The sequence below is a fragment of the Fulvia fulva genome, chromosome 5 (genome assembly GCF_020509005.1).
Source record: "Fulvia fulva chromosome 5, complete sequence".
NCBI lineage: Eukaryota > Fungi > Ascomycota > Dothideomycetes > Mycosphaerellales > Mycosphaerellaceae > Fulvia > Fulvia fulva.
The window spans coordinates 189343-327773 of record NC_063016.1 but is presented as its reverse complement, the minus strand read 5'-3'; the positions used below and the strand labels follow the sequence as shown (position 1 = coordinate 327773).

At 50.2% G+C, this 138431-nt stretch overlaps 32 protein-coding genes across 32 annotated transcripts; 17 read left to right on the top strand and 15 right to left on the bottom strand.

Annotated features, from left to right (window-relative positions):
* Window positions 1-70993: 70993 nt before the first annotated feature.
* CLAFUR5_05462 (uncharacterized protein) lies at window positions 70994-72145 on the top strand (the record flags this gene model as incomplete). Its single annotated transcript, XM_047904610.1, has 2 exons — window positions 70994-71016; window positions 71260-72145. 2 exons carry the CDS (start codon window positions 70994-70996, stop codon window positions 72143-72145), a joined length of 909 nt encoding a protein of 302 aa, XP_047762057.1.
* A 26-nt stretch (window positions 72146-72171) lies between these two features.
* CLAFUR5_05461 (uncharacterized protein) lies at window positions 72172-73845 on the bottom strand (the record flags this gene model as incomplete). Its single annotated transcript, XM_047904609.1, has 1 exon — window positions 72172-73845. The coding sequence occupies one exon, from the start codon at window positions 73843-73845 to the stop codon at window positions 72172-72174; it is 1674 nt and encodes a 557-aa protein (XP_047762656.1).
* Window positions 73846-74809: 964 nt separating this feature from the next.
* On the top strand, window positions 74810-76132 carry CLAFUR5_05460 (uncharacterized protein; the record flags this gene model as incomplete). Its single annotated transcript, XM_047904608.1, has 4 exons — window positions 74810-75086; window positions 75195-75341; window positions 75392-75660; window positions 75722-76132. 4 exons carry the CDS (start codon window positions 74810-74812, stop codon window positions 76130-76132), a joined length of 1104 nt encoding a protein of 367 aa, XP_047762657.1.
* A 1212-nt stretch (window positions 76133-77344) lies between these two features.
* CLAFUR5_05459 (uncharacterized protein) lies at window positions 77345-77956 on the top strand (the record flags this gene model as incomplete). The annotated part of the gene is made up of 1 exon (XM_047904607.1): window positions 77345-77956. The coding sequence occupies one exon, from the start codon at window positions 77345-77347 to the stop codon at window positions 77954-77956; it is 612 nt and encodes a 203-aa protein (XP_047762267.1).
* Window positions 77957-79843: 1887 nt separating this feature from the next.
* CLAFUR5_05458 (Endo-1,4-beta-xylanase B) lies at window positions 79844-81377 on the top strand (the record flags this gene model as incomplete). The annotated part of the gene is made up of 2 exons (XM_047904606.1): window positions 79844-80223; window positions 80273-81377. 2 exons carry the CDS (start codon window positions 79844-79846, stop codon window positions 81375-81377), a joined length of 1485 nt encoding a protein of 494 aa, XP_047762014.1.
* A 288-nt stretch (window positions 81378-81665) lies between these two features.
* On the bottom strand, window positions 81666-82942 carry CLAFUR5_05457 (rRNA-processing protein EBP2; the record flags this gene model as incomplete). Its single annotated transcript, XM_047904605.1, has 2 exons — window positions 81666-81967; window positions 82018-82942. The coding sequence occupies 2 exons, from the start codon at window positions 82940-82942 to the stop codon at window positions 81666-81668; spliced, it is 1227 nt and encodes a 408-aa protein (XP_047761918.1).
* A 209-nt stretch (window positions 82943-83151) lies between these two features.
* Window positions 83152-83896, top strand: CLAFUR5_05456 (Mitochondrial inner membrane protease subunit 1; the record flags this gene model as incomplete). The annotated part of the gene is made up of 2 exons (XM_047904604.1): window positions 83152-83640; window positions 83696-83896. 2 exons carry the CDS (start codon window positions 83152-83154, stop codon window positions 83894-83896), a joined length of 690 nt encoding a protein of 229 aa, XP_047762009.1.
* Window positions 83897-84839: 943 nt separating this feature from the next.
* CLAFUR5_05455 (uncharacterized protein) lies at window positions 84840-86155 on the bottom strand (the record flags this gene model as incomplete). Its single annotated transcript, XM_047904603.1, has 2 exons — window positions 84840-85170; window positions 85239-86155. 2 exons carry the CDS (start codon window positions 86153-86155, stop codon window positions 84840-84842), a joined length of 1248 nt encoding a protein of 415 aa, XP_047761920.1.
* Window positions 86156-86190: 35 nt separating this feature from the next.
* CLAFUR5_05454 (Signal recognition particle subunit SRP72) lies at window positions 86191-88134 on the bottom strand (the record flags this gene model as incomplete). The annotated part of the gene is made up of 1 exon (XM_047904602.1): window positions 86191-88134. The coding sequence occupies one exon, from the start codon at window positions 88132-88134 to the stop codon at window positions 86191-86193; it is 1944 nt and encodes a 647-aa protein (XP_047762010.1).
* A 370-nt stretch (window positions 88135-88504) lies between these two features.
* Window positions 88505-90685, bottom strand: CLAFUR5_05453 (Galactose oxidase; the record flags this gene model as incomplete). Its single annotated transcript, XM_047904601.1, has 2 exons — window positions 88505-89908; window positions 89966-90685. 2 exons carry the CDS (start codon window positions 90683-90685, stop codon window positions 88505-88507), a joined length of 2124 nt encoding a protein of 707 aa, XP_047761863.1.
* An 846-nt stretch (window positions 90686-91531) lies between these two features.
* CLAFUR5_05452 (Ribosome-releasing factor 2, mitochondrial) lies at window positions 91532-94333 on the bottom strand (the record flags this gene model as incomplete). Its single annotated transcript, XM_047904600.1, has 3 exons — window positions 91532-93939; window positions 94036-94096; window positions 94151-94333. The coding sequence occupies 3 exons, from the start codon at window positions 94331-94333 to the stop codon at window positions 91532-91534; spliced, it is 2652 nt and encodes an 883-aa protein (XP_047762011.1).
* Window positions 94334-94521: 188 nt separating this feature from the next.
* CLAFUR5_05451 (Vacuolar protein sorting-associated protein 17) lies at window positions 94522-96563 on the top strand (the record flags this gene model as incomplete). Its single annotated transcript, XM_047904599.1, has 2 exons — window positions 94522-95638; window positions 95689-96563. 2 exons carry the CDS (start codon window positions 94522-94524, stop codon window positions 96561-96563), a joined length of 1992 nt encoding a protein of 663 aa, XP_047761923.1.
* A 2716-nt stretch (window positions 96564-99279) lies between these two features.
* CLAFUR5_20198 (uncharacterized protein) lies at window positions 99280-102423 on the top strand (the record flags this gene model as incomplete). Its single annotated transcript, XM_059463035.1, has 2 exons — window positions 99280-100168; window positions 100229-102423. The coding sequence occupies 2 exons, from the start codon at window positions 99280-99282 to the stop codon at window positions 102421-102423; spliced, it is 3084 nt and encodes a 1027-aa protein (XP_059318993.1).
* Window positions 102424-104406: 1983 nt separating this feature from the next.
* On the top strand, window positions 104407-104955 carry CLAFUR5_05450 (uncharacterized protein; the record flags this gene model as incomplete). The annotated part of the gene is made up of 1 exon (XM_047904598.1): window positions 104407-104955. One exon carries the CDS (start codon window positions 104407-104409, stop codon window positions 104953-104955), a length of 549 nt encoding a protein of 182 aa, XP_047762012.1.
* Window positions 104956-105476: 521 nt separating this feature from the next.
* CLAFUR5_05449 (uncharacterized protein) lies at window positions 105477-106178 on the bottom strand (the record flags this gene model as incomplete). The annotated part of the gene is made up of 1 exon (XM_047904597.1): window positions 105477-106178. One exon carries the CDS (start codon window positions 106176-106178, stop codon window positions 105477-105479), a length of 702 nt encoding a protein of 233 aa, XP_047762602.1.
* A 989-nt stretch (window positions 106179-107167) lies between these two features.
* On the top strand, window positions 107168-107488 carry CLAFUR5_05448 (uncharacterized protein; the record flags this gene model as incomplete). The annotated part of the gene is made up of 1 exon (XM_047904596.1): window positions 107168-107488. One exon carries the CDS (start codon window positions 107168-107170, stop codon window positions 107486-107488), a length of 321 nt encoding a protein of 106 aa, XP_047762603.1.
* Window positions 107489-108122: 634 nt separating this feature from the next.
* On the top strand, window positions 108123-109286 carry CLAFUR5_05447 (uncharacterized protein; the record flags this gene model as incomplete). The annotated part of the gene is made up of 2 exons (XM_047904595.1): window positions 108123-108281; window positions 108336-109286. The coding sequence occupies 2 exons, from the start codon at window positions 108123-108125 to the stop codon at window positions 109284-109286; spliced, it is 1110 nt and encodes a 369-aa protein (XP_047762592.1).
* Window positions 109287-110380: 1094 nt separating this feature from the next.
* Window positions 110381-112511, top strand: CLAFUR5_05446 (Tripeptidyl-peptidase sed3; the record flags this gene model as incomplete). The annotated part of the gene is made up of 6 exons (XM_047904594.1): window positions 110381-110524; window positions 110576-111391; window positions 111448-111551; window positions 111626-112182; window positions 112234-112369; window positions 112421-112511. 6 exons carry the CDS (start codon window positions 110381-110383, stop codon window positions 112509-112511), a joined length of 1848 nt encoding a protein of 615 aa, XP_047762593.1.
* An 80-nt stretch (window positions 112512-112591) lies between these two features.
* CLAFUR5_05445 (Monooxygenase asqM) lies at window positions 112592-113856 on the bottom strand (the record flags this gene model as incomplete). Its single annotated transcript, XM_047904593.1, has 2 exons — window positions 112592-113290; window positions 113347-113856. The coding sequence occupies 2 exons, from the start codon at window positions 113854-113856 to the stop codon at window positions 112592-112594; spliced, it is 1209 nt and encodes a 402-aa protein (XP_047762590.1).
* Window positions 113857-114788: 932 nt separating this feature from the next.
* CLAFUR5_05444 (uncharacterized protein) lies at window positions 114789-115376 on the top strand (the record flags this gene model as incomplete). Its single annotated transcript, XM_047904592.1, has 1 exon — window positions 114789-115376. The coding sequence occupies one exon, from the start codon at window positions 114789-114791 to the stop codon at window positions 115374-115376; it is 588 nt and encodes a 195-aa protein (XP_047762591.1).
* A 1109-nt stretch (window positions 115377-116485) lies between these two features.
* On the top strand, window positions 116486-117291 carry CLAFUR5_05443 (uncharacterized protein; the record flags this gene model as incomplete). The annotated part of the gene is made up of 3 exons (XM_047904591.1): window positions 116486-116529; window positions 116617-116791; window positions 116863-117291. The coding sequence occupies 3 exons, from the start codon at window positions 116486-116488 to the stop codon at window positions 117289-117291; spliced, it is 648 nt and encodes a 215-aa protein (XP_047762596.1).
* A 1565-nt stretch (window positions 117292-118856) lies between these two features.
* CLAFUR5_05442 (uncharacterized protein) lies at window positions 118857-120248 on the bottom strand (the record flags this gene model as incomplete). Its single annotated transcript, XM_047904590.1, has 1 exon — window positions 118857-120248. The coding sequence occupies one exon, from the start codon at window positions 120246-120248 to the stop codon at window positions 118857-118859; it is 1392 nt and encodes a 463-aa protein (XP_047762597.1).
* Window positions 120249-120350: 102 nt separating this feature from the next.
* CLAFUR5_05441 (Heterokaryon incompatibility protein 6, OR allele) lies at window positions 120351-120941 on the bottom strand (the record flags this gene model as incomplete). The annotated part of the gene is made up of 1 exon (XM_047904589.1): window positions 120351-120941. One exon carries the CDS (start codon window positions 120939-120941, stop codon window positions 120351-120353), a length of 591 nt encoding a protein of 196 aa, XP_047762594.1.
* Window positions 120942-121429: 488 nt separating this feature from the next.
* On the bottom strand, window positions 121430-122357 carry CLAFUR5_05440 (uncharacterized protein; the record flags this gene model as incomplete). The annotated part of the gene is made up of 2 exons (XM_047904588.1): window positions 121430-121924; window positions 121980-122357. 2 exons carry the CDS (start codon window positions 122355-122357, stop codon window positions 121430-121432), a joined length of 873 nt encoding a protein of 290 aa, XP_047762595.1.
* Window positions 122358-123020: 663 nt separating this feature from the next.
* CLAFUR5_05439 (uncharacterized protein) lies at window positions 123021-123623 on the bottom strand (the record flags this gene model as incomplete). Its single annotated transcript, XM_047904587.1, has 2 exons — window positions 123021-123352; window positions 123407-123623. 2 exons carry the CDS (start codon window positions 123621-123623, stop codon window positions 123021-123023), a joined length of 549 nt encoding a protein of 182 aa, XP_047761629.1.
* A 2633-nt stretch (window positions 123624-126256) lies between these two features.
* Window positions 126257-127880, top strand: CLAFUR5_05438 (Vacuolar amino acid transporter 5; the record flags this gene model as incomplete). Its single annotated transcript, XM_047904586.1, has 3 exons — window positions 126257-126777; window positions 126835-127063; window positions 127113-127880. 3 exons carry the CDS (start codon window positions 126257-126259, stop codon window positions 127878-127880), a joined length of 1518 nt encoding a protein of 505 aa, XP_047761858.1.
* Window positions 127881-128368: 488 nt separating this feature from the next.
* On the top strand, window positions 128369-129587 carry CLAFUR5_05437 (Alpha-ketoglutarate-dependent dioxygenase oryG; the record flags this gene model as incomplete). The annotated part of the gene is made up of 3 exons (XM_047904585.1): window positions 128369-128600; window positions 128653-129421; window positions 129482-129587. The coding sequence occupies 3 exons, from the start codon at window positions 128369-128371 to the stop codon at window positions 129585-129587; spliced, it is 1107 nt and encodes a 368-aa protein (XP_047761855.1).
* Window positions 129588-129952: 365 nt separating this feature from the next.
* Window positions 129953-132015, bottom strand: CLAFUR5_05436 (Methyltransferase; the record flags this gene model as incomplete). Its single annotated transcript, XM_047904584.1, has 3 exons — window positions 129953-130590; window positions 130649-131325; window positions 131441-132015. The coding sequence occupies 3 exons, from the start codon at window positions 132013-132015 to the stop codon at window positions 129953-129955; spliced, it is 1890 nt and encodes a 629-aa protein (XP_047761844.1).
* Window positions 132016-132298: 283 nt separating this feature from the next.
* CLAFUR5_05435 (Charged multivesicular body protein 5) lies at window positions 132299-132988 on the bottom strand (the record flags this gene model as incomplete). The annotated part of the gene is made up of 2 exons (XM_047904583.1): window positions 132299-132874; window positions 132923-132988. The coding sequence occupies 2 exons, from the start codon at window positions 132986-132988 to the stop codon at window positions 132299-132301; spliced, it is 642 nt and encodes a 213-aa protein (XP_047762174.1).
* Window positions 132989-133401: 413 nt separating this feature from the next.
* On the top strand, window positions 133402-134457 carry CLAFUR5_05434 (uncharacterized protein; the record flags this gene model as incomplete). The annotated part of the gene is made up of 2 exons (XM_047904582.1): window positions 133402-133992; window positions 134125-134457. The coding sequence occupies 2 exons, from the start codon at window positions 133402-133404 to the stop codon at window positions 134455-134457; spliced, it is 924 nt and encodes a 307-aa protein (XP_047762173.1).
* A 236-nt stretch (window positions 134458-134693) lies between these two features.
* Window positions 134694-136504, bottom strand: CLAFUR5_05433 (uncharacterized protein; the record flags this gene model as incomplete). The annotated part of the gene is made up of 2 exons (XM_047904581.1): window positions 134694-135536; window positions 135593-136504. 2 exons carry the CDS (start codon window positions 136502-136504, stop codon window positions 134694-134696), a joined length of 1755 nt encoding a protein of 584 aa, XP_047762172.1.
* Window positions 136505-136788: 284 nt separating this feature from the next.
* CLAFUR5_05432 (uncharacterized protein) lies at window positions 136789-137518 on the top strand (the record flags this gene model as incomplete). Its single annotated transcript, XM_047904580.1, has 2 exons — window positions 136789-136896; window positions 136949-137518. 2 exons carry the CDS (start codon window positions 136789-136791, stop codon window positions 137516-137518), a joined length of 678 nt encoding a protein of 225 aa, XP_047762171.1.
* Window positions 137519-138431: the final 913 nt, after the last annotated feature.

Genomic DNA, 138431 nt, shown 5'->3' with positions numbered 1-138431 from the left:
GATACTGAAGTTGCATACTGCATTGTGTCTTGTCCATGTTGGCGTATTGAGGATCTCTTTGGTTGTAGCCTCTTCTTAGAGTTTTAGAGTCTTGCCCTTGATGTTGTCAAAAGACACTTCCATTAGGTCATCAATTGCAAAGAATGCTGATTGGCTCTCCATCTTGTATCTCTGAAGGTTGAACCATCTCTTCCAATTGTCCCTCCCAAGAATTGGGATTTTGCCTCCCTTCTCCTCTGTCTTCTCTTGGTATGAATCCATAATAAATTGGATGTAATGAAACCTAGAATAGTACCGCCTAGTAGGAGTAGTATAGGAAGAGAGGATACGGCGTAGCGCGACGAGACCGGCTAGGAGCGGGGCTAACGGGGTAGTAATATAGACTACGTACGTTTAGAGGGAAAGCTAATCTAGATAAGAAGAAGTCGGGGGCGGGAAGGGTTTTTACCTAGTCGGGTTTCCCTTTATATATAATAATAGATATATACTGTTGAGAATATGCAGGTCATAGGGTCAACATTAGGTGCTTAGGGGGATTAGTAATCAGGGCTTGCTAGTCAAGTCCTGAGTACAGCTGTCCCTCCTGAAACACCTGCACCATCCACTGGCGATACTGTACATAGATACACGCTATCCCATTAGGTCCTTCTTCATTCACATAATCTGTAATTCATATCTTCCACGGCTGCGCAATCCGTACCTGTTTAACAGGTTTTAAGCCCGGGTTAGCCTTTAGGTCTTATAGATTGAAGTCGTAGTAGTTATTCCTCTACAATACCAAAAGGAAGGGCAGACTGGAGGCCGCCTCCGCATTACACAGGAAGCTACAGCTCGCTGTAGGTGTATGTTAGTCGTGAAAGAGCCTAGTGAGGCACTGTCAGACTTTGACCAACTTAGAGGGTTGGAAGAGAAGCCTATGCCAATACCTTAGAAAGGTGGGCGAGCCTACTAGGAAGAGTTGCTCTCAGGACATCGCGTTGTCCTCACCAACTAACTGTTCCGTCTGAGAGAGCCGTAGTGTCTCAGAACACCCTCCCTTGAGAGAGCTACAGACAGTGTCTCAGAAACACGATCCTTACGACCGACTTTCCTCGCTTTCTAGTGGACAGCCATTCTCTCCACTATCAACCTCGCGTTCGGTTCACCTCCTATCGATCCGATCGCGTACGAACGAATACCTTTCTTCTGTAGGCAGCCATCCTGTCCTATATATAAAAGCATGGAGGAAACCGGACACAGCACCCTTGGTAGGAGGAGAGCAGCACCTATCCTAACCAAGGACAACTAGAGGACATGGTTCTCATTGATACAAGACCATCTTGGAGCTCAAGATGTGCTTTGGGTTGTAGATGGAGGCCATCTATTATCAAGCACACCCAGCTCCTCAACACCATCTGAGTCATCAGATCCCTTACCTGGACTTGAAGAGTCAAGATACAGTCCAGTTGGGAGGAAAGCAAATAGATGAGACAAGCTGGAGAGATCTGGCTCAAGATGAGGGCAAAGTACAGCAAGGTTCATGCTGCATATGCAATGACAGTTGTTCAAGAATTGATCAACTTCAGAATGATAGATGGCATGACCATCAGACAGGCCTGGGTCCACCTTGGCAATCTTGTAAGAAGGATTGCTGAAGTTGACCCAGCAGAGGCTCACTACAGAGAGTCTACAAGGAAGCTGAAGCATCTGCTTCAAGCCCTGCCTGAGGTGTATCTTGAGACCAAGAACACTATCCTGGCCCAGCCAGGACTGTCATATGAAGATTGTCTACAACTGCTTGAGTCACATGAATCCAGGCTGGAAGTTGCATCCAAGGAAACAGCAATGTTTGCAGGAAGAGGTTTCCAGGGCAAGATCACCTGCCATCTCTGTGATGGTGATCATGTGATCAAGGATTGCCCACACCTCTCTGGAGCCAAGCATGCTGTCAGGAAGGACAAGCTCAACAGAGGAAACACCTCTGTTGCAAAGAGACAATCATCACCACCGAGAACGAGGTCCCCATCCCCAAGCCTGAGGGACATCCTAGTGGTGATGAAGGACCTTACAAGGAAGAGCCTATGCAACCCAGGAAGACTTATCAGACCCTGAGACACCATCAGAGGATGATGAAGTTGATGAGGTTGCCCATTCAACTGTGGAAGCCAAAAGCAAGTACCCCTCCTCAGAGTGGTTGCTTGACTCTTGTGCTTCATCCCGTATGACTGACCAGGATTCACTTTTCAGGACCCTGAAACCTCTTCAGAAGAGGAAGTGGATCAAGGTTGGGGGTGGCTACCTACATGCCACACATGAGGGGAGTGCAGTGATGGGTGGTCCTTCTGGGAAGCAGATTGTCTTGAAGAATGTTTTGTTTGTTCCTGGCCTTGGAGTTAGCCTTGTTTCTTGGAATCAGTTCAGCCAACAGTTTGCTGTCCAACCACCCAGTTTCACCCTCAAATCCCTTTCTGGAAAACCTGTTGTCCAGACAAAGCTGAGAGGGGGTGTTCCATTCATTCAAAGTGTTTCAGAGCAGCTTGAAGCTATGCCTCAAGCATATGCCTCAAGCATATGCCTCAAGCATATGCCTCTCTATAGGAGCATGACTTGGATCTGTCCAAGTTAGGTACACATTTTGAGTGTGAATTGGAACAGGCTATGACTGCCACTGAGCCCCAGGACCAGTGGGAGCTATAGCATAGAAGATGTGCACACCTTAGCAAGGGACTGCTAAGAAACCTGCATAGAGTCACTGACAAGAAAGATCCCATTCCTGTTCCTTCTGAACACCAGAACTGCAAGGTCTGCTCCCTTGCAAACATGAGGAAGTTCAAAGGACCTGCCACAGAGAGGAAAGGAGAGAGGCTGGCCCTCATCTCTATTGACATCTGTGGGCCTTTTCAAGGTGCAGTCTCAAGACTTGGCTTCAAGTACTGGCTTGAGATTGTAGACAACTTCTTAAGGAAGAAGTGGGTAGTCCCTTTGAAGGCTAGGAGTGATGCTCCTACAGCTCTAAAGGAATGGAAGGTTCAGGTAGAGAACAGCTCAAGGTGTTTTCTATCTGCAATCCGTAGTGATGGTGCAAGGGAAATTCTTTCCTTGCTAAAACAGTGGGAGAAGGAGTTTGGCATTCAGATAGACACAACTAATGCCTACAACTCACTTCAGAATGGACCTGTGGAAAGGTCAATCCAAGCCTCTGAGGATACAGTGAGAGCTATGCTTGAGGACTCAAATATGCCAGTTGAATTCTGGCTAGAGGCCCTTATTGCTCAAACTGTGGTCAGAAACAGACTTCCAAATGGACCAATGATAGATGGTACTACTCTTTCACCAGAAGAAGCCTTCACTGGCCAGGTACCATCAGTTGACCATTTGAGAGTCTAGGGATGTAAAGCAGTGGTCTATGTAGACCCGAGATCCCAACCTCAAGGCTTGAGAAGTGACAAGCTCATGAATAGGGGTAAAGAAGTTGTCTTTGTTGGCTATATAGAGAACACCACAAAGCAATGGCTCTTCTGGGAGCCTGACATGAAAGCCATCAAAACACACGGGCAAGTTGACTGGTTTGAGAATGAGAAGGGGGGTGATATGGATCTTGGCATCACCTTCACAAACCAGTCAAGCAGAGCCCTAAAGAGAAATCCCGTTGGAAGACCTCCTGCTCAGGTCTCCAGTTCATCAATGCAGCCACAGCAGCTCCAGCCAAAGCCTCTGTTTGTGCAACTTCCCCAACCTCCAAAAGACATTAGAGAGTACCAGAAGATTGGAGTAGAGGGGACTCCAAGAAAAGAAAAGGAAGAGGAACTTGTTCAGGAGGATCAACCTCAACAGCCACCTCAGCTTGCAGGCAACAAGAGGTCAAGGGGGGATGAAGATGATGGCTCTGCTGAGCATGAAGCCAAGCATCATAGGGCATTGATTGCTCAGATGTTTCATCTTGATCCAACTATGAGCTGGGTTGAGGAAATCCTGAATGATGTGGAGGGATATGCATTTGCTGCTGTTAGGCAGGCCATAGCCTACCGGCAGGAATTGCCAATCCCAAAGTCCTATAAGGAGGCAGTGGGAGACCCCAATTGGGGACATATGTGGAAAGAGGCAATCCAGAAAGAACTTATTGCCTTAGGAAGCAACAACACCTTGGATCCAGTTGTACTACCAAGGGGTGCAAACCTGGTTACATCTAAGTGGGTTTTTGATGTGAAAACAATGATCAGTGGAGCCATTGAAGAGTTCAAGGCAAGACTGGTTGTAAGAGGGTTTTCACAGAAATATGGTGTTGACTTTGAAAAGACCTTTGCACCTACTGTTAGGCATGATACCCTTAGGGTCTTCATGGCTGTAGTATGTGAGAGAGATCTTGAGATGCACCAGGTGGATGTGAACAATGCTTTCACCGAAAGCAGCCTTCTTGAAGACATCTACATGATCCCACCCCCAGGTGTCGAAATTCCACCAAATATGGTCTTCAAGGTCCTTAGAAGCCTGTATGGACTGAAGCAAGCAGCTAGAGATTAGAACAAGCTCTGTGTTGCCAAGCTAGAACAGATTGGATCTACCTAGTCCCAGGTGGATCCATGCCTACTCATCCACAGAGGAAGAGACATCATGGTCCTCACCTATGTAGATGACATCCCCATTGCAGCTCCAAAGCTGTCAGATGTTCAGTGGTTCAAGGCTGAATTTAGAAGAGTGTTCAAGATCAAAGATCTTGGGGAACCTGAGAAGATCCTTGGAATGAGGATTACAAGAAACAGGTCCCAAGGTACTGTAAAGCTTGATCAAGGACACTACATCCAAACTAACCTTGCCAAGATGGGCATCTCTCCAGAGAAGGCCACACCCACACTCTCACCTATGGACAGCTATGAGGATCTGAGACCTTCAGCTACTATGGATGAGAGGTGCAACAAACAGGAGTACCAGAGTTGCAATGGTACCTGGATGTGGCCAATGACAATGACAAGGCCAGACCTTGCTTTCCCCCTTGGAAGAATCAGCTCATATGTTGCTGACCCTTCAAAGCAACATCTTAGAGCCTTGAAGAAACTCTCCAGATATCTGAGATCATACCCAGACCTGGGCTTGATGTACAGAAGAGGAGGAGGTATTCTCCAGGGAAACTCAGATTCTGATTATGCCATGGACAAGGCAGACAGAGTCTCAATCCTTGGACATGTGTGGTTCCTTTGTGGATCACCTGTGTCCTGGATAAGTAGGAAGCAGAAGTCTGTTGCCACATCAATAATGGAGGCTGAGTTCATGGCCATGAATGCAGCAGCCAAGCAGTCACAGTCTCTTGCTGCAGTCCTTAGAGAGAGGTGTCCTGACCTGGTTGGAGAGTGTTCATTCCAACCTAGGATGAAGGCAAGCAGTACTGTTGATGAGCTGAGACCCGTGAAGCTTATGGGTGACAACCAAGCAGCTTTGACCTTTGTCAAAAATGCCCATGTCCATGACAGGTCAAAGCATATTGATTTGGCATACTACTATGTCAGGAATCTCTAGTGGCAAAAGAAGATTGCAGTGGATTACTGCTACACAAAGGACATAGTTGCTGATGGGCTGACTAAGCCCCTCAATGGCCAGCAGTTTCAAAACTTTGTGAGGCAGCTCTAGCTTGTATAAGGGATTGTTTGAGACCTTCTGACCTGAGTGGGAGTGTTGAGAATATGCAGGTCATAGGGTCAACATTAGGTGCTTAGGGGGATTAGTAATCAGGGCTTGCTAGTCAAGTCCTGAGTACAGCTGTCCCTCCTGAAACACCTATACCATCAACTAGCGATACTGTACATAGATACACGCTATCCCATTGGGTCCTTCTTCATTCACATAATCTGTAATTCCTATCTTCCACGGCTACGCAATCCGTACCTGTTTAACATATACCTATATAGGCCGAATAGGGTCCTAGAATAGGGGAATAACAAATCTATCTATCTATATTATCCGCTACTTTCGTACCTTATATAGATAGATAGATTTGTCATTCCCCTGTTCTAGGACCCTATCCGGCCTATGCAGGTATATATCTATTGTTATGTACAAAGGGAAACCCGAATAGGTGAAAACCCTTCCCGCCCCCGACTACTCCTTGTCTAGATTAGCTTTCCCTCTGAACGTACGTAGTCCATGTCACTACCCCGTTAGCCCCCGCTCCTAGCCGGTCTCGTCGCGCTGCGTCGTGTCCTCTCTTCCTGCACTGCTCCTACTAGGCGGTACTGTTCTAGCCAGCCCTTCTCTAGTATCCAGTTCGTAATGCGCCGTAGGTCTTCAGCGTTGTTAAGAAGTGCCCCAATCGTCCGGTTCCTCGCCTTTGCCATCCACTCCCCCCTTCCTAGCGACCACCTCGGACAGACGAGGAGTGCGTGCCGTACGTTCTGGGAGCGATAGCCGCAGGGGCAGCTAGTATTCGTGTATCCTGGGACCTTCCTCCATGATAGGTACCCCTGGAGGCCGATGTGTTCGCTTCGCAGTTGGGTTGCTATGCTACTCTGTGCCCTCGTAAGGCGGTAGTGGATGAGCTTCGGGGGGTGCTTGACCGCGGATTTTGTAGCTGACCATTCCTTAGGTTGTCCCGCTGGCTGAGGGCGTCCACTATGCCCTACAACCTGGTTGTTCCACCTCTCTTTCCATAGTTGCTCTACAAACGATTTCTCACCTTCCCATTGTGTTGCTAGCTGTTCGTCCCTTGCCCGGTAGTTCGGCTCGTTTCCGGGTCGAATGCCCTTATGCGCTGGTACTGATTCGCGGGCCCTTGCGACTGCACTGGCGATGACCTTCTGTACTGGGTACTGTGCCGACTTGCCTAAGTAGGAGGTCCGTAGTCCCTGGATGTATAGGTCGATCGGCGGTATAGCGGTCTCGTGCTCAAGCATCCTCGTTGGTGTCGACTTATATGCCCCGGTGACCTTCCTTAGGCATTGGTTTTGGATCTTCGCTAGCGGCGCGACGAGTCCCTTCGATGGGCAGGCCCTCTCGCCTAAGGACCACACTTGGCTGCCATAGGTAAGGACTGGCCGTACAATAGCCGTATATAGAAGTCGTGACTGCCGGAAGTCCGCCCCCCATGTGGACGCAGTGAGCCTCTGGCATGATGCCATATTCTGTTCAGCTTTCCGTAATATTGCCTGTACGTGCTTCCTCCACCGTAGCGCCGGGTCCACCCATAGTCCGAGGATCCTGAGCTGATTTGCCGGGTTAGTCGTGTGCCCCTGTATCTGGATAGAAGCTTGCATATTGTGGAACCGTGGCCGGCGCGTAAAGTGTATCAGATTGTACTTTTCTGGGGCAAACCGAGCCCCGTGCCTCCTAGCCCAGTCCTCGCAGATCTTGTGCTTCTCTTCTAGTAGCCTACAGTTCTCCTCAGTCGAGGAAGACCACGCTAGGATGTTTGTGTCGTCTACGAAGCCGCTCGCAGCGGTGTTCTGGGATTCTAGGGCTGGGAGCAGCGTCGCCATAAAGAAGAGGAACAGAATAGATGCTAGCGTTGAGCCTTGCGGGATTCCAGTGTGGACTGCTTGAAATGGGCTTCTGTACTGGCCGACCAGGATCGACGTACTGCGGTTTTGGAGGTAGGACCGTACGAAGTTGACAAGCCACTCAGGGAGTCCTTTCGACCTTAGGATGTAGAGAAGCCGCGGGTGTGACACGTAGTCGAAGGCTCCCGATATGTCTAGGCTAAGTAAGGAAGCCACCTTGTCCCTATTCTTATACCAGATGGCCTTTACCTGAGAGGTGATAAGTTCCATCGCGGATAGCGTCGATCGCTGTGGGCGCGCACCCATCTGGGTGTCCGGGAGTAGGGAGTGTTCCTCTGCCGCCTCGGAGAGTCTCGTTGCAACCAGCTTCTCAAGCGCCTTCCCAAGAGTGTTAAGGAGCGCAATTGGGCGGTACGACTTCACCTGCGTATAGTCTTCCTTCTGCGGCTTGCGTAGGACCACTGTCGTCGATTGTTTAAAAGCTATCGGGTGGTATCCGGTCTGTAGGCAGGCGTTGAAGATCGCTGCAACTGCTGGGGCTAGTTGATCTCTACACTTCTTTAGTAGCTCGTTTGGGATCCCATCCGGCCCCGGGGCTTTCTTCGCCGGCAACTTCCTCAGCACAGCGGTAACTTCTCCCTCGGACACCTCCTGTTGGACCGCGATGCTAGGGGCTAGGGGAGTAGAGCTGTTTATGTCGCTTAGATCAGCCTCGACTGGGGGTGGGAAGAACTTGCTAGCCAGTAGACGCGCCTTGGCCTCGGGGTCGCTAACCGGGCCACTAGGCGATTGTAGCGCTGGGATAGAGAAGGAGGGGCCCTGTGTAGGGTCCTGTCGGGCCCATTTCGCTAGCTTCCACATCCTCTCTGGCTTGCCGGCGATTTCTTCCACTGCGGCCCTCCAGCCGACTGCTTTCTCCCTCCGTATTATGGCTTTCTTCTGTTGGCATGCCTCCCTGTATACGTTCCAGGCCTCCTCGCTATGGCTGCTCGTCCACACCCGGCGGGCTCTCCTTGCTTCTCTTACTACCGCAGTGCACTCCGGCGTCCAGTATGGTTTGGACCATGTCGTTGGTTGGGCAAGCGGAACGTGAAGTGAGGTCGCTTTTCTTATTTCGTCTGTCAACCCCTGGACTGCTTCGTCTATCTCGTCTTTACTGTTGTATTGCTGCTGCGCGATCTGGACTAGCCTCTTGGAGTCATCGAGGTGCGCCTGGATGTTGGCCCAGTGGGCCTTTCCCCAGTTTGGCTTAGGGGTTCTCGCTGGTGTGCGTTGTATCTGTGTCGCAATAGAGGTCCTGACTGGCATGTGGTCTGACGACGCCTCGAGTTCATGTTCGATCCCACAGTAGGTTACCGTGTGGTAGTGGCTATCTGAGATCCAGGAGAGGTCGATCGTGCCTTGGAGTCCCCCTCTCTTCCAGGTGCCCAGGTCCTTCGGGGTATTGAGGGCAATTGCGTTGCTCGCCATCAAGTCGAGTACTTCGTCGGCTATAGGGTGCGGCTGCATAAGGCTTTCCCAGGAAGGGTGGTGTATGTTGAAGTCTCCTACTACGATGTGGCACCCTTGTCTCTTGAGCGCACTGTCTAGGTGTCTGCAGACCCCTAGGTCGCGGCTAGACCTCGAGGCTGGCGGTTGCATGTATAGGTTGTGTATCCAGGTGCTACCCACGTGGAGGGAGGTAATATCGCCCCCGCCTTCTTCGTCTGCGTAGTACACTACCTCCCAGTCGGATTCTAGTATGTCCTTGCTGACATAGAAGCACGTGCGGGGTCTGCCGTCGCCTCGTAGGCATGTCGTGTAGCCTGGTGACTTGCAGGTCGTTGGTCTCTTATGGTGCGGGTTAATCCATGGCTCCTGGATTGCAAGGACGTGGTGGACGCGCGGGTCCGCCTCGTGTAGGAAATGGTTCTGGACTATATCCTTGCTATGGTTGACGTTATACTGGATGATGTTAAGCGTGTCGAGGCTAGTCATCGGCATCGACAATCATTTCCTCTGTATCGTCCTGTGTCCTACTGCCCTGTGCGTCCTGGTCTACGCCTATCGGCTGTGTACTAAAGGGGAGCCGGGCCTGGTTAGATTCCCTCGCCGCAGCTAGCAGAGCACGTGGCCTCCCGTACGCCCTAGGCTGCGCATCCTTTACATCGTTCTCGGCCCTAGGGCGTTTGTGCCCGACCGCCGCTAGTTGGTTCCGGTGTGGGCTAGCCTCACGGTCGCCGTAGAATCTTGGGGCGACGGTTCTGTTTGTGATTGCCTTGTTTTTCGCTAGTTTCCGCTGTGGGCATTCCGCACTATACGATGGGTGGTGCCCCGGACAGTTCGCGCACCGTCTCGTAGTCGATGTACAGTCCCTAGACATATGGTCTCCTGCACAGTTCGAGCAGGCCTGCTTGTTTGTGCACGTGTAGGTTTGGTGTCCATACTGTTGGCATTTGAAGCATTGGAGGACACGAAAGGATGAGGAGTGCTTTTCTACTGTCTTGAGGCTGTATTGCCAGACCAGGCCTTGTTCTATCGCTAGATCCGCCGCTTTCGCGTCTTGTAGCCATACTATTAGCGCCGAGGCCTTCTTGCCTTCTGGCCATTTCCTATGGAGCCAAGTCGCCTTCTGGATTGGAGAGTTAAGAGTGACCGGGTTGTCCTCTTGGAGAGCGCGTAGGTGACCCTGGTTGGTTGGGTCAAACTCCTTAGGCATGTCGTGGACTAGGATCGTGAATTGTTTCGTTGAGACCTTCGCTGATGCCGCAACCTTAGATGCCCACTGTGGCTGTGCCTCTAGGTGCCTCCTAGCAGTAGCAGAGCTAGTATAGATCTGTAGAGTGCCGTTAGACTGTTGGTTCACTGCGACCACCCCTGGTTGGTTAATTCGTTGGGCGAGCTCCTTGTTCGATAGCTTCGCAACTTCGGCCTGGTCTTCCTTTGCTGCAATGCGGATCGTAACTGCATCGTGCGTTGGGCGGGGGCCTGGTATCGATGCCGCGACCGATGCCCAGCTATGGGGGTGTTGATTCCGGGTGGCCTTGCTAATCGCCTGGGACGTCGTCCTCATTTCTTGTTGCCCTCGGTGATACGACAGTACAAGCGCCGTGCGTAGCTGAGTGATCATTACCTGTAGAGACCGGTAAGGGAGCTGATCGTTAGTTTCCATGCTTTTTGCGTCCTCTATAAGTTGCTGCCAGTTGTCTTGGGGGGGCTTCGCCTGTAGGGCCGTAGGCGCCGTTAGTACCGTAGCCTGGGCTGCCATTGCCTAGGAGTTGCCTAATGTAGCTAGGCACCTCCGCGGCGTTTGGAGCTGAAGAAACAGGGTGAAGAGAGCTTCAAGCTGTCCAGATTGAATGGGGTAGAACTCCCTCAGTCCTAGGGGCAGTGGCCTGCTTTTTATATCGTTGGAATGGCCTTGATAAGAGCTTTCGAATGTGTCGTGTTTTGGCGCAGAGATCGATGATTCCGTCAATCTTCCGTACCTTATATATAGTATACACTTGCCTAAAACAAAAAGGTGTTACTACCCTAAGGTAATAACCTTTAAAAGTATAGAAAGTAAGGCACCCTAAAGGTACCTTTTTAACTTTCCGATACTATTAGTCCGGTATTACCTATTAGAGCCCTATTACACCTTATATAGTATAAGCTCTATCGTAGATAGCCTAGTATATTACGCTACTTACTAGTATCTTATACTCCCTAGGGGTAGAGCGAGCTCTCTTACTATTCGCTAGAGCAAAATAACTTAGTATAGAGCAATTATCGGACGATTAAATAAGTTAAGCGGACGACAATATATATTTGAGTATACGATAGGACTAAGGCTACCCCTAGATTAAGCTTAGGACCTCTTATATTTACTGGTAGGTAAGATAATTATATACTTAAGTAAAAGTCCGTATAACGGGATTATTACCTAGGCTATCTTATCGGTAGTAGTCGTATAATCTATACTTTATTATATAGGTAGTAATAGTAGTAGTAAAAGTAAGGAATAAGGGAAGGGGTATAAAGCTTACCTTACTTACCTTAGCTTACTTTACTAAAAATAGCTAACTTACCCTTACTATAGTAGTAGTAATACCGAGGGCCTAACGTCACTACTATAGGTAGGGGGGTAGTTATAATAGGGTATACGCAATTATATAGGAATTAGCTCATTTACTCTAGCGTACGAGCTAAGGGGGTATGTCGCGATCCGAGCGTATATATAGGTAATATATTACGAATATAGGTTAGTAGGTATATCGTACGGTACTAAGACTAACTTAGTATATACTAAGTTAGTCGAGACAATCGTACGGCAATACTACCGAGACACCGTATAAATAGTAGGAGCGACTTAGAGGACCTAAAGTCGCTTAGCTAGTTAGTACGAGACTATCGGAGGAACTGTCGTCGTAGGATAAGATATAGGTAAAACCGATAAGGCGTAGTAAAACAGAACTAGGACTAGAGCAAGATCCCTCTATATAGGTATAAGAGACGTAGTCTCTATACTAATAGTAGAGACACCTTTAGTACTAAATAATATTCTACTATATACCTTCGTATACTATATTAGTCCTTCCTCCTTCTCTATTACGTGTCCTGACTTCCGTATATATATACTATACCCTTTTAATAGGTTATAAGCCCGAGTTTGCTTAATAGGACATCGATATACTAAGGAAGTACGACGTAGGGTATTATATCCTATACCCGGAATCCGTACGGTAACGTACTAATAGACTCGGGGAGTCTACTATACGGAACGCTACTAATAGACTCGGGGAGTCTAAGCTTATTCTAACTACTATAGTCAGGTAAGGAGCTTGCTATATATCTAAGGCTACCTTCGCTATAGAAGACTTAACGAGTTACGAGAGCCCCCGGAAGGTTAGCCCTACCCTTACTCGTAAGAACTAGAAGCGCTAGTTCGTTGTACTACGAGACTATCTCGAAAGCCGGGAGGGTATTCTAGGTTCTCGACGACTCGTTAGCTAATCTCCTAGAATCCGTTACGCCTAAGATTACTTCGAAGGCGAACGGTATAGCGAGATATACTATCTTAGTATATTTGTCCGAGGAGGATATTAGATATACGAGATACGAAAGAGATCTAGAAACTTCTATAGAAGAAGTATAGTAAGGTCTATAAGGCACACGTAGTAGCGCTTATAAAACAGCTAGTATCGTTTAAGCTACCGGACGATTAGACAATTAGATAAGGGTAGATATATCTAGGCAACCTATCTATATAGATTACCGAAATAGATAGTAAAGGGATGTAAGGGCGCGCGTACTATAGGGTCCGAGAGAGATAGTTGTTATTCTACGAAGCTATAAAAGAGGAGCGCGAGGCGCGGCGAAGTTATAAAGTAAAGCTAAGCCGCGCTAACCCGATACGGAAGGTCCGCGGTTTAGCCGGGCCGACGTAGCTATAGTAGGGGGTCGCGGGCTACCCGTAATAGTACCCCCCTTCCTAAAACACGCCTTAGTCCTCTAAGCGTTATCTACCTTATAAGGCTACTTGCCTATCGAGCTCTATAATCGCGCGAACGCCTAATTATCCTCTAGTACCCTATCGTCATCCGACAACATCGCATTCGCTCTATTAAGACTATCCTCGACCGGCTTCCTTCGAGAAACATGTTACCTAGTTAGCTAGCTTACCCTAGACCTAAGTCTATCTTCGACTAGTACTCGCGTACAATCCTTATAACTAAAGTTAGGTATTATTATAGGCTCTATAGGCTCTACTCGAGTATCGAATATATACGGAGCAGATTCTATTAGAGGTAAGGCTCGAGTCGACTTATTCGTAACGGTGTCTCTATTAATCCTAATCGTGTTAAGTCCGAGTACCTTAGCGTCTAGCGGTAACTAGTTAGATAGAGCTACGAAACTTATAGGCGTAGACAACTCCGGCCGGTTATAGTAAAAGTCTATAATAGCGGTGGCTACCCTCGTAAATAGGTCCTTAGTAGGTTACTAAGTTTCACTATCCTCTATGTCCTAATATCCGACCTATCGTACCTTATAACTTCTAGAAAGTTACGATAAACTGTTTCCCTCTATTAGAGGTAATCGTGTCCGGGAGCCTACGTCGACTAAATACGTACTTTAAGAATAGGCGCGCTATATTCTTCGCCGTTATAGCTCTAATAGGAATAAGTTCTACTTCTTTTATTAGGCGGTCCGTAACGGTTATAATGTTATTATAAGTCATACCGTCTAGTTCGCTATCTAGTAAGTCTACTATAAAGTCGACTAATATATAGCGCTAAGGTCGTTCTAGTATAGAAAGTAGATATAATAATCTAGGTAGCTAGGTATATAGAGATTTCGTCGTACGGTATACTCGGCAATTTACGGTATATCTACGTACTATTCTTACTAAGCTAGGCTAGTAAAATTCACGTGCTACGAGCTTATATATACGGGCTCTACTAGGATGGCCTACTACTAGTACGTCGTGGTTCATCTTTACTATTCGAGTCCGTAGCTTCTAGTTATCCGGTACCTATAAGCTCTAGTTACCGTACTAATTACGGACGTAGAGTATATCTCCTTCTACCTCGTAGTATACTAGGTGTACCTTCGCCTTTTAAAGAAGTAGCGGGATTGCGTTACCTTTCTATAGCATCTTGATTACTACCTTAAGCTCCTAGTCCACGGCGTACGCTATTACTATTCGATACTCGAGTTCAGCCTCGTAATTAGCCTCTATCGTAGGCTTCGATACGGTAGTAGCTTCTACCGGTATAGCGGCTTCGGCTAGTATAAATTCTGTTACTTCTAGGTTTAGCGTAGTTTCCGTCTCTTTAGTAACATCTTCTACGGTTACGCGTATAGAGTCGATCTTAAGGAATCGCTTAGGCGGTAGTAACGTCTAGTACTAATACTAATTACGCGGATCGTCTACCCCCTACGGAAGGTCCTAGCTACGTCTCGTTAGACTATCTAGCTTTGTGCCTTAAACACCGGGCCTATAGACGATGCGGAAGTTGAACTAAGAGAGGAACTTAGCCTACCTCGCCTAACGTCGATTGAGCTACTTCGTCGTTATAAAGTACTCTAGGTTCTTATGATCTATAAACACTTTGACCGGTTCGATAGTATTATTATCTACTTTATAGGCCAATTTAGGCCTCTACTCTTCAAACGCCTTAATAATAGCTAATAGCTCCTTGTCGTAGATCTTATAGTTATACTCTTATAGACTCAACTTCTTAGAGTAAAACGCTACCGGGTATAGGACGCCTTCTTCGTTATATTAGGAGAGGACGCCGGTATTAACGAAATCCGAGGAGTCCGTCTTAACGACTGTCTGCCTCCCCGGTACGTAATGTACTAATATGCCCGCTTTACTAAATGCTACCTTTAATACGTCAAACGCCTTCTAGCACCCTAGTATCTAATCGATTCTTCTGTTCTTATAGTTACTAGGGCTATCGGACTTGGTCAAGTTGGTTAGCGGCGATATAAGTCGCGAGAACGCTTCGATAAACCGTCTATAGAAGTTAGCGAAGCCTAGGAACGCTTATATATCCTTTAGGTTAGTTAGAGCCTCCTAGCTTTAGATATATTCTAGCTTGTCGGGGTCTATTTCAATGCCTTCTAGCGTAATAATTAGGCCTAGGTATTTGACTCTCTACTAATAGAATTCGTATTTGTTAATATCTACGGTCAACCCGGTATTACGTAGTTTTATTAAGACCTTCGTTACGTACTCGATATACTCTTCGAGTATATCGCTAAAAATTAGTACATTATCTAGGTATACCGACACGAAGTCGTTAAGGTGTTCCTATAACACACTGTTAATATATAACTAAAACGATGCCGGGCCGTTATATAGACTAAACGGTAAGACTAGACATTCGTATACTCCGTACCGCGTAGTAAACGCTATTAGCCATTTATACCCCTCGGTAATACGAAGCTTATTAAAGGCTACGACGATGTCTAGCTTCGTAAATTACCTCTTACTATACATCCTATTAAGGGTTTCCTAGATCAAAGGTATAGGGTACCTGTTCTTAATAGTTATTATATTTAGCCCTCGATAGTTAATATATACTCGGAGTCCTCCTCCTAGCTTACGTACTACTAGAATAGGAGCTAGGGACTAGCTTGTCTTCTAACTAGCCTTACGGACTTTCCCTTCGCTCTCCTACTTAGTAACCTATTTCTTAACTACTTTATTCTCTTACGGTACAAGCCTATAGGGTTTGCGGTAAGGAGGCTCTTATAGGCCGTCGGGCTTAATATAGATTTTATAGTCAATGCCCGGCCTATAAGGCGGGAGCCCTTTATAGTCTTTAGCTAAGAACGCGTCCGTAATATAATAGTACTCGGGCGGAAGCTTCTCCTTCGGGTTGTGGTTAAATTGCTTGTTTAGGAACTAATTAAGGTCGTTAGCTAACATTACGCTTAGCTTTAACTCGCCGTTACTATCCGTTTCGCTAGACTCGTTACTAGTAAGTAGAATATAGAAGTACTCGGCCCTAGGCCGGTACGTATATATCTCCTAAGCGTAACGACTAACGCCTTAATAGTCCACTTTCTTATCGTCGTCTATATATAAGGACGAGACGTTCAACTCCGCCCCTCCTACCGTAAATCCTAGCGACTCCCCGGTAAAGGGCTCTAGTCCGTATTTCGTACGTTACCGGTATTAGTAGTTTAGGGACTAAACTATTGTCGAAGTCTTCCTAAGAAGATAGTGACTAAAGTAGTAGTCTGATCTAAGGGCCACTTCGCCGGTTTCCTAGAAGATGTTAGGGTTGTACTAGCTTAACTAAGGTAGGCCGAGGACGATCTCGTATTCGAGGTCGGTTACGTAGTACATTATTTACTCGTAATAATGACCGCCGACAACAACGTCGACTAAGGCTACGTATATAATACGTCTAGTACTCGCCTTCCTATCGCCTAGTATCAAGTTCTTACTCTAAACTAGGGGTATTAGAGGGATATTATATTTGCGTATATATTTCTAATCGAGAAAGAGAGAGGTTGAAGCAGAATCTAGTAGGCCTCGTACCTTTCCATTTTGTATTATTATAGGCAGTACTATATAAGGGTATATATCCGGTAACTATAGTTCTAATATATAGGCCGATATCTTAAGTTCTCCGCTATAGTCCGTCTCTTATATTCTATACCTCTCGATCTTATACTCTTTCTAAATCTTGTTCTAACTACTATCTACTATACTTAGGTAGTGGCCCCGGTATTTCCCTACTCGGTAGCGAGGGCGCTTAAGTTCGGAGTTACGTTACGTAGTCGAGGTAGGCGGTAGTCGCCGTCGTAGCCGTATATCTCGTACTCGGGGTTACTAGTAACATATAGTCCGATACGGTAACGGAAGTACTTACCCTACTTCTTTAGATCTTTACGACCCTTACGATCAAGCGGTAGTAGATTCTAAAGGTGTACTAGCAAGTCTTCCTTCTTCTTAATACCTAAGTACTATAGTAGGCGCTATACGATCGCGCCGGTCGCGCTAGCTACGGTAGCTATAGTAGTTATTACGTTACTAGTAGGGCCTAGGTTCTAGTTACCTCCTCCGCCGCTACTATAAGGGCGGTTGTTGTCCTACTAAGGGTATAGCTACTCGGTCTCGTAGAAGGTCTCTTCTAACTCGGTATACTCCTTAATAATATCCTATATACTATTTAGGTAACGGTTGACCTCTCGGTCGCCAAATGTCTTAACGAAGTACTTACGGTTTAGGCGGTTACGGAAAAGCATTAGCTTAGTATTATCCCCCTAGTCTATCTAGGTACGTAACTTCGAGTAACGTACGAAGAATACGACAAAGGATTCCTTCTACTACTACTTATAGGTTATAATATCGACTATAGCCTTTATAGCTTCGTTCCGGGTGCCGTACTAACGAGTTATCTAGTCTAGTAGCTCCTCGCCGGTACTAAACTCGTTATATAACTAATGTCCTAGGATAGGGATACGTAGCTTAATAGTAGTCTAGACTTTACTATTAGTCTATCTATATAGGAAGCGGAGGGTATCCTACTTAGTACGGAAGGTCGCTACTATAAGCTTTAGTAGGATACTCGTATACTAACTATCGAAAGATAGGTCGGTATCGTTCTTAAACTTCTTAGGATCTAGCACTCCCTTACCGATCTCTATACTACGCTCTAAGGTACGGTCGATACTAATAAGACGCTTGGCGAGGTCTACTAGTAGTGTCTATATATAATTAGTAAACTTATTCGATTCTAAGCGCGTCGCCGATTACTATATATACCGTTAGACGCGTCGGCTTATCGATCTCTACGCCAAAATAAGACACATTCGAAAGCTCTTATTAAGGCTATTCTAACGATATACAAAGCAGGCCACTACCCCTAGGACTAAGGGAGTTCTACCTTATTTAATCTAGATAGCTTGAAGCTCTCTTCACCCTGTTACTTCAGCTCTAAACGCCGCGGAGGTGCCTAGCTATATTAGGCAACTCCTAGGTAATAGTAGCCTAGGCTACGGTACTAACGGCGCCTACGGCCCTATAGGCGAAGCCCCCCTAAGACAACTAGTAGCAACTTATAGAGGACGCAAAAAGTATAGAAACTAACGATCAGCTCCCTTACCGGTCTCTATAGGTAATAATCACTTAGCTACGTACGGCGCTTATACTGTCGTATTACCGAGAGCAACAAGAAATGAGGACGACGTCCTAGGCGATTAGTAAGGCCACCCGGAATTAACACCCCTATAGCTAGGCATCGGTCGCGGTATCGATACTAGGCCCCCGCCTAACGTACGATATAGTTACGATCCGTATTATAGCAAAGGAAGACTAGGCCGAAGTTACGAAGCTATCGAACAAGGAGCTCGCCTAACGAATTAACTAACTAGGGGTGGTCGTAGTGAACTAACAGTCTAACGGTACTCTATAGATCTATACTAGCTCTACTACTACTAGGAGGCACCTAGAGGTATAGCTATAGTAGGTATCTAAGGTTACGGCATTAGCGAAGGTCTTAACGAAACAATTCACGATCCTAGTCTACGATATGCCTAAGGAGTTTGACCTAACTAACTAGGGTCACCTACGCGCTCTCTAAGAGGACAACCCGGTCACTCTTAACTCTCTAATCTAGAAGGCGACTTGGCTCTATAGGAAATAGCTAGAAGGCAAGAAGGCCTCGGCGCTAATAGTATAGCTATAAGACGCGAAAGCGGCGGATCTAGCGATAGAACAAGGCCTAGTCTAGCAATATAGCCTCAAGATAGTAGAAAAGTACTCCTCATCCTTTCGTGTCCTCTAATACTTCAAATGCTAATAGTATAGATACTAAACCTACACGTGCACAAACAAGTAGGCCTACTCGAACTATATAGGAGACTATATATCTAGGGACTATACATCGACTACGAGACGGTACGCGAACTGTCCGGGGCACTACCTATCGTATAGTACGGAATGCCTATAACGGAAACTAGCGAAAAACAAGGCAATCACAAACAGAACCGTCGCCCTAAGATTCTACGGCGACCGTAAGGCTAGCCTATACCGGAACTAACTAGCGGCGGTCGGGCATAAGCGCCCTAGGGCCGAGAACGATATAAAGGATACGCAACCTAGGGCGTACGGGAGGCCACGTGCTCTACTAGCTACGGCGAGGGAATCTAACTAGGCCCGGCTCCCCTTTAGTATATAGCCGATAGGCGTAGACTAGGACGTATAGGGTAGTAGGATATAGGACGATATAGAGGAAATGATTGTCGATACCGATAACTAGCCTCGATACGTTTAGTATTATCTAGTATAACGTCAACTATAGCAAGGATATAGTCTAGAACTATTTCCTACACGAGGCGGACCCGCGCGTCTACTACGTCCTTATAATCTAGGAGCTATAGATTAACCCGCACTATAAGAGACTAACGACCTATAAGTTACTAGGCTATACGACATGCCTACGAGGCGACGGCAGACCCCGTACGTACTTCTATGTCAGCAAGGACATACTAGAATCCGACTAGGAGGTAGTGTACTACGTAGACGAAGAAGGCGGGGGCGATATTACCTCCCTCTACGTAGGTAGTACCTAGATACACAACCTATATATATAACCGCTAGCCTCGAGGTCTAGCCGCGACCTAGGGGTCTATAGACACCTAGACAGTGCGCTTAAGAGACAAGGGTGCTGTTAGGAACCGCTGTACGTTATCCCAACCGGGCTTGGATCTTTGCAGTGATGTCTCTGACTCGTTGAGAAGGTAGTGGTCCCAAACAGTATATGGTGTATACTTAAAATGAGTTGAGCACGAGGCTCCTATCTACTCGTAAAGAAGCGTCGTCTATATAGTGCCATGTCTTGGCGTGATCTGTCCTGCTCTCTTAATCTCTTGTCCTCTTGATCTCTTGCTCTCTGTCCCACAGGTTTCCTTGCTCTCATCGCGTAGTGAATGGCTGTGGGGTTCCCACGAATCGAACCGTAACACCATCCCCCTTCTAGCTTAGCTTCGTCCCGAAGCTTATAGTCGTTCGGGTGTGCATCTTCTTCAGCGGCAAAAGATGTCGTCTTCCTTACCATCACCCGCACACCGTCGCAAACCAAAGGTTTCGTCCACTCTCCGTCGTCTGGATCTCTATACCGATATCGAAACAAACGGTACTGAAATGGCGCCCTGTTCTTCCTGCAAGTCCGTCGTAGTCGCACCCGGCGAAGTTCGTCCTCGCTGCATTGTTGGTCCTCGCTCGTCGAAGTGCTCCGAGTGCATCAAGCACAACCGGAAATCCTGCGACGTCTCTCTGGCCTTCTCCCAGTGGGAGAAACTTCGGAGCGCGAGGGAGGCGCTGCGTCGTGATATTGAATCGTTGGAGGAGGAAGAGGTGGAAATCCTGCAACGCCTGTCTCGCGACCAGCAGGCGTTATCCGAGAGGAGAATGAAAAAGATTCGTCTCAGGAAACAACTGCGTCTCGCCGAGAACCGCGTTGACGGCGCCACTGCCTTGGCACTCGAGGAACTGGAGTCCGAGGATCCCGCTCCCGAGTCCGTTCTCCCTTTCTCTGTTCCTTCCGGCGTAGAGGTACCGGATCAATCTTTCTTTCATGGCATTCTCGAAATGCCTCTGGACCACTGGAGTACGATAACGGGTGTCCCTCTCGACGATCCGTTAAAGGGTCTCTTTTCTCCCGAACCTTCACACCAAGAGTCCGCGGTGTGAGGCCGTTGTCGTCAGGTTGTTTCTGCTAGGCAGATTTCGAGAAGAAGTTCTCGCATTCCCCGTACGTCGTCGTTGCCCGATCCATAGCGTTGAACTCGCGGCTAACAATATTCTTCTTCGGACAGTCTCTAGCATAGTGGCCTTTCCTTCCACATGCATAGCAAGTTAGATCTCTTGTTAACTGCTTGCTTCGTCCGCGCCTTTCCGTGGCGTCGAGCTCCATCGGCTCTCCATAATCAGGGTCATGACTTCTGGCCTTGAAGCCCCCTCTTCCGCTTCTCGCGGGTCTCTGGAATCCAGGCTGTACGAATCGGTCGTACTTCAACTCCTGGAGTCTCTCGTCGATTTCCTTTGCAGCCTTGACCATCGCGGCCAAGCTGGTGAGACTGGAGTTTCGAGATAATTCGGCTTTGACGTTGTCCTTCAAGCCTAGGTAGAACTGGGAACGAAACGCTGCGTCGTTCCACTCGAGGTCGGCGGCATATCCTTGGAACTCAGAGGCGTATACGGCGACTGAGGTGTTTTGTCGGAGTTGTCGGATATGTCGGTCGGCATGAACCTCCTCGTTAGGTATCCCGTAGAGATCATTCAGTTTGATCTCGAACTCATCGTAGTCGGCAAATATCTTCCGGGTTTCTGTCTTCGGGTTGTCTCCTTCGTCCTGGTTGTTGAGCCAGTCTTTGAGGTATGGTCTGAATCCCCGGGCTGCCCTGCCCCTTAGGAAGGATGCGGCGTACAAGACCTTAGAGGCCTCGCCATTAAACTGTTGGGCGTTGAAGTAGAGGTACAGCTGAACCTGCAGCTGAAAAGCCTCCAGCTTCCCTTGTGTCCCATCGAACGTCTCCGGTGGTGACACCTTAGGTGCCTTGGTGAACTCGTGCATGCTGTTCGAGCTTGCAGAGGGTGTTGATCGTTTTCCGCTTCCAGTAATCGACATTTCGCTCACTCGTTCCGTGATGCCAGTTGACTGTGGCTGTTGTCGTGACGGACCCCGGGTAGCGCCCCTCCCAGACATATGCAAAGGGCCCTGGTGGTGGTGCTCAAAGTTGTTAGGAACCGCTGTACGTTATCCCAACCGGGCTTGGATCTTTGCAGTGATGTCTCTGACTCGTTGAGAAGGTAGTGGTCCCAAACAGTATATGGTGTATACTTAAAATGAGTTGAGCACGAGGCTCCTATCTACTCGTAAAGAAGCGTCGTCTATATAGTGCCATGTCTTGGCGTGATCTGTCCTGCTCTCTTAATCTCTTGTCCTCTTGATCTCTTGCTCTCTGTCCCACAGGTTTCCTTGCTCTCATCGCGTAGTGAATGGCTGTGGGGTTCCCACGAATCGAACCGTAACAGGTGCCACATCGTAGTAGGAGACTTCAATATACACTACCCTTCCTAGGAAAGCCTTATATAGCCGTACCCTATAGCCGACGAAGTACTCGACTTAATAGCGAGTAACGTAATTGCCCTTAATACCCCGAAGGACCTAGGCACCTAGAAGAGAGGGGGACTCTAAGGTACGATCGACCTCTCCTAGATCTTAGATAGCCACTACTACACGGTAACCTACTATAGGATCGAATATGAACTCGAGGCGTGGTTAGACTATGTACTAGTCAGGACCTCTATTACGATATAGATATAACGTATACTAGCGGGAACCCCTAAGCCTAACTAGGGAAAGGCCTACTAGGCTAACATCTAGGCGTACCTCGATGACTCTAAGAGGCTAGTCTAGATCGCGTAGTAGCAATACAATAGTAAAGACGAGATAGACGAAGTAGTCTAGGGGTTAATAGACGAAATAAGAAAAGCGACCTTACTTCACGTTCCGCTTGCCTAACTAACGACATAGTCTAAACTATACTAGACGCCGGAGTACACTACGGTAGTAAGAGAAGTAAGGAGAGCCCGCCGGGTGTAGACGAGCAGCTATAGCGAGGAGGCCTAGAACGTATATAGGGAGGTATGCTAACAGAAGAAAGCTATAATACGAAGGGAGAAAGCAGTCGGCTAGAGGGCTATAGTAGAAGAAATCGCCGGCAAGCTAGAGAGGATGTAGAAGCTAGCGAAATAGGCCCGATAGGACCCTATATAGGGCCCCTCCTTCTCTATCCTAGCGCTATAATCGCCTAGTGGCCCGGTTAGCGACCCCGAGGCTAAGGCGCGTCTACTAGCTAGCAAGTTCTTCCCGCCCCTAGTCGAGGCTAATCTAAGCGACATAAACAGCTCTACTCCCCTAGCCCCTAGTATCGCGGTCTAATAGGAGGTGTCCGAGGGAGAAGTTGCCGCTATACTAAGGAAGTTACCGGCGAAGAAAGCCCCGGGGCCGGATAGGATCCTAAACGAGCTACTAAAGAAGTATAGAGATCAACTAGCCCTAGTAGTTATAGCGATCTTTAACGCCTACCTACAGACCGGGTACTACCCGATAGCTTTTAAACAATCGACGACAGTGGTCCTACGTAAGCCGTAGAAGGAAGACTATACGTAGGTAAAGTCGTACCGCCTAATTGCGCTCCTTAACACTCTTAGGAAGGCGCTTAAGAAGCTGGTTATAACGAGACTCTCCGAGGCGGTAGAGGAACACTCCCTACTCCCGGACACCTAGATAGGTACGCGCCTATAGCGATCGACGCTATCCGCGATAGAACTTATCACCTCTTAGGTAAAGGCCATCTAGTATAAGAATAGGGATAAGGTGGCTTCCTTACTTAGCCTAGATATATCGGGAGCCTTCGACTACGTGTTATACCCGCGGCTACTCTACATCCTAAGGTCGAAAGGACTCCCTAAGTAGCTTGTTAACTTCGTACGGTCCTACCTCTAAAACCGTAGTACGTCGATCCTAGTCGGCTAGTATAGAAGCCTATTTCAAGCAGTCTATACTAGAATCCCGTAAGGCTTAACGCTAGTACCTATTCTGTTCCTCTTCTTTATAGCGACGCTACTCCTAGCCCTAGAATCCTAGAACACCGCTACGAGCGGCTTCGTAGACGACATAAACATCCTAGCGTAGTCTTCCTCGACTAAGGAGAACTATAGGCTACTAGAAGAGAAGCACAAGATCTACGAGGACTAGGCTAGGAGGCACGGGGCTCGGTTTGCCCTAGAAAAGTACAATCTAATACACTTTACGCGCCGGCTACGGTTCTATAATATATAAGCCTCTATCTAGATATAGGGGTATACGACTAACCCGGTAAACTAGCTTAGGATCCTCGGACTATAGGTAGACCCGGCGCTACGGTAGAGGAAGTACGTATAGGCAATATTACGGAAAGCTAGACAGAATATAGCATCATGCTAGAGGCTCACTACGTCTATATAGGGGGCGGACTTCCGGTAGTTACGACTTCTATATACGGCTATTATACGGCCAGTCCTTACCTATAGTAGCCAAGTGTAGTCCTTAGGCGAGAGGGCCTACCTATCGAAGGGACTCGTCGCGCCGCTAGCGAAGATCCAAAACTAATGCCTAAGGAAGGTCACCGGGGTATATAAGTCGACACTAACGAGGATACTTAAGTACGAGACCGCTATACTGCCGATCGACCTATATATCTAGGGACTACGGACCTCCTACTTAGGCAAGTCGGCATAGTACCTAGTATAGAAGGTCATCGCTAGTATAGTCTTAAGGGCCCGCGAATTAGTACTAGCGTATAGGGGCATTCGACCCGGAAACGAGCCGAACTACCGGGTAAGGGACGAACAGCTAGTAATATAATAGGAAGGTAAGAAATCGTTTGTAGAGTAACTATAGAAAGAGAGGTGGAATAACTAGGTTGTAGGGCATAGTAGACGCCCTTAGCTAGCGGGATAACCTAAGGAATAGTTAGCTACAAAATCCGCGGTTAAGCACCCCCCGAAGCTTATCTACTACCGCCTTACGAGGGTATAGAGTAGTATAGTAACCTAACTACGAAGCGAACACATCGGCCTCTAGGGATACCTATTATAGAGGAAGGTTCTAGGATACACGAATACTAGCTGCCCCTACGGCTATCGCTCCTAGAACGTACGGTACGTACTCCTCGTCTGTCCGAGGTAGTCGCTAGGAAGGGGGGAGTAGATAGCAAAGGCGAGGAACCGGACGATTAGGGCACTTCTTAATAACGCTAAGGACCTACGGCGTATTACGAACTAGATACTAGAGAAGGGCTAGCTAGAACAGTACCGCCTAGTAGGAGTAGTGTAGGAAGAGAGGACACGACGTAGCGCGACGAGACCGGCTAGGAGCGGGGGCTAACGGGGTAGTGACATAGACTACGTACGTTTAGAGGGAAAGCTAAACTAGATAAGGAGTAGTCGGGGGCGGGAAGGGTTTTCACCTATTCGGGTTTCCCTTTGTACATAACAATAGATATATACCTATATAGGCCGGATAGGGTCCTAGAATAAGGGAATGACAAATCTATCTATCTATATAATTAGTACGTCCTCCTCTAGTACGTACCGTCTCTTAGCGCTAGTTACGGCGGCGATTATCGCGGCCTCGATCCTTGTCCTTATCGCTACGGCCTAGGCCGTTATCATTATCGTCATCTCTACTACTACCCCTACCGCCCCCGGTAGCGGCTTTACGATATATACGCTAAAGCTTCTCGAGGGAGGTCTCTCGCGGGTAAGAGCGCGAGCGTAACGGACTACGGCCTCGACGCCTATTACCGTTAGTAGTGTTGTCCTCTATAGCTTAGAGTCGAGTCTTTATGTTATCGATCTCCTTCTATAACGCCTAGTTTATACTCTTAGTATCTTGTGCCTTCTTCTTCTCCTTTTCGCTAAGATCGTAAAATTGCTTAGATAGATTATTAGCTTACTTATACTTATCCTAGACCTCCTTTATCTTAGCTAGGTCTAGTACGTTCTTAAGATCCTATACTATCTTCTATAAGACGGACTTCTCGGTTCTAAGTATCTAATAGATACGGTCGTATTCGGCGTAGAGGTTACGGTACTAGTTATTCTAGAGGGCGTTTATACATTATAAGACGTCGACTTGCTCGGTAGCGGTCTATACGGTATTAAATCCTCGTAGGATAAAGTCGTATAAGGTCTTAGGATAGTCTCGGACTAACTCGGCGAGGTCGTTCGCGTCGAAGTTCTAGAAATCGCTAGCGGCGATATGTTCGGATTCGTCGAGGGAGTAGTAAATAGGTAGTATATCGTCGCTACCCTTCTCCTAGTACTCCTTTAGCTCGTAGAGTTCTATAAAGTTAATAGCGCCTCTCTATTCCCTATCGAGTACCTTCTCCTATACTATATCTAACTACTACTAAAGAGCGACGCCGGTATTAATCGTAACACGCCGGTCATTATCTTAAGTCTAGGACTATAGAAAAGATAAGAGATCTAGGAAAAAAGATATACGCTTACCTAAGGGCTTTACTAGTAGTAGTATACCGTTCTAGGTCTATAAGTCCTACTGACTCGTTATAGTATAGTCATTAACGCGACCTGTCGCTATCGCTAAGGTCTTTACGGCGTTGACTTCCCTAGGTATCTACGTACTTAGCGCCTTACCGTGTTCTACTACCCGCTCGTAGTCGCGTATTCTTTAGTTCTATAAGTCTATTCCTATTATTACGCGTCCCTTACCTAGATCCGTGATCTAGGTAGGCTAGTAGAACAAACTATAAGGGCGCGCGTACTATAGAGTCCGAGAGAGATAGTTATTGTTCTACGAAGCTACGAAAGAGGAGCGCGAGGCGCGGCGAAGTTATAAAGTAAAGCTAAGCCGCGCTAACCCGATACGGAAGGTCCGCGGTTTAGCCGGGCCGACGTAGCTATAGTAGGGGGTCCCGGGCTGCCCGTAATAAGGGACCTACTATAAGGACCCCGTCCGGAGGTTTAAGTACCTACTAAGTAGCCTCCCGGACGTCTACGCTAGTACTAGGGATACTATCCTAGCCTAGCTAAACCTAGGCTAGGAATCTGCTATAACCTTACTTAAATCCTACGAATTACGGATCTAAGAGAGTAAGGGCGAGACCGCTCTATACTCCTAGAGACAAGGGGGTAAGAGCGGCTACTTTATCTACGATAGTAACTACCTAGTTATATCGTGCCCGGAACTAGATTCCGTAAAGGAGTTTATTAAAAAGAAGAATACCTAGAAGTAACCGGAGAAGAAGTCCTACGAAGAGCTAGTCCGGGATCTAGAGAAAGCCTAAAACGCGCTTAAGAAGTCTAGGAAATAGTAGAAGGATAGGAGGAGCCAATCCGATAATAAGACAAAGGTAAAGGTAGTACGAGCCTATACCTTACGAGAAAGCGATACCGAGGAAATATACGACGACAAAGTCGCCTATTCTACTACCGAAGTAAAAGGTAAGTTTCCCGCCTCCGAATAGTTACTAGACTCCTATACCTCCTTATATATAACTGATAATAAGTCTCTATTTAGATCGCTTAGGAAACTAACGAGAAGGAAAGTAATTAAAGTCGGTAGGGGGTACCTAGATATATTCTATAAAGGAATAGTAACTATAGGAGGACTAACGGGGAAACAAATTACGCTAGAGAAAGTCTTGTTTATTCCTAATCTCGGAGTTAATCTAGTTTTATAGAGGCAGTTTAGTAAGTAATTCGATGTCGAACCTCTAAACTTTATACTTAAGTATAAGAGCGGAAAGCCTATCGTATAAATAGTACTACGAGGGGGGGTACCGGTAGTATCTTCGATATCCGACTCCCTAAATAGTACTTACCTATTAAAAAGGACCTACTAAGATCAGATCTAGTAGACCCGAACTTCTTAGCGCTAAGGATTACTAAACTAGGTAGATAATAGGCTCCCGGAGATATTACCCGCGGGTAATATTCCTAATAAGGAAGCTCTAGCCGCGGTAACTACCGAGGATTAGTAGGAGCTTTAGTATAGAAGGATCTTATACCTAGGTAAAGGATTGCTCCGGAACGTCTATAGGGTAAGTAATAAGAAGGACCCAATTCCTATCCTAGACGAGTATAACTATAAGGTATACTCTATCGCGAATATACGGAAGTTTAAAGGCGCTGTCGTAGAACGAAAGAACGAAAGACTTACGCTTATATCTATCGACATCTACGGACCCTTCGAAAATGCGACATCTAGGCTAGGTTTTAAATACTAGCTAGAGATCGTAGATAACTTCTTAAGAAAGAAGTAGGTAATCCCGCTTAAGAACAAATCCGACGTACCGTAAGTACTACGATAATAGCGGCTAACTATAGAGAAAGTATCGAAATGCTACGTAAGAGTAGTACGGAGTAATAATGCACCTAAGCTACTAATAGTTCTAAAAGAATAAGAGAAAGAATCGGGGGTTTAATACAATACGACGGATACTTATAACTCTATACAAAACGGAGTAGTAGAAAGGTCAATCTAGGTATCGGAGAACGCGGTCCGCGTAATACTCGAGGAATCGGGGATGCCGGTAGAATTCTAGCCTAAAGCGCTAGAGGTATAGGCGGTTATACGTAACCTACTACCGAACGGACCGTTACTTAACGGTATCTAACTTTCGCCGGAAGAAGCATTTACTAGTAAAGTACCGACGGTAGATCACCTTAGAGTACAGGGTTATAGGGTAGTAGTTTACGTAGAACCGAAATTATATCTAAAAGGGCTACGATAGGATAAGTTAATAAACCGGGGTAAGGAAGCTATTTTCGTTAGATACGGTCAATCGACTAAGTAATAGTTGTTCTAGGAGCTAGATATACGAGCGATTAGGTAGTATAGCTAAGTAGATTAGTTCGAAAACGAGAAGGGGGGAGATCTAGACTTAGGTGTCTCCTTTACGAACTAACCTAGTAGGGTACTCGAACAAAGGCTAGTCGGTCGACTACCGGCGGTCTCGCGACTACTACTAGTTTAGCGACTAGCGGATGCCCCGATAGTAATCTTACGATCCTCGGGTAGTATAATACCCTAACTTTCTACTACTAAAGTAGCCGAGTCCTCTATAGAAGAACCGACCTAGCTAATCCCCGCTCCCTATATAGAGACCGAACCCGCTACGGCTAAGGATAAAGGACTAACTGTCTTAAGACCGCTCTATATCTAACTTCCCGGTAGACTAGATAATATCGCGGACTATAAGAAGATCGAGGAAACCCCGGAGCTACCGGAACTAATCGTCCGGAGGAAAAGGACTAGGGATCCTAACGATAACTACGGCTAGGACTAGGACTATAAGGCTAAGTACTATAAAGCTATAATAGCTTTGTTCTACTAACTACTATAGGTAAATAATAGACTTACCGATACCGACGAACGTATATTTATAGCTACGGTAGAGGAACTGTTCGACAAAGTCTAAGAATACGCCTTTACTATATTCGGACCCGGGTCGACGACGAGAATTACCTATACGTAGTGTCGGCTACGAACCTCTCGTCTTACTACGAGAGAGCTAAGTATTCTTACGCTAGAGAGTCGTAGGCGCGACGGGCGCGTAACGTAGGCAAAGTAGCGGCGAATAGAGGACTACTAGCAAATCGGGTATAAAAACTATCCGACGAGCGTGTACTCGTATCGGGAGCGAGTCCCTCTTCTTTCTACGTATAAGAAGGGCGCGGAACCGTGGCCTATACGCTCGATAGGACACCTCTAGTATAAGTATAGAATTTTCACCTCCGGAGACCGTAAACCGAGCGGGCTAAGCGACGAACATTAGACGAGCGGCCTATAGAATAACAACTAAGCGGACTATACGACGGTATCGAGCGGACTACGAAACAATCTAGTGTTTACTAGCGGGCAATTCGGTAGGGAGGTAGACACGCGACGAAGCCTATAAGGGCCTATTAAACACCCGGTATAGGAACGAGGATTTTGCCTAAGGTACTACCTGTCCCGCTATATAACGTACCTAGTCTAATATAGTAGATTGCGACGAGGAAAAGACGATAGCCTAAGCAAGAAAAAGACGGCTATTAGGACGGGGAAAAGACGTATAATACAAGTGGATTAGTTCTATAATCGGGGAGGATCGAGGGTAGAGTAATAAGGAACTTTATATTAGTTAGTAGGTAGAGACGTAAGGAGTACGCTACCCGGCGTAGTGTATACCCCGAGCAAACCTACGAGGTATAGACGGCCGCTTTCTAGAGATAGGCTATAGTAACGCGAAGGGCGTCAAAACTTAGGGCGTAGTATATACTAGTAGCGACGGCTAATACTATCTATATAGCCCGAGAGGACGGATACGTATGTCGGTTAATAGAGAGCACTAAAGGGCTTAGGCCTATAGAGGTAGATATTAGCTTAAGGAGTAAATAGGGAGGGAGGGCGTAGAGGGAAGCTTTTGCTCCGGGCTAACCTCTCGAAACGAGGCTATACGGTAGTACTAGATAAGTAGGAAAGCGCGGTTAAGACTTGTCACCTTATCTCGTAGCTAGCTTACTAAATACGATTCCTTCCTTACTAAAACACGACACATTCGAAAGCTCTTATTAAGGCTATTCTAACGATATATAAAGTAGGCCAGTGCCTCTAGGACTAAGGGAGTTCTACCTTATTTAATCTAGATAGCTTAAAGCTCTCTTCACCCTGTTTCTTTAGCTCTAAACGCCGCGTAGGTGCCTAGCTACATTAGGTAACTCCTAGGTAATAGTAGCCTAGGCTACGGCACTAACGGCGCCTACGGCCCTATAGGTAAAGCCCCCCTAAGATAACTAGTAGCAACTTATAGAGGACGTAAAAAGTATAGAAACTAACGATTAGCTCCCTTACTAGTCTCTATAGGTAATAATCACTTAGCTACGTACAACGCTTATACTATCGTATTACCGAGGGTAATAAGAAATAAGGACGACGTCCTAGGCGATTAGTAAGGCCACCCGGAATCAACACCCCTATAGCTAGGCATCGGTCGCGGTATCGATACTAGGCCCCCGCCTAACGTACGATATAGTTACGATCCGTATTATAGCAAAGGAAGACTAGGCCGAAGTTACGAAGCTATCGAATAAGGAGCTCGCCTAACGAATTAACTAACTAGAGGTAGTCGTAGTGAACTAACAGTCTAACGGCACTCTATAGATCTATACTAGCTCTACTACTACTAGGAGGTACCTAGAGGCATAGCTATAGTAGGTATCTAAGGTAACGGTATTAGCGAAGGTCTTAACGAAACAATTCACGATCCTAGTCTACGACATGCCTAAGGAGTTTGACCTAACTAACTAGGGTTACCTACGCGCTCTCTAAGAGGACAACCCGGTCACTCTTAACTCTCTAATCTAGAAAGCGACTTGGCTCTATAGGAAATGGCCAGAAGGCAAGAAGGCCTCGGCGCTAATAGTATAGCTATAAGACGTAAAAGCGGCGGATCTAGCGATAGAATAAGGCCTAGTCTAGTAATATAGCCTCAAGATAGTAGAAAAGCACTCCTTATCCTTTCGTGTCCTCTAATACTTCAAATACTAATAGTATAGACACCAAACCTATACGTGTATAAATAAGTAGGCCTACTCGAACTATATAGGAGACTATATATCTAGGGACTATATATCGACTACGAGACGGTACGCGAACTGTCCGGGGCACTACCTATCGTATAGTACGGAATGCCTATAGCGGAAACTAGCGAAAAACAAGGCAATCAAAAACAGAACCGTCGCTCTAAGATTCTACGGCGACCGTAAGGCTAGCCTATACCGGAACTAACTAGCGGCGGTCGGGTATAAGCGCCCTAGGGCCGAGAACGATATAAAGAATACGTAACCTAGGGCGTACGGGAGGCTACGTACTCTACTAGCTACGGCGAGGGAATCTAACTAGGCCCGGCTCCCCTTTAGTATATAGCCGATAGGCGTAGACTAGAACGTATAGGGTAGTAGGATATAGGACGCTATAGAGGAAATAATTGTCGATACCGATAACTAGCCTCGATACGCTTAGTATTATCTAGTATAACGTTAACTATAGCAAGGATATAGTCTAGAACCATTTCCTACACGAGGCGGACCCGCGCGTCTACTATATCCTTATAATCTAGGAGCTATAGATTAACCCGTACTATAAGAGAATAACGACCTATAAGTTACTAGGCTATACGACATACCTACGAGGCGACGGCAGACCCCGTACGTGCTTCTATATTAGTAAGGACATACTAGAATCCGACTAGGAGGTAGTGTACTACGTAGACGAAGAAGGCGGGGGCGATATTACCTCCCTCTACGTAGGTAGTACCTAGATACACAACCTATATATATAACCGCTAGCCTCGAGGTCTAGCCGCGACCTAGGGGTCTATAGATACCTAGACAGTACGCTTAAGAGACAAGGGTGCCACATCGTAGTAGGAGACTTTAATATATACTACCCTTCCTAGGAAAGCCTTATATAGCCGTATACTATAGCCGACGAAGTACTCGACTTGATAGCGAGTAACGTAATTACCCTTAATACCCCGAAGGACCTAGGCACCTAGAAGAGAGGGGGACTCTAAGGCAAGATCGACCTCTCCTAGATCTTAGATAGCTACTACTATATAGTAACTTACTATAGGATCGAATATAAACTCGAGGCGTCGTTAGACTATATACTAGTTAGGACCTCTATTACGATATAGATATAACGTATACTAGCGAGAACCCCTAAGCTAAACTAGGGAAAGGCCTACTAGGCTAATATCTAGGCGTACCTTAATAACTCCGATAGGCTAGTCTAGATCGCGTAGTAGTAATATAATAGTAAAGACGAGATAGACGAGGCAGTCTAAGGGTTAATAGACAAAATAAGAAAAGCGACCTTACTTTACGTTCCGCTTACCTAACTAACGATATAGTCTAAACTATACTAGACGCCGGAGTGTACTACGGTAGTAAGAGAAGTAAGGAGAGCCCGCCGGGTATAGACGAGTAGCTATAGCGAGGAGGCCTAGAACGTATATAGGGAGGTATACTAATAGAAGAAAGCTATAATACGGAGGGAGAAAGTAGTCGGCTAGAGGGCTATAGTAGAAGAAATCGCCGGCAAGCTAGCGAGGATATAGAAGCTAGCGAAATAGGCCCGATAGGACCCTATATAGGGCCCCTCCTTCTCTATCCTAGCGCTATAATTACCTAGTGGCCCGGTTAGCGACCCCGAGGCTAAGGCGCGTCTACTAGCTAGTAAGTTCTTTCCGCCCCTAGTCGCGGCTAATCTAAGCGATATAAATAGCTCTACTCCCCTAGCCCCTAGTATCGCGGTCTAATAGGAGGTGTCCGAGGGAGAAGTTACCGCTATACTTAGGAAGTTACCGGCGAAGAAAGCCCCGGGGCCGGATAGGATCCTAAACGAGCTACTAAAGAAGTATAGAGATCAACTAGCCCTAGTAGTCGTAGCAATCTTTAACGCCTACCTATAGACCGGATACTACCCGGTAGTATTTAAACAATCGACGATAGTAGTCCTACGTAAGCCGTAAAAGGAAGACTATACGTAGGTGAAGTCGTACCGCCTAATTACGCTCCTTAATACTCTTAGGAAGGCGCTTAAGAAGCTAGTTATAACGAGACTCTCCGAGGCGGTAGAGGAATACTCCCTACTCCCGGACACCTAGATAGGTACGCGCCTATAGCGATCGACGCTATCCGCGATAGAACTTATCACCTCTTAGGTAAAGGCTATCTAGTATAAGAATAGGGATAAGGTGGCTTCCTTACTTAGCCTAGACATATCGGGAGCCTTCGACTACGTGTTATACCCGCGGCTACTCTATATCCTAAGGTCGAAAGGACCCCCTAAGTAGCTTGTCAACTTCGTATAGTCCTACCTCTAAAACCGTAGCACGTCGATCCTAGTCGGCTAGTATAGAAGCCTATTTTAAGTAGTCTATACTAGAATCCCGTAAGGCTTAACGCTAGTACCTATTCTATTCCTCTTCTTTATAGCGACGCTACTCCTAGCCCTAGAATCCTAGAACACCGCTACGAGCGGCTTCGTAGACGATATAAACATCCTAGCGTAGTCTTCCTCGACTAAGGAGAACTATAGGCTACTAGAAGAGAAGCACAAGATCTACGAGGACTAGGCTAGGAGATACGGGGCTCGGTTTGCCCTAGAAAATTATAATCTAATACACTTTACGCGCCGGCTACGGTTCTATAATATCTAAGCTTCTATCTAGATATAGGGGTATACGACTAACCCGGTAAATTAGCTTAGGATCCTCGGACTATAGTTAGACCCGGCGCTACGGTAGAGGAAGTACGTATAGGCAATATTACGGAAAGCTAAACAGAATATAGCATTATACTAGAGGCTTACTACGTCTATATAGGGGGCGGACTTCCGGTAGTTACGACTTCTATATACGGCTATTATACGGCTAGTCCTTACCTATAGTAGCCAAGTGTAGTCCTTAGGCGAGAGGGCTTACCTATCGAAGGGACTCGTCGCGCCGCTAGCGAAGATCTAAAACTAATGCCTAAGGAAGGTTACCGGGGTATATAAGTCGATACTAACGAGGATACTTAAGTACGAGACCGCTATACCGCCGATCGACCTATATATCTAGGGACTACGGACCTCCTACTTAGGCAAGTCGGTATAGTACGTAGTATAGAAGGTCATCGCTAGTATAGTCGTAAGGGCCCGCGAATTAGTACTAGCGTATAAGGGTATTCGACCCGGAAACGAGCCGAACTACCGGGTAAGGGACGAATAGCTAGTAATATAATAGGAAGGTAAGAAATCGTTTATAGAGTAACTATAGAAAGAGAGGTAGAACAACTAGGTTATAGGGTATAGTAGACGCCCTTAGCTAGCGGGACAACCTAAGGAATAGTTAGCTACGAAATCCGCGGTTAAGTACCCCCCGAAGCTTATCTACTACCGCCTTACGAGGGTATAGAGTAGTATAGTAACCTAACTACGAAGCGAACACATCGGCCTCTAGGGATACCTATTATAGAGGAAGGTTCTAGGATACACGAATACTAGCTACCCCTACGGCTATCGCTCCTTAAACGTACGGTACGTACTCCTCGTCTATCTAAGGTAGTCGCTAGGAAGGGGGGAGTAGATAGTAAAGGCGAGGAACCGGACGATTAGGGCACTTCTTAATAACGCTAAGGACCTACGGCGTATTACGAACTAGATACTAGAGAAGGGCTAGCTAGAATAGTACCGCCTAGTAGGAGTAGTATAGGAAGAGAGGATACGACGTAGCGCGACGAGACCGGCTAGGAGCGGGGCTAACGGGGTAGTAATATAGACTACGTACGTTTAGAGAGAAAGCTAAACTAGACAAGGAGTAGTCGGGGGCGGGAAGGGTTTTCACCTATTCGGGTTTCCCTTTATCTATAATAATAGATATATACCTATATAGGCCGAATAGGGTCCTAGAATAGGGGAATAACAAATCTATCTATCTATATAGTAGGAACGAGTCTTCGCTAAGATACACCTTAAGTTTAATTAGCGTACCTACTTATACTACGATAATACGTAGACTATCCGCCTTATTAACTAATAAGGGCAAAAGCTTAATACGAAGCTACGCTACGTTAATATCTACTACTACTAGCTCTAATAGCAAAACTAGCGCGGAGACATTAAGATTAAGTATCTTAGTACTAACGACATGCCTATAGACGGGCTAACTAAGCTACTTCTACTATAGAAGTATAAGCACTTCGTTAAGCTACTTAATATACCTAAGGAAGGCGTAGACCTACGTACCTTAGTACCCTCTATAGCCGTATTAGGAGGTAACGGGCTAATAGACGCCTAAGAAGCTCGTAGTAGCGGCCTTACCTTATCTCTAAACGAACACCGAACGGCTTTATCTTTACGGACACCTCTCTAGAAACGCTAGTAGGCGTAAAACACGTACTAGGTGTCTTCGTCTAGTATTATCTAGTAATTCCTACGATATTATACAACCCTACCTAATACTACTCGCGTTAATAGAAACGAAGATCCTACTAGCTCCTAGGGCGTAGGAGATAGTTACTAACGCTAGTGTTATTACTAAGAGTCTTACTAGGTTCTCTTTCGAGAACTACTTATTCTTAGTCTAGATAAACTCGACAATCTTTCTTAAAAGCTTATATATTAGCCGAGCGACGATTACGAACTAGGGGATCTAAATCCGGAAGTAAATATAGATTTTAAAATAAACTCGAACGTCCTTTACGTACTTTAGGGTTAGCTAGTTTAAGATCTTAGCCACTACCTTAGGATCTAGATAGCGGCCGCTCGGGCTAGTAATATAGCCTACGATCTTTAGGGTCTTATAAAGCCACTACGACTTCTCCCCTACGACTACCGCTCCGGCCCTCTCTAGGTCCGTAAGAATAAGATTAAGGGATATAATATGTTCTACGACCTATCGTTAAAGGCTAGGCTCTACCTTAGCGTTACTATAGTCCTTAGTAGGACCTTTTACGCCGATATCGTTAAGAAATAGTTTTGCTTAGTAAGAAATATAGTCTATTAACACCTTAGTTACTACCCGTACGGACTAAGTAACTAAGTTCGTCGTACCCTATAGTAACGTTATATACCGTATAAGCCTAAGAGGCGTTATAAAGGCCGTTAAATCTCGGCTACTTTCGTTAAGCGTGATCTAGTCGTACCCCGAAAACAGGTCTACTAAAGAGGCTACTCTATACCTAGTAAAGTCTTCCGAGAACCCGTCCGTATCTAGGGGAATATTCGTATCCCTTATCGTTACCTCGTTTAAGAGTATAGCGGAGTTAATTAACCTATAACGTGCTTTACTACCGAGCGGGCTATACTACCGAGCGGGCTACTTTTACTAAGAACTGTACCACTTCTATAGATATAGCTATATAACTACTATTATAGCGTATATTGTTCCTCCGATAGTCTCGTACTAACTAGCTAAGCAACTTTAGGTCCTCTAAGTCGTTCCTACTATTCGTACGGTATCTCGGTAGTATTACTATACTATTGTCTCGACTAGCTTAGTGTATACTAAGTTAGTCTTAGTACCGTACGACATACCTACTTACCTATATTTGTAATACTCCTACTTAGGTCGTAAGGCAAGGAACGATTGTTCCTACTATACTAGCTATAGCTATTATACAAAGGTCTAGAACTAGGGACCGGCTAGCGGTTTGGTCAAACTATCTACTATTATCTCCTTAGTATAGTAGTACTCTACTTTGATCTTCCTCTACTACTAGAGGTGCCTAATATAGTTATAGGTAACATTAATATACTTAGATCTTTCGTAGATATATACGTCCTTAACTAAGGTCAGAGCCGCCTAGTTATCCTATATAAGGCGCACTAGTCTTAGTTTGTCGACGGTGCTCTTGTCTACTAGGACTATTAGTTAGAAAGAGTAGTCTCCTACTAGCCCGGGCAGTTCATCTCTCGGAGGATAGCCGCTAGGAACTAGGATTGTTTCGCGGCGGCGTTTATTTATAAACTCTACCTCTATAGTAGAGGTTACTATAGACTTTTACTTCTTACTTATCTAGGATATAGGCGTACCGTACACTAGCTAGACATGTCCTAGAATTAAGACCCTATCTACTCGATCTATCGCGTAGTCGGAGTCTAAGTATCCGGTTAGGGTACGGCTACTACGTCTAAACATTAACCCTAGGTCGGGGAACGACCTTAGGTATCTCGAGACCTTCTTTAGTACTTTTATATACCGCTTTATTAGATCCGCGACATATGTGCTAGTTCTCCCGAGTAGGAAGGCTAGGTCAGGTCTCGTTATAGTTATTAGCTATATCTAGGTCCTATTATTACTCTAGTAGTTATCCTTGCTATATCTCTCGTCGTTCGGGGCTATAGGACGGAGATTATCGTAACTATCTATTAGCGAGAGTGTTAGGCTTGCCTTTTCTTTTGCTATATCTATTTTAGTAAGGGCCTTACGGATATAATAGCCCTAGTCGAGTTTTAGGGTACTATTACGCCTATTACGGGTGATCTTTAGTCCTAGTAGTTTCTCTAGTTCCCCGAGATCCTTAATCTTAAAGTATTATACGAACTACTTCTTAAACTATTAGATATCGGCTAAGCTTAGTACTATAATAGGTATATCGTCTATATAGATAAGTAGTATAATGTCTCTCTTAGTATAAGTTAGGAGACATAGGTCTACCTCGGACTAGTAGAATCCTATTTTGACTAACGTAGCAATATAGCGCTTGTTCTAGTCTCTAGCTACCTACTTTAGGCCGTAGAGACTCCGGAGTACCTTAAGGACCGTATTCGGTAGGGTTTCGCCTCCTAGTAGGGGTTTTATATAGATGTCTTCGGCTAGGTAGCTTTAGGGAAACGTATTGTTGACGTCGACCTAGTATATCTCGAGATCCCGCTCGTAAACTACTACTATAAAGACCCCTAGGGTGTTATAGCGTACTATAGGTACGAACATGTCTTTGAAGTTAACGCCGAACTTCTATAAAAACCCTCTTACGACAAGTCTTACCTTAAACTTTTCGATTGCTCCGCTAATAAGTCTCTTTACGTCGAAGACCTACTTAGAGGTAACTATATTCGCCCCCCTTAGAGCGATAGCCGTTTCCTAGGTATTGTTACTTAATAACGAGAGTAGCTCGGTATCGATAGCGTCCTTCTATAAGTAGCCCTATTTAGGATCCCCTACCGTAGCCTTATATATCTTCGGGATAGGTACTTCCTATTAGTAGGTAATACCGGGTCCGAATATAGTAAAGGCGTATTCTTAGACTTTGTCGAACAGTTCCTCTACCGTAGCTATAAATATACGTTCGTCGGTATTGGTAAGTCTATTATTTACCTATAGTAGTTAGTAGAACAAAGCTATTATAGCTTTATAGTACTTAGCCTTATAGTCCTAGTCCTAGCCGTAGTTATCGTTAGGATCTCTAGTCCTTTTCCTCCGGACAATTAGTTCTATTAGCTCCGGGGTTTCCTCGATCTTCTTATAGTCCGCGATATTATCTAGTCTACCGGGAAGTTAGATATAGAGCGGTCTTAAGACAGTTAGTCCTTTATCCTTAGCCGTAGCGGGTTCGGTCTCTATATAGGGAGCGGGGATTAGCTAGGTCGGTTCTTCTATAGAGGACTCGGCTACTTTAGTAGTAGAAAGTTAGGGTATTATACTACCCGAGGATCGTAAGATTACTATCGGGGCATCCGCTAGTCGCTAAACTAGTAGTAGTCGCGAGACCGCCGGTAGTCGACCGACTAGCCTTTATTCGAGTACCCTACTAGGTTAGTTCGTAAAGGAGACACCTAAGTCTAGATCTCCCCCCTTCTCGTTTTCGAACTAATCTACTTAGCTATACTACCTAATCGCTCGTATATCTAGCTCCTAGAACAACTATTACTTAGTCGATTGACCGTATCTAACGAAAATAGCTTCCTTACCCCGGTTTATTAACTTATCCTATCGTAGCCCTTTTAGATATAATTTCGGTTCTACGTAAACTACTACCCTATAACCCTGTACTCTAAGGTGATCTACCGTCGGTACTTTACTAGTAAATGCTTCTTCCGGCGAAAGTTAGATACCGTTAAGTAACGGTCCGTTCGGTAGTAGGTTACGTATAACCGCCTATACCTCTAGCGCTTTAGGCTAGAATTCTACCGGCATCCCCGATTCCTCGAGTATTACGCGGACCGCGTTCTCCGATACCTAGATTGACCTTTCTACTACTCCGTTTTGTATAGAGTTATAAGTATCCGTCGTATTGTATTAAACCCCCGATTCTTTCTCTTATTCTTTTAGAACTATTAGTAGCTTAGGTGCATTATTACTCCGTACTACTCTTACGTAGCATTTCGATACTTTCTCTATAGTTAGCCGCTATTATCGTAGTACTTACGGTACGTCGGATTTGTTCTTAAGCGGGATTACCTACTTCTTTCTTAAGAAGTTATCTACGATCTCTAGCTAGTATTTAAAACCTAGCCTAGATGTTATATTTTCGAAGGGTCCGTAGATATCGATAGATATAAGCGCAAGTCTTTCGTTCTTTCGTTCTATAATAGCGCCTTTAAACTTCCGTATTTTCGCGATAGAGTATACCTTATAGTTATACTCGTCCGGGATAGAAATCGGGTCCTTCTTATTACTTACCCTATAGACGTTCCGGAGCAATCCTTTACCTAGGTATACGAATCTTCTATACTAAAGCTCCTACTGATCCTCGGTAGTTACCGCGGCTAGAGCTTCCTCGTATAGTATCTCCGGGGGTCTATTATCTACCTAGTTTAGGGAGTCGGATATCGAAGATACTACCGGTACCCCCCCTCGTAGTACTGTTCGTACGATAGGCTTTCCGCTCTTATACTTAAGTATAAAGTTTAGAGGTTCGATATCGAATTACTTACTAAACTACCTCTATAAAACTAGATTAACTCCGAGATTAGGAACAAATAAGACTTTCTCTAGCGCAATTTGTTTCCCTATTAGGCCTCCTATAGTTACTATTCCTTTATAGAATATATCTAGGTACCCCCTACCGACTTTAATTACTTTCCTTCTCGCTAGTTTCCTAAGCGATCTAAATAGAGACTTATTGTCAGTTATATATAAGGAGGTATAGGAGTCTAGTAACTATTCGGAGGCGGGAAACTTACCTTCTACTTCGGTAGTAGAATAGGCGACTTCGTCGTCGTATATTTCCTCGGTATCGCTTTCTCGTAAGGTATAGGCTCGTATCGCCTTTGCCTTTGTCTTATTATCGGACTGGCTTCTCCTATTCTTCTACTGTTTCCTAGACTTCTTAAGCGCGTTTTAGGCCTTCTCTAGATCCCGGACTAGCTCTTCGTAGGACTTCTTCTCCGGTTACTTCTAGGTGTTCTTCTTTTTAATAAACTTCTTTACGGAATCTAGTTCCGGGCACGATATAACTAGGTAGTTACTATCGTAGATAAAGTAGCCGCTCTTACCCCCTTGCCTCTAGGAGTATAGAGCGGTCTCGCCCTTACTCTCTTAGATCCGTAATTCGTAGGATTTAAGTAACGTTATAGCTAATTCCTAGCCTAGATTTAGCTAGGCTAGGATAGTATCCCTAGTACTAGCGTAGACGTCCGGGAGGCTACTTAGTAGGTACTTAAACCTCCGGCTAGGGTCCTTATAGTAGGTCTCTTTACTATCTATTTCGGTATTATATATAGATAGGTTGCCTAGATATGTCTACCCTTATCTAATTGTCTAATCGTCCGGTAGCTTAAACGATACTAGCTGTTTTATAAGCGCTACTACGTATACCTTATAGACCTTACTATACTTCTTCTATAGAAGTTTCTAGATCTCTTTCGTATCTCGTATATCTATTATTTCTTAGTTATCCTCCTCGGACAAATATACTAAGATAGTATATCTCGCTATACCGTTCGCCTTCGAAGTGATCTTAGGCGTAACAGATTCTAGGAGGTTAGCCGACGAGTCGTCGATAACCTAGAATACCTCCCGGCTTTCGAGATAGTCTCGTAGTATAACGAACTAGCGCTTCTAGTTCTTACGAGTAAGGGTAGGGCCGACCTTCCGGGGGCCCTCGTAACTCGTTAAGTCTTCTATAGCGAAGGTAGCCTTAGATATATAGTAAGCTCTACTTGACTACGGTAGTTAGAATAAGCTTAGACTCCCCGAGTCTATAAGTAGCGTTCCGTATAGTAGACTCCCCGAGTCTATTAGTACGTTACCGTACGGATTCCGGAAATAGGATATAATACCCTACGTCGTACTTCCTTAGTATATCGATGTCCTATTAAGCAAACCCGGACTTATAACCTATTAAACAGGTATAGTATATATATATATACGGAAGTTAGGATACGTAATAGGGAAGGAGGAAGGACTAATATAGTATACGAAGGTATATAGTAGAACAGTGTTTAGTACTAAAGGTGTCTCTACTATCGGTATAGAGACTACGTCTCTTATACCTATATAGAGGGATATTGCTCTAGTCCTAGTTCTATTTCACTACGACTTATCGGTTTTACCTATATCTTATCCTACGACGGCAGTTCCTCTAATAGTCTTGTACTAACTAGCTAAGCGACTTTAGGTCCTCTTAGTTACTCCTATTATTCGTACGGTGTCTCGGTAGTATTACCGTACTATTGTCTCGACTAGCTTAGTATATACTAAGTTAGTCTTAGTACCGTACGACATACCTACTAACCTATTTTTATAATACTAGTCTTAATTAGATAGATAGGTTTATTAGGCGGTATCGTAAGCTAAAGATTCGTATAATACGTAGATACGATCGTTAGCGAGCCCTAATAGAAGATCTAGACGTTATCGAGAAGTAGTTCTTACTTATACGTAATATAAAGGAGAAGTATAGTATCCTTAACTAGGACACCTATAACTTCGACGAGATAGGGTTTATAATAGGTGTTATTACATCTTAGAGCGTCGTTACGGGTTTAGAAAGGCGTAGTAGAAAGAGGAAGCTCGTTTAATAGGGTAATAGAGAGGGAGTAGAGAGATAGCGTATTAGATAGCTCTTATATAAAGCGAGATTAGTAAGCTACGTAAGTCTAACAAGGCCCTTATATAGCGGAAAGCACGAAAGCGTAAGTACATTTAGTCTAGAGGGTCTCTAACCTTCGATAAGGCGTCGTAATTAATACCTCTAGAGGATACTAGGAGGTAGGAAGTGAGTAGAGAGTCGCTAGATAGTGTTCGGCTAGTACTAAGGCTACGACGCTATAAGCGATATAGCGAGTCGGGGCATACCGTACGTACCTATTAAGTAGACTCGCTAGATAGCGAAGAATCTAAAGAGGAATTGTCCTCCTAGTAACGATTCTATAGGATGTCGTCGTATTAAGATACCGTCGTAATTAAAGTAGAAGTAGTATAGTTCTTAGTAAAAGTCGCCCGCTTAGTAGTATAGCCCGCTCGGTAGTAAAGTATGTTATATATTGTTCATTATACTGTTATAGAGCCTGTTAGCCTATATAGCTATACTACCTACTTCTAGTTATAAAGGGGAACCTCGTATTATATAGTAAAAACCCCCTCTCCTCTCCTATACGTTCTTAACCTTACCTTCTTTCGTGTTTTCCTTATTAAGAGTATACTAGTATTATAGGCCTACCCTAATAACTACCCTATCTATGCCCCCTTAACCTCCCGCCTCTTCTCTATCTACTCCTCCGTCTCGCTAGCTAGCGCGAACTATTTAAGAAAGCCCTACTATAGTATCTACTATACTATCCGTCTTACGTCTCGCTTATCCGTTATAATCAACTAGTAGTCGCGTCTTACTACCTTAGCTCTCTACTAGCCTCGTCCTTCTACCTATTACGGGCACCGTAGTATTATATACTCCGGGTTCTATAACGGGTAGTTATACTAGTATACTAGGCTATATACGCCCGGGACTTTCCTTCTATATAGGTAGGCCCTTAACCCGATATGTTCGGACCTAATCTATATCGCGATACTTACTTCGGCCCTTATTAGGTTACGGTAGAGTAGGTAGTTATGTCTCTAGAAGGGGCGTAAGGCTAGGGGTCCTCGATTTAGTAGGGGGTTCTCTTTCTATTCCTATTCCTAAAGGTAGCCCGCTACCTACTCTACGAGGCTTTACGTCTTTGCCTTATTACCCTTTTTCCTCCGTGCCATTTCCTCCTCCTCCTTCCTCTCTAGCTACTCCTAGGTTTGCTTAACGACTTTAAACGTACGTAGGTCGTCTTACTTTTAGCTTTAACGTACCCTAAGGCTAGGTAGTCGGTAGTACCTCCTAGCGGTCTTCTCCGTAGAGTCCCGAATAGCTTATTATACTAGATAATCCGCCGTCTTCCTAGCGTATTAGATCCTCATGTCACGGTTCACCTCGCAAGGCTGCACTTGGTGTCACGTGACCTAGTGCGCTAGCGCGCCCGGACCCTAGACCCTGACCTCGACGTTTACTTTATCGCGGCTTCGCGACTTTCTTATCTTCTCTTCTTCGTAGAACTTATTCGATTCTAAGGTATTGATACGTTTGCGCCCTGTCTTACGCCTTATCCGTGTCATTAAGTTCTACCGCCCTTAGATCGCCGAGCCGTGCGATTATAGACCACGTATCGCCACTACGACCGCGTGCGACCGAGACTCGAATGGCCGTAGGTGCTAATACGAGTATCGGACTAGACGAATCATCCTTTATCCTAAGACTTAACCTAAACCCTCTTACGAAGGCGTTCCTCCGAGAAGCCCGACAAAAGCGGAACGGCGTACTTAGCGTAGCGTAGTAAGAGGTAGAAGACGAGTCGTAGTGGGATCCGGATTTCGACGACACCGTAGGTGTAGAACGACTGCGTAATATGGCGCAAGAGACATAGAACAAGACTTAGGGTCGCGGAGACACTGAGTAGGCTCGTCAGCAAGAGGAAGAACGTCGGCGCTAGAAGCACTAAGAGCTACTACGTAATAAGTACAACCGACGTTAGTCTAAGAAGGAAACTCGACTCCGTACAGGTGGAGAGGATGAGACCTTGTAACAGGGCACACGTGCGCGGAAGGAGGAACGTACAGGTGATTCTCGTCGTCGACCCCTACTATATAATCTTGGCACTACCGTTAAGGGACACGATGATAGCGATCGCAGGAAACGACCAGGAGCAGGAGAGTAACGAGTGGAAGGAGGTCTGTAGGAAGGCAGAAACAATGGCAATGGCAGGAGATGGCGAGCACCCAGAAAGAGCACTTAAGGGGATGATTTTGGAGCTCCTTAGAGGGCTAAAGGCACTAAGGAGCCAAACAGGACAGATCATTAACAGGACAGTAGCAGCAGCAGCAAAGAAGAGGACACAGGAAGGCCAGAAACTAAGCCAACCAACCTGGGCAGCAGTTGCATCCCAAAACCCTCCCCCCCAGAAAACAGCTATCAAGGTCTACATTTCCGACCAGCAAGAGCAGAAAGAGATTAAGGGCCTGTCAGGCAAGGAGATCATACAGAATATTGGGATACAAGGCATCATTGGAGCCAGGAAAGAGAAGGGAGGTGTCCTTAAGCTGTTCACAGCACAGGAGCAAGATAGGAAGAGGCTAGAGACACAGAAGGAGTGGAAAGTCAAACTAGGCAAGACGGCTAAGGTCTCACACCAACAAAGTATGGTTATTGCCTATAGGATGACCATAAAGTTTGACATTGAAGGAGACCTTAAGAGGCTGCAGGACCAGAACCAGGCTGTATGCCCAGGGCTACAGATCACGAAAGCAGTATAGGTCAACAGAAAGACAAAGGACACAAAGAGAGAGTCTTCTCTAGTGCTCTGGATAGGCACTATAGAAGAGGCAAACACCGTGCTTGACAAGGGCATCTTCTGGGAATGTGAAAGAATGGACACAGAAATCCATAGAAGCACCCACAGACTACTGCAATGTTTCAAGTGCCAACAGTATGGTCATATCTCTACTAGATGCCCAAGCCAAAAGGACACTTGTTCCCACTGTGCTGGTAGCCACAAAGTACAGAATTGCACAGCCCCAAAGAGTGAAGCCAGATGTGCATGCTGTGGAAAGAAACACCCTTCCTGGTCCCAAGACTGCATAGCCAGGATTGAGGCAAAGAGGAGGGCAAGAGAAGCCAGGATCAACACCCCTATCAGATTCCAGACAGGGACAATCACCCAAGAACCCCTAAGGACTGTCTACAACCCTCTGAAAAGAGGCAGAACAGAAGAGACCACACAGGCCCAAGGCCACCCTGCCATGGGTAGACCAAAATCAATTGTGGTTGTAGGAAGAGACCCGTCACAAAGCAGGCTCAACCTTACCACAATCCCAAATAGCAGCCAGCAGCAGGAAGCACGAGAAGACCAGCAGGAGACCAGCATGGATAAGTCATGATTGAGACACCCAATCTTACCACTATCCAGTACAATGTCAACAAAAGCCAGCACAAGGTCTAGAGAAGCTTTCTCCAAGCACTAGACCCAAAGAAACACCTAGTCATTGCAGTCCAGGAACCTTAGATCAACAGCAAATCTAACAGGCCATCCACTGCTAACGACCTAAGGTATCACACACTCCTAGCCAAACAAGGCACCCCTAGAACATGCATGTACATCAGCAAAGAGATGGCAACAGACAGCTGGGAACAAATCCAACAGGAAGGGGGAGACATCACCTCAGTCAGACTCAACACTAACCAAGGTAGCATCCACATCCACAGTGTATACAACCCACCCCCCAGCTCCAGAAGCAGCACCTAGCTAGGCACACTACAACAGCTGCTAGACATCTTGTAGAGTGACTCCCAACACATCGTGCTGGGAGACTTCAACTTGCACTATCCTATATAGGGATCAGACTTTGCACCTGCCCATCACTTCCTAGCTAACAGACTCCTCTCCACTACCCAAAGCAACAACATGCACCTAGTTACCCCAAAGGGCCTAACTACCTGGTCACAGAGAGCAAGCTCAAGCACCATTGACCTGTGCTTTGCATCATATGACCTGCGCCAGAAGGTCACTAGATGCTGGGTTAACCAGGACTTGGAGTCCTCATCAGATCACCTCCCAATTCAGGTGGAGTTTGAAACACAGACACAGCAGGAAGGAGACCTAGAACCTCAGCTGGCCTGGAAGGCAGCCAACTGGGAACAGATCAGACAAGACCTGGAACAGAAGCTAGCTGGACTAGAGACTAGGAGACTGGAAACAGCCTTAGACATAGACCAAGCAGTGGCAGAACTGGTTAGAACAATACAGGAAACTGCAGCAGCCTACACTAGAGAAAAGAAACAGTCACTGTACCAGAAGCCATTCTGGACAAAGGAATGCTCAGAGAAGGTCAAGGCAGCCAGGCAGGCCAGGAGAGCCCTTATCCAGAGTCACTCCCAGGAAGCATGGGACAGATACAACCAGGCAACCAGAGACAAGAAGGCCCAGATCAAGAGGGACAAGATGCTGGAGTGGAGGTCAACAGTTGGATCCATTACCCAGAATCCTGAGAAGATATGGAAACTAGCAAAGTGGGCAAGACAACCCACACAGGACAGAAACATGCTGCCCTAGTTTCCAAACATTGAAGACCAGGAAGGAGTACCCCAACACACTCTCCCAGGAAAGGCACAGGCATTGGGGAAACATTTCTTTGGCATACAGGTAGAAGCTGACCTGCAGGATCTGGAGGGCAGTGTGTATCCAACACTACTAGAGCAATCCTGCGCAGTGGGAGAGGGAGAGATCAAGAGCATCATTAAGAGACTCTCAGGAAACAAGGCCCCAGGACCAGATAGGATTCCAAACTTGTTCATCAAGACATGCAAGGACCAGATCTCCCCTGCACTGTCAAACATCTTTTCACAGTGCATGGCCTAAGGACACTGCCCTAAACACTTCAAGGAGTCACTGACTGTAGTCTTAAGAAAACTATAGAAAGAGGACTACACAAAGCTAAAGGCATACAGACCTATTGCCTTGCTCAACACACTAGGCAAACTCCTGGAAAAGATCATAGCAGAAAGGCTGACAAACCTAGCTGAAGAACATGGAATCCTTCCTGAAGAACAGATAGGAGGCAGGAAACAAAGATCAACACTAACAGCTGTGTAACTTATCATAGAGCAGATCAAGACCCTGTGGCACTTGAGGAACAACAAAGCAGCCACACTCCTCTCACTGGACATATTAGGAGCCTTTAACAATGTCTCACACCAGAGGCCGATCCACATCCTGAAACAGAAGGCTATCCCTAACTAGACAGTCCAGTTCATCTAGTCCTTCCTTAGAGGCAGAACCACAAGACTAAGACTGGGCAGATACAAATCTAACAGCATGCCTACAGAGACAGGAATCCCACAGGGATCAACAATGTCTCCAATCCTGTTTCTCCTCTTTATGGCAGACCTGCCAGCAAAGCTAAACTCCAGAAACACATCAGCCTCAGGGTTTGTGGATGACACAAACATCCTAGCCTGGTCAGACAGCACAGAAGAGAACTGCAGAATCTTGCAGAAGAAACACAAGGAATGTGAGGAATAGGCCAGGAAACATGGAGCCAGATTTGCCCTAGAGAAGTATCAACTCATCCACTTCAGTAGAGCCAGAAACAGACACAATATGCAAGCCCCAATCACCATTTAGGGACACACAACAGAACCCTCAAGTGAATTAAGGGTGCTAGGAATATGGCTGGATCCAAAGCTCAGCTGGGGACCACAGGTCAAGAAAGCACAGGCAAGAGCAGACAACAACAGGCAATCAATTGACAGGCTTACAGCCTCCACATAGGGAGCCACATTTGCGAAAGCAAAGGTTATGTACAAGGCTATTGTGAAGCTAGCCATGCTATATGGAGCCCAGATCTGGTCAGCCCAAGACAAGATCCCAAAGAGAATTGCAGATCCCATCAGTAGAGCCCAAGCCTCCTGTCTGAAAAAGGTGCTTGGAGCATACAAGTCAACTCCAAGGGTGGTCGAAATGGAGTCTGGCTCCCCACCAGCCAAGCTCTACCTTCAAGGGTTGAGATACCAGTATGCAGGAAAGACGTCTGTATACCCAGCCCAGCTAGTAATCCAGAAGGCAGTCAACAAAATCAGGAGCCAGTGCACAAGAAGGCACAGACAAGCAAGACCCAATCCAGCCCCACAGAAGCAGCAGGACCTGCAGAAGTTCAAAGAACTAACAGAACAGCTGCACCTAGCCCAGCAGGAACAGGATAGAAGGGCTCAAGGGAGAGGATCAGCAGCCAGCCAAGGGAAGAAGCAACAGTCTCTAGCTGAAAGGATGGCAGGACTCCTCTAGAAGACTGAATGGACAAGAACCCAACAGAGGCCAGGAACCCCAAAGGCACTCCAACAGTTTAGTAGCCACAACTACCTACTGTACTCAGACCTAACCAGGTCAGAAGCAAGCATAGCAATACAAATCCGCTCTGAACACATCGGAGTCAGGGCATACCTGCATTAGAGAAAAGTCCCAGGTATCGAAGACAAGAGTTGCCTATGCGGCTACCTGTCCCAGAATGTCGAACATAGACTTCTGGTTTGCAAAGAATGGAGTACAGGGAGAGGTGAATGGAGGGCAAGGGCAAGGAACAGAAACTTCTAAGCCATGATCAGCAATAAGGGAGACCTCCAGAGAATTACAAGGTGGATCGTCCACCAAGGATTTTTGGAGCAGTTCTCTCTTACTAGGGAAACAGAGAGATGGATTGAGGAGAGAAAGAAGGAGGAGGAGAGCAGGAAGAGGGGGACAACTCCAGGGTTGCAGACAAGGTAGTCAGAGGCTAACCACCATGACACTAGTGCACCCTAATGGAAGGAAAACTGAGAACTCATGGCAAGGAAGCTATTAGAGAAGGAGAGGAGGTTTTTATCTAGGAACAGGTTTCCTACCTTATGCAGTAACATCTATAGACATAAACCCGTATGGGCCGGAGGGCACCACAACGGGTAAATGAATTATCTATCTATCTATCTATATAATCTTGGCCTTAAGTTAGTCGACTTCGTCCTCTACTTGCTCGAGATAGCTATTAGTAGTGTTAATACGGCCTACTAGCTCATCAGTAATCTTCTTATAGTATTCCTTAGTTACGGCGTCGTTTAAGGCTATTTATAGTATCTAGATACGGGCCTTAGTATCTTCCTAGGATGTCTAATATGTTATAGTATCGGCTTACATCTCATCTCGCTCGGTCGCTATATTCTATCGGTCTTCGAAGACGATATTATATTCTTCTTAGAGCTTCGCAAGTTTAGTATCGACTTGATCGCGTTCCTCGCGATAGCGTCGTACCTAGGCTCGGGAGTAGTCGAGTATAACCTTCTAGTAGGCGTACTGTCAGGGCGAGAGCCTGGCCTGTGAGATGTAAGGGTGAAAGCGAGAATGTAGGTACGAAGTGCAGATGCAAAAGGGTATAGTATAATTGCTATACAAAACAAAAGACGAAGAAAGCAAGAGAGGCCTAGGGAAGGCCAGATATTTATACGCGACCCTCGCGAGTACGTGTCCCCGTATCAATAGGGCTAACCCGTGCGAAGCCGCGCTTAGTAGCCTTACTCAAAACCTTATTCTAACCTGCCCTACGTTCCGAGTCTTCCACGTGCTTCTTCTAGGGTCTAGCGTAGTCGCGGGTGCTCGCGGGAGTGCCGTGAGTCATATAGTCACGAGCCGAAGTGAATCTATCAAGGTTTAGTAGAGGGGTGAATTTAGAGGGCTAGGTCCCGTAGTAAATATTACGGGGTATATAATTCTTAGCGCTTATATACTAAGCTAGACTGTCACTTCTTAACGACTTCTAAGCACTCTAAGGCTCTTCTGTCCCTACCTTCTATATACTCTATAGGGAGACTATAATAGTAGCCCCCCCGAATAAAGCTAAGTTCCTACGAAGCCGTAGTAGTTCTATATATCGAGGATATTTAGCTTCAGTACTAGGCCTAGGCCTAATGTTATAGTCGATATACTATTAGTAAGCCCCGTCGAAGAGCTCAGATTCGAAGAGCCTACCGATATTAACTTCTAGGCCGTCTACGCGGGCGTAGTATTCTTCGATTACTTAACGATTAAAGATGATATGTTAGATAGGTTCCTATAAGGTATCCTACTTAGGGTAACCTTACTATTCGACTTTATACTTAATCGGCGGTAGTCCTTTAACGTCGTTAGGCTCTACGCGGATTCCCCGGATCTTACGGACGGCATAGTCGTTAGAAGGTAGGTTAATAGGCTCGTCGACTTCTACTTTATCGGGAGGACCTAGTATATCTTAGTTTTGGTTCGGGAATAGGTCCTTAGCCGACGGCCGAAGGCGTACGGGATAGAAGACGTCGTAGATCTTTATATTCGTAGGAAGAGCTAGACGGTAGGCGTATAAACTAATACGCTCGGTGATCTTAAAAGGACCTAGGTTCTTCTAGTTTAGCTTCTTAGAGGGGCGGTCCGTCTTAATGTTCTTAGAGTTAAGGTAGACTATATCGCCTACTTAGTAGTCGGGAGCTAGCTAGCGACGACGATTGGCTTGATCCTCGTAGATTGCTTATACGTATACTATCTCGTCGTGAACTTCTTTATAGATCTATAAGAGCATAGTAGCGAACTTGTCTACTACTTACTCGTTTACGTCTTCGGTAGGCGGGAGAGGTTCTTCTAGTTCTATAACTATACGAGGGTAGTAACCTCTCGTAGTATAGAAGGGAGAGTAGCTAGTAGTCTCCGAGTCCTAGTTACGAGTAGCGAACTCTACCGTAGGGATATACTAAGGCCAATCCTTCTAGTAGTAGTCGACGAAGTAACGAAGGACCTACTCGAGGATAGCGTTCGTAATTTCGGTCTAGCCGTCGGTCTATAGCTAAAAACTGGTCGAGAGGTTATGCTTAATGCCTAGGATAGCACATAGACGCTTCTAGAAGTGCGAGATGAACTAGGTGCCTCTATTAGAGGTGATGCTATCCGGGAGGCCTTAAAAGCGCTAGACGAATTCGTAGAACAAGCGAGTAGTCTCCTTTACGGTCATACTCTAGCACGGGATTATATACCGGTCCTTAGAGTAACGGTCCACGATTACTAGAAGGGCCTTTACTTTTACGCCGCTAAAGGTCTTACCGTAAGGAAGATCGGTAATAAAGTCTATAGTAATGTGCTTCTACGGACGATTAGGAGCCGGGAGAGGGTATAAGAGACCGTAGGGACGGTAGCGGTTAGCTTTAGCTCTTCGGTAAGTAGCGTAGTTTAGTACGTAGCGGCGGACGTCCTTCTAGGAATACGGCTACTAGTAGTACCTAGCGAGGAGCTTATAGGTCTTAGCTACGCCTAGGTGACCCCTAGAGGCGGAGTCGTAGATAATTTAAAGAATCTCAGCTCGGATATTAGAGCCTTCGGGCTACGGTACGTAAAGCTTCTTACGGAAGTAGACGATACCTTCCTAGAGCTCGTACTCGGATAGCGAGAAGCCCGGGAATGTCCTCGCGCTAGATTCAAGGGCCTGAACTAACTCTTAGGCGTCTATGTCGGTATCGTACGCTGTTCGTACTCGTGCTATAATACCTTCGGGCTACTCCTTATTATCAAACCCCTTAAAGTCTAATTCGGATAAGCCGTCGGTCGTTACTAAGCCCTCTTTATCGTCGTTTAAGTCCTTAGCGTCCGAGGCGTATTCTTTAGGCTCGGATTCATCGTCACTCTCGTTAAGGTAGGTAGGAGCGAGCACGAGAGTAGCAAAGGAAGCGGCGAGCGTAGGCTAGCCGTTCGATAGGTACTCTCGAAGCTCGGAAGAGAGGTTGTACTCTTTGATGACTTATTGCCCTACGATTTGCCGGCCCCCTCTTCGATCAACTAGAGAGTTACTAGGGCGGCGGGTAAGGGCGTCGGCTATCGAGTTAGCCTTACCGGGCGTATACGAGATTACGAAGTTAAACCGGGAGAGGAACTCGCTCTAGCGGGCCTAGCGACGATTAAGTAGCTTGCTCTTTATAAAGTAGACGAGGTTCTTATAGTCGGAGCTTACTTAGACGGGCATAGTAGAGCCTTCGAGCTCGGGGCGCTACTCTTCGAAAGCTTTAACAATAGCGAGAAGCTCCTTGTCGTAGATCTCGTAGTTATACTCCGTAGCGGTCAACTTCTTAGAGAGGAAGGCGACAGGTAACTAGGGGCATTTAGGCGAGCGGCGTTATAGTAGGACACCGCCTACTACGCCGTCGGATACGTCGGTCTCTATACGGGTCTCTAGTTCGAAATCGAAGTGCTATAGAAGCGGGTTCTTAATAAACTTCGCTTTAAGCAAGTCAAAAGCCTCCTAGTATTCGTCGGTCTAGGCGAACTTCTTACCCTTACGCGTAAGCTTCGTTAAAGGGCGTACTACGCCCGAAAATACGTAGATAAAGCGGCGGTAGAAGTTAGTAAAGCCTAGGAAACCCTAGACCTCTTTAACGTTCGTAGGAGCATCCTATTCGACGATAGCGTCGATCTTCTCTTAGTCTATCTTGATACCGTCTACGGTAATGATTAAACTAAGGAACTTGACTTCGGTCTTCTTAAACTCGTACTTGTCGATATCGAGCTATAAGCCGGCGTCTACGAGCTTCTAAAGGACCTTATAGACGTGCTCGCGGTGCTCCTCCTTAGTCTCGCTATAGACTAGGATGTCGTCGATGTAGGTAGTGTAGAACTGATCGAGGAACTCCTAAAGGATGTCGTTAATAAAGTTCTAGAAGGTAGTAGGCCCGTTACAAACGCCGAAGGGTATAACGAGCGACTCGAACAGCCCGTAGCGAGTACGGAAGGCTATAAGATACTCGTATCCTTCTACTATTCGTAACTTATTAAACGTAGCGATGACATCGAGCTTAGTGAAGTACTTGGCCTTAGAGAGGCGCTCGAGCGTCTCCTAAATTAACGGTATTAGGTAGCGGTTCTTCTTTATAATAGCGTTCAAGCCTCGGTAGTCTACGTAGAAGCGTAGACTACCGCCGGGCTTCTTAACGAACATAACGGGACTACTAGCGCTAGAACGGCTCGCTCGAATAAACCCCTTCTTTAGGTTCTCTTCGAGGTATCTCTTAAGGACGATAAGCTCTTCTCGGGACATAGAATATAACGGTCCGAACGGTGTCTCTACACCTTCTTCTAGCTTAATCTTATAATCGTAAGGGCGATAAGGAGGCAGCTCGTCTACGGCTTTAGTATCGAATACGTAGAGGATGTAGTGTGCCTAAGGAGGGACCTTCGTAGTAGGGTCGGTAGGTATACGCTTCTTATCGAGCTTCTCGAGGGCGATGTCGATATCGCGGAGAGAGGCGGCGAAGACTTAAGCTTTAGGCTACTTAGTAGCCGTAGTAAAGGTAGCGGCGTTTACCTAGAAGATCTTGGTATACTTAGGACCGCGCTAAGGCGGCGGAGAAGGCGGAGGTACCGGAGGAACTTCTAGAGGGAAGCTAATAGTAAGGGAAGTCTAGTCGATAATAGGTCGGTATCGTCTAAACTAGGGGAGGCCGAGGATAAACTTCTAATACGGTAGGGACGTAAGGAAGCTAGTAATCGACATACGCTTACCTCCGAGGGTGATTAACGTATATACAACATAAGTAATCTTACTAGTAGTAGTCTCCGTGCCGTTAAAGAGTTTAAGGGTGCGAGGATACTTTAGTTCCTAGGGTTCGAGGTTAAGAGAGGTCGCGAGTTTATAGTCTATAAAAGACTCGCCTAGTACGCTAGTGTCTATAAGAGTAAGATTGGAAGAAGAGAGTTTCTTTAAGCCGATATTTATATTCGTGACGAACGGTTTATAAGCGTAGTCCTTGCCCGTCTCGTCGTATAGGTCTAGCTATACTGTATTGATCCTCAACTTCTTTCCTCTCTTCACTTTCGGTAAACGTTGTTCTTAGTCTTCATCGCGTCGATAAGGAAGACCTAGGCTTTTTCCTACTTAGCGGGAGTAGTAGGAGTAGGCTCGATAGCGCCGATAGCGCCGCGAACCGGGTTACGGGCGTTACGGGTAGCGAGCTACGGACAGTTAGCTACGATATAGCCTAGACCGCCGTAGTAGGTATAGAGTCCGGCCTAGCGACGGCGAAGCTTCTCTTCGGGAGTAAGCTTACCGTTAACGAGGCCCTAGACTCGAGGGACGGCGGCACTAGCGCTAAGATCTATAGCGTTACCTATAGAGACGAGAGGGAGAGCCGTAGGAGCGGCGGCGCCTAGTAGAGTAGCGAAGTGGCTTCCGGGACTACGAGGCTAACGACCTTAAGAACGGGAAGCGAGGAGAGAGGCGGTGTGTTTTATATTAGAGTCGAGGCGCTAGTAGGTCTCGACGAGCTTACGGAAGCTTATAGTACCGACTGTTACGGTTTAAGCAGCGCGCTGCCCCACAACCCTCACCTGTAGAGTCACGGGACCCTGCCTCACTAGAACTGATCACCTGTCACGTGACAGGGGTGATCAGTGCTCAGTGATCAGTATGCTCAGCGACACTGATCACACTGATCACATTGATCATCGCCTGGAATGGCGATGTCTCCTTTGTATTTAGGAACGACGAGATGCCCTTATGGCTTCGAGGCGTTCAACTCATGTTACTATCTCACTGATTGGAATACGACTTCTATCTCAATCATTCATCTTCGCTCAGCTTGCTTCAGCCTCTCCAAAGAATACCGCCACGTGACTTGACTGATCTCCTCTTTGAGACTAGCCCTGGAACGAGACATAACACTTTGAACGCCCTCAGGATGAGCGCTACTCAAGCAGCTGGTAGGGGAACACCCGCCCCCAGCGAAGCAGGAAGCATCCGCCGTGCGCCACCTCGACAGACCACCACGAAGGACGATGAGTCTGATGACGAAGACTCCATCCCAAGGAAGAAGGACGTTAAGGCTGCCAAGCCGGATCTCTTCCATGGCGATAGGGCCAAATACGACGATTGGGTTAACCAGATGGACATGTACCTCATGTTCAACCCAGTCGACTCCGACAAAAGAACTATCTTCGCCATCACGTTCCTTCGCGGAAGTGCGCAAAACTGGATCAAATCCTATCTCAAGGAATACCTTGACGGTATGGGACGACACGACCCCACCGGAATGTTCAGGAACTACACCCTTTTCAAGGACAAGATGAAGTCTATCTTTGGAACCTCGAACGAAGTACAACAAGCCGTACGCATTATCCAACACCTGAAACAGAAGACTTCTACTTCAGAGTATGCGGCCAAATTCGAGGAGTATGGACAGATCACCGGATGGGACCAGACGGCGCTGATGACTATGTTCCGACGTGGTCTCAAGGACTCGGTCAAGGACGAGCTTATGAGACACGGAGGATCGATCTCTAGCCTCGAGCAGTTGATGAAAGCATCGATCGATATCGATGATCAACTCTGGGAGCGATACCAGGAAAAACGATACGACTCCAAAGTAGGAGGCATGGCAGGATTTATCCCAGACCGCAGGAATACCGGAGGGTATGTTGCGAAGGGAGGATTCCAGCGACAAAGCCAGCCCTACTATGGACCACAGCCAATGGAACTGGACGCTACCCAGCGAGGAAGGAGGATCGACAAAAGCAAGGGCAACGGAAGACCCTTCAAAGGTAAAGGAAAACTAACGTGTTACGCATGTGGCAAGGAAGGCCACATGGCAAGGGATTGCCGCGGTAAAAATATGGTGCGCCGCGAGCAATTCAACATGATGCAACCCACGGTGGGCAAATCTGGGAGCAGCGTTGGACCCCGACAATTCAACTATACTCAGAGAGTGGAGGAGAAGGACAGCAACCGGGTTGCGACATCTCTCCTGGACCCCTCGCAAGGAAGAGGAGGCTACCATGTACAACAACATCCACTACCACCCAATGACCAACAATCTCGGGACAACGTCAAGTGGAAGATTCTTCGGGTGCAACGAAACCTCGAGGAAGATCTCCAGAGGATTAAAACCATCTATATACTACCCAGGACCAAGGAAGTCTTGTCCTGCGTGGACAAGGCAATCCTCCTACTTGACGAAGTTACAGAAGAAGCAGAAGAACAAGGGCTGCAGTTACTATGCAAGCCTTTTTACGACCAACTGCATACTCAATGGTGGACCCTGACGAGCCGCATTGAAGCAGAAGGAAGAAAAGAGAGATTGTTTGGCATGATGGCACGAGGAGTCAACCACGAAGTCGAGAGGGAATCTCGACACGGTCACGGAGGCCTTCACTGGCGCTTCTGTTACCAGGACTCGTGCCAAACCCACTACTCCGCCAAGGAAGGAGCAGGATACTGGCCGCAACAACCGCGCGGTACCCTGGGAGCCCAGCACAGACAAAACTCGAAGCTCCAAGAAGTGGACATCGACGAATCTTGTTTTAACGACGACGACAAAGAAAACCAAGACCCAGCATGGGACGGATCGTGGTCGCCACCACCATCCGAAGCACAAAGAGACCCGGGCTTAGACGACATCGCCGAAGAACAAGATCCGGAAGATTCTAGCGAAGAATCATCCGAAGGAGAAGAGAGCGATACAGACGACGAAAACGAAATATATACGTTCACGGTAGACGCGCCAAGAAAACTCCATGAGTTAATCATCTACCTCCAGCGACGACACGAAGAATTCCTACCGAAGTTCTCAGGCAAAAGATACTTAAATCCTGTCGAATTTGACAAGACGCTCGACACGATGAGAGGCATGGTTTGGGGCTTCCCAACCATGAGCAACACTGAGGACCTGTCGAAGGCAGTTATGGAACGGCCACCTATAGGAAGCAAGGTGACGGGTGCCGGATACCTGACACCAGCAGGAACATTCGTCTCCAATGAACTACGAACAGCAGTACAGCACGTACGGGCTCTCTACTTAGAATCGCAAAAGATCCAGGAACGCAACAGACTACAAGTGTGGACACAAGGCAACGGGCTACAGGTTCTAGCCGAAGCTACTAGGCACGAAGCACAGCGAACCACATACCATTCGGGAAAAGGATCGACTCCCAAGGAATGAGCACCCAAAGGGAGTTATGCAACACTCAAGCTCAGGCATCGACATCAAACACAGTTTTCCAAACACAAGCAATCGTCAACGGACACCGAACCAGTGTCATGATCGACTCAGGAGCAGCGGGGAACTTTATCTCCGAGTCTTTCACTACCAGAAACGGGTTAGCTACCCTGAAGAAGAAATGGGGTTACGAGTTGATCGCAGTAGATGGATCATCGTTACCTAGCGTGGAATGGGAGACGAGACCATTGCCACTGGCTATCCAACAGCACCACGAGAACATTACCTTGGATGTCACTGATATGGCCAGTCATGACATAGTACTAGGTATGCCTTGGTTGAGAAAGCACAACCCAGTTATCGACTGGAGAAGAGGAGTACTCACATTTAAGCAATGCAACTGCGTTATCGGCATTGAACCTACGCGTCGACAGCGAGAGGCGGTAGATGAGGCAAGGAAACAGCTCAACGCATTCGAGCTTGCGCCGAACAGAAGGAACCAAGAACCACCTTCGACCGGGATAGATACTGGCGTGGGGCCGCCGGATCATGAAATCACTGGAACGGATGGAAGTAACGCACCATCGAAGAATGCCCGCATATCGGAACCGAGCATTCCCAAGGAGTACCTCAGGTGGAAGAGGCTCTTTGAAGAGGAAAAAGGCAAAGACGCACTTCCTAAACACCAACCATGGGACCACAAAATAAACATTCAGCCAGGGAAAGAGCCTCCATGGGGACCCCTATATCAAATGTCCGAGAAAGAGCTAGAAACCCTACGAGAATGGCTGAAGGAGAAACTCGCCAAAGGATGGATACGACGATCCACCTCTAGCGCGGGAACTCCATGTATGTTTGTTCCAAAACCAAACGGGAAGTTACGACTCGTACAAGACTACCGAAAGTTGAACGAGGTCACGATAAAGAACCGATATCCACTACCGAACATCGAAGAAGCACAAGACAGACTTACTGGATCAGACTGGTACACCAAAATCGACTTACGAGACGCATTCTACGCAATCCGCATGGCGGAAGGCGAAGAATGGAAGACCGCATTCAGGACAAGATATGGACTCTACGAATTCTTAGTCATGCCCATGGGTTTGACTAATGCACCAGCATCCTGCCAGGACCTCGTTAACGAGACGTTACGAGATCTTCTCGACGTCTGCGTTATCGCCTACATGGATGACATACTGGTATACACGAAAGGACCGCTCCAAGATCACGTTAAGAAAGTCCGGGACGTCTTCGAACGACTCACACAAGCAGGGTTCAAGACGGCACCAGAAAAATGCGAGTTCCACAAGAAAGAAGTCAAGTTCCTCGGCTTTATTATAAGCACGACGGGGATAAGAATCGATCCAGCAAAGACGCAATCCATCCGGGAGTGGCCAAAACCAGCGAACGTCAAGGACGTACAATCCTTCTTGGGACTAGCGAATTACAACCGCAAGTTCATTAAGGACTACTCCAAGACAGCAGCGGCAATGACGGCACTCACCAGAAAGGATACCAAATGGGCCTGGGGCACCAAAGAACAGCAAGCATTCGAATTACTCAAGGAACAATGCGCCTCAGCACCTACGCTACGACTATTCGACGGTACGAAAGAAGTCCAGATCGAGACGGACGCATCGGACATGGCCATAGGAGCATGCCTTACTCAAGAACATGATGGGAAACGACACCCGGTGGCCTATTACTCAAGAAAAATGACACCCGCGGAACAAAACTACGACATCCATGACAAGGAACTTCTCGCCATTGTCGCTGCGATGCAGCACTGGAGGGTATACGCAGAAGGAGCACCCAAGCTGACGATTCTTTCTGATCATAAGAATCTCACTTACTTCACTACGACAAAAGTGCTAACACGAAGGCAGTCCCGCTGGTCGGAACTGCTCGGTCAGTACAAGTTCGAAATCCGCTATACACCCGGCAAAGACAATGGTAGGGCCGACGCACTAAGCCGAAGAAGCGACTACATGGAAGGCAAAGAACCGGTACGGCAACAAGTACTTAAGACTAACCACGACGGGAGTCTGAGCGCCAACACAAAGGAGTTCAACAACATAGTGCAAGTCCTTCAGGATACCACGGAACAGTTCCCACTAGCACACGGGAAGTACCAGGTACCGAGGGAACGAGAAGAAGAATGCATACGACAACATCACGACAATCCAACATATGGACATCCTGGAACCACGAAAACTCTCGAGGTCATGCAGCGGAGCTTCTCATTCCCGCAGATGAGACAGAAAGTGCTACAGTACATCAAACGATGCGTGCACTGTCAACAGAACAAGGCTGCACGACACGAGAAGTACGGACAAATACAGTTCAGGAAACCACCGACACAACCGTGGGATGAAGTAACGATGGACTTTATTACCAAGTTACCCAACTCAGCGGACAAGGCAACAGGCACTACCTACGACATGATTCTAGTCATGGTCGACCGCCTAACCAAATATGCACACTTCATACCAGCGAGCGAGACATATACCGCAGAGCAACTCGGATACCTTGTTCTCGACAGACTAGTTCGATATCACGGATTCCCTAAGGTTTTCATCACCGACCGTGACAAGCTATTCACATCGAATTACTGGAAGACTCTAGTGTCAACGATCGGCATACAACACAAGCTGTCGACAGCGTACCATCCGCAGACGGACGGACAAACGGAAAGAACAAACCAGACACTGGAACAATACCTTCGACACTACGTAAATTACGCACAAGACAATTGGGTATCACTCCTACCCATGGCGCAATTAGCACTGAACAATCATAAATCCGAGACGACGGACGAGACACCATTCTTCGCAAACTACGGAAAACATCCTACACTGTTTGGCGAAGAAGGAAAACACCCACAAGCTGACAGAGCTATCGCCACGACACAAGACCTGAAGAGGGTACACGAAACTGTCAGCAAAGAAATCGAGAAGAGCCAGGGGAAACTATCAACCTCCCGACAAAAACGACAAATGGCACCTCAGCTAAAGAAGGGGGATAAGGTCTATCTTCTCACCAAAAATCTCAGAACAAGAAGAAAGACCAAGAAACTGGACCATGTGAAAGTCGGACCATTTCTCGTTGAAGAATCTCGAGGACCAGTCAACTACCGACTACGGCTGCCCAAAGACGCAAAAATCCACCCAGTATTCCACATATCTATGCTGGAACCAGCGGACCCCGGAACACCATGCCAACAATCATTTCATTACCAGCCAGAGGAAGAAACCGAATTCGAGGTCGAAAAAATCCTGGACAAAAAAGGTCAGCGATACCTTGTCAAGTGGAAAGGATACGACGAATCAGAAAATACCTGGGAACCAAAAGCGAACCTACGGAGCTGTCAGCAAAGAATACAGGAATACCACAACGCAAACGTACCCGTCAACCCGCCGGCAGCAGCTCGGGGATCTCCCAGAAGTCGTCACCGAAACCCTCTAGAGCACCCCAGGTGCTAGGAGACAGGCTTAATGAGAGACCAACGGTCTCCACCTCCGGAAGCAGTGAAGAAGCCTCCGCGGCCTCCTGCTCCTCAATACTCCGCTCTTCGACGGAGATCGCCTCTTCAGCACGGCGATCGATCAAGTCCATCTGCTGGCGCAGGCGCTCCTCCCGAGCCCTTGCGACTTTGAGGTCTTCTAAGGCCTTTTCATGTATGCGCATCGCCTCCTCTTGCGCAGCCCGGGACTCCTGGATCTTCTCCCGAAGACGAACCTTCTCCTCCGCCAACCTCTTGAACTCCGACTGAGTCACCTTTACGTCGCAACGCTGGCCACGACGAAGACACTCGCTACATTTTCCAGAGCGAATGTGCACCTTGCACACACGACCATGCCTCTCGCACGACGAACACTTCTTGACCATGACTTCGCCCGCGGACTCGACAAAATCGTAAAGACGACGGCGACGGATTGTGCTAGAAGGGCGTTGTGGGTTAGGCATCGCAGAAAGCCATGAAGAAACAGACCTGGGGACGTCACCATCATAAGTAAGCTCAAGGGACTGAGCTAGGCTAAAAAGGGGATGGTGTTACTGTTTAAGCAGCGCGCTGCCCCACAACCCTCACCTGTAGAGTCACGGGACCCTGCCTCACTAGAACTGATCACCTGTCACGTGACAGGGGTGATCAGTGCTCAGTGATCAGTATGCTCAGCGACACTGATCACACTGATCACATTGATCATCGCCTGGAATGGCGATGTCTCCTTTGTATTTAGGAACGACGAGATGCCCTTATGGCTTCGAGGCGTTCAACTCATGTTACTATCTCACTGATTGGAATACGACTTCTATCTCAATCATTCATCTTCGCTCAGCTTGCTTCAGCCTCTCCAAAGAATACCGCCACGTGACTTGACTGATCTCCTCTTTGAGACTAGCCCTGGAACGAGACATAACACCGACGTCCTTGTCCTCGAGGGCTCGAAGAAGCTCTACTAATAAACCACGGCGGAGAGTGCTCTTCTTAGTCTCTTCGTTATAGCCGGTGAACCCGATGTCGCGGTTAAAGGCCGCGAGGTACTCGGCGAAGCTCTTGTTCTTCTAGAGGAGGTTATAGATAGCGTTCTAGGCGGTGGCTCTACGGTCTAGATCACTAAAGGTAGCACGGAGGTCCTATATTAAGGTAAGGACGTCCGGGCAGCCGATAGTCTACGTAGCGTTATCGATATAGTATTATACCTAAGCCGCGGCGTCTCCCCGAAGGAGGGAGAAGACATACGTAACTTTGTCCTTCTCTTACGGAAAGTGGTCGGCATTAGCTAATAGCTTGATAGTAATCTATGTCTTAAATGCCTTAAACTTACTCTTATTACCGTCGAACTCGTCTAGGTCGTTAACCTTCTTAGAGGAGTACTAGCGGCGGTTGTCGTCGGCGTACGGGGCGAGGTTCTAGAAGGTGTTTATAATACCTTGAAGGTATATTACTTAGTTGTTTGCTTACTCGACCTACTAGGCGGTTTCGCGGAAAGAGGAGACGGTGCGGTTAATAAGAGCGTAGGCGGTGTCGGGGTTAGCGTTTGCCTAGGCACCGAAGGTAGCGGCGTTCGAGAAGGGGATGTTAGTCTACTTACTAAAGTGGAATAGAGTGTCTTATTTATCGAGGTTGACACCTCTATCGGTAGCGTAGTCACCTATAAGGATGACTCGAGTAGTTAACGGTTTGTTAGTCTTTTGTAATGTTAGGGCGAGAGCCTAGCCTATAAGATATAAGGGTGAAAGCGAGAATATAGGTACGAAGTGTAGATATAAAAGGGTATAGTATGATTACTATACAAAACAAAAGACGAAGGAAGCAAGAGAGGCCTAGGGAAGGCTAGATATTTATACGCGACCCTCGCGAGTACGTGTCCCCGTATTAATAGGGCTAACCCGTACGAAGCCGCGCTTAGTAGCTTTGCTCAAAACCTTATTCCAACCTGCCCTACGTTCCGAGTCTTCTACGTGCTTCTTCTAGGGTCTAGCGTAGTCGCGGGTGCTCGCGGGAGTACCGTAAGTCATATAGTCACGAGCCGAAGTAAATCTGTTAAGGTTTAGTAGAGGGGTGAATTTAGAGGGCTAGGTCCCGTAGTAAATATTACGGGGTATATAATTCTTAGCGCTTATATACTAAGCTAGACTATCACTTCTTAACGACTTCTAAGCACTCTAAGGCTCTTCTATCCCTACCTTCTGTACTCTCTATAGGGAGACTATAATAGTAGCCCCCCCGAACAAAGCTAAGTTCCTACGAAGCCGTAGTAGTTCTATATATCGAGGATGTTTAGCTTCAGTACTAGGCCTAGGCCTAATGTTATAGTCGATATACTATTAGTAAGCCCCGTCGAAGAGCTCAGATTCGAAGAGCCTACCGATATTGACTTCTAGGCCGTCTACGCGGGCGTAGTATTCTTCGATTACTTGACGATTGAAGATAATATATTAGATAGGTTCCTATAAGGTATCCTACTTAGGGTAACCTTACTATTCGACTTTATACTTGATCGGCGGTAGTCCTTTAACGTCGTTAGGCTCTACGCGGATTCCCCGGATCTTACGGACGGTATAGTCGTTAGAAGGTAGGTTAATAGGCTCGTCGACTTCTACTTTATCGGGAGGACCTAGTATGTCTTAGTTTTAGTTCGGGAATAGGTCCTTAGCCGACGGCCGAAGGCGTACGGGATAGAAGACGTCGTAGATCTTTATGTTCGTAGGAAGAGCTAGACGGTAGGCGTATAAACTAATACGCTCGGTGATCTTAAAAGGACCTAGGTTCTTCTAGTTTAGCTTCTTAGAGGGGCGGTCCGTCTTAATGTTCTTAGAGTTAAGGTAGACTATATCGCCTACTTAGTAGTCGGGAGCTAGCTAGCGACGACGATTGGCTTGATCCTCGTAGATTGCTTATACGTATACTATCTCGTCGTGAACTTCTTTATAGATCTGTAAGAGTATAGTAGCGAACTTGTCTACTACTTACTCGTTTACGTCTTCGGTAGGCGGGAGAGGTTCTTCTAGTTCTATACCTATACGAGGGTAGTAACCTCTCGTAGTATAGAAGGGAGAGTAGCTAGTAGTCTCCGAGTCCTAGTTACGAGTAGCGAACTCTACCGTAGGGATATACTAAGGCTAATCCTTCTAGTAGTAGTCGACGAAGTAACGAAGGACCTACTCGAGGATAGCGTTCGTAATTTCGGTCTGGCCGTCGGTCTGTAGCTAAAAACTAGTCGAGAGGTTATACTTAATGCCTAGGATAGTATATAGACGCTTCTAGAAGTGCGAGATGAACTAGGTGCCTCTATTAGAGGTGATGCTATCCGGGAGGCCTTAAAAGCGCTAGACGAATTCGTAGAATAAGCGAGTAGTCTCCTTTACGGTCATGCTCTAGCACGGGATTATATACCGGTCCTTAGAGTAACGGTCTACGATCACTAGAAGGGCCTTTACTTTTACGCCGCTAAAGGTCTTACCGTAAGGAAGATCGGTAATAAAGTCTATAGTAATGTGCTTCTACGGACGATCAGGAGCCGGGAGAGGGTGTAAGAGACCGTAGGGACGGTAGCGGTTAGCTTTAGCTCTTCGGTAAGTAGCGTAGTTTAGTACGTAGCGGCGGACGTCCTTCTAGGAATACGGCCACTAGTAATACCTAGCGAGGAGCTTGTAGGTCTTAGCTACGCCTAGGTGACCCCTAGAGGCGGAGTCGTAGATGATTTGAAGAATCTTAGCTCGGATATTAGAGCCTTCGGGCTACGGTACGTAAAGCTTCTTACGGAAGTAGACGACACCTCCCTAGAGCTCGTACTCGGATAGCGAGAAGCCCGGGAATGTCCTCGCGCTAGATTCAAGGGCCTAAACTAACTCTTAGGCGTCTATGTCGGCATCGTACGCTATTCGTACTCGTACTATAATGCCTTCGGGCTGCTCCTTATTATCAAACCCCTTAAAGTCTAATTCGGATAAGCCGTCGGTCGTTACTAAGCCCTCTTTATCGTCGTTTAAGTCCTTAGCGTCCGAGGCGTATTCTTTAGGCTCGGATTTATCGTTACTCTCGTTAAGGTAGGTAGGAGCGAGCACGAGAGTAGTAAAGGAAGCGGCGAGCGTAGGCTAGCCGTTCGATAGGTACTCTCGAAGCTCGGAAGAGAGGTTATGCTCTTTAATAACTTGTTGCCCTACGATTTGCCGGCCCCCTCTTCGATCAACTAGAGAGTTACTAGGGCGGCGGGTAAGGGCGTCGGCTATCGAGTTAGCCTTACCGGGCGTATACGAGATCACGAAGTTGAACCGGGAGAGGAACTCGCTCTAGCGGGCCTAGCGACGATTAAGTAGCTTACTCTTTATAAAGTAGACGAGGTTCTTATAGTCGGAGCTTACTTAGACGGGTATAGTAGAGCCTTCGAGCTCGGGCGCTACTCTTCGAAAGCTTTAACGATAGCGAGAAGCTCCTTGTCGTAGATCTCGTAGTTATACTCCGTAGCGGTCATCTTCTTAGAGAGGAAGGCGATAGGTAACTAGGGGGATTTAGGCGAGCGGCGTTATAGTAGGACACCGCCTACTACGCCGTCGGATACGTCGGTCTCTATACGGGTCTCTAGTTCGAAATCGAAGTGCCGTAGAAGCGGGTTCTTAACAAACTTCGCTTTAAGCAAGTCAAAAGCCTCCTAGCATTCGTCGGTCTAGGCGAACTTCTTACCCTTACGCGTAAGCTTCGTCAAAGGGCGTACTACGCCCGAAAATACGTAGATAAAGCGGCGGTAGAAGTTAGTAAAGCCTAGGAAACCCTAGACCTCTTTAACGTTCGTAGGAGTATCCTATTCGACGATAGCGTCGATCTTCTCTTAGTCTATCTTGATACCGTCTACGGTAATAATCAAACTAAGGAACTTGACTTCGGTCTTCTTAAACTCGTACTTGTCGATATCGAGCTATAAGCCGGCGTCTACGAGCTTCTAAAGGACCTTATAGACGTACTCGCGGTGCTCCTCCTTAGTCTCGCTATAGACTAGGATGTCGTCGATATAGGCAGTATAGAACTGATCGAGGAACTCCTAAAGGATGTCGTTAATAAAGTTCTAGAAGGTACTAGGCCCGTTATAAACGCCGAAGGGTATAACGAGCGACTCGAATAGCCCGTAGCGAGTACGGAAGGCTATAAGATACTCGTGTCCTTCTACTATTCGTAACTTGTTAAACGTAGCGATAACATCGAGCTTAGTAAAGTACTTAGCCTTAGAGAGGCGCTCGAGCGTCTCCTAAATCAACGGTATTAGGTAGCGGTTCTTCTTTATAATAGCGTTTAAGCCTCGGTAGTCTACGTAGAAGCGTAGACTACCGCCGGGCTTCTTAACGAACATGACGGGACTACTAGCGCTAGAACGGCTCGCTCGAATGAACCCCTTCTTTAGGTTCTCTTCGAGGTATCTCTTAAGGACGATAAGCTCTTCTCGGGACATAGAATATAACGGTCCGAACGGTGTCTCTATACCTTCTTCTAGCTTAATCTTGTGGTCGTAAGGGCGATAAGGAGGTAGCTCGTCTACGGCTTTAGTATCGAATACGTAGAGGATGTAGTGTGCCTAAGGAGGGACCTTCGTAGTAGGGTCGGTAGGTGTACGCTTCTTATCGAGCTTCTCGAGGGCGATGTCGATATCGCGGAGAGAGGCGGCGAAGACTTAAGCTTTAGGCTACTTAGTAGTAGTAGTAAAGGCAGCGGCGTTTACCTAGAAGATCTTAGTATACTCAGGACCGCGCTAAGGCGGCGGAGAAGGCGGAGGTGCCGGAGGAACTTCTAGAGGGAAGCTGATAGTAAGGGAAGTCTAGTCGATAATAGGTCGGTGTCGTCTAAACTAGGGGAGGCCGAGGATAAACTTCTAATACGGTAGGGACGTAAGGAAGCTAGTAATCGACATACGCTTGCCTCCGAGGGTGATTAACGTGTGTATAACATAAGTAATCTTACTAGTAGTAGTCTCCGTACCGTTAAAGAGTTCAAGGGTGCGAGGGTACTTTAGTTCCTAGGGTTCGAGGTTAAGAGAGGTCGCGAGTTTATAGTCTATAAAAGACTCGCCTAGTACGCTAGTGTCTATAAGAGTGAGATTGGAAGAAGAGAGTTTCTTTAAGCCGATATTTATATTCGTGACGAACGGTTTATAAGCGTAGTCCTTGCCCGTCTCGTCGTATAGGTCTAGCTATACTATATTGATCCTCAACTTCTTTCCTCTCTTCACTTTCGGTAAACGTTGTTCTTAGTCTTCATCGCGTCGATAAGGAAGACCTAGGCTTTTTCCCACTTAGCGGGAGTAGTAGGAGTAGGCTCGATAGCGCCGATAGCGCCGCGAACCGGGTTACGGGCGTTACGGGTAGCGAGCTACGGACAGTTAGCTACGATATAGCCTAGACCGCCGTAGTAGGTATAGAGTCCGGCCTAGCGACGGCGAAGCTTCTCTTCGGGAGTAAGCTTACCGTTAACGAGGCCCTAGACTCGAGGGACGGCGGTACTAGCGCTAAGATCTATAGCGTTACCTATAGAGACGGGAGGGAGAGCCGTAGGAGCGGCGGCGCCTAGTAGAGTAGCGAAGTGGCTTCCGGGACTACGAGGCTAACGACCTTAAGAACGGGAAGCGAGGAGAGAGGCGGTATGTTTTATATTAGAGTCGAGGCGCTAGTAGGTCTCGACGAGCTTACGGAAGCTTATAGTACCGACGTCCTTGTCCTCGAGGGCTCGAAGAAGCTCTACTAACAAACCACGGCGGAGAGTGCTCTTCTTAGTCTCTTCGTTATAGCCGGTGAACCCGATGTCGCGGTTAAAGGCCGCGAGGTACTCGGCGAAGCTCTTATTCTTCTAGAGGAGGTTATAGATAGCGTTCTAGGCGGTGGCTCTACGGTCTAGATCACTAAAGGTAGTACGGAGGTCCTATATTAAGGTAAGGACGTCCGGGCAGCCGATAGTCTACGTAGCGTTGTCGATATAGTGTTATACCTAAGCCGCGGCGTCTCCCTAAAGGAGGGAGAAGACGTACGTAACTTTATCCTTCTCTTACGGAAAGTGGTCGGCATTAGCCAATAGCTTAATAGTGAGCTGTGTCTCAAATGCCTTAAACTTGCTCTTATTACCGTCGAACTCGTCTAGGTCGTTAACCTTCTTAGAGAAGTACTAGCGGCGGTTATCGTCGGCGTACGGGGCGAGGTTCTAGAAGGTGTTTATAATACCTTGAAGGTATGTTGCTTAGTTATTTGCTTGCTCGACCTACTAGGCGGTCTCGCGGAAAGAGGAGACGGTGCGGTTAATAAGAGCGTAGGCGGTGTCGGGGTTAGCGTTTACCTAGGCACCGAAGGTAGCGGCGTTCGAGAAGGGGATGTTAGTCTACTTACTAAAGTAGAATAGAGTGTCTTAGTTGTCGAGGTTGACACCTCTATCGGTAGCGTGGTCACCTATAAGGATGACTCGAGTAGTTAACGGTTTATTAGTCTTTTGTAATGTTAGGGCGAGAGCCTAGCCTATAAGATATAAGGGTGAAAGCGAGAATGTAGGTACGAAGTGTAGATATAAAAGGGTATAGTATGATTGCTACACAAAACAAAAGACGAAGAAAGTAAGAGAGGCCTAGGGAAGGCCAGATATTTATACGCGACCCTCGCGAGTACGTGTCCCCGTATTAATAGGGCTAACCCGTACGAAGCCGCGCTTAGTAGCTTTACTCAAAACCTTATTCTAACCTGCCCTACGTTCCGAGTCTTCTACGTGCTTCTTCTAGGGTCTAGCGTAGTCGCGGGTGCTCGCGGGAGTGCCGTAAGTCACATAGTCACGAGCCGAAGTGAATCTATCAAGGTTTAGTAGAGGGGTAAATTTAGAGGGCTAGGTCCCGTAGTGAATATTACGGGGCATATAATTCTTAGCGCTTACACACTAAGCTAGACTGTTACTTCTTAACGACTTCTGAGTACTCTAAGGCTCTTCTGTCCCCACCTTCTATACTCTCTATAGGGAGACTATGACAGCGCGAGAAGCGCGAGAAGATAAAGTCGCGCAAATCGAGCTAGCGGGTACTAGCGGCCGCTAGCGCGCGGGCGTACGGCCGACGATACTATATTACGAGGTAGTTCGTAAAAAGGGCTGTCTCGTAATAGGTAATTACTAGTATACGATAACTACGGATTATACGTATTCTATTAGTTCTTAAAGTACGCCCGCGAGTATAAGATTATAGTTATTAGCCTACCTACGTATACTAGTCACTTTCTATAGCCGCTCGATATTATAATCTTTTAGCCTTATAAGCACTATTATCGTTAGGCCGTTAACCGTAGTAGTCGCTACGGTACGTTAGAGTTCGGTATTACCGACTTTATAAGGGAAATCGAGTCTATCCGCGTACTTACCTTTACGCCGTCTACTATCCGTTCTGCCTTCCGTAAGGCTAGTATCTACCCGCTTAATCCTAAGCGCGTACTATTAGTTCTTTAAGAGGTATATAGTCTAAAGGACTAGCGTGCTATTAAAGAAGAGGCGGCGGCTTAATATAAGGCTCTTATAATATAAGATTCAATATTGCTTAAGATAGAGCCGTAGGCTAGAGATGAAGAACGAGGAAGAAAAGAGCTTAATAAGCAAGAAACACCTAGGAATCCTTCCTCTCCTTATATACTATCGAGCCCACTACTCGATCTATAGTTATTCGAGATAGCTACGACAACGCAGTAGCTATAGCTATAGGCGGACGCCTATTTTGAACGCCTAGAGACTAACTACGACCTCAGTTCACCCACTAGACGACTAGGGCACGCCGTGGCGAAGGGCGGCATCAAACAGTCCATAGGGTACGAAATGGCGATATCGGATTTGGCACTTATAGAGGCAGCGATAGCTGCTCGTAACCGCTCTAAGGCACTAGGCGGCAGGGCACTACAACGCGGCGGTGTGTTACACGTAGAGCAGGCTCGAGATATGATACGTTAGGCTAATAAGACAAAGGCTACTAATGCCTAAGCGCTGCTAAAGAAGCAGCAATCCGATACTATCTCGAAGTACCTCTCCTATAGCCGCCGGATACGACATGCCCTTAACGTTGCTATTCGAGGCAAAGGAAAAGTGAAGACAACACCCCTATAGACAACACCGTGGTCAGTAGCTCTCGGCATCGAATACACCTACAACAACTGCTTTACGAGATTGGCAACGAAGGACGATATTGCGGCTCTATTGCCTAGTATAAGAGACCCCCCTTATCGGCATCTTCAGCGTACTACAGATACACCGCTACAGCTTCGCAACTTCTATCAAAGCGTAAAGGTGTTTAAGCACTTACTAGATATCGCGAAGACTAGCGATCCCTTCGGCAATATCGTTGAACAGACTCTAAGGCGCCGACAGGAGCTAAAGATGCACTACACCGGCAAGCTCGTTAAGGTGAATATATTCAGGCCTGTGCGAGTACTACAACTACACTAGCTTATTCGATTGCCGTGCCCTATCGAGAGCCCCTTTCAGTAGCGTTGGCTAAGCTATATAAACAAGCTACTAGCGACTCCGGACGATGCTCATTTCGAAGACGATCCACAGCAATATCGCCTTATGTAGCTAGAGCCTGACACTCGCGATGAAGCCCTTGAAGTCAAGTATACAGCAGCTTATCTACGACCTCAATATTGGCCAGATAAGTACAAGGTGGTGGGCAATAGTAACGGCTTAGTGAAGATTGAAGAGGTGGATGAGACACCGGCTTCTCAGCAGCATGGCCAGTCCTCTCAAGCTATAGCTAATATCCCTCTCTACGGTACACAGAATGACCCTGTATATATCAATGAATGACCGATAATGCAACACCTCATATAACGACCATATAACGGGTCATTTACGGCCATTATAAGGTAGATGACCCTCCGCCAAGGCCATTATTAAATGGGTGACGGGCACTCTCGAAGAGAGGGCAGAGTGGACCCACGGAAGTACGGATAGCTTTTCTGTATCTCAGATTCACACTCGCCAAGGTTCTCACACGGGAATATCGAGGAAGTCACGAAGCACATGATGTGCAGGAACAATTACACACACGCTAAGGGCCGCCGGCTGTACAAGCAGAAGAAAATACTGCTAGAGTAGCGGAGCATTGACCGCTTGTCTCGAGCAAGGCAGATAAGGCATAACTTCCCCGGGAGCGTTCTGCTCAATCTTCTAAGCATATCTCGTTGGCCTGTAAGTAGTATGTTTAGTAGCAGCAATAATAGTGCAGCTTCAGACGGCGTCAGCACATGTGTCTACAGTTCAGGCGATTGGGGATGTGTTGCGATGCTGAAGTGAGGAAAATGCCAGCCGCCAATGCATATGCAAACGCCAAGCCATGAGCCATAGCTGGGGCAATCCTATCGATGTGCTTGACAGTCTAGAATGACCCCAGTTCCGAACCAAACAGTGTATGATTTGACAGCGTCAAGATGGTCAGATCAGATTGATGATTGGAGTGAGGTGAATATGGCAGGAAGTCTCACATGTTCGCGCTTGGGCCACATCTTGTCCATGCGTGCCGCCATCCGGGTCCAGTGAGCTCATTGTAGTCCGTTTGCTGCCTCGTCACTTCACTTCACGCATCGCGTGACCCATCACCACATTTATCTACGTCCACCGCCACCTCCAGCCCCTTCGTTCAGCTGTATCCTTGCCTATCGCATCAACGACCACCGCCGAGGGAGCGCGAAATGACCAAGATGTCTCCGATGACAGAGTATCTCAGGCATGCGACCTCTTCCCCGCCAGCCTGGTCATCAGACTAACACGAGACACAGACAGATCAAAAGCGAGCAAGTCACCATCCGTGTCGGATCAGATTCGAAGCAGCGCGGGTTCGCCATGCCGAAAGACCTTCTCTGTGCTCGAGCGGAGTGGTTCAAGAACGCGCTGAAGGAGGACCGCTTCATTGAGGGCTCCACTGGCGTAATCGAGCTACCCGACGACCTACCCGAAGTCTTCGAGGCCTTCGAGTTCTTCCTCTACCAGAGCCAACTGTGGTTCGAGTCTCCTGACAAACTCACAGAGGAAGAACTTCAGGAGGAGCTAATCCTCAATGCACGCATCTGGACCTTCGGCGACAAATACCTCCTGCCACAGCTTCAGGACATCGCGATGTCTAGGATGTGCGCAGTATTGGATCAAGGCGACGCACTGAACTGCTCCGCACACACTCTGGCACAATGCTACAACGCCGTCAGAGCTGACTCGCCCGTCCGCCTGATCATCATCGACAATCTGGTCGACCGCCTGCAGCACGGAGAAGACATCAGCATGGCCGAAGAACTCGCAGCGTGTCCTGGCATATTCGCGGCTAGCATGCATCTGAACAAGAACTTCACAAGCTCCCAGCGGACGACTTTCCAAGATATCGCAAGCCCAGGAAGTTCGACGTCTTGCGAGCAAGACCTGCGGCCGATGAGTCTAAACGTGTTACTGATAAATATCAGTCATACTGGGACGACCTGGCATATGATTGTGGAGAGTGCGGGTACGCGAAGGAGGAGCCAAGCTTTCAATGCAAGCACTGTAAGGTCGAGCCGGTGTGCTATCCTTGCGGCACCAGCGACTGGCAGTCCATCTGTGGGGCCTGCAGCGACTGAGCTCATCGTGAGCCGGAAGAGGCAAGGTAACTCGGTCGGAGAGTTGATCATTTTGGCTTGAATTTCAGGAGAGCTTTGGATACTTGGTTATTGGCGTCGCGACCTGGGATCGTCGGCTTCACGCCTTCTAAAGTCACGTCTCTCTTTGGTTCCCATACTTCCACCTCCGCCCTCACTTCTCCGCTCCCATCCCCCCAACCGCACCACTAGCGCTGTCGCATTATCTGCTTCCCCAGCCGTCTCAACAGCAAAGGAAATCAGATCTTTCGCAGCTTGACCCGGTGTCCTAGCTTCCTTCACAATATCCACGATTTCCTGGTCTTCCAAATGTCCCGAGACACCATCGGACACCAACACTATGAACGCATAACCAGCTGGTGGCAACTGGATCGTTGTGAGTTGTGGTTCCGCCGAGACACCAATACGCTTGCTGCCAATGTCTCCAAAGGCACGAGTGTTGGCAAGTCCGAGAACACGCTCCTCGCCGAAGCTATCTGTCACGAAAGAAGCTGCATATCGTCGTAGCCGTTGTGCCTCGGTGGGCGCCGAAGGATGGTGGTTTATGGTAAGCGGAACGGACGCGCCATCTGATGTCCTGCAGAGCAAGACTCTAGTGTCACCAACATGCGCCACGATGAGCGTGCTGGGACTGGCAGGATGCCAAAAAGGCGTCGGTGTAGGCGTTGAAACCAACGCAATGGATGCTGTCGAACCACCTTTGAAGCGCGAATTGCCACCGATTGGTTTGTCTAGATCTGGCGAAGAGCCCTTCGCAGGAGGTCGCTTGCTCAAGTTCTGCGAGGCTGGACGATCCGGATGGAACAACATATCACCCTCGTTAAGTGGCTTATCGTCGATGACTGGATCGCTCTGTAGCGTTTGCTCCTGCTTTCCAGCGGCGTTCTCACTTTGCTTCGCAGCTTGCGCCGTGGTGAAGTCGAGATCGGCCTTCAAGAAGGCATATGCGAGCACAGTCTCGATCGAGCTGTTGTCCTGGGCTGACGACTGGTCCGCGTTGGTTACTGCAGGGAAGTGTTCGGGTCGAAAGCGTTTGAAGTAGCCTCCGACAGTCTCTTTCCACGAGCTCACCAGTGTCTTCTGCAGGTCTTCGGGATCTTGCTCGCCCATGATCCCACCTGAGTATTCGTTGTCCTCGGATGGATTATCTGACTTCTGTAAAGTGCTTTGCATGCCAAATAGAAGTGCTGCCTCTTCGATGTAGCCATGCAGTCGGTCGCGCAAGAACTCCGAGCACTCATTTCCCCCATGACCGTCGAAGACACCAAAGTAGAATACTTGTGGATCGCCAGTCTCCCGGGTAGAACCTTGTGTCTGATCACTGTTCGGCCTTCGGTTGATGCTCATGGGTTGCTTCTTGGCAAACGCAGGTATCTCAACCGTGCCGGCTTGGTATGTGTCCTCATTGTAAGGTCTGCTGCCTCGACTAATGCCCGCTCCAAAGTGATGTTTTGCACTCTTCAAAGGTATCCTCACTATTGTGGTGTCGCGATTGCTCGCCGGCGGCCTATTGCTTCGTTCTGACGGGCCTTGGTGCGGTTTCGAATCGGATCGCGGGAGTTTGTGATGTGAGGGATGTGTCTTGTCTGGTGCTAGTGATGATGAGGGCAGATGCGTTACGAAGTACTCGTGGAAGTGTCGCCGTTGAGCGATGCCAGGCAATACCCGTGAGCTCGGGTGGACTTCGCGGAAGACGGTTCGCAGGGCATGTTGGACGTTGTAGGGTGCGCCGTTGTGTGGCATGGCGTTGAGGTGGTGGGCTTCGATGGACTGTAGTTGCAGCAACGCGTTCGACGCGGAAGAGAGTCTACAGCATGTTCATGACGTGGAGGTCAACTTAGGAAGGCCTGATAATGTAGACGAAGGCCCCAAGGATCTGATCTTCTCTCTCCTCAACACAAGTGAAGGAGCGAAGAAGTGGAGGACCCGACACGCCGAGATCTTGGATGATGTCGCCGCGTGCACGTGGTGATGGAGATGGTGCGGGGATAAAGTGGAGTCAGATCTTCCTACCATGATGCTCTTCGCTTTCACTTCTTCACAACCGCGCACTGGGACGCTTGACTGGTGAATAATTGGAGTCAAGGATGGGCTGAAGAGAAGGGAGTGTACAGTGCACAGTTCCAGTTAGCACCCTCTCCTGGGCATAGCAAACAAGAGGTGGTTTGCGAAGTGCTGTTACACTTAGGGACAACATCACGATGAGCATCACACAACACGTACGATACACATACACAACAGGGCACTGATACATGACTGAGCCTCATTTGAGCTCGTAATCATCCGCAGTTCGGCTCTCGCGTTGCAGGCTGCGCCCCCAGGCATATTGTTCGAGACCGACAGCAGCTCGCCAAACGGCCGTAGAGCAATTGAAGACCACGGAAGTGTCACGCAAGCCGACCTCGCACCCTCGATGACTGATGGCGATCCAGAGAATCAACAAGAGATAGCAGTCGCTTCCATAATGCGCGTGTCAAACCACCAGATGCAGGAACGAAGCCTTGCGCATCATTGGAACAGGGGTCCCTTGTGCAACTCCAAAATCTGAGACATTTGGATCGAGTGGTTCAGCTTCGTTCTCAGTGCTTGACATGAAACTTGACTCTGCTTGCGCGAGGGCAACGACATCAGATATGTAAGTACAAGACACATTCACTACCTCCAATTGATTAATCTGTGTTGTAAAAGTGTTTGTCTCTTTCTGTTGATGTTACTGTATGTACAACGGCCTTGCATGTGCTTAATCCGGAAGTGGCCGAGTGCTGCCTTCCCTAAACAGAGATTATTCGAAATCTTCACTACAGCTACACCGCACAACACACTCGTTCGCGGTCCACCACACTCTTTTGCAACAGATATCCACTCCTTTCAGGGACACTCACTTTCTTTCGACACACTCTTTCAATCAACGACCGACTCATCCAAGATGCTCTTCAACCGCGCCCTGGTTGGCGTCCTTTTCGCCGCTGCCTGCAGCGCGCACAGTAAGTCCCCAACCAGCGCAGGGAGTCCAGCCTTCGAGGTCGTGCTATTGGATGCACTCTGCGTGCCGGACTCCATCGGGGACACGATGCTAATCTGTTCAAATGTAGTGATGCTCGACTACCCGGCTCCCTTCAACGCGTCCCACAACCCACACCGCAAGACAGCTGCTGATCCGTACTTGGAGTTCCCCTACGATAAGGCGGGTCCGAACGCTCGCTGGATGTACCCATGTCGAGGTTACGAGAAGCTGCTTGGTGAGCTACTTCAACATTGTCTCGTGCTGCACGTGCTGATGTAGAGACAGGCACTCCCGATGGCGCCCCTACCGCGACTTGGGAGGCCGGTGCAATCGCCAACTTCAATATCAGTGGCATCGGTAACCACTTCGGTGGCTCTTGCCAGGTGGGCTTCTCCACAGATGGCGGCACGAACTTTCACATCGCGACTTCCTACATGGGCAACTGTCCTCATCGCGACAACGGCAACGGCCCTGATGGCCAGAACTTCGAGTTCAAGGTGCCGGGTGACATCGAGCCGGGCATCCATCTTTTCTCATGGATCTGGTACAACCGCGTAAGTTAAAGGTAACATGCGAGAGCTTAGCAATCATAGCTGACGACTTCTTCTCGTGCAGGAACAGGAGCTCAACATGAATTGCGCCGCCGTTGAGATTACCAGCTCCTCCCCTCAGCAAGCCGCGCCTCTGCCACCAGCAGGTTCGCTCACCACTCTCACGATCTTTACCACTCAGACGGCCGTCGTCCCAGTTGTCACAGCTGGAGTCGCGCCGCCAAATTATGACAAGAGCACTCGCGACAGCTCCGAGGCGATTGCCTTCCAAGATCGTCCACTCATGTTCGTGGCCGATGATGGTAACGACTGCTTCACGCCGCGTTCCACAGCTGAGCTCAAGTATCCTGAACCAGGTCCGGATGTGGTCCTAGGAGATGGAGCATATCCATTGGAACTGCCCACTGGACAATGCAGTCAGGAACAGATGCTGGCCAAGCAGGCCTTCAAGGGTGATCGTACTGCGGCCTACTAGATACATGAATGGGAACCTGCTCAATTGGTCGGCTGAGAAGATGTTCCCAGCAAGCGGCAGGCCGCACAAGCTGGACACATTGTCCTGTCGACAGGGATACTCATGATGGGATTACAGCGTGGTCAGGTGGCAGAATGAGTAGATGGGCCTGATGGGAGGGTTTTCCTGTGCTTCATTACTGACAGCTAGCTGCGACAACTCGCCTGCTTTGCCGAGCTTCAGATCCTTCTCATCATCCAACTTTTCCAATCATTGACTCCGCGGTCGGTGTGACTGTTCGGATGCGTGCAGCGAATGGTCTAGATGCGCCGACGTGGTCTTTCCAGCCGAGGACTGACCATCTGTGTCTAGACGGTGTGCGCTCTCAAGCCTCTATCGCGGAGTGGCCGCAATGTGTGAATCACATTAGCTGATATGAAAAACCTGGTATCGAGAAGTGGACACGGGCCATGTGGCATCCATAATGTGTAGGTTTTTTGTGTGTTGGTGTAAGTTCTCGTCAATGCATCGTATACCATGCTTGGCACTCATGGCACGCAGCGGTGTCCGCGACGAATGCAGCCGATAAAAGTTACGAGAACCGAGAGAACCCGTTTCTATCGGATCAGGGCAGCCCTATCTGTACAGAATGTGTAGGTTTGACCACGTGCTGTAGCGTGGCTTGCGCCACCAGAGGGCCTAGAGTGAATGCTCGGCGGGCGGGTGTGGCGTTCGGTCTTCAGCTGATACCTAGCATGTTGTGGCTGCAACATTTTTTGGGACGAATTGTCGGGTATCGCTTAAGGTATGGTCTGACTTGAGGTATCATGTTGTGGCTTGCGGATGGTCGAGAAACTTTTTGGCGAGACCATGATCATGTAGCCGACGAATCGAGCTCCAAGCTGCTGGCTTGGATTGATTGATAGACAGATTGAATTCCACTAGAAGTGTCACTGCTTCGGTCTTGTACACAACTTGTCATTCCAGAGCAGCTTTCATCATATCACCGTAATGATGAAGTCCTCAATCTTCCAAACAGTCCTGCTCGTCACGGGCTCTACAGCAGCCTCAAGGCTCGATGTCCCTCTTCCCAACAGCGACAATGCCATGTCCAGACTTCGCTGCGGAGCTGTGAACTTCTTGATGACAGCATTGCTCCCGACTGCTCACACGACTGCGTTCTGCTCGGCGTATCTGCAAGTGCCGGAGCACACGTCGACCGTGACAGCAACCATGGCAGGAAGCACACAGTTGGTCAACTCCAGACTCACCCTTTCCGCTCAAGATCTGACTTTTCCATACAGGACAATCACAGAGACCAATAGCATGGTGATACCAACCACAACGAAGTACCTCTCAACCACACAAACCAGCACCCGCACCACAATAGTCGATCTGTGGACCGCAAGCCCTGCCTGCACGGCAGTACCCAAGTTCGAATGGGTGCGTGACTGGCGATCTCAGCGATCACAAAGGACGGCAGATCTCGTGAAAGCAGCGTGCAGCTGCATTGAGATTCCAGAGTCAACCAGCACAACTCTCGCAATCGCAACCTCAACGCCGACTGTCACAATCACAGAAGGCATCACCGGCCTTGCTGAGGTCACTGCAGTGGAGACCCAAGTTGTCGTGCACACCCATACCAAGTTCACCTTCTTGAGCAATGAGATGAAGGTCGACCTTGCCAACAGGACGGTAGTACTCAACGACAAGAGCTTGGTACTGCCGAGGATAGATCGCGTTGGTGCGGCTCATCAGAGCAATCGGTCGAGCAGAGCAGGTCCGGGGGCTATGATGGCGGGTGTTGTGAGGCATATTGGGGCGTGGAAACATGCTATCAGTTAGGGAAGGGTGCGATGTGGCGCGTCATGTTGTGTATTGATGCAATGAGTAACGATGTTATGAGATGTTCTACGACAGAGCTGTTTTGACATTTCAGACCATGTTCTTGTTTTTCCACGCTAGTCTTTCTTGCGAAGTGAGTTGCTGGTCTGACGTTCGAGCCTTCCTGTCCGCACATCAACTAGGATCTTCTCACTTCACTTCAACATCAACATCTTCATTGTTTCTTCTCGACTGCCTCCTCGATGAATTGGACTCGCTCCGCATCGCGACAGCACCTCACACGCTGTACGATTCACTAACCGGCCGTGCCGGCCTTGCACTTGGCAAGCTTCAGGTCGCGTGGCCAGACTTAGCCACGAAACTGTATGCACCATGGACCGCAGCGTGGCAGCCACGAAACAACACCGACATCGCAAGGATCCAGCATCCGAGTCTTTCACTCCATGTCAAAACCTTGGTATAGTGCTGTGCAGTGTGCAGATGACCAGCGCGAGCTCCGAGACTCTTTGGGCGAAACTTTGGCACCAAAACAGCCACAAACATCGACTGGACAGCTCTTCGCTTGATGCAGATGTCGCGTCTCGGTAAGCATCGCGTGCGGTGTGCTCCTCGAAGCAACATCCGCCTCGACAGGATCATGTCAGCACTGCTCGACGCAGGCTTCACAGTGCGCTGTAACCATGCGCGATAGCGGCTAAGCAAGGCATGAACAGTACATACAGGCTCATTGGAGCATTCTAATGCTGCACCCAGCACTCGTGCATATGCTCAATGCGCCGCCATATCAGACCCGGGTCCCAGACCCCTCGGTATCTTGCTTCCTCCGCCTCTGGCTCAATCTCTTCCAGGACGCTCGACTCCTTCTCGGGGCTGCCTGTAGCACGATGCAGCCACGTTTCTAGCGCTCTTTTGGAAGATCCGTGCTCGCCACGTGGACGACAGCCACAAGCCACAGCTTAGCGCTCACTTCGGCGCGCTAGATTCTGCTCGAACTCTATTCACGCAAGTGGGTCGTGGCTGTTGGGCTTCAGCTGGACTTGGACTTCACCTCATCTATCTACGTGATTCTGAATGTTATCACATTTGTCTTTGATAATACGAGATCGCTTGGAAGCCGGCTATTGCGAGCGGACACTTTTTGTGGCTAGGACGACTCTGGAATCAGCCACTGGAGTATTGGCGACGATGCCGAGTGTCCGGCCATGCCCATGATTCTTCCACATAATGCTAGGGCGGATTCGACGTCTTCGAAGCTAGGAGCCTAGGTATAGGGACCCAAGTGTGCATCCAATTTGTCGGCGAGGTACTCCGCACGTTGAAGCATACTGCTTTCAGCCTGGGTCTTCCGTGAAAGCATACCTTAGTGCAGATACATCACTGTATCTTGGCAGCACTCGTGCATGGCATCGAGACCTGTGGTATGAGCCTGGCTGATTGACCGCCACGTGGACGGAGCCTCCGTTGATATGGGGGACGCCTCTGTCTCGTATTGGCATCTCACTCCCAGGTCAGGACGCCATGTTCTCAGGTCTAGATGGACGCCCACTGCTAGGTCAAGCCCCGCCAACTATCTCAGCTTCATTGTTGCCGCCTGGTCAACAAGTCTATTCCTCAGCACGAGCCCTCCGCTAGTGTTCAATGCCAACAAGTCCACGACGACTTTCACCTACTACGAATCAAGGCAAGCGACCAAGGTGATCACTGGCTTGGCTTTCATCTCGCGCATGGACTCACTCAACCTCCACGGCTTGAGAAACATTGGCCAATGGTCACTCTGACAGAAAATAAGTATAAACTCCCTTCCGCAACCCATCCCATACATTGCATCGACATCTCTTCTCTCCTCCACGCTGTCAAGTCCCGGGCACATCATTACCATCTACCACCATGCGTTTCGTTCTCCTTGCCACAGTGGCAGTCAATGTCCTGCTCGTAACAGCAAATGCATCCGCTGAGGCTGAAGCCGAGACAGCGTTCCTTGAGACGGATGCATTCGCATCCGAGGCGAACGTTGAGAGAGACACAGATGCTGCGTTGCTTGAAGCAGTAGCAACAGCCTTCCTAGACCGACGAGACCCCGAACCTGAACCAGAAGCCCTCCCAGCCGCAAAGGTGGTGACCAAACAGCCCAGCAAAAACAATGTGTATAGCAATTGCCCGGCGTCTTGCCCTGCACCTCTGCGAGCAGCGTTCGCTCCGTTCGCATCTTGGCAATTAGCGAAGGATTACTGCGCTGCTGTCGCAAAGGGGACCTGCACAGATAACCCGTAAGTCGCTCGCCATCATAATCACAACCTTTACTAACTCCTTTCTCAGCCGCTTCAAAGCCTTCAACAAATCCCTGATCAGAGACTCCCGGCAATTCTGCTGCTGCATTGCCAAACCCAGTGTCCCTCCTCCAACTATCCCCACGACCCCAGGCAATAACACAAACACCACTATCCCAACACTGCCCGGGAACAACACCAATACCACAATTCCTACACCGCCAGGGAACAACACGAACACGACCATGCCCACCCTGCCCGGGAACAATACAAATACCACAACTTCTACACTACCGGGGAACAACACGAACACTACCATGCCCAACCTGCCGGTGAACAACACCATGCCGACATTGCCGGGGAACAACACGAACACGACCATGCCCACTCTGCCCGGGAACAATACAAATACCACAACTCCTACACTACCGGGGAACAACACGAACACTACCATGCCCAACCTGCCGGTGAACAACACCATGCCGACACTCCCAGGGAACAACACGAACACTACCATTCCCAACCTGCCAGGGAACAACACGAACACCACAATGCCAAACCTGCCTGTGAATAACACCATGCCCACACTTCCAGGCAACAACACAAACACCACCATGCCAAACAACACCATGCCCACCCTGCCCGGGAACAACACAAACACCACTATGCCAAACCTGCCAGTGAACAACACCATGCCGACACTTCCAGGCAACAACACCAACACCACCCTCCCCACAAACATCACCCTCCCCCTCCCCCCCGCCCTCAACACAACCAGTAACACCACCACCAACCTCACCACAAACACCACCTCCAACTTCACCACAAACTCCACAACCAACCGCACAAACAGCACCAACTCCACCGTCGGCTCCGGCACTGGTGGAACTATCCGCACATCCACAAACCTCCTAAAGCGCGCGTGGTACGCTTACCAGGATTGGGTAACGGACCGTACACCTTCCAATGGTGGTGAGCCTGTTGCGCTTCCGAGCTCGAGGACGGATGTGCAGGAGAGACAGAGGATGGGAGGTGCTGTGATTCGACACCACAGGCAGCCGAGGGTTATGGCTGTTACGGTGACGAGTGCGGAGGGGGTTACGGTGCATTTGGAGATTCCGACGGAGGGTGGGCAAGGGGAGGAGGAGATGTAGAGTACTTCGCATCTTACGGTTGATGATGGGATTAGAGCGGGGTTGGCGTTTTGAGCATGTAGCGATGGCGTTTTTATGACTGTATGAACATGATGTCGAAAGCTGTGTTTTGTTCCAAACTTTTCCTGAAGGCTCCATGTTGGGGACGGGAGGCTCAAAGTGGATGAACGGGGAACGAAGCACAGATCCTCTAGAATGCTGCGGGGGAAGAACAGCAATGGGTATCGTAGCTGCAACGTACAATGGTTATACACACGCCTAGAAGCGTTACGCAGTTCTTCAAGACCTTCACATCTTCGCCCTCTTGCTCTTGCCAGGACGTGGCTTTCCTCCCTTCCCACCACTCTTCATGCGTTTCTGCGAGTAGCTCCTATCATCGTTCGTCGATTTTGCGTCGTTACTCTTCGAGAATCTCTTCTTGCCACCGAAGCCGAACTTTTCATCCTTCTTTTGCCTCTTCCTATTTGGACCATCTGCAGCGCCCTTGGCGCGCTTCGCTGCTCGGTCTTTGCTTTGTGTTGTTGCGGCATCTTCGAGTGCGACGTCGAATCTGTCGTCTTCGTTGGCTGTGAGGTCTGCTCCTTGTCGTTCTGTACGGTGTTAGTGAATGTTCTGCGTCTCATCGTACGGCGTGACTTACTCCGCTTGAGCGTTTGGATCCTGTCCAAGGTCTTCGTCTTCTCCTTTTGCCTCTCTTGGAGCTTAGCAACCTGCACAGCCTTGCCGAACTTCTTGAGATCTCGCTGCCTCCTCGCGTCTGCGCTGGCCTTCTTCCTCGCTGCCTCGTCCAACATCTTTGCCCGCACTTTGCCCATCTGTTCTTCCGACTTGACCATCTCTGCAAAATAGTCTGTCGGTCTGCTGAATGGCACACCCTCCTTCTTCAGTCTACTTCTCGCTTCAGTCACAGCATCCAGTGATTGTCGGTAGAATGCAAGTTCGCGATTGAGGTCATCGTCGACGTCGGCGATCTGCACAGGCTCGGTCGAGACGACTGTTTGGTTGGCGGAGAAAGGTAAGCTCGAGGGTAGGGCAAAGGACTTGAGAGATCGTTGGAGAGCAGCAGTGTTGTTGATGGTGAGTCGTTGGTGTGGTATCACGTCTGCTCTGTCTTCCGACGCGAGAGATTCGATGTCGGAAAGTGGAATGTCCTCGTCGTCTTCGTCCACGTCGTTGTCGCCCAGCTCGGAATCCGATTCTGACTCGTCCTCCATCTCGCCCTCTACCTCAGCTCCACCTTCCGCATCCTCTGCATCTTCGTCCTCGGCATCTTGACTTTCCTCCGTCTCCCAGCCATCGGCCTCGCCGTTGACTGCCTCAGCCATTGCCGCTTTCTTTGCTGCTTTGCTCTCCTTCTTGCGCTCTGCAGCAGACTGCACCTCCTCTTCTACTTCCTCGTCACTGATCGCATGCTCCAGCGCATCCACATCGATCTCAGATCGCTGCTTTTGGCGTTTGCGCTTCTCAGCTTCCTTCTGCAACTTCTTCTGTTTCTCAAGTTTGTAGTTGCGACCCTGGTCCCTGTCCAGCGTCTTCTTCAGTTTGAGGGCAGCTGGCTTGGGCATGGTGGGCGTTTGGTGTGTGGCGGCAGTACAGATGTGGAAGTTGCGATTGCTGAAGGTCGGTGCCTCTGGGCAACTTCAGAAAAGTCTCGGTAAAGCCAAGATTTCGCGCGGACTTGCCTCCGCCCGGCAGCTGCAAGCTTAAGTCGGCATGTGAAACGACGGGATCCATGCGAGCTCCACCTGTTCGGCATCGACATCACGAGGCTGCGATGCTGCGATGGACGTCGAGATGGGGCAGCGTCGCAGCAAGGCAGGCACGCTTATTGAGGTTTGTCGGAAGACGCCGCGAATCCACCAAGACCACGACGAATGAGACCAAACCACCAAAAACCGAACCGACCTGGACACAGCGAGCACGGCAATCCTTCCCACCACGACTATCGCATCCTCCATACTCCCCTCCTCTACGATATTGTATCTACGTGGTGGCGATAGCGCTCTCTGGGCACACCTTCATCAACTATGTGCACTACTGCGGGGCGACGTATGGCATCTCAATGCTGCCCACCATATCGAGCTTCGGCGACTGGGTCTGTATCAGCAAGTGGCATCGAAGAGGAAGGGGCATTGCAGTGGGAGATCTTGTAAGCTTCAAGCACCCCGTCAATCTAGGAGAATATGCTGTGAAGAGGGTTGTTGGGATGCAAGGAGACTTTGTCTTGATGAACACTCCGAACAAGAGCGAGGCTATGATTCAGGTGTGTCATTTGGAGGGCGTTGAATCGTTGGCGTTATGCTAACACTACAGCTTAGATACCAGAAGGCCACTGCTGGGTGGTCGGCGACAACATGGAACACTCACGCGACTCCAGAATGTTTGGACCTCTTCCCCTAGCATTGATCTCTGGCAAGGTGACTGCCAAGATTGAATGGCAAGGCTGGATACCTCACTACTCCCGTTTCGAGCCTGGCTTGGAAGCTGCCTCTATTATCGACGATGATGACATCGACTGAGCATGGGCTTGGAATCATCACGGCAAGCAAGATTATCCTACGATGGCTGCGGGAGCATTGTGAAGACATGTCTGCCAACTGGATAATGTTGTCATCATGGTTGCCCATCGTCATCCAAGCAGAGTTTCTCGAACGACCACCGTATAGATACGCTCTGCAAGGGGAGCCGAACATCAAGGACCCATGTGGAGGCATGTGCGACCTCTCCCCTGCCGGAGGACGGCTTACATTCACCATACTATGGCAAGCACAAGCTCCCGAGCATTCATTGATCCAGCACGCATCATTGATACGCCTGCTGTGATGAAGGCTCATGTGATCAGGCCATGCTGGTCGCCTCGTCACGAAGCTTGTACATGACCATAACAAGCCGGAGCACGTCGAGGAGAGAGGCTCGCCGCGTGAACGTCAACTTCGGGAACGGCACGAGCACCGAGGGGGACCGATCGTCGATCCTCGAGACGAAGTAAAGTGATGAGGAAAGCAGCGTTATGTATGCACGAAGGAGTTCGAGCCGGAAGGCCTTACTGACCACGCGGAGCGGGCGACTCAAGAAGTTGAGCGATGTTGCAGTGTACAAGCCCACAACGTCCGATACTTGTTGGAGATGATTGACGAGGTCAGTAGTACGGCATACAGGTATGATTGGTGGTATGTCCATACTGGTCTATCTTACGTGTACCTCATCGAGACATTCCTGATTTAACAGTTCCCGCAGCTCATCATCCAACACGACCTCTCTCCTACTTCTGCACTTCAACTCCAACGCATCAGCCACAGCCTGATCAGCCTCTCCTCTCTCCATCCTCCCACCTTCCTGCAAGAAACCCCTCGGCTTAAGCCCGACCCTATCAACACCACCATCAGTATCAGCACACCCCTCCATCACACCCCACAACACTCACAACCAATCCTTCAAGCCCCCATCCATCCAGCCCAACCCTTACACCCTCGCCCCCAACATCATCCCCTTACAAACCGCCTCATCCTCCACCCTCGCCTCCCCCAACTCCCACTCCAAATCCGATAACTCCGATAACATCCCACCTACACCCCCACTCCCACTATCCACAGCTTTCTCGCACCTCGACACAACAAACGGAATCCCGAATTGATCGTACCGTACATACCGTATCCGCAACTCCTTGAAAAGCCTCTCATCATCGTTCTTTCCATTTCTGTCGGTGGCGCCGAGAGCTTCCTTAAATGCAGCGATCTGATTCGCCATTTCGGCGGACCCGGAGGTGGAGGTGAGCCAGATGTCCAGGTGGAGGCTGGGGTTATGGTGTTAGTGGTTCAGCAGCGAAGCGCGAAGTGCGAGGAGAGGAGAGGGCGACCCTACCGTCGAATCTCCTTCAAAAATTTCCTAACCCTAATTGGTAAATACAACACAGGCAGAAACCCATACCTCACCTTCTCCTCCCCCTTGCTCTCAAACTCATAGCCCGGCGCCAACGATCCCACTCCCTCACTGAGTAGCTTCTGCTGCTGCCTCAGCAGCGGAACATGTTGAACATGAAGCTGGACATTAAATAGTGTAGCGTTGTAAAGGACATCTTGGACTTCGTTTGAGATTTGGTGGGAGGTGAGGAGGAGGGGGAGGGGTGCTTCGGGGAAAGTGGGGGAGTAGGAGCGTAGGAGGTGGATGTTGTGTTGGTAGATTTCGATTGTGCAGGTGGTGTGCGCGAAGAGGTGGGTGTAGATTTGGAGGCGGAGTTCGGTGGGGAGGGTTAGGAGGGGGCTGCTGCTGGTTGGGGCTGTGGTGCTGGTTGTGGGGGACATGATGGTCGTGGTGAATGGTGGGATGGTGGAAGGTGGAAAGTGGGAAAGAGGGTGTGGAAGAAGGGTGAGGTGGCATGTAGAGGTTAAGGAAACCGGAAGATGTAGAGTCCCGAGACGGCCACATATGCCAGCGGACGAGTCGTCAGGTATGTCTCGCGGCTGCTTTGTATTATAATATATGCTTGTTACCTCTAACGTCAGACTTCCGGTGGACGCTCGGTGCAGGGGTCTGCGCAAATACGACACGCCCTGTACTTTGCGCATACACACGTGTTTCTTCACCTTTGCCTCTGGCCGCGTTCGCCGTTGTGCGACGTAGTCATACCTTGCATGTATTGTCGATGGGAGCTCTCCTTCAGTCGAGCGCAAGAAGTCCTGAACTTCGCTAGTGTGGCTGATGGCTTGCTTGAAACCCTGCATCCAAACCGCGGACACCGACATGCAGGGCTGCCCAGTGAGATTCCCGATTCTGGACATTGCAGTGACTTCACCTCAGAACTTGAGTCTTGTTCTTACCACTTTCCGCCCTTGCCTTTCTTCTTCTTGTTGGCACCTCCGCCTCCCGGCTGCTGTTTCTGCTTGACCACCTCACCTCCAGGTGTCGCAGGCCTGCTAGATTCGCTCTCATTCGCCACAGCTCCTTGACTGTATAGCGCTTGTCGCGCTTTGGCTTTCTTGCCCTTTGGTCGATAGGTGCTGCGGTCTTTGAGAGGAAGCCATCGCTCGGGATCTGGCTTCTTGTTTGGAACAAAGTCCTTGGGCATACGGCTGGGGCGGATCTTCTTCGCTTTCTTGGGTTTGGTGTCCTCTGCTGGTCGCTTTCGCGAGGTCGTTGTAGTCGCAGCTGATGGCGGAAGAGCAATGCCTGCACTTTCCAGAGCATCCACATCGATGCCACCAATAAGGCGGTCGATGGGTGTTAGTGATGCAAGCTGATCCTTGGATGTCGTCTCGGGCGAGGCGGCAAGCAGGCCTGCTGCAGCATAGCGATCGTTCTTGTCGAGACCGTGGAGCTCTTCAAACGCTTCGCGCGCTAGCTGTAGGTGCTCTGGATCTTGGGACTCGAGCAGTGCACTGCCAGCAGCTTTGTAGAGATGCACCCAACCAGCAGGTGGTTCTTTCGTCTTTCTGCGCCAGTGCGTCACTGCTTTCGCGAGCTCGGTTCGAGAGTTGCCTTTGCGCCCTTGCTGATCGTATAGACTTACCATCGCACCGACGAGACCTGGCGCAAAACGTACATCCTGTTCGTCGGACTTGCTCGACTGCTCAAGCCTTGCAAAGAACCCTTCCAGCAAGCTGATGGCAGAGGCCGAGTTTCCGGTAAGCACGTAAAGCTGAGCGATCGTCAGGAGTAGGCCGACATCATTCGGACGCCTTTCGAGTACGGTCAGAATGAGTTTCAAGGCTTCCTTGCCTGTTTGGCCCTTGGCGTGTGCAGCTGCGTTGATGGCAGATAGTGAGTTGTGGAAAGCATCCGTGTTTGGCATGAGTGGGTAAGCCAGGCTTAATGCCGTTGAGGAAGCAGTTCCAGCATATTTCAGAGACTGTAGCTCTGAGGCGTACTTGTTTCGCTTCAGTATCGCGGACTGGAATTCGAAGGGGTAGTCAGGCTTAAGCGACTCCAAGTCCTTCGTGACCAGTCTCTGCGCCAGGAATTGATTCTGCGTCGGTCTTGCAGCGGCATCGTTGACTTGCGCGATATGTCTCGTGCTCAAGTCTGAAATGGCTTTGGCATCAATCTCTTGTGCAAGCGCTTCGGCCTCACTTTCTCTGCCCAGCTTAGACAGCACATACACCTGCTGTACAGTAATCGGGACAAGCTCAGCCTGCTTCTCTTCCTCGCTCAGATCTTCCAAAGCACTGCAAAGGCCCTTCGCCCGCTTCAGCAGTACTTCGCCTTGCCCAAGTCCACCCCGTGCGATACTGCCACATGCCGCATTGTACGCCGTCTCAAAGGCCTCCAGATCTTCTCTGCCCGGCTTCTTGTTCTGCACCCGGTTCCCACGACCAGACCATTCCAGTTGCGCATCTACCGCGCCAGTATTGATGCGCAGATCGGCCTCTGCATCCTCGCCTGGGTTCGCGGCCAGCTGCTTGTACAACGCCGCCGCCCGTGCGAAATCCTCAGTCCTGTACCGTGCCTGTGCCTCGACGTGCTGCGACCCTCGAGCGGAGTTCTGTTGTGCTAATTCTGCTGCTTCGGCCTGCCTGCCAGACTTGTACAGTGCATAGCAGTATTCCAGATCAGCTCTTGCCTTCAGCTTGTCTCCACCTGCCTCGAAGGCTCGCAATGCATCTTCAAACCGATCAAGTTTCAGGAGGGCAACAACCTTAACGTGCTGTGCTTCGAGGTCGGTCTTGGACTGCTTGAGCGCTGCATCGGCGGCTTTGAGATATTCTGCATCATCGGCGATGTGCGTCTGCTTCAGGAGGGAAGCGAGCGATGAGACCGACATTGCTGCTGTATGGCAATGGGTACTCTCATCAACTCTTGACTGCACACTATTCAGGAGTGAAAGGGAGCATGTGGTCGTGTGCTTTGAATGTTACATGTACAGGTCGAAGACATCGCGGTGGCAGCTTGGCGGCACCACCAATGTGCCCCACTTCTCCATCGTCCTCAAACATCATCTTCTGCACTACCACTGCACTGTCCTCTCAACAATACTGTACATTCAACCGACATCATCTCCATCAACACAATCAGTCATCAACACGGGATGGTGGGAAACGAGACACGGTGAAGCTATGCGCCATCTGACGACAGTATGGCACTACACTAATGCTTCCATCTTGAGGCAGCCGTGGTACATGTTCTACTCACACCTACAAAGTCACCCTCACAGTCCTGGCCACCGATGGCACTCCAGAGCTACTCAACGCAAACAAATAGTAATGCCCCGGTATCAGAATCCCACTATCACTCGGCAGCGTCATACTGAAAGTCGACCCACTCCTCGTCGCCGCCACCGGAACTCTCCTCTGGTCGCTATTGATCGAATGCGTCACACTTCCAATCCGCAACAATGCAAAGGTGGCTGCATCGCTATTGCTCATCGTCACACTGATGGTACTGCCGACCCTCGGTGACGTGCTTGAGACTGCATTGATAACCGGACGTGTTGCAGCCGCGCCACTGCTGGTAAACAGATACGGAGGACTGAATATTTGTCCATCAGCGTGGTCGACTTGCTTGTTGCAGCCAGCATCTGAGTTTGCTGGACCACCGGTATAGCAAAGGCCACCTCCGCCGCTCCAGACTCTGCCGTCGGGTAGGAGGATTGATGCGGCGTGGTAGTTGCGCGGTACCGCTTCTGGTGCCATCTTGGCCCAGGTCTTCGTTGCTGGGTTGAACAGTTCTGGTGTGATGATGCCGTCGGTATCGGTGAATACCAGCGACCTCTTCTGTCCTCCCGTGACGAGTGTCTTGCCGTCTGGGAGGACGACTGCATTGGCAAATCCCCGTGGCCACGCCATATCTGCGACACGCTCGATGGAAGAAGCTGCATTCGACTCGCCAATCGTGGTGATGTGCGCCATAGCCGTGGCTGGCGAGTTGGTGTAGTCCGTGCTACCACCTGCTGATAAGATCTTCCCTACGCCACCGGTCACATCGTACATCACATTGACACCACACATGGCGTCGTCTGCACCGGGGCGAGTTCCAGCTTGCCTGACAGACCCGGATCCAGAAGTACCATACCAGTTCTGCCTCGGACTCGGGCCTGCTTGGAAAACGAATCCATTCTTCCAGCCAAAGAGCCAGGCATGGTTATCAGTCCGCCAATTGCCTTCGTTATCGGTCGTGAGCATGGGCGTCACATCGGCGCCAGTGAGAAGAGTCCAATTGTTGGAACTTGGATTGTACACCTCTCCGTTCTTACCACCTCGGGGACCAGAGTACGATCCGCCGATGGTGAAGACTCGCCCGTCGGACAAGGTAGCAGAAGTTTGATAGCCACGCGCGATCTTCATATCGGGACCTCTGGTGAACGAATTTGAACTTGGGTTGTAGAAACTGGTCACTGCTGCGCTGGAGCCTCCTGTGATCATGATCCGACCATCTTCCAGGGCACTGATGCCGGGGCAGAACATGTCATGCTGCGTGTTGGACACTGTTCGTTGCGATACCGCTCCAGTCTTGAAGTTGTAGTCTGTGAACTGCGTATAGCCCGGATCCCCACCGAAAGTATCTCGACCCCATGCCGAGAACATGAGAAGTCTGGAGGACTGCAAATCACACAGAGTCAGTCCCTATCCTCAAGACGGCACGATGAAAAGACTAACCTCAGGCACCTCCGGCACCACATACGCCGCCACCGGAATAACCGGCAACCTCACAAAATCCGTCCAACTCCCCTGCGTAGCAACATTAAACGTCGCCACCGTCTGAATAACATCAAACTGCTTATTCAGCGCCCAAATCTGCGTAGCCTCATTTGCAACATTTTTGATATGGCACACATTCCCGACAGAATCCCACACAGCCTTCGAACACCCGGCAATTCCCCCACACCGCTGCGCACACGCCGCCTGCGTAGTAATACCGGTAATCTGCTGAGTGGACCCGCCGCGGTAGTCCGTATCTGGACAGATTTGATACTGCGTTCCGGAGGGGGAGGTGTAGGTGGTTGTTGTGAAGGGACATTTGGAGATTACGGTTCCTTCCCGCAGGGCGTTGTTGAGGCGGATTACGGCGAAGCGAGAGTTGTTGACCCAGTTGAGCCCGGTCTTGGCTTTGATGTGGCAGTCCCGGGTCTGCGTGTCGTAGACGGCTTGAAGGCAGCGGCCGTCGGTGTCGCAGCGGGCGGCGCAGGCGGGGACGGAGGCGATGGCGGGGACGACTTGGACTGTGGGGCCGGTGAGGTCGGTGGAGGCGCAGATGGTGTAGAGGGAGCCGGTGGGGGATGTGTAGGTGGTTTCGGGGGTGGGGCATGTTTCGAGGGCGTAGGATGTGCTAGCGAGAAGGAGGGGGAGGGAAAGGGTAATGAGGGAACGGGGAGGCATTGTTGCTGAGGAACTGAAGGGAATGGAAGATGGAAGATGGTATGTAAGTTGAAGAGAGTGACTGCGTTGACGTTGATCAATGCGTAGAGGAACCTAAAGTCTTATACACAACGTCTTCCTTACCTGTGGCGTACAAGGCTTCCCTTAGATTGTTCAGAAGCTCATATTGAACTGCTTGGCAATACATGTCATCCATGGATCCATGGCAAACACCATCCATACCACAGAAACTTGGCAGGAGCGACTTGGCATCAGTATACGGAAAAAGCTATAAATAGTCGCAGTCTGCCCAAGTGCATAGTGCAATAAGGGGTAGCGTCGCGCATCTCCCGCCGTTCTTCCGCTGCCTTACGAACTCGCCCGATAGGCTTTCCCACCTCCTCATTGCCGCACTGCAGTCTGCTGGAAGGTTTGCTTCAAGGAACGCCACGCTTCGAACATGGTGCTTTTGGGGTACCGACGAGGACGCAGAATTTATCATAACCTTGGGAGTGGAAGGGGCTTCTGTGGGGAAAGCGGACAATGATATTATCGTGCTTGAAGCGGAGTGGCGGTAGCGAGGTGTTTTCGTATGCATAGTACAAGCATGTATCGGATGGATGGAAGTCGAACGATACTTCGCTTAAGCTTTTGCTTCCGAAGGGCGCTAGCGATGTTGCGGGGGTCGCACGTGCAGCTCCTCCGCTACCTCGGTACAGATCCGAGATGTGCTATTCCTGTATAGGCCAGTGGAAAATGTCATGGTCCAGAGTCCAGTCCTCATCTGGGAGAGGATGCTCGCGATGTCGTGCTGAATCCTCGTGATCTGCAGGTCCAGATTGTTCTGACAGATCGTACCCGAGTGCTTCAGACGTAGTCCCCTCTCATCTGGTTCAACACAGCTCTTTGCCGCTGTGCACTCATCCTTTCAAACTGGTCAACAACCATCGTAAAAGTTCCTCGTCCACCTGTCAAGCTCCTCAAATGCTTGAGATAGCCCACCATCTCCTGCAAAGGCACTCTTGCGACGATCTGCCTCATGCCAGCCCCGGCGCTACTTGCATTCGCTGCGGAGTGCCCACCAGCAAAAGGATCTGGAGGAGTGTAGATCTTCTTGACATCGATATCTTGCGATGCCGTGGTACCCTCGTCGTCCGAACCAAGAGATACGACGCTTCCTCCGCGAGCTGAAGATATGTCGTGCATGACAGAGCCGAGAGATTCCTCGTCTACGCTGATGGAAACGAGCATAACTGGTTCCATCATCACTGTTTCGCTTCCATTCTGTTTGAGTGCTTTTTGTGTGGCCACACGGGCGGCTGAGGATATAGAGGCTGCCGTTGTGTTCGGAAAGATGTCCCTCGCTACGTCGAAGATGACTTTGATTGTTGTAGAGTGTACTGGGTAGCCATGGTGAGGGCCTCGAGCAAGACCTGCCGCTACACCGTTATGCAGACTTTGCAGGACGACAGAGAGTGGTAAGTGCTCTGGCAAAGAGGACAGCTCAGAATCTGTTGGCTCGCCATCCACGTTCAGACCTTCGGTGGATATGACGAGATGGTTGTTGTCGTGAAGTTCGGAAGTGTGGCTATCCTCTGTGTGGTGGATTGTATTGTCGTCGTCGCGTGGAGCCACCGCAATGGTGCAGGCTGCTTTTGCGCTCTTACCACCAATGTCGCGGTCAAGGACCTCATGTAGTGGATCTGACAAGTCTCCAGCTGTAATTGATTCCCGGTAGCCAATTTCAATGCTGCCAATCCTGGCTTTGGCCTTTAGATCTTGGACCAATCGATCTCTTGCAATCTCTAGATGAAGCTCGCCCATACCAGCGAGATGCATTTGTCCGCTTTCCTCATCAACCGATACGTGAAGACTCGGGTCTTCTCGAAGGAGGAGCTCGAGAGACTCTTTGATATGCTTCTCCTCAGACAAGCTGTTTGGCTCCACGCTGACGAAGAAGACAGGCGGCGGCACATCGATAGGTCTCAGTTGAAGGCTGCTGATCGGTCGTGGCGGTCCCGTCTTTGGGTTGACTCCGGAGTAAGAAACCAGTGTGTCGCCAGTCCTAGCAAATTTCATTCCAGGTATGACTCCAATCTGGCCTGCTGGGATGCTTTCAATGTCCACAGCATCGTTGGCGTACATCTTCAGCAGCCTTTGAGCTCGTTCGGAATTCTGCAAGGTCGTGTTCCAGAGTGATGAATTCCGTTGGATCGCGCCAGAATAGACACGAACGTAGACCAGCACACCACGTTTAGCATCTGCCACCACCTTGAACGCCAACGCGCATGCTTCTAACTTCTGCAGCGATAGCTTGGCTTGGTTCTTGCTGACCGCCTTCGTGCCGCCTTTCACCTCCGGCGTGGGCGCATCTGACTGCAAATCACCAGCCAAAAAGGCGCCTAGACCTCCCTTCGTGCTAGATCCAAGTCGCACCTCCGGATCTGGTCTTTCATTGGGCGAAGGTAGCAAGTCAACTACTGCATCCAGCAGTGGCTGCACTCCAACGTTGCGGAAGCTGGCACCAGCGTAGACTGGCGACACCTGCTGCGGACGCTGCAAGACACATCTTCGGAGTGATGCGACAATGTCTTGAGGGGAGATGCTCAGATGGTCCTCGTCGGCTTGCAGATAATTCTCGACCATCCCATCATCGTGCTCGGACAATCTTTCCACAAGCGCCACGCGAGCCTTCTGCAACTCTTCCGCAAAGTCGCCATCGATCTGTGTCAACTTGTCAAGATTCGACACCTGGATATCCTTGCCATCGCCACCTTCTGGATAGCGGAGGCTTCGAAGACCGACCACGTCACCCACGCCTTGGAGTTTGCCATCGGCAGTCCACCAGGGAATACCGCATACAGCAGGCCACGTGCTTAGTCGACTTCCAATCTCTGTGACCGTTCTCGCAAAAGCAGCACCATCCCGATCGAGCTTGTTAACAAACACGACCCTGGGTATGGCGTACTTGTCAGCCTGACTCCAGACTTTTTCTGTCTGTGCTTCGACACCCGCAACGCCGTCCAGAACACAGACAGCACCGTCCAACACCCGCAAGGAGCGGAGGACTTCGAAGGTGAAGTCCGCGTGGCCGGGAGTATCAATCAGGTTGATGTTGTGCGGAATGCGTGATCTTGGCGTGTCTGGTGCGAATGGAAGCTTTGAGTTAGCACTCTCAGGCGGCCACGAGAAAGAGATAGCTGCCGATTGGATAGTGATGCCTCGAGCCCTTTCGGCAGGTAGGAAATCTGTTACTGTGCTGCCCTCGTCGACGTCTGGAGTGTGTCAGTCAATCGTCCTGTATTGGTGGTGTGGCGGACAATTGTCCGGAGATGCTTTCAAGTCGAATTGGAAAATGATTGTTGCATTACCTCCAAGCCTGCGCGTGAAGCCGCTGTAATATAGCATACGCTCCGTAGTTGTCGTCTTGCCCTACCTTTGGTGAGAACGTGTCTTATGGCCTGTTGATCGCATGGGCCTACGTACAGCATCAATGTGAGCTATGATACCAATGTTGCGCGTTCGTGCGATGGTCGATGCAGCAGCATCTTGACTCGCCTGAGCCTGGAGTCGACATGATGTCGCGAACCGCCTGCTCGCATATCTCGCGTGTAACAGGACGTGTGTCGAGCGCGTTGGTTGCCTCCTCCCCAGACATTGAAACACCATCACCCAGCTGCTCAAACGCCCAACGATGGAAGTCAATGAAGCAAAGATGGCGAAATGATGAGACTGATGCAGTTTTGATGGACTTCTTGATGTTAGAAGGCAAGGTACATGCCCCTCGGCTCGGACTGCCCGCCGTCCGATGCGGCAATGTTGGCCAAGACGATGCTAGCAACTTGATCCATACCCACATGCACGTCCGCAATGATGCTAGGATGAGTAGTAGCGACCAACCTCAAGCGAGTAGTTCGGGCAGCAGCGGCAAACAGCCAGCAGATCGCATCCAGCCCAACCTCCGTTTCCAGCGCCGCATCTCCGAACGGCACTACACAGAGGACTCCTACCGCGAGCGCACCCCGGTCATGGAGTACCCCAGCGGCACCTCACCCTGGGCCTCGTCGCCAGAGGCATCGAGGGCGGGCTCCAGCAACGACATCCCGCACGAGGATCTGCCTGGGCCAGCATTCGCTGCGGGAGCTATACCGGAGAGTGATGATGCGGCCTCGTCAGCAGCACATGCGAACGGCGCACACGAGCATGAGGGAGGATGGACACCTGAGCAGCAACACCAATGGCAGCAGCAGCAACATCAATCTCAGCAACATCAACAGCACCAGTATCAGCAACATCACCAGCAAGGATCTCAAGAAGAGAACAGGCGGCCAGCGCAGTCTCGATACCACAATGTGCCCCAGCAGCAACGGCAGCACCAGCCGCAGTACAAGCTGCAGGCCAAAATCACTGGTCTGGAGCGGGCTGGCAAGAAAGACTCCATTTTAAAGTTCGACGTCTATGTACGCAACCGCTTCTATGTTGTAAGGCAAGCTGAGCAGACTAAGCTGACAGTGCACCAGACCAATCTCCCCAAGTTCAGAACCACCCAATTCCGCGATATCCGCCGCACGCATAGCGAGTTCCAGAAGTTCGCATCCCACCTGATCGGTGCGAATCCAGAGGCTCTCGTGCCTGCTGTTCCACCGGCTTCGACAAGTGCCGGCCTTGGTACGGAAGAGGATGATAACCGTACTAAAGCTAATATGCAACGATGGTTGAGTGTGGTTTGCTCGAACGACGTCCTTATGAGGGACGAAGAGATGGTATTCTTTGTGGAGAGCGACTTCGGATACAGCCCGGTGGCCAGGAAGAAGCAGCCTGCGACTGGCGTGAGAAGGAAGTACCTCAAGCAGTTCCAGCCTCCTCCGGACGATACGCCAGAGCTGCTCGAGAGCAGACCGATTGTCAAGTCGTTTTACCTCGGATCGATGGACGCTCAGCAGAAGGTGGACAAGGTGGTGAAGCATAGACGATGTGAGTACAGGCAATGTGTCCATCCCGATCACTCACTAAACAATCATTAGCTCTCGGTGTGGCAGAGTCAGATCTAGGCATCAAGATTCAGGCTCTTGCAAACAACGAAATGCATACCGGACTAGGCAATGCATACAAAAAGCTTGGAAAGGTTGTTCAGAACACCGGCGACTACCACGCAGCTCAAGGCACCGCCGAAGCCACAACCCTCGCTGATCCTCTAGCATACCACAGTAGCGACGCTTTCATCGTAAAGGAGTCACTCACTAACAGACACATTCTTCTCCGCGAACTCATACAAGCACAACAGACCACTCGCAGCAAGCTCACGGCCGCTGATCGTCTAAAGGCTAGCTCCAGTGTGAAGCGAGACAAGGTCGATGAAGCAATATCTGCACTTGACGAAGCACGAAGTCACGAAGCATACCTCCAGCAAAAGACACAACGCGTAACCCAGAACCTTCTCCTCGAAAAGCGCAAATGGTTCATGCGAACAGCAGCAGAACTACGGACAGGCATTCGTGAATACGTCATCCGCGAAATCGAAGCAGAACGCCGCACCCTCGCAACACTGGAACAGGTCAGACCGGACGTCCGCGCAATCGACGCCTCGGGCGGTCTTAGCCGTCTAGGAAGAGAAGCACACCCCGCCGCTCGTCGCACTAGCATGGCATCGAGTCAAGGACCCAAGGGAGACGCGTGGTCAGGCGTACCGAGGAGACCTGATGGCTTGAATCGAAGCATAAGTGGAAGCTGGCCCGCCGTGCCTGAGGAGGGAGAACGGAGTGCTGAGACGGGAGACGCAACGGGTAGAAGACGTGCGACGAGCGGTGCCAGCAGTCTGGGGCAATTGTCGGAGGACGACGATGATGATCGCATCGATGCGAGGAATGCGGCGAGTCGTTTGGCGCAGACTACGTTCTAGTATGGTCGTGTCAGTGTCCCGCCGCCGATGAAATTTAAGGTTATGAAGTTTCATGGGGCGAGGTTTAGATGATGAGTGATGGCATGGCATTGCGATGTGGTGTGTATTGTATAGCGCATAGATTTCTGTGTACTCATGGAATCGAGCGTAGATATTCTTCTTGTGGTGCCCGGCGCACGATCTAGGCTTTTGATCATCGTATGGCTTGTGAAAGGAGATGTGAGGGGATGAGAACAAGCGTATTGTCGCCGAGCGCTTCGCGGTTCGGCGATGAAGGATATCGCGAGGGCTTTCAAGAGTGCGACAGCTGAGCATGGATTTTACAAGCTCCGTGAGGTACGACCACGCCGCCAGCGATTTTGACCGCCTCGAATCACTCTCGACAGGACCAGCATACCTACATCAACGCCTTCCCCTCAACTACGACCCCTGCAACAGCGGCTTCGGCAAGTCTATCGGCGCTCCATTCATCGGTGAGCAGATCATCCTCGCCCGCTGCGATGGGTTTCCGATCGACGACATGGTGTTGAAGCTGTGATGGGAAGTGCGGGAGCAGCTCCGTGTGTAAGAGTCTGCAAGACGATTCTTTGGGCCTGGAAGCTGTCGCCAATGCCTGTGTGATGAAGGTCTTTCTCGGATATGGCTCAACTTTTGTCGTTGGTGATGATCCCAGCTGCTCATAGCACTTTGGCTGGTGTGTCGTCCCTCGGGGGCTTGTTCAGATTAGTCACGAGGGCTCCATCATCTGCCAGCTACTAGCGTCCTCGCCCTCCTGCTTCACAAAGGGTTCGGCATACTGCTCGTCCAGCTGCGTGCGAGCAGTTGGGGACAGGTGTGAATGATGCCGAAGGTTTCCTCGGGAGTTGGTCCTTTTGCTGGAATGGATTGGCTCTGCCTAGGTACGAACTGGTGCCGGTGGGAGTCTAAGCTGTCGTGTTTGCTGCCGAATGTGGCTTCAGTTTTCTCTGGTCGTGACGTGAGTTGGACTAGCAGGTTGATGACTGACCATCATGGCCAGCCATGGCAGGACGCTTCGCAGACCGGGTTATCGCTAGGCGCTTTCGAATTTATGCGGTACATGAGGTGGCAAGGCCCTGCCAGGGCGTCACAGCGAGGTCTGGCCGAACCAACCTGCGTGAAGCGTTAGCGCGCTGCCACTACAGAGCGCAAAGATCAACTTCTTCTCCAGCCGCCGGCACTTATGCCAACAGACCGATGAAAAAGATCGTGGCAGATCACAGGGTATCTCGTCAGAGCGAGCAGGCCGCGCAGGCGGGACCAGACACTTTCATATGGCAGACACCGAAGTGCACTGCTACCAGAAAAGGCCAGCCGTGATCTGTATCGAGGTCTGGAAAGAGGACGCTGGCGAGAGAAGTTAGCATGACAAGTCAAATCAAGGAGACTGCTGCGAGTTTGGTTCGAGATGAAGGACAACATACCATACACGCCCGACTCGACAACCCGCCGAAGCGGAAGAACCATCACACAGTACATCGACCCAACCGCAAGCAAAACTCGTTGCACGGCATGGAAATCTTCTCTGTGCGAGTGGAGAAGGCTGCCCCGTAGGCCTTGCTTTTTCGGACTCAGTCAAACAGCTTCATTCTCCTTACCAGAGGCCGAAAGATGGCAGCAAACGCGGGTTATGTGGCCAACCCAGAGCTCGGGGTCGTCCGCGCACGCATGTGTTGTAAAACTGTTGCGGTGCGGAGGTCGAATGGTGACTCGAGTCCAGATTGCAGGAGGGTTCTTGTACGTTTGCCTTTCTGCCGTGTCTTTGTCTGTCATCTTCTTCGGCTTGCGGGCAATTTCTAGGAGCAGCCGATTCGAGCGGCTCGCTCACAGGAATCAAGCGCACCTTGCGGACCCAACCAGGTCGCACCTGTTCCCTCTTAGAGAGCATAATGGCCCCCTATACCACTTGATATAGGACAGTAAGCCCCGCGACGAGCTACGTCATGCAAACGGGTTGCCGGGCACGTGCATTGAGGTTCATGGTCAAGCACTAGACCTTCCAACAGAGAGACTCTGCGTGGAGGTGGCACCTTGCGCATGCTGATGTCCTGCTGGAATCTTCGAGGTGGTGAAGCTCGAAGACGGTGACCGAAGCTGGGCTTCGGAGCAGGGTGCTAGCAGACTGTTGACACTGAGCTGGACACGCCGAGCTGGGTGGACTTATGCTGTGATGCGCAGTCTCCAGCTCAAGTCGCGTGTGTGGAGGAGAAGGAAGAAGCAGAAAGCTGGCAAGAGACGTTTTTGATGGCGGGTGTCCGCTGCTAGCGCAGCCGAAGCTCCGCCGCAATCTCATTCACATGCAACTCGCGCTAGTGAACCCTGTTCACCAGACAGGGTCTGTGGCGCGCGACGCGGGACTTTGCGCACACCAGCACGAACGCTTCACAGACTCCGATCAAGTCATCATCATCCAACAGAACCAGCTGTCTGTGCATAGCTACAGAACCTTTGACCACGACAAAAATCAGTCCTGCGCGGCCTGCCGTCGAAGCGCCTTGCGACGCGGCTCAAAGCGGCGATTCGACCGCACTAATTCGACACATGCGAATGTTCCGTACGCGCACGCGCTCGCAAAACTTGCCCATTGGCTCCACTCTCAACAAGATTCTTGTACCGCAAAACACCAGCACCACCACTTTTCTCTGGAGTCAAACACCTTTACCACTACCACTGCCATCAGCATCAGCACCCACACAACATGGCTTCTCAGCAGGACCGCGCAAATCTACTCGAGAGCATCAATTCCCTGAAGCCGAATGCCTTCGAAAGTCTGATCCCGCGTCGCATCGCGCTACAAGATACTCATGGCAACAGATTATTCCCTTACGCCCATCCTGCCGACATTCTTCAGGCCTTCGCCGATATCCTCCTTATTTGGGCTGACGAGAAGACAAATCAAGACTTCATGAACGCATTTTTGACCGAGTACAGCAGAAGACGCGCAGACTCCAACGACCCACACAAAGACGTCAAGCACATCATCGCGCAAGATATTGAGCGCGCCAGTGTCTCCCTCGGACGAGAAGAGCCACTCAAGGATCCGACTACCGCATCAGCCTCAGACTCGAATGTTGTCAACACAGCAAGGGCAGTGCAATCTGCCGCGGCATCGGGCAGTAGTGGAGAAGTAGATGACAGTGGTGAGAGAAATGGTGCGTCGAGCAATGGAACTACATCTTCCCCAGCTGCAGGCGCTGCAGGCGCTTCAGACGTGCTGATCGGCCCCGATTCTGCTGTTGAAGGCATAGCGTCCACAAGCAACGCCGAAGTACCTCTACATGAAGACTCGGATGGAAGTGGTGGGAATGCCGGGCAAGAGAACGAGGAAGACATCATCGACTATGGCGATCACTCGGAGCCGCTGATTGACCCCAGTGACGATACCGCTCGAAATGGTGCTGAGCTCAATGTCGCTGATGTGGAGTCACAAGGGGCAGCTGGAAGGCAAGAACAGTACACAAGTCAGATGTACAGCACCGAAGATGCACAAAAGGAGGAGATATTCGACGAAGACATGGCAGGCGAGCGGGACGGCGAAGATCCTCTGCAAGAGATACTCGCAACAATCGCAAGCGTGATACCAGGCGGTATAGCATAACTTCTGCCAGCAGAGCTATGGCCTGGTCGCGACGGACCTTGTGGTACAGACCCAGAGCAGTTGTCGGACGCGGATATCCTCGTCGATGGCATGAACTTCGCGCAGAAGTGGCATGGCAAACACAATCCTAAGACCCTCCGTGGAGCGCTACGAGCTGCTGCGCGGACCCGACAGAAGACCTTGGGTGCAAATGCCCCAATTCCGGTCGACCTCGATGGATCTGACATCAAAGTAGCCGACGAGCGTCTCAAAATGATCGCTCCGACTGTTGACCAGACGAGCTCCGTGGATCATGCAGTCTCGGATGATGCGGCGTCTGAAGTTGATATCACCAGCGCAGCCAATGCAAACATCGCTGAAGGCCCACATGAGGGTGTGGCAGCAGTCTCCAATGATGCGGGCCAGGGACATCACGATCCTACTGACCCGGATCCGAGCAGCGCCTGTAGCGCCTCCGGCGAGGCTGGCTCAGCGTCTAGTCAGCAGTCTGTGGACAGCCATGCACCCTCAGACTCGCATACCAATGTCGATATGGCCGAAGCCTTGCATATCGGCGACAGCCATGCGGAAAGCGACCATGATCATATCCCGGACAATATTCTCCAAGCCACACCACCACAGCCTGTACCAGCGCAGGCCGGTAATATCGCGGCCATGGGCAGTGAGCACGAGAGACAGGGTATCCAGGAAGCTGCAGGGCATGGTCTTGGTGGTGCTTCTCAAAACCACCTTCCCTTCCCTGAAGAGGCTACACTGCCCAATGTCACCAGCAACCAGCCAGGCAGTTATGGCCTCAGCTACATGGCTGATGTTGCCTCCAACGGACTAGCATCATCAACAAGCGCCGCCCAAAGCGATGGCATATCGTCGCGCGACCTAAATGTACTTGTTGAACCCACGCCTTCTCAAGAGCTACGTGTCGAGAGTATGGGGGCTACGGGTGCGGGAAGTGCGAGTGTGGATGTACTCGACGATAGCTCTGCGTCGAGTGAGGCTGCTGCCAATCATACTGCTGTCACCATGGTTGAGATCACCATGTCGGCGTACTGTGTCATTTCAATGCCAACGGCCCGACCTCGATCGATGGGCTCAAAAATGCGCAGGGTAAAGAAGCAAGTACGTCCAAGACGCCAGGCCAAAGTCGCCGCGCGACAACAAATATTCGATTTGGGCCTGGCGTGGGTCCGGTTCAAATATGCGCTCGCAACTATGGGACACTTCGCGACCCTCTACAATCGTGGTCAAGGCATTTACAAACCGAGCCTTGTGATAGAAGGCTTCGAGGTGTCGTATCAGCATGACGACTACTACGGCGGTCTAGTTCCTTCGGACATGAAGGCTCATTTCAGGCTCAATAAGTCGAAGTACCTGCTCGACGGCCTTACAGGACACCCAGATGTCACAGCTCGCGCTCAGCAAGACGTCCTCAACGTCGAGAGCAAATGGTGCTCGGTCTTTGATGCTCTGACCAATTACAGGAGAGCTTCATTGCTTGCCGGCAGAAAGACTCGACTTCACACCAACTTCAGCTTCATCGTGCACCATGATGAGACCGGCCTTGAACACTGGCAATGGTGCTGGGTTAGTCCAGTCTCAGGCTCCCAGGTCAAGAACCATCCGTGCTGGCAACTCCCTGCTCTTCGGCCAAACGCGCTTCCTGTCGTGCATGTTGTGCCTGAGACCCTGGATCCAGCTCAACCGACAGACTGGACCTACGCGGGTCATCGAAACGTCCTGGGGTCTCAGATCTTCTTCGACAATCTCGACATCGACAACGAGTACTACAGAAACACACACCTGGACCTTCACTGTCGAAGTCTCACCGACACCTTGATCAAGCTGAGGAAGATTCTGAACAAGATACTTCGGGAGTACCACAAGGTTCATCCAGGCATTCCACGAATCGCTGGCCTCGTGATGAAGTCCAGAGGCAAGTTCGAGTCGCTCGGCTTTAGAGTACAGCCTGGCTTGAAGCCACTTGCCTGGCGACCAGGTATGTTCTTGCCACGACGTCCGTTCTCAAACATTCGTGTGTTGGAGACGAGACTCGACAACCGGTATCAGCACCATCTCACTGGGCTCACCAGTGGTCTGAAGTCTCATGCAGCAAAGGCACGCAAGCTGGGTCACAGTGGGACAGGATACAACGTCATTCAGTTCGGCTACGAGAACATTTCACAAGATGGTGGTTTTCGATCACGCCGTGTACCCACTATTAGACAGTTGAAACTATGCCGGCTGTAAATATGTGCGACAATGACAGAAGCTGGGGTTTTGGGGGCATGCAATGTTGAAATTGGCAGGAAATCGCAATTACTTTGTTCCTGGGTTGCACTTCCGTAATAGCGAGCTTGTACAAAGCACAACGATCGGGTCGTGTAGAAGAAGTGTATAGGATCAGACACCTGTACATGTTTTCATCGTGCTTTCTTAGGATTCAATCGCGTGAGAGAATGTGTACACTGCGGCTTGGACGTTATAGTCCGCTTGACTGTTTCGCTAACCATTCACATGCAAGTGGTGACATCCAGTGAATGTTGCCCACGTGCGCCGGAATGCCGCACACGTCATGTCCGCCTCTAGCGCTTCCCAGAAAAGTTGAAACGATACTTGAGATTCCGTCTGCACTTCACAGTCCACTCACCACCACATGATGTCGGCACCCAATTTCGCGCCACACGGTTTACGCATCAGCCGGTCGCCGCCGTTCAATGGCCCAAGCCAGGAAAGTGCGACACACCCAGCTTCCGGACTATTCTCGCGCATACAACTCGTCGCCACGAGCGTAGCTGCTCCTAGCGCTGAGGCAGACACGAGTGACATGATCGGGCCCTTAGATGGCCGGCGTAGAGGACATGACCACCAGAGCATCGACTCGCGTCCTACAGAAGCACTTGATTCTTGGCACTCTGCGACAACAAGGGAGTTACAACTACAGACACGAGGAGTGCGCGCCTTTCGACAACTTGTGGCAGCAAGACGTCGAGCGCGTGGAGCCCCAAGTCATCGATATCCTGCTCTTGATGTCGGCCCGGATGAGGCCCTGATCGAGTATAGGGATAGTGAGGATGACGAGCAGGTGATATTCAACCACACTCGAGCGTCACGAAGCATATTCAGTACGGTCGAAGATTTCGACGATGACGCCCCACGACAGAGCCCCCCTCGGCCAACCACGTCTGCAGGTGGTCTCCCTGCATATTTGGGCAGCACAGCACTTCCAACAGCCTGCTACCTCGACTTGGACATGGTTCGCATAGAATCATTGGCTTCCGCACGATTGTCCAGGGGGTTCTCGTGCCGCGATGGGCTGATGGGAAAGAAAGGACAGCCCGCGATCGATTGCGGGAGCTGAAGCTGTTGGATCGTGCATGAGAAGTCGGGGTAGTTCCGGTGACTGGGTATGGTCGTCGTATGTATCTTATTGCAAAAAGGTCGTTCGAAGCATGGTTTCAGGCCATTACTTGCTATTCTTCGATTAGGGGTTAGCCATGGAGGGTCTGTTGGTTAATGATGCTGTTCTATAGCTTCGCACATTAGCATATCTGGGTTGATGCTAGAAGACTTTACATAGCCTTATTTCATGGTGGCTCACGTCATTGTCTCACGCCTGGTCTGGATGTGTCAGACATACGTTGCACTTGGGGTGCATTCGCACAGTGTTTGCTTTATCTTCAGATGTTATCTCGATCTATACTTACTTACTCTTGGCCACGGTCACCTCATGGAGTTGCTGCACCGCGGCAGTCTGCAGCCCCTGAAAGTCCATCATGGCCTACGACATTGTCTCCAACAACGCTATTGTTCTCGAGACCCCAGAGAACTCAACAAAGAAGTACTATACATTCATCAGATCAGGTCTTGGCGGCCCTTGAGGGAACATCAATCAATTATCGAACGCAGGTGATATGCCTCAACCCATTGAACTGACATGTCATCTGCCATGAGCTGGCTTCGACCAGCTCGAACAATGCTTTGGACGAGAAGAACATTCACATTCGATTCAACACATAACACATTCATTGCTCCTATAACGCATCTATGCAACACCTCATGAAGACTATATATTCTGACTCCAGGCTGAGGAGTACATTTTCTTCCCAAGCACAACTCTCAAACCAGCAGCAAGTACAAGATCAACCTTCTTTGAACCGACTGCCAAATTAACCACACAAGAGAGCAAGCTTCAAACGCAACCACCCAACACAACCCAAACCCACCAAAGACATGGGTTTACTCGACTCCTTCTTCGGCTCTTCCTCTCGCCGCAGCAACCGTGAGTGGTACGGCCGCTCTTCTAATCACGGCTCCTCCTCAAGACAGGGCTACTCTTCGTACGAGCCATCTTCCTCCAGCCGTCAGCACTCCAGCAACCCGTACAGCGGAGGCAGCTCACGGCGGTACCGCGAAGGCATCTCAGAGCCCTACTACAACTACACCCGCGACGACCGTCGCTACTCATTCGGTCGTCGTGAAGCCAGGAACGAGCAGGTGCACTTCCGCCGACCAGAAGTCGACCATCGCGACTTCTATGGCGGTCGAGTACCAGAGACTGCGCGAGCTCATTACTCGCGTGATCCGTACAGCAGCAGGCATCCCAAGCCATATCACGCTGATCCTCACCGCACTGCTCAACGCGAGCATGAGCGCAACTATCACTACGGTGTTGGGGGCTACGGCAGCAGCAGTAGGGGTCATGGCGGTGGCTTCGGCTACCAGGACCGCTCCGCCGCATCCTATCTCGAGATGGATGGTCGTTACCCTAGATTCCGCTAGGAGTAGTCGGCGAACCAAGCTAAGTAAAAGTTCTGGCAGGTAGTCATGTCTGACATGACACCTGATGAGTCCTTCCAGGCTGGCATTCTTCTTCGAACTACGCACTGATCTCGCTTGAAGGTCTGGAGAGGCATTTTGATGCGTTTTGTACACATAGAGACGCTGGACGTCCGGAGCAGGTAAGGATCTGGCTTGTATAGATATTGGTTTGGGCTAGGGAGTCGTGGGATGGGACCGGATAGGATCGTAATGCAAAAACCGAACTTTCATGTTGTGAAAATCTCTCAAACTGTCTTCTTCCCAAGTGAGGCCGATGTCATGTTAAGCATCGTCCAAGCGAACACGCTGATCGTAGTAAGAAGTATCGCTGGTGATGACTTGGCAGGCATCTCACTTGCCTTGCCTTTTCAGATGAGGATCCGTAGGCCCTGGGGTCATTGGAGCGTGGACTTCATGGCAATCTCGACCGCCGAGCACCCGAACATCATTTTTCATCATTTCTTGGGTGCCCTCAGATAGAACTAATCTGCTCCAATACCGGGGCCTCTCATTTTGACAGGCGGCTCTGTCTGAGCCAGACCAACCGTCGACCGCTCAATGAAGCGTCGACCCTCCTCAGTCCTGCACCCAACGACATGGAACTGCACATTGCCACCTCTACGTCGGTGCAGTACAGCACTTAAACTATGAACGAGTCTGGCGACGCTGAGACTTTGCCAGGTCCACGAATGCTCGAGATCGAAACACACCGTGTGCACTGACAAGTCTCGAGGTAGTCCCGCGATGTTGTCTCTCCAGGCCTTGTACAGGGGCTCAACATGAGGCCCACTGCTTCCATCGCGACTGCAACTACCGCCACGCTCGTTTAGCGTGAGTTGCGAGCCGTCACCGGGTGGAGCCAAAAGCACGAGTCGAATAGCCTTGATGTTGATCCAGGATACGCTATCGTGGGCCGAGAGGTTTCTCTCGTGCAACATTGGACTGGCACTGGCCAAGGCAGCAGGGCTTCGGAAGACCCAGACGATCCGTGGTGGGCTTCCTCCCGAGTATGAGGTTAAGATATCGAGACGTAAGGCTTTGCTGACTCTCAGGAGGCTGTGGTCGAGTGCTGAGATGCTACCGTCTGCGAGAATCTCGATTTGCAACTGCGGTCCACAGACGAGCTGATAGATTTCCTTTCGAATTGAATCGGGTATGTTCAAAAGCGTCGCTTCTCCAGCCATGTTGTAGTGTGTAGATCTGGAATTGATCTGCCGCTGAGACCTGGTGATGTTCGTCAATAGTACTGTTCGCTGTGTTCCCTCTTGTGAGGCAGCAAATATTCGAAGGTCTAAAAACGGAAACCCAGGAGTTGGAAGCTGTTGCTGTGCCCAAAGAGGTTGTATGATGTTGAAAGGAATGGTAGATCCCGCATAGCTCAGCTCAGCTAAGAAAGCTTAGCCCATCCCCGAATGCTTGATGATGCTTATTAGAGTTGTAGGCCTACTGCAGTCTATGCAAAAGCTCAACCTTCTTCCCATCTGTACGAGATTTGGCGTCGATTCCAACAGCATCCTACGGGCGTGCACGCCTGTGTCATTGGATGCTCCCGATATGAAATCGGAAAGCACGGCATCGATCCCAACACAGCAGGCGCACGACGAGTCCTTATTGGCAGGAAGATAGGTCAAGTACCTAAAGGATTACTGTCGAATGATGCCACGGACAGATCTATGTAAGATTATCTGAGCAGTAGTTTAGAGCACCTGGCGAGCTGTGGTATAAAGGTGCCATGGAAAGTCTGCCTCGATGGTAAGTGCACTTCCAAAACAGATATTCCTTCGCTTCCCATACTCGCCTCGACATCCCTTCACAGACACCGACATCTATACCACCACATACTCCCGCTCCGTTGCAGAGAATGCATGTCACCGTACCGCCGCGAGCAACCCAGTGACAATCGTCAACTGGAGCGGCAACAACTGTTCTGGATCAAGCCGACAGTGCACAAACATCGCACGCCACACATGCTGCAAAAGCAGTCGCCGTGACTACAGCTCTTCCAGGTTCATCGGACTTTTTTTCTACGAAACCGAGCTCGGCATTGTCTTGAAGCCTGAAGGATCAACCAAATGTGGGAACATCTGTGAGATCGAACAACGGCGAGCGGATCTGTATCAACGGCGGTTTCCTGGCTCTCAGAGGGTCTCAATGGGTTTCGTGTCTGGATTGTATGTTTGTTGATGGCGGGTCCAGTTCCACTGGTGTCAATGATCAGAGAGATGTTAAGGTCGATGGCATGGAAGCGTTGAAGCAGCAGTACGATGGAGGTGCCGATGGTGACTGTGTTGACAGCGTGGAGCCGGACAAAATGGTTCTGAGCGATGAACACATGTTCAACATCGGACCTGACATTCCCGAGGCCGACGCACAGGCTCTGAACGACTTTCTAGATGCCGATGCATCGATCGCGGACATTCCACCTCATCAGCTGGCCTACGAAGTGGAATCCGAGAGTGTTGCAGAACGCCTGGTCGAGGCGCAGGGGATCTAGAGAGGGGCCTTGTAGCTGAGACGGGATGGTTCGTTGTGCAGGCTCGAGAGCATGACTCTGTTTGGCGATGATGATGCACCTTTGAGGCACGTTGGCTGAGAGTAGGCAAAGACTACGGCAAAGAGTAGAAACCAAATGTCAGCCTGATGCCGGCTCCAACTTCGCCACATGATGGACAGATCTTCCCAAGATTCTAACCAAAATGCAGCATTCACTCCCAGCGAGATAGCCGGAACAGAGCCCGGAGTTCCTGGGACCCTATGCGTTTCCCAGTTATTCCCCAGCCCGAGTCTCGACTGCCGCGAGGAAAGTACGCGGAATCTGGGCAAAGTCGTGATTACTTGTAATGATGCTTGATAATCTTGTGCCTTGGACTCCTCAGTCCAGCCATTTATTCGTATACCTTGGTGATAATCAGGTCAGCTTCTGTTGAATGATCTGCGTCCCTCGAGCTTCACATGATGTGGGTGAATGTGCACGTGGCCCTCTTTAGACACTGCTGTGGCTTCTCTCCCTTCGCGACTTTCCAAAAATCTCACAGATTGCGCCTCTTCTTGCGTTCAAGTCACAACGGTCTTCGAGTTCGACTGCCGCACAATTGTATTTCACCCAGGACACACCGTCAAGTGCTAAGATGTCTGACAGCGGCAGCAGCCATACTCGAGGCCAAGTCTCGCCGGCTGAGGAGACTGTGCAGAGCAGCGAGCATCCCATTCCCAATGACGGCGAGAGCAGCACGTACCCTCAGCAAGAGCAAACATACATCCTGCAACTCGAGCTTGATAGAACAGGCGTACCTGGTCCCACAGTGATCAGAACAGTGCTCGATCCCGATGTCCTGTAACAGCGCCTCACATTCATCCTGTTGCAGCAGAATTTGACCGCCGTTGTCGAACAGATCATCGCTAGCCTCAATCGGACAATCCAGCAGGTCAACAACAAGTACAGCATCAACTGCCCACTGCTCGACAAGTATTCTCGAAACGCGGTGACTATGGCACGACTCGCCATGGCGCCGGTCCAGGCCACCAACTTACGAACGACACTACTGCTGTCAAGTGTGAAGGTGACATTCCAGAACATTCATCTTCCTCCCACAACCCTATCGACTGTCATCAAGCGCCTCGACCACGAGATTCGAATCCGCCTCATGGACAAGCTAGAGAAGAAGAATCAAGACCTGGCGCACCATAGCAAGCTGTTCGATGATTTGCAGGATCGAGCTTGCTGGCTGGACAGATTCATCCGAACGGGTATTGGTGAGCGTATCCTGCTGATGGGAGGGGCTGGACCATTGGCGAGGTTCAACCAAGGCATGTCCTGGCTCAGAACGCCAGAAGGAGTGCCTCAGCTTACTGGCTTCCTTCCCAACCCCGAGGACATGCCACTAGGCGAGGAGTGGCCTGATGATGGCCTGTATCGAGATGAGAATGGCGCATTGATTCCCCTGTGGAGTGATGGGAGAGATCGTACAGCCCAGGAGCTCGTGGTGGAAGTTTTTGAGGCCATGGGACCATGGCCACCGATGCAAGGCGCGCTCACCAAGAAGAAGAAGGCCAGGAGTGTAAACGAGCAGCTCAACTCGGCGGCATCGAAAGTCGATCATGGAGAGAAGAAGCGCATGGCAGCGCAGCGTTTCAATGGCCTTCTAGCCAAGCTCGGACATAGCTCACACAAGATCATCGGCTTTCGAATGATTGCGAAGGACGTGATCGTGCCGCGCTGGGTGGATGTAAAGGACAGAACGGCGCTCGGGTTGCTGAGGGAGCTTGGGTTGCTGATTCGACTCCGTTGGTGACCCGTCGGTATCTGTCGATATCAGGCGGTGCGGAGACTTGACTCATGAGGCGACGACGACATGTATGTTGTAGCTTAATCCATTGTACTCCGCTCTTCGTCCACTGATCCCTTTCTGCATCATTGATCCTGTATTGCAGGTGAGTACTGTCATGAGTCGCTCGAATGGCCTCAAATCAATCGCTTGCTGTTGTGTCGTACCCTTCCTTCACTGGGCTGACCGAAGCGCTCGAGCCGGCTACTGGATACTTCATCTCTCCACTCTGTGCCTGATGAGACTGATCCTAGAACCGCAACACTGGTTGGATGCAGATTGTACATAAGGTATGGAGCCTGGAGGAGCGCCGATCAGGATGTTCGACACGCCGCGACTGCCAAGAATTCCACCGAGGTTCTGCCGACTTTATTGATATCCGATATCCGTACTGTGCCGTCCGAGGTGCTCAGTCCGCCAGCCCTTGCGGACCGGACATCTCAGATCTCCGCACGTAAGACGGCACGTACGCCACCATCTCGCTGGCTGTCCAGGACCGACGCAGCAACACTGCTGGACCAGCGGCACGAAGGCCACACCACTGCATGCCAAGTTGTATCGTGATGGTCGTATGCCATGCGGCCAGCGTACCAAGAATAGAAGCTCGCGAAGCCGGCCAAGCAATTGCTTGAGGGTGGTGTCGATCCACCCACCCCGCCCTCCGTACCTGCGCCAAGGCATCAACCTTGTCTTCACTCTTACCCTTTGCGGAAGGTCCGCTTGCTTTTCATCCTCACGCGAGCCAATAGCTACAGAGCACACACACTTGCCTCGCTGATCATCTTGTAGTTCCTCTGCTAACACTCTGGGCATACCGTACTACTGACCGAAATGGCAGGTAACACTGCAGCTCGACTGCGTGATTGCGGGAAGGTACTCAGGCGACCAAGCATGAGAAGAACGAAATGGCGCTCTTGTCATGTATATCAGGAAGCTTGGAACTCTTGTCTCTTGTCCATAGCATCGCTAACACAGCTCACCTCGAGACTTGACGTTGGGCGTTCTTGTTGTGTTCACTTATTCTTTATTTGCATGAGAAAACTCCGCGGACTCACAGCACGATGAGGACTACTTCGCTGTTCGTCACTCTCGGCGCAAGCCTTGCCTTTGCTGCACCGCTGGAGAAAGAGAAGCGCGCAGACTATGCAGTCCATAACGAGCACCCGGTGCCAGCAGGGTGGGTGAAGCTGAACAAGCCAGATCCTGTGAGTGATTCCACGTACGGCCATCACTAGCCACAGCTAACGTCTGATCAGGCACACACCATTGCTCTCCGCATTGGCATGAAGCAAGGATCCTTTCCCGAACTCGAGCGTCATCTCTACGAAGTCAGCGATCCAAGCCACAGCCGCTACGGCCAGCATCTCAAGCCAAGCGATATTCACGCTCTGACTGCACCACCAGCTCATGCGCTTGATGCTGTTCATGACTGGCTCGAGAGCAGCAACATTCGTCTTGAGGACTTGGAATACACGCCCGCGAAAGACTGGGTTGTGGTGGCATTGCCAGTCTCGCAAGTTGAGGAGCTTCTGGACACCGAGTATCACGAGTACGAGAATGCCAATGGTGACCGTGTGGTTCGCACCACGAAGTACGGGCTGCCCAAGCATCTTCACGACATGATTGATGTCGTTGCTCCAACAAACTACTTCGGCAACCCCTCCAAGCTGAGAGGTGACGGGCACTCTGACCTGAAAAAGCGATCATCTGACTCGATGATCGTCGACCTCGAAGTTGAACCAGCTTCCTCCAGGGTTCAATCGCTTGCTGCTAACGCTGCTGCCGCTCCTGGTAACCTCAGTGCAGTCTGCAACCCAGAGCGAGTAACAAGTCTGTGCCTGCGCACTCTTTACAACACCGTCGACTACACCCCGAAGGTCCCAAAGCTCAACTACGTTGGCACCACGAACTACCTCAACCAGACTCCAATCTACTCTGACTTCAAGATCTGGCTGCAGAAGTACCGCCCGGATGCCGATCCAAACTACCAGTACAGCTACCAGGTGATTGACAACGGCGCAAACAATCAGAGCCCAAATGCCGATATTCTTGAGGCAAACCTCGATGTTCAGGTTCGTGTGATACCTCTGTTTGCCTGATGCCTTTGTTGCAGCTGACACGCATCTAGATGGTTGGCGGCTTTGCGTACCCAACAAAGTTCACCACGTACTCAACTGGTGGTATGCCACCATTCAAGGCGGATTTATTGACTCCCACCAACACGAACGAGCCGTAAGCAAACTGAAGGGTGCTAGGCATCTTCGCGTGTCTGAGACATCTGCTGACCATGTACCCTTTGCTTTTAGGTACCTGACATGGGTGAACTACGTTTTGACCCAGCCCAGTGCTCCACTCGTCATCACCACATCCTACGGCGATGACGAGCAAACAGTCCCGCAAAACTACGCAACAAGAGTGTGCGCCGAGTTCGCAGCCCTCGGAGCACGAGGCGTGACTCTTCTCTTCTCCGCAGGTGACAACGGTGTCGGCCAGGACGGGACCTGCCGGTCCAACGATGGCAAGAACACCTACAAATTTCTACCTTCGTTCCCTGCATCTTGCCCATACATCACCACCGTCGGCGGAACCCGTGGTATCAACCCAGAGATTGTCGCTTTCGATACAGCCAATGGCTACGTTGCTGGAGGTGGATTCTCGGAGTATTTCCCAGCGCCTGTATACCAGAAGGCGGCAGTCAGCAACTACCTCAAGGGCATCGGCAGCTTGAACAAAGGTCTTTACAACCCCAACGGTCGTGCTTACCCGGATATTGCGGCTCAAGGCTACCGGTTCCTCATCACGGCTAACGGCACTGATGCTGCTCTCGATGGCACGAGCGTCTCTTCTCCTGCGGCAGCTGGTGGTAAGTACTATTGAGTGTGAAACGAATATAGCAGCAAGCTGACAGATATAGTCCTTACCAACGTCAACGACGCCCTGCTCGCTGCTGGCCGACCACCTCTTGGCTTCCTCAACCCTCTGATCTACTCTGGTGTGGGTGCCAAGGGTTTCAACGACATTACCCAAGGTAGTGTCACTGGATGTAACACGTAAGTTGTATGCTCAAGATTCTGCCAAAACCCATGCTAACATTGCGGCAGAACTGGCTTCCCTGCCAAGGCTTCATGGGATGCTGCTACTGGCTGGGGTACTCCCGACTTCAAGAAGATCAGAAGCGCTCTCTTCGTCTGATCGTCATGATGTGATGGGTTGACTATCTAAAAATATCCTATTCATGCGACAAATGACCTGAAATCCTCCCACTGCTGTTCTTATGCTACTGTCGATGTTGCTTCTGCCTTAGGCGCTCCAGCTGGATCAGCCCCAGGTTCCACACCAAATGCCTGCAACACGCTCGCTGGCGCATCAGGCCCAAAACCAACCTCGACCCATTGCTGGCCACCCTTGATGCTCTCCACGCCCCGCGGAAACATATCCTTCTCGTACTCTGCCACGGCTGCGTCGAGATTATCCTGGCCATGCTTGATGATCTGCTCTGCTAGGCAGTAGCTATCAAACAATGCCACGTTCACGCCATCGCCATTCGTCACGGCGAGATGTGCAGCATCGCCCACCAAGGTCACGCCAGGGACGCTCTGCCAGTCCATAGCGTCGGTTGGCAACGAATACAGCGGCCAGACGTGAAAATGGCCATCGCTGTGTCGGATCAGATCGGTGTGCGTCTTTGGCCAGTCTGTGAAGTGTTGTTCCAAGATTGACTGGCGGAGCTTATCAGGATCGTCAACAAGAGCGGTGTTCTCATCCTTGAAGTTCTCTGACATCCAGAGCCCGACGGCGATGTAGTATGCGTCACTGCCCAGTTTCATGACGACGATCATTTTCCGGTCACCCATTCCGATGTAGTTTCCTCGTCCGGCTAGGGATGCGGCAGCGGCGTAGTGAGGGTTGTCTGGGTGGAGACTTGTGGTTAGGTATGTTACGCCGCTGTATTGTGGCTTGCTAGAGGTGATCTGGATGCTGACTTAGTACTCTGCGATACGTTTTCGGGCTGGATGACATGACTTACCAGACTCCTCACCTTCGACCACGCCCCATCCGCACCAACAACCAACTTGAACCCGGACTCCACCTCGCCATTGACAAGACACACATCCATCAACCCATCCACCCCCTTCCTCGCCTCCCTAACCTTCGCACCCCACCTCACAGTCCCACCCTCGACAGAATCCAACAACATCCCCCTCAGATCCTTCCGATCAATTTCAGGCCTGTCCTGCTCGCCTTCCCCTTGCATGCTAATGGCAACCTTGCCATCCTTGTCTGCGATTGTGGTGGAGACGTTCCAGCGTGCTTTGGCTTTGAAGGCGTCCAGGAGTCCGGCTTTTTGGAGAGCGAGTTGGCCGGTGTTTGCGTGGATGTCGAGGGTGCCGCTGTTGGAGCGGAGGCCTTGGTGGGTTGGTGAGGGGTCGCGTTCGAAGATTTTGTAGGGCATGTGGGCGAGGCGGAGCAGGCGGGCGAGGGTTAGGCCTGCTGGGCCGGCGCCGAGGATGGCGATGGGGGGTTGCGTTGGGGACATGGTGGTGGTGGGTGACGGTTGGAGGGGTTATGCGCCACTATCCTTTGGGTGAAGCTCTTCCAGACGTCGAATGAAAGTCAACAGGAGTGTCAATGTCGTGCACGATGGCAATTCGATGCCTGAGAAAAGCCATGGCAGACATCGACATCTTTATATCAAACCGATACTGCAGCGATAGATCACTCGCGGGAAGTTCTACATGTCCGAAGGAAGCAAAATACATGAGGACCTCTCGGGACATAGAAATGTGCGAGCTGAGGAGGATTGAAAATTGCACCAATCATGATCATCCACAGGGCTCCACTGAAGGAATGTGGCGCTTTGGGTACGAACAAGCTCTTCGTGTTGACAGCTTGACTGGAAGCTTGACAGTTTCAAGGTCATGGACGTGATGGTCGTTACGATGGCTCTCGAGCCAAGTCGAGCGGACTCAGCGGCCCAAGAAACACATTGCTCTACGATGCCTCAAGCTACAGCAATGCTGCTGCTAGCAGCCTTGGACAAAGAAGACATGGGCGAAGAATGCTGCTCAAAGGCTTTGTGTGGTGCACGCTCAAAGAGCGTCAACGCATGCCCGTGTACTCAACACATATTCACTTCCATTTCACAGGTAGGTGAGTGCATTGTGTGTCTCTGTGGCACATAACGCCCAGACATTGCCGATGCAATGGACATGACCCTATATATCTCCCCCAAGGCCAGAGTACAACTTTCTTCTCTCCAGATTGCTACTGCCATCAAGTTGTAGTCACCGGTCCAAGCAGAAGTCACAACACATAACAAGAAGCAACTTCGATCAGACATCAACAGACCACCGCCACAAAGAAAAGCAACTACTCTTCCGATACCCCCCGAAATCTTCGCAACAACCTACAACCACACCCACCATTCCTACAAACCACATCAACCACCCACTAACACCCATCATCAACATGCTCCTCAACCTCGCCCTCCTCGCTCTCGGAGCCCTCGCCACTCCCCTCAACCAACCCGCCATCCCCCCCCCCAACACCGCAACCTGCTCCGCCTCCTTCTGCTCCCAAGGCCACGGAGCCGCCATGACCTGCTACAAGACGCACATCGGCCGACCCTACATCAACGGCGGCGGCTGCCAATCGATCCAGGACAAGATCCGCAACGAGGTCAAGTACATTGCCAACTACCACTGCGACGACGACGACGGCGCTGGGCAGACTTCGCTTTCCTTCAGTACTGCGGCGGATCCGGCTGCCAATATTGGAGCGATCGAGGCGCTGCAGAAGTCGTATCCGATGGTTCCGTTCGAGGCTGAGAGGATCTGTTTGCTTGAGGGGAACGCAGTACCGGAGGATTGGCCGTCGCCTGATGGGCCTCTGATTGAGCCCGTGGTGGTCGAGCCCGTGGACGACAAAGACGACCCCTCACCCATCGCTTCCGAGGCCGAGTTTGGTGCTGCGTGCAGAGCTCTCGAGGCGGAGATGGGCATGGCTGTTGGTTGCGATGAGCCACTCACAGCGTCTCCGAAGCCTTCAACCGCTTGAATGCATCGTCAAGAGGGGCTGGAGAACGAGTAACTGGCCGCAATTACAACAAGTACTTGCGCCCTATTATCATGGTATTGGAGGTCGTTTGTTTTATCGCGGAATTGGCTAAGGCTTTTTCATTCCGATCAGGGATGCTGCGAAAGTGTTTAGCATCATGGACAGCATAGGGACCATTTGGTCAGTGGTGAGGAGGCAGATGCAGGCACAATCGGAGCATTCACCTGCGACCACACAGATAGTTTCTGCAGCGCGCGCACACCGATGCGCATCAGATGTATGCTAGCGAGCATCATCGATCGATACTGAAGCATATCCACTTGTGCTGCCAAGCACTTCCATTCTCTTCCGATCGATGAAGTCGGATCACACCTCGTGATGCTCACCCCTTGCTGCACATGGTTTTCTTTCGGCTTCGACGGCGCTTTCCTCACACCGCGGTGGCAGACATGCGACTGAACTTGTCAACGTGACCATAGCACCATCAAGGTCTTGACGCTCATCCGAGCACGTTTCTTCCCGTATCTTTTCGACCAAGTCTCGAATCTCCAGTACATACCTACAGAAACAGCACATGTGGAGTCCCGCGGATGTGCGAAGATGACACGAGCACCACCAATCAGACCACACGGCAGCTCGCACAGGAACGAGAGTGAGATCAGATCAGGTGCACCACTGCCCGCACAGTCTGCTGTGCGACCCCACCGACCATATCAGCAGACAGCAGCAGTGAGCATCGCAGGTGCAGGTGCAGAGTGGGCTGGCTAGTTCTGCAGTAGTTCTACAGTACCAAGTCGGAGAGCACGGATGATCGGATTCGCGCGGAAGCCGTTTTACGCCAATTCTCCAATCTCTCTGCCTTATGCAATCGTCACTGGAACGCTGGCTGACAGAATGGTCCGATGATGCTGATCGGGATCAGGTTTTTAATAATAACCAAGCACCGGCGCCATGGGCTTGCTTTGGGAGGTCTTGCGGAGTAGTTCTATGTGAACGGTGTCTGGCACATTTCCTTGCATTTCTGTTTCCCGCCGAGTTCTGTGTTGTTTGTGGCAAGCTGAGACAGTACGCTACTACCAGCTACGTACTGAGAGGATCTGCGACCACACATGGCGGGGCGTGTTCCCAGCAGCAGCAGCCATGTCCCCGAGAGGTGGGTGTTTTGGTCGCGTGCCCTGGGCTCTGTTTGAGCTGACAGATACCTGTACTGTTGAGCTGACATGATGGAATGATTCTGTAGTACGAGCACCACCCTTGCGACCATAGTCGCATTGTGGTCATGTACATACAACCTGCTCGTCGCAGTGACGAGCACCCACCTCCCCGATGACCCGCTGGGCATACGCTTGGGCATACGCTTGTATGCATGGTCAGGAACCATCCTGAGCCTCGTCGGCCTGGCCGGTATTGTCGCAGTAAGTCCCATACATCACACAACATCGTTCACATACTGTGCAATCATCTAACACAACAACAACAACGACAGAAACGCCCCATCCTCCTCACAACCTTTGCGCACTTCCTCCTCCTCGACACCGTCATCTCCGCAACCTGCCGCCTCCTCATCCTCCAATTCTTCATCGAGTCCTTCTACGACCACAACATCTGCACAGGCGGCTACGAACCTATATGGAGCTCGCAGAATTTCAGACACGACATTGTCACGAGTGTGCGGTGGGAGCAGGAGCATCTGTGGCAGGAGAGCCACAAGGGGAGTTGTCGCGTTGCGCTAGGTGCTGTGCAGGTGGTGTCGATTTGTGTGTTGATGGGGATGACTGCGGGCCAAGGGTCTTTGGCTGTGATGATGAGACGGCATGCGAAGGAGATGGAGCGGCCTGTTGGTGTGGGAGGAGTGGATAAGGCGAGAACGAGTCCAAGGCCTGATGAGAAGAGGGGCCCTCATGATGTGTTATGAATGAGAAGTATGATGTGTTTATGAGTTGTGTGCCGTCGCATCACAGTGCGTACTGTTCATCGTGGTGAGGACCGCGCCATTTTCATTGACATCTGAGCCTGCCAGTATCCTCAGCAGAGTCCTGAATGGGCAGACCCTTGCCCACTGACCTATGCGCAGCAGACACAGTGCTTGCCTTCCAACGTCTCCATCGCCCTCGGCGCGCCACAGTACGACAATCTATTATCCTCCAACTGCACCCGCACCCGGCAGTCTACCACGAAATGTCCACAATCATCGCACTCGCAACGGCAGAGCTCCACATCCCACCCGACAACCTTCTGCTCGTGTACACAGAATGGCCTCTGAACCGTAATCCACACTGCCTCCTTCGCAGCATCGCGCTCATACTGCGCCAAGTTCCAGGTCGGTCGTTTCTTTGCGACGTGCCAGCGCGTGAAGCGACCTTGGTGCGCGTTGCAAATTGGTACGGTGTGTTTGAACTGCGTTGTTAGGCCGTGCGTACCGCATATTACGCACTTTCGCCTTCCGCGCTTGGTGTCGTTTTCTTCGAAGGTATATCGATCGATGGCGACTCTTTCGCAGAGGCTTAGGGTTGACTGTCGAGAGCTTCGCTGCCAGATATGTTGGAGCAGTTTTCGGAAGTCGTTGTTCGCCAGGCGTAGCGATAAGAGGGAGGACTTTGAGAGATAAGATGCGATCTCAAGGAAGAGCTCCACTGGTAGCTCACCGAGGCTGGATCGTTGTCTGAGCTCCATGACACTGTTCTTCTGTGGACAGAGATAAGGGGGGAATGAGGTTGCAGTGACCCTAGGTTAGCAGTAGGTCGAAGTAGCAAAGTTTGCATAGTAAATAAATTGACCGAGACAACCAACCAACCATATGTATACATGTACTTCCTTACATCAGGGTACCTGCGTAATCCAAGATGACCATAGGCAGCCTGCTCACATCACGTCGCGCTCACACGAGACAAACATAAACATGATGTCTTGTCACACCTCCTTGCCACCCACACGGTAGCTGAGGCAGGTCATCGCGCGCGTGATCAAGCTCCCCACGCAGGGTGGGTGTCGCGCCAGTGGTGTCGGAGGTGCGCAAGCGAGATAGTCTGGAATGAGGATGGATAGATGTGATTCGAGCGCGAGGTGCGATGTCATTGCAGATGTGTGTTTGATGTGAAACGCAGGAATCCGGCTTGTTGTGACGTTCGTGGGAACCGGTTTGCTGGGGCGCTTGACGTGCGCAGGGGGTAACAGGTTCGCGGGCAGTGTGCTAGGGCTATCGTATGTGTGTTTCGATGCGGCGGATTCTCGTTTATGGTGAGATAGTGTCTTCGTCAGACTGGCATGATGAAGGTGTGAAGTGCCAGATGGAAATAACTCTGGCTGACATCCCTATTAGCAGAGCTCGGGGCACGGCCAGGACATGTCATCGATTAAGTCCCAGTGGAGTCGGCAACAACCCCGTCAGCACAGCACAAATGGCATCGTACCACGAGCTGGTCTAGTTTCCCAGGTGTCAATGAACAACGGCCACGCCCCCTCGCACCACAGCTCCGACCATCACACAATCTCAATCGTCTGCGCCATCTTCTTCGTCCGAAACTCATCATCCAGCGACTTAATCAACTCCCCATACATAACACCATGTACATAGCACAATCCCACAAATCGAAACTTCTTCTCCTCAACAGGGCGCAACACGACAGGCCTGCGACTTCCAAACACAATCGCAACAACATCCCCATCCTCCATGAGACTTGGGCCAAGACCCACGAAGCCCGAAGCCGTGCAGAGGAGTCTGCGGTTGGTTGCTGTTGCTATCATTGATAGGTAGTATCGCTTGATAGCGACAGCCGGCTTGTTAAGGATCTCTTCGACTTCTCGGGTGCGGTCGGCGTAGACGCCCATGAGCAGCCAGTTCATGAATTCGTGGTATGCAGCTACATCGGCTTCGCTGGCGACATGGCTGTGGCTCGCTGCGCCGCCGATCAGGGTGAAGCTCATGGCGGCCTGGATGTCCATCATGGAGGCGCCTTGCTCGAGCTCAAGTTTGTCGGTGAAGTCTTCCATGTTGGACAGCAGCTTGGTATAGTCGCTGAATATCTCGTCGCAGAAGGAGTCACTCGTGAAGTCGACGGTGTCGAGTAAGATTGCTTGTGCGGTTATGGTGTCCTGGTTCTCCATACTTGGTCGACTTATGGCACTCCACGTCGCATCGCATCGGAAGAAGTCTGGGAATGGATGTGCATGCTCAGGAAGAAGCTCACTCGTTAGCTGAGGGCTCCATTCCGGCACCGTCGTCTGCGCGCTGAGTTGAGCTCGCAACTTCATGCTTTCCATGTAGTTGACCTCATCCCAGGATCTGCTTTCTTCTTTCAAGACCTTGGCGAAGAGCTCGTTCTCCCATGACTGATTAGGTTTCGACAACGAGCGCAGTTCTGGTTTCGCAAGAGCGTCGATCAACTTCAAGTCCGGCATCCATGAAGGTTGGTCGCCAGCTCGATGTAATCCTGCTCGCTCTAGGAATTCCAGCTCACCGGTGGACAGAATGATGGCATTAACGGCATCGATCAGCACCGCTTGCTCTGTCTTCTTGTATTCTTTCTGATTATTCTTCTCATAGTTCGGACGAAGACATTCTCGAACACCTGTCCGCTCGAGAATCTGTGGCGAGAGCATTCCCAAAAGGCTATAGATGCGGTCTCGTCCCACCGTGCAGTCGAAAGCTGAGGCCTGACTGATCAGTTGGTACAGACTCATACTGGTAATGCCGGTCTTCTGAGTGTCGTGCTTGTTTTGCAGGTTGAGAAGATCCCAGCCTGCGAATGCCACCTCGTCGGTCCTGAACCCTCGCTGCTGGTGACATAAAAGCCAGACGTTCAGGACCCGATCGAATTCCGACCGTGCTTTGGCGTGATATCGTATTTCGGGATATCTTGATTGTAGTCTCATGACGGAGTCAAGGATGCGATCCAGCGGTAGAGTGTGACGACCCAGATGGCACAAGCTTATCGGTGACAAGGCCATTTCCTGGCACACCCACAACCTTGAGAACTACTTCAGCCTGTAAATCGCGAATACAGGCCAGATCCAGTCCGGAGGCTCCTTCTTCGCTGTGGCATCTCCCAAAATGTGGCTCGTGGATTTCGATGCCCTGGCTTTCCTATCGTCGTTATTCAGCAAATCATCCAGAGCCTTGATAGCATCACGAGCAGAGCCGTCATCTTCGCCCAGCCAGATCAGATTCTGCCATGTAGTGCTGTAAATGTCCCCCATCAGGGCTACTTGGAAGCCCTTCTCGACCTCATCGGATTGGTTGATGCATACTGCGTCGATCCAGACAACTCTATCGTGCAGGCGTTGACGCATACGTCGAAGCACTTCCTCGGCGGAAGCAGGGACCTCAATACCGTGGCCATCGACGACGATTTGTCCCTTTGTCTTATCAACCCAACGGTATGAGATAGTCTCGTATTTTGGCTGCGGGTTTGAGAAGAGGGCGACATGCTTGATCGAGCAATGAAGTTGTCCATTCAGGCTTTTGCTTGCGGCTCGGATGGTGAGGAGCCTGATCTCTTTCTTACTTGCATCAAGTGGAAGATAGTTGAAGCCAGGACTTCGAGCTTTGTGACTTGCTTCGGCCATGTCTATGTCGTCCAATCTTAGTAATCTTGTTGAGCGAAGATTCTGACGACTGTGAATGGATTCGAAGTGACTACCATTCGGCAGCGAAACATATCTGTAGGCGTCTGAGTAAAGTGCGAAGCTTCCAAAGCAGCTCGAACAAGCCACCAGGCCTGGACCCTTGGCACCTGTACGCCGAGCTTTGGGCTGCTTACTGGCTTCAGCCAGAGCTGAAAACCGGTCAGGCCACCTTTTGACGTCTTCCGTATTTGATGAAGCCTTAAGGATTCGCTCAACCAAGCAGATGTGGTTAGTACACCTTCTCGAAGGTCGGGCCACATTCGCTGATTTCTGCTTCGGACCGAAGTACCTAATGGCTCAATTATCAAAGTCATGCACAGTGTGATCAAGGCGAGAGCAATCTGCACACCGGGGCATATCTACCGCGAACGTGTCTCCCTACGCGCCTGCGGAACAATGAGCATCAGAATCGCAATCAACGCCATGAATCAGTAGTACATATACCTGCTTCGCGGATCAGGGTTCCACTCTTCGCTTTCAATACTCGACTTCAAGTCCTCCATCAGAGGTAGTACTTGCTGCATGTACGACTCCTCATCGATGGTCGGCTTTGACGGGCGTGCTTCCAAGATGATGCTCTGAGCGACTTCATCAAAACTCCACGACCACCATGTCTTCTCCGGGTTTGCTGGTTTCTTGTCGTATCGTTCTTGATGGTCGATCTTGAGAATGAGAGCTACCAGACGGTTGTACCACGTCTTCAGGCTGCCTTTAACAAGAGCCGCGTTACGGACTATGACGAAGCGCTTGACGCCCTCCAGCTGGCGGAGCAACTTGACGATATCGGCGGTGAAGTCGAAGAGGTAGTGCCAGCGACTTGAACGATGTAACACGATGGTCAGAGTATTAAGCTGAAGCGAGGACATTCCGAACGGATGTTCACCCCATCCGAGGAGCTTCTTGAAGTGTCTGTTGTCGGCAACCTGAAAGATAGCCTGTGTGAGTCGCGGCACTGCCAACCCGCGATGTTTGACTTACGAAAGCAAGGGACCGGATAGCCTCAATCTGTTTCGGATGCAATACAGATAGCCTTGCAGGTATGTCAAAGAACATATTTGAGACCACGAAGTTTGTCCGATTGAACGCCAGCAAGCAGCCATCATGGTAGGATTGCTGGCATGTCAGAAGCACGTTGAGCTTGGCGGCGGCGGCGGTGTAGTCTTCGCCCAGGTGTATGCCGCTAGAATCGCCATGGTTCAAGAAGCCGTCTTGTGCATGGCTGTCCGTGAAGACGTGCTCCAGGATGTGGATTCGGAGCTCTGCTGGGAGTGAGGTGAACGATGTTGGCTTTCGTCCGTCCACGGCCGGCATACATATGGCTGAATCTTGTCGTTGAATGGTAGGAAGGGTTGCCATAACTAAAACTGGCTGCTCCCTATTCTCCTAACTTCTTGGTTTGTTGATGTTGTGGTGTGTTTTAGGGAGGGGAAGTCGTTGATGCAAGATCATCTGATAAGATTTCACCTTGAGCGATGTCGGCACTTCGGCACTTCGCTTGGCGTCGGCATCGCTGTGTTGTGCAACTTGTGCTGCTTCAGCGGAAAAGACTTCCATCGGGACTACTGTTCATTACCACAAAGCGCTTTCCATACATGCCTGCATCAATCCCGCCGTGCACTCGTCTCGCCATATCTGCACCCATGCACCTCAGAACTCAGCGACCACGGGCGACGCGCCCATCGTGGCAGGAGCAACAGCAGGAGCAGGAGCATGTCCGGCTTACTGCGCTCGAAGCGATATGCGACTGTATATGAATACGAGCTCGCCTGAGATCCAGTCGACCTTTGCAGTGGATGTTGATCTTGTCCTTGATATCTGCTGCTCGTCCGTTTCCGGCAGGAGCGAAGTAATCGGCTCGCGCGGCGATTAGTGAGTGCCGTTGCAAGTTTGGACCAGTCCACGATTCTGGCCATGAGATGTTCACGAAAGGACAGCGTGCACTATACAATTCAGTGGGCTTGAGGTACGGTAAGACTATCGATACTACGGAAGGACATGGACCAGCCATGCTCAGCTCGATCAGGACTGCTTGGCCTTCAGCACAACCACTTTGGCCCCAGCAACATCTGCCGGATTTCCACCGGCCTTCCAATTGAGCGACCACACTTTCTCCATATCTGTTGGTAACATGTACCAACTGGTCTCCAGCATACCGGCGGACGACAGCCAAGCCATTTGGGAGCCATACAGGAAGAAACCAGTTGTGGTCAGGCCCGCAGTGCCGCTTGCTTCTGTCAAAACTGCCGAGTCTTGTGCTCCGTTGGTGGTGTTGATTGCGAGATATGATGCGGTCAATTCCGCACTTGAGTCGACGGGTGTGGTGATCAAGTGTGTATCGACATCTTGGGTGACTGATTATCGTCGTCAGCACGCGGCTTTCTCGTTGTTATGACAGATCAACTCACAGGACACATAAGTTCCGCTCGCACCAGTCTCGGACAGATTGCCAATGTAGGCAGCAGAGTCTTTGACGAAGATCGGCACTCCAGAAAGACCACCGCCATAGGCGTAGACCTGGCCAAGGAGATTGCTGCCACGCTTCTGGTGTTGCGAGTGCATAGGTGAGGCATTGACCAGAGCAATGAGCGAGGCCAAGCTTAGAAGGAGTGCTGGCAGTTCCATGGCGACAGTTTAGTAGTAAGTTTCTGGAAGCTGAAGAATCAAAATCTCAGGCTAGGGCTCTGCTAGCAAGCTGCTTCATATACCTTGATTCCAGATCCTGAAAGACAGCAAACCTCACAAGCGATTGCAACAGCACACATGCGAAGCTGGCTCGTCTGATTGCAGTCCAGCTGCAGAGAGCCGCGGCACCCAATCAGACCCTGGCTGCATCGACACACCACCCCTCTCCGGCAGAAACCCCAAAGAAGCGGCATTGGGCTTTGTTGCTATATCGTTCGTCTATACCGCATGGATCCTTGCAGCCGACCAAGGTGTGGCGCGCTTTGCTTTAGGCAGGTACGTATGCACATGCACATCGTCTGCATGCGCAATCTGGTTTGTCGGCAAGTTCTCGGCTGCTGCAACATCCACTACCCGATGTCAACAGAGCTCAAGCACCCTTTTGTGGCATATGCCCGTCGGAGGTGAGCGACGACAGACTGAACAGCGATTTGATCATGGATGTGCCAGCTGCACAGCTCGACTTATCACACAAAGCCTCCCATGGCCATGCCGACCGTAACAAAGCAAAGCCGAGCAGCTGCAGTCCCACAGCGCTAGCTCAGGTACCGAGTGTCGCCGCATAGTACTGTGAAACACCTGAGCCATGTTTCAGCTGTATGGTTGTCCTTCAACCAGCAGAGCAGGCGATGTCCGTACGACAAAGGTCATACGACCCGGTACTCAACCCGGAACCAGAGCGCACGCCCGAGTGTGTGGTCCCGGGCAGATTGATCCTGGCGTCTAGAACAAAGATCCACCAGTCGATCACTTCGTGAGCCTGCGATGAAGGATGTTTTCGATGTGACAGTCCCACACCACGTGGATGCCAGCATGATTGTATGTTTCGTACCGAATGGGTGGGTTGCCATCAATGGCGCTGGTCGTGGTGCTTCCCGGTAAAGCAATATCGCAGCCGTTGCACTTAGCCTGCTGCGTTGGCCATGGTATATTGCAATAAGGGCTGTCGTGGGTGCGACAGTTTCACTCCACGTGGATGCTGGCATCGACGGACGTCTCGCACCGCATGTTTGGGATGTCTTCGACGACGTTGTGGCTGCTGTGTGGTAATGGAACTAGGATGGCTGTGGGTTGCACACAGTCATCCATGGCGCACACGTTGCAAGGCGGAGGCAGGCTGGCTAAAGTCTGCCAGTGAAGCCGGAATCATCTCTTGGCCTTTCTAGATGCCGCGCACGCCATGAGGAGTTGGTGGCGAAGGGTCTCTTGCGCACTGGGCTGATGGCTTAATAGACAACCTCGATCGGCATCTTGGAGCACGATCCTCAAACCACGCTCCTGCGCTTGCCAAGCCAGAAGCATTATCAATCAGGAATGATGGGAAGCCTCATGCATTCAAATGTTCAAGCCCGGCTGGGTTTCGTGTGCAAGTCGAAGGCCTTCGTGCATCATATCGAGATTGCTTTCACCCTGCGAGTCGAGGCTCTCCCACGTCCATGCATTCCTGTCAACAGCCGTCGTGACGAGGAACTTCTTGTCGCATTCGACGTTCTGATACCAGAGATTGTCAATCACTGTCTAGTCAGTCTGGATGAAGGGGAAAGCTGCTCCAACGCCCCGGCATGAAGCTCCGAGGAGAGTAAGGATGGTCCAGCGTCAGTCGGCGAGAGGTCCGCGCGGATCGTCGGAATCAGTCAATACGGTGCTTGCATTGACTTCCCTTGGCGTAGTATATGATCTGGACCTCGACGATGAAAAGCATCTGCAACATACGCTGACCTGGCGAAGTAGTGTGCCTCGATAGAAGAAATGACGAGTTCGATTATGACGAGACCGGCGGAGAGTGCTCTTGGTGGGACAGAATACTACAGAAAGACTGACTGACACCCAGGGTCTCTTGTATCGGCCCAGGCCAACCTTCTCTTAGCCTCTTGAAGACCAATCGCTGCGTCCATAATACTCACACCGTTTGTCTCAATAGCATGATATGGTCCACGGCAGATTGCGTGCGATAGTCCGGAACACTGGAGCATTTGCTGTGCACCGGGCATTTGGTCTGTTGCCTTCGGGAAAGATCTACATTCGTAGCTTTCAAGTATTAGCGAGCTGGGAACTTCGATCTCGTCTCCTTTCAGCACAGGGCAAGCACCAGTCCTGACAGTTGATTGTCGTTGCCTCTATCGCTGTCCGATGTGGCAGTCAACGTAATGTTGACCAAATGTATTGTCCGCACCTCACATTGTGTGCGAGATTCCAAGCGTTCCAGACAAGATCTTTGTCCTTATCGTGCGCCAGAGATCGCTCCCGATAGAACTAGCGCGTGAGGTGAAGGTGTGAAGTGTTTCTGTTTGAGTTTACCACTCTCGGCAGGCGGCAACAACCGCCGGTGGGAAGACCCTTGCTCCAGGTGCTCCACATGGCATTTGCGTGCGCACATGTCATCTTGTTCCTCTTCAAACACCACCTGGCGCTACAAACACATTCACCCACATCACGCGACCATACCTTCTCTTGGACGCGCTCAAGTTTTGGATCGTACCCCCGCGAAACGACACCACGGCGATTGTTGCGACCGAGACATCCTCCTCGATGCTGATACTGGCGTGATTCACCCTCGAGGCCGCGACTAAACCATGGCGCAATACGCAGCCATCACGAGCATCCCGAGCGAACATGGCAGTTCACGACCCGCGCCCACTGCATCACAATCGCGGCGATCACGGCATAGCAAGCACAACGGCATGGGAGGAAACGCATCATGGGCCTCTTCCGTCATAAACCTGGTGAACACCATCGTGGGGGCAGGAGTACTGGCCATGCCCCATGCCATGTCAAATATGGGCATCACGCTGGGCACTTTCGTGATACTTTGGGCTGGTCTCACGTCAGGATTCGGGCTGTACCTGCAGACAAAATGTGCGAGATATCTGGACAGGGGAGGGAGCAGTTTCTTTGCGCTTTCGCAAATCACGTACCCGAATGCTGCTGTGCTATTCGATGCGGCTATCACAGTCAAGTGTTTCGGAGTAGGCGTGTCGTACTTGATCATCATTGGCGATCTCATGCCAGGTGTCGTGAGGGGGTTCGCCAAGGATATTGACGAGACGGGTGCGCAGTATTTGGTTGACAGGCATTTCTGGGTCACGGCGTTCATGTGAGTCTACAGAATATCTTTGGGATAGAAAAGAGAAGTGCTGACTTGATCAAACAGGCTGATTGTGATACCACTTTCTTTCTTGCGCAAGCTGGACAGCTTGCGGTACACTTCCATCGTTGCTCTGGTCTCGATCGCCTATCTCGTGGTCCTCGTAGTATATCACTTCTCGACTGGCGACACCCTTCCACAGAAAGGACCGGTCAGTGTGCTCGAGTGGAAAGGGGTAGTGCCAACGTTATCTTCGTTCCCGGTCATCGTGTTCGCATACACATGTCATCAGAATGTAAGCTCGCTTCTCACTTCATGACATGCGTCCTGCTTACCGATCGCAGATGTTCTCTATCTTGAACGAGATCAAGGATGCCAGCCCAGCACGGACAACCGCAGTCGTTGGCGCCTCCATCGGCTCCGCAGCATCAATCTACGTTCTGGTAGCAATTACAGGCTACCTTTCCTTCGGCGACAATGTTGTCGGAAACATCGTGTCGCAATACACGCCATCTGTCGCTTCCACTGTCGGCCGAGCTGCGATCGTCGTATTGGTCATGTTCAGCTATCCTCTGCAGGTCCATCCATGCCGTGCATCTCTTGATGCAGTAACGAAGTGGCGTCCAGCAACGAGGAGAAATGCGGAGCTAACGCCTGCAGCATCATCTCGCGGATCCCCTAGCAGGAACTCATTGCTCGGTGGGCCTTCCAAGGTGCCGATCAGCCGAAAACCAGAGGAGATGAGCGAGCTGCGATTCGCCATCCTTACCACTCTGATCATCATCCTCAGCTACATAGTGGCCATGACCGTGAGCAGTCTGGACAAGGTCTTGGCGTATGTGGGCAGCACTGGTTCTACCGCGATATCGTTCATTCTTCCGGGCTTGTTCTACTACAAGATTAGCGCTCCAGATTCACCGCACCATCAACGGCTTCTCAAGGACGAAGACGACGAGGAGTCCAGTAACGATGAAGGCATTTCGACGAGTGCTCCACGGTGGCAGAATGGACTTTTGCGAAAGATGAGTTTGGCCATTGCAATTTATGGCATTGTGGTCATGGTGACTTGCTTGATCACCAACAGCGTATTTCTAGCATCGGAGGCACACTAATCGGTGATTTCATCTGGGTCTGCTTAGCGAGGGGTTGGGAGTTGAGGCGTGGAGGACCTTCAGAGGACTTCAAATTGCAAGATTGCATTTACAAATCATTCATAGCCGTGGGTACTGCCCAAGAGGGCCTTTTATACTTGGCCAAGTTTCCTGGCTAAACTATATTCAGCTTCGAACAAAGGAGTGCTCTTAAGGAAATTTGATCAGGCTGCCCCAGATTCGGCGCTGACAACCGAAATACCCGTCGATGGTGCAATCTGGGGAACTGATATCATCACGATGAAGTGAAACGAGGAGCCGTGACATGCGCCAGACCGCATATCTGATAGCAAGCGATGGCGCCATAAGATCACGGCATTGGCTCATCGTTGCCTGCCTTGCGTGATGAAGGTACAGTACTTAAAGGTACCTGGTACTTCCTACTATTCGCTACTGCAACACACCACCGCTGCAACCAATAGGACAATCGACAGCGTATCACCGCGATCATGGCACCAGCAGCGGTGTTACCAGAGCGTCCCTCGACTACCTTACCGTTCCATAACGGGGTGAAGAAATCGGCTTCCTATGTACAGCCAAAGGCACCATTGATCTATTCGGGCTCGCTAGATCACTACAAGTCATTCGATCCGACCAATGTCATTGGTAGAGAACTCCCTGATCTACAACTCAGCGACATCCTCGGCGATGACAGCAAGATTCGTGATCTTGCAATTTTGGGTACGCGCTCCAGTCATGAGCCGCTCTGTCGCAATACTGACCTCCTCCCCAGTCTCTCAACGCGGCGTCGTCTTCCTCCGAAACCAAAATCTCAACATTGACGACCAAAAGATCCTAGGCCAAAAACTAGGCGAACTGACCGGCAAACCATCAACCTCCAAACTCCACAAACACGCCCTCTTCAACGCCTCCCGCGGCCTCAAAATCGACGAGCACGGCCACGCAGATGACGAAATCTCCATCATCTCCTCCGTGCAGAATCGCCAACACGACGCAGCAAAGTACAAAGCTGCATCACCTTACCTCGCATCTGGAGGCTGGCACGCCGACATCTCCTTCGAACCTATTCCCAGCGACTACGCGATTCTCAAGATCACAGAGGTCCCCGAGGATGCAGGTGGCGATACGTTGTGGGCCAGTGGGTATGAAGCTTACGACCGCCTCTCGCCAGCTTTCAAAACTCTCGCGGAGGGTTTGACGGCTACGCACCACACACTTGAGTTCCTCAACACAGCGCGGAAACACAATTTAAAACTCTTCGATGGGGAGCGTGGTGCGCCTGAGAATGTTGGGCTAGACTTCGAGGCGAGCCATCCAGTCGTGCGAACGAACCCTGTCACCGGCTGGAAGAGTCTGTACGGCGCAGCAGGCCAGCTGAAGGATGGTTGGATCGATGGTGTGACGCCGCGAGAGAGCGAGATTCTCAAAGACTACTTCCTCCAGCTCATCGCGAATAATCACGACCTTCAAGTCCGGTTCCGGTGGGGTGAGAATGATGTGGCGATTTGGGATAATAGGAGTGCGTTTCATACTGCTACGAAGTAAGTAGTGCACCATCAGGACGATGAGTGCAGGCCGAGCGGAGCTGACTTCTTTTGCAGTGATTACTATGGCAGCAGGCAGGGGAATCGAGTCGTGAGTCTGGGTGAGAAGCCGTACTACGATCCGAAGTCGGTCTCGAGGAGGGAGGCGCTTGGTCAGACATGAGCAGCACCGAGGCCTATGACGATGATACGAGATATGGATGGTACAGACTCCAGACTTCCTATATCTACATGACGTCGCCATAGACCACACTGTCGAGCATGGTTTGAGGGAAGGTGTGGAGCAATTGCTGACACTGCGAAGGCTGGAAGGGGTTTGGCTGGGCACACGTACGAGGGCAGGCCCTTTTCCAAGTCCGACATGGTGCCAGAAGATTGGGTATGTAATGCCATGGACTCAGTGTCTGATACTCAATGGCGTACGAGACGTGAAGCAGGGACCAGCTCAAAAGTCCTTGCCAAAATGAACACCCAACTGCTGCTTGGTGGTACATCCAGCCAGCGTAAAGTGACAGCCAAGCAAATCATTCACGATTCCGCCAACCACTTCGGCCAAGCTCTCTTCTCAAGGCCCTCCTTCTTCGCCATCTCCTTAGCCTCCTTCAATCTCTCGACCCAAAACTTGCCCTTGCTCCCGTGCGGCCCTCGAACCTCAGGCTCAACATCCTTGCAGCCATAATACTGGTGCTGATTCGCGAAAGTCCTATCCTCGCCATAGCAAATCCCGTACATCTTCTTTGCGCAGACCTTCAGCGAGACACAGGCAGGGATACCATGCTTGCTTTGAAGAAGGAAGTGAAGTTCTGCCAGCGCCATCAATGCTAAGATCCCAACAGGTCTTGGTTGGCTGTTTTGTATAGCCAGAAGATCGTAGTAGCTCTGATAATGGACGATTTTGTAGCCCAGGCCAATCTCTAGGCATGCTTCGAAGCAGTCGCGGGCTTGTATGAAGACAGGGTCGTCTGGCTTGTCTGTGGAGAGCGTATGCATGAGAAGCTTGCCCAGCTGGAATAATGGCTCGGCGAGTTGTGGACATGGGAGATTCGCGTAGGTATCCAGCGGATAGTATGGAAGGGCGTCCCGAACGAGGGTTGTTGCAAGTTTCGCTGCAGTGCGAGAGTCGTTGTTGGCTGTTAGACGTTGCAAATGCTGAGCTTTGGCCATTGCTACCGAGAGACCAGTATGTTAGCAATGCTGGACGCACCCTACGTGAGTTTTACATACCTTCTTGTGCACCCTCAGGCCTCACAGCGGTACTATCCGCGACACACAGCTCGCAGCGGCACTCGAACCCATTCGCAGCTTGCAGTATGTTCTTCCTCTTCTCCGGCGGATACGCGCTGGGCACATAAGCAACCGTGATTTCTTCATCCTGCGCAAAATCGCGATTCGCACGAGCGACGAACATATCCCCGATCCAGGACCAGGATGCGTTGGGTAGACAGCTGTGGTTCATCCTGGATGCTTCGAGCCATATACCTGGTCGCTGATCTGTTGGGGACAGCTTCGTTTCGCTCGCTGGCTTGTTAGCCATGTTGTGGTGGTCGGATGTGTTACCGGGAAATATGGTGTGTGCGTTGTGCTGGATTATCGAGAGGGCAGTGTATGTATTAAACACGTCTGGACCGGCCGCGGAGAGGTCGGGGTCAGTGGTGAAGGAGCCTGCGTACAGGTCGAAGAACTTCTTGCGAAGCAATTCGTTTGGGCCGACCTTGTCGACAAGATGCTGTAAGAGGGCGAGCTTTCGTGGGTTGATGAGCTTGCCAGACAAAATGTCGTTGATGCTGGTGGCGTATGCTGAAGTTTCAGCTCCGGTATACAGAGCTAGAGGCTTTTCACACAGCAAGAGGTCGCCAGAGGTAAGAGCTTGGGTCGCAAACATGCCACGACCGCCGAGTGGACTGCCGAGAAGCAGAAGTTAGCTAGATGTCCTGCGGAGATAGCGGCAATGTATTGGCTGCTGTATTGATGTGCGCCACAGTCCACAATTCGATACATCAGACCTTCGCTACGTACCTAGAACGAATCTCAATGCCACAGAGTCGCGGCATGATGGAGATAGGCATACTTGCAGAACCGCGCGATCCCTTCGAGCTCGACCATGTATTGTAGCTGTGAGGTGATTGATCTTTGACCGACTCTTCCGTCATGATCTCGCAATCACTAGGATGGTGTACACATATTGCTAGCTCGCCTGAAGGACATTGGCCAAAGTAGGGCTCACGCAAAGACAGTAACATTCCTGCCTGAAGCTCATGGCCGAGTGGTCGCAGAAACAAGGACCAGACCAGGATCTTCCTATCTTCGAGTCCATCCGGAGCAATGCAGGTGAGCATGACACCGTTCTTGCGCTCGATCTCAACGATCTTGACAATCACCTCTTTGCCTACATGTCGATAGTCCTGCTGCATCTCATTGACATAGACCGGGGCCAGTTCGCTTTCGGGAGAGAACGGTTTGTGATGGCCTCGGAGGTTCGGAGCTATCGGAGGATTGCTGTTGATGGCGTGTATGAGTTGCTCTTGGTTCGTTATGTCTACGATGCGAACATTCGACATGCCCTTTGTAAGCGCGCGGATCTTGTCGTCCATACTCAAGTTTGCCGCGATGATCGAGAGGTGGTCGCGCTTGCGAGCTGATCTCCCGTAGAATCTTCCGTAGACTCGTGGATATGCAATCGTGGCGGAGCCTTCGCGATATGTGGTTGCGGACGAGGCTATCCTGTTTCGTCCAATCTTGTAGGTATAGTGAAGACAAAAGTCGAGATGTCAATACCAGAGGAGCATACGAATCGAGTCACACAAAGTGGGTTAGAGCTTTCGAGGGAGCGGGTAAACGCAGCGTTGCACGGAGCCAGCATGTGACGCCGCCATATCACGTGGCTGCCTGCTTCTCCTTATTCTGCTCCGGTGCTTCGTCAATGAATTGCGGCGGGCCTGAGCTCTCTGCAAGAAAGCCCGGCATTTCACTCTCGCCAAACTCAGCATTGAAGTCCACTTCCTCTCCCAGCGCTTCAAGCTCAGCATCCAGCTCGGCTTCGTCCACATCCTCCGGCACATCGTAGCTCCTACTTATGCTCTCCTGTATGTCGTTGCCCATGTCCATAAGATCTGCCATTTCGTCCTGCATCTTCTCGATTTTGTCAATGTTGATCTTGCCGTACTGCTTCTTCAGCTCCTTCTGCGTGGTCTTCATCGCATCGACCGTTGCCATGGTGTTCTTGAGGTTATCCTGCATCATGCCAGCCTGCTCCATGTTCCAACTTTGCTGCTGTAGCTGGTCCTTCTGGCCCTCGTACATCTTGCGCTGCTGCAGGATCTTGATGGCCTTTTGCTTGATCGCATTTTTGCCTGGTCCATCTCGCATGCGACTCAGTCGTTGCTGATACGTCTGCAGTTCGGCGTTGAGTTTGGCGAGCTTGACGTCTATCGACTCGACTCTCGTGTCGACCTGTGTCTTGTTAGGCGCCGGAAGCCATCAACATGCGACATGCCTTACCTTTCCTATAGCATCATTCAGAGAGGGCTTCGGAGCGTTGCTCTTTGCGCCGAAGAGTCGGTTCATGGTGGCGGTGTCTTGAGGGATGTCGTGTGATGAGTGAGTTGTCGCGTTTGGTAGCCGAAGAGTGCTCGTCGTTTGATGGAGTACTGGACCGGGATCGTGAATGTCGTCGAAGGGAAAGTGTTGCCTGTCACAAGGAAGTGACGATGCGGGATGGCGGGACGGTTTTGGTGGCGCGATCCTGTGGTCAAAGCTTTGTGGGGTCCATGTAAACACTGATGGCTCAACTTCGACTTCATCTTACGTGTACCTTCACGACATCAACAACATCATCGTGTTGCACCACACCAAATGTCACAAGCAAGTCATCCGCCTCCAAGGAGCATGATACCGGCAAGCTGAACGCTTCCTGCGACAATCTTCCTCGTGGGACAACCTGATCAACGCAGATCATAGCGTGTCAGAAGTCGCACAGCATGCCGTACCTGCGCAACAGACTTGCTTGGGCCACACCGGTCGAGGTCGATCTATTTGGGGCCCATCTGGATGCATACATCAATCTACTTCCCACCGTCGCCGTCCTGAGGCTCTGTCACCGTCATGGGAAGGCATCGGCCATCTCGAAAATTCCAGTGGAACTACTCGTGCTGATCGAAGACTTTCTTACCGAGTCGGAGCGCGATAAAACTCGAGAGATCTGGCAGGCTGAGTACAAGTGCTTCCAAGATAAGTGTGAGCCGATGGATCACTACGACAGATCTCGTGTAAACGATTGGCGGCGAATGATTCGCCTTGACACTGCTCGCTCCGAGGCACTTGCTGCGGAAGACGTCGACGAGAGGGTCAATGAGTTCATCATTGATCATACCGGATATTTTGACGTCCATATGGAACGAGGCGAATGCTGGGTAGAGCGGTCCGAATCTGTTGGCGTGGTTAGTAAGAACCAGCAGCGCAAGCGCAGAGAGATTATGATGAAGCACTTTGGCCTCGACTTTTGGTTCTCCAGAACGCGTGTTGCTGGCGAAAGTGACAACCATGGGTATAGTGCGGCTGAAGCTACTTTGGTACGTGATGCTGGGGTTGAGTGATGGCAAGAGACAGTGCTGCACTGCTCGAGACATATGCTTGGTCTTGCGGCTCCTGCCCTCAGATGGCACCTCGTGTCGAACGGCCGCTGACTACTCCTCCACTTGCAGGCATATCTCAAGCTCCCGCAGAGCCACAACGGTGGTCGATGGTTTGACCTTTCTCCGGAGGAGCGGGACAACAAACAATTCTGTTTTATGGCCAGCAGCGCTATGGAAATTGTGGGCGATCTTGCCTTGCCTGCAGATGGTCGAGCTAAGATGAGACGTTGCCTGAGCTTTCTGGGCCTGAAGCCGCACAAGCACGAGACTGAGCACACCGGCGAGCTTTCTGCCCGTGACATTCCGATGGACGAGCGAGAGAAGTCGATCAACACCTGGCCACGCTTGACCGTCCTCAGCGAACTCGGAGCTAGTACTGATGATTATGCGGAGTCGTCATGACCGGCAGGTCTGAAACGCCGAGTCAAACCTGGGTACTGTAGGCACAAATCGCACATTCGCCGAACATCCGCGATGCTCCGGCTTCATGGCTACACGTCTGTCTGATGACCATGTACACTTCTGACGATCAAAGAAGTGGTAGTGCTACACAGAAGTGTTGGCAATACAAGAACGTCAGGTCTTACCCTAATCTCTCCGCGACTCGCATGGTTTCACAAAAGTCCGAAACGAGGATCTCACAGTGCCAGCACAAGCATGAGCATCAATGTGACCAGCGCAGCTGATGCTCCTACCTGTACACTCGCACCAGCGTTGCCTTTCGCCTTGGGAGCCGATACCTGCAAGTCCCAGCCTCCGTCACCCGATCCTCCTCCCACGCCCATGTCGTTGCCATCTTGCGAGGAGTCTCCTGTGGCTTGGACTAGCTTGTACGCACCCGCTGTAACCGTAAGAGGCACAAGGCTCGCCCCTTCATTGCCGAACGTGGTAGTCTCGAAGGACAATGTGGCATCAAGGGTGACCCCGTTTCTTGTAACCGCCGCATCAGCAGCAGATTCAGCACAGGTCGTGTCTCCGATATCCGGCCACTTGCAAGCGAGATGCCGTACGTTTTCGGAGCCGCGGGCGACGTACAGGTCTAGGTTGTTTGGTGCGATCATCATAGTAATGGTGGGTGCGGCTTCCTGGCATCTGAAGTCGTAGTCGCATTGTAGCTTGATGGTGGTGGCCACACCCGAGACCGCAACGATGGAACCGCGGTGGTGGAATCCGTCGCCGCTAGTGAATGGGAAGTTGATGGTTGTTGTTTGGGCTGCAATGACAGCTTGTGGCTTGATGTTGGCAGGTACTGCGAAAGTGTGGTTGAAAGGCGAAGGTCGGATCTCTGTCTCCGCACATGCTTTCTCAAAGCAGCGGTCTTGATCATCTAGATTGAAGCTTTGATTGAAGCTCTTTGCATTCAGTAGCTTGTTCAAACAATCGTCCCGCTCTTGCTGGCAGATGTGGTCCTCGAGAGTGTGGATATACTGCGATCGGTCGGGCACGCTGCCATCAGCGCATACACAAAGAACTTGAAATGCCTGCGATATTGGTCAGTACCGCACAGAACAAACAGACATGGATTCCAAGAGCTCACATTAGGATCCCGTATACCGGAGTCTCCCGGACTGTAGCACTCGTTCGCGGTCGGCTCGCCGCCACACAGCAGCGGGCAGGTGTCCGTCTGATCGTCACACCAGGAGGTGAGGCCGAGTCCCTGCTTGACATAATCTAGCCCGTTGTTCATCCTGGCAGTCTCGAGCGGCCGCAGTGGTCCTTTCCCGGTAGCTCCGTATGTTGCGGTGGCGCCATCGTACTTTGGCGTACATCCGCCAGCATCGGCGCAGTCTTCCTCTAAGCCACAGCAGACGTTGGCGCAACGCGTCCCTTCGAGATTGTTGCAACTGGCATGTCTCATTTCCCCGGCGCGTGCGATCGATCCACCAATGGTCGCAGTCGTAGCCTCCGCTGCGCGTGCTATCAACTCCTCGGTGGTCATCGTGGTGAAGATGGTGGCGTTATCTGTTGTGTCTGTGGGCCACTCTGTCGCGTCTTCTGCAGCGGAAGTGCTCGAAAGAGTATTCCAGGCGATCTCCGGCCGATCAGTGGTAGCGCCTTCAACATCGACGACGGGTCCTCTAGCTACCACGCATGTACCCGGGTCATGAGGGTGGCAGTACTGCCCCGAGGCGCAGCATGTATCTTCACATGGAGACTCATTCAGTGCATAGTTGCAAGTTGCGCTGTTGGCGATATAGGTAGGTTCCGCGGTTGTAGCAGGAATGTCTCGTAGGACACAGACAGGCTCGTCATCGTCGTTGTAAGTGCACTCCGTGCCCGCTATACAGCAGACCTTCCCATGGTATCCGCAAGGTCTGCACTCGAAAGGTCGAGATTCTGATGCCAGTTCAGCGATGTTACGCGGCGTACGTGGAGCTTGTGCGGTATCCTTGCCATACGTGAAGCCCAGTGCGGCAGCTGCACATAGCGCCACGCAGGTCGAGCGCATGGTTGTGTTTTCCTCTTTGTCGGCAGATGGAGGTATTGTCTCAGCAGCGAAGTAGTGTTTATATGGAAGTAAAGTGAGCGAAGACGTTAGCTCGGCACGAGCCGATCATCCTGGTCGCGCCGTTGCAAACGCAGGGGCGCCAAGGACGCATGTGAAGCACTCACTTTTGCTTGCGGCACATGCACGCTTTCAATAGCGCCTCTTCATCTTCCATCAACCATCTTCCTCGAAACCTCAACACACCAACACACCACCACATACACTCGCGTTGACCACCGCCGAAGATGCCAGGTGGTATCACCAAAAACACTCGTAAGCAGCGCGATATCGCTCTTGCAGCCGCCAATGCCTTCTTGACCGTGTCTGCTGACATACAGGCGACGATACTTGCTGTGAGTATGATGGAGACTGGAGTGTTGTGAACTATATTGACCATCCGCAAAGACTGCTCACAATGAGCGCGACCGCCGCAGTAAGCCTACGCACCTCCTGGGACTTCCAGGAGAGCTACGCAATAAGATCTACAGTCTCGCCCTCGTCAGCGAATCGGACATTACGGTGACAGCTACAGGCCCGTCGCAGCCACCGCTGATCAGGACCTGTCATCAGATCCGCGAGGAGGCACTTTCAGTCTATTACACCGACAATTCCTTCACGCTCAGGGTGCAGGATCACAACGGCGTGGCTTTGGAACATTTCTCTTTGCTTCGTCGACAGTACTTTGACGGTACTCGAGGGGACAGGTTATCGAAGACGACAGTGCAAAGAGTCGGCAAACGTAGCTGGAAGAATTTGTTGGCATGGCTGGAAGCGGCTCACTCGAGAGGCATGGACATACCTGTTCTGCCCCCGTCATCCACTGCATTGCAGTCAAGGGAGAAGGTATTGTTGTATTCGCTAGCAGACACGGCGGGAGTACAGTTGCGTCAGGCACCATGGGATACTGTCAAAGTGGTCCTAAAAGGGATGAGACCAGCTTTGGTCAGACACCACTCGAAGTGGGGTGTGGATTGATGCAAGAGCTGTACATACCACAAGACCAGAGAGGGAACCACGGCTCCAAGGTCCGCAATACTTCCACGATGTCTTTGCTTCTCGGTCATCCAGCTAAGCAAAGTTGCGTGGAGAAGATAGCAGTTTCGAGCGTTGGCTTTTGTTCTCAGAGAGACGAAGCGCCGTCGGAGGGCAACGAATTTTATCAACAGCCCTCGGGTAGTCCTGCCAATACTATTTCAGCGAAATGTACGGCTGGGCATCACCCGGCTCCGAGTTATGAAGAGGTATTGCAACCATGAGCTTCGGATTTATGATCAATGCGGAGGAAAGGAATCGCGCGTGGTGGTGCAATCTCGACTCATCGTACATACAAGCAGCCTAGCATCAACGCGACCTGAATGTACAGTCTCTCACCTCTTTCATTTACCCGCTGCCTGCCACACCTTCATCGAAACGGGTACCATTCCGGGTGGTGTGCGCAATCGGATGGCTCAAGGTCTTCATGCTTCTTCGTGTGCTGAGGTACGGATACCTGCATCTGCCACTCCGTCTTATCTCGAGGCATCCACATTATCATTATAATCCGGGCCTTGTCATCTCAATAGGGCGGAGTCGTTGAAATGACAAGGATGCAAAGAAGGTGCCTAATGTTGTGATGTTCTGATGTTGTGAGACAGCGGGGTGATCTTTGAACTCCGAGAAGGATCCAACGAACTCCGTAGAATCGCCAAGAGCCGTGCATCATCATCGACTTTTCTTTCTTCGTTCATCCGAGGGCCGATCGAAAGGAAGATGGCCGGCTTCCGGCATCGCCGATCTCCGGTTGCTAGCCAAATTAATATGAGGATTGGAGACACTTTATACAGCGATACAGCACGCTACAGACGCCGTATACAGCTGCTACAAAATGAGGCTATAGATTTGATAGTAT